A 104,202-nucleotide genomic window follows, 5' to 3' on the forward strand; every position below is an offset into this window, starting at 1 on the left:
CCCATGGTTTCCATGGAGTCTCCATCCTAGTAGCATGTGCATTAATGTTTTGGTTTGTGGAGCTTGATAGTATTGGTCAATAAGGAGGTATTGTAAATCAAGCCATGCTTTCACGTTGATCAAGCTAGGTTTCTTAGGGTATATATATATATTTCTCATTTTGGTGAAAGGGTGTATTCTATAACTACGAGTTTTTTTCTTCATAATGGAATCGGTGTGATTCGTGAACGTACTTTCATCTTGAGGGAACCACGTAAAATCTTTGTGTGATTACATATTGTGTTTATTTTTTTATTTGTTTTCTTGTTTTAATTGAAATTGTTTTCTTAACAACTGGTATCAGAGTTAAATTTTAGTTCGAGTGGGAATAATGGCCATAGAGAAGGTAAGAATCGAGAAGTTCTATGATTTGAACTTCAGACTGTGGAAGATGCACATCGAGGATGTTCTTTATCAAAAGGAACTTTATTGTCCTTTGTGAGGAAAAACAAAGAAATTGATGAACATGACAGATAAAGATTGGGAGATTCTCGATAGAAAAACCTTGTGGACTATTGGATTATCTCTCACTATGTCTATGACTTTCAATATTTCTAAAAAGAAGACTACAACAGATTTAATGGCCGTTTTATCAAGGATGTACAAGTATATATATATTACTCAAACAAAGTTTTCTTGACGAAAAGGTTATTTAATATGGAGATGATCGACAGTGGTAATATGACTAAACATCTAAACGAATTAAACACAGTCAGAACATAGTTGGAATCTGTTGAAATTATCTTTGAAAATGAAACCATGGCCTTATTGATTTTATTTGGATTACTAGATAATTGGGATAGTTTGGTAATGGTTGTGAGTAATTCTTCTAGTTCCGATAAATTTAAGTTTAATGATGTTATTGGCATCGTCTTAAACAAGAAAGCTTGTAGAAAATCCTAGGGATCAGTTGATACTCCAAGGAATGCTTTGAGTGTCGAGAAAAAAGAAATGAAGTCCAATAGGAAAAACCAAGGTAAACACTAATCATTGAGTGTCGAGAAAAAAGAAATGAAGTCCAATAGGAAAAACCAAGGTAAACACTAATCAAGCTAAAAAAGGGGCAAATCCAAAATATCACAGGCAAAAAGAGATGGTTTTCAAAAGGGATTTCAAAGCTACAAAAAAACTTGCAGAAATCAAAAATCAAGAAGGTAAAGAATCTATTAACCTTTATGATGGTAGCGATTATGATGTTTTAATCTTATCTATTAGTACACAAAATGACATGTGGGTAGTAGATCTAGAGCACCATTTCATGCTATTTTTTATAGAGATATTCTACATAATTATGTACAAGGTGATTTTGGTAGAATATATCTTGGGAACAATAAGCCTTGCAACATTGTTGCTAAGGGTAATATGTAGATACATCTGTCGAATAAGACATCTTTAGAGTTGAAAAACGTGTGACATATTCCACAGTTGAAGAGGAATCTGATTTCAGTAGGACAACTTGTAAAGTTGGGAGTACTCACCACGTTCTTAAGTGAGTCTTGGAAGATGACCACAAGATCTATGGTAGTAGCCCGTGGCAAGAAAGATGAGCCTTTTTATGTTACATCTGAGACCTACAATTTTATAGTAGTGGTTTCTACTAGATGCTAATACTTGACATCGTAGGCTTAGGCACGTGGGTGAGAAAGAGAAGAAGGTAATATACTCTAAAGATAAATTATCTATGCTAAAGGAGATGAACTTAGACTTTTGTGAAGCCTACATCTTTGAAAAATAGAAGAATGTGAGTTTCTCAAAAATTGGAAGGACTCCAATATCAAAGAAATTAAAGTTAGTTCATACTGATATCTAGGGACCAATCAAAGTTTCTTCACTTGGTGATTCTCATTATTTTTTCATCTTCATTGATGACAATACAAGAAAGCCTTGGATTTATTTTCTAAAGCAAAAGTCTAAGGTATTTGACGTGTTCAAGAAGTGGAAAGTCTTGGTTGAGATTAAAGTGTCTGAGGTCAAATGATGATGAAGAACATTGCAGTGATGAGTTCGAAGATTGGTGTGCGCAAATTGAGATTAGAAGACAAAAAGTTATTCCTAAGATGCCTCAACATAATGGTATCACAGAACGCATGAACCAAACTATTGTAGAGCACGCCAGTAGTATGAGGATACATGCTGGGTTGCCTAAGTCATTTTGGGCAGATGTTGTTAACACTGATGCATACTTAATCCATAGAGGACTCTCAGCTCCTTTGAAATTTGATTTGCCAAAAGAAGCTTGGGTAAGAAAAGATGTAAATTTATCTCATTAAATTTTTTTTTTTTATTGTACCTCTTATGTCCACATTGATTCTAATGAAAGGAGCAAGTTGGATCCTTAGTCTAAGAAGAGCATTTTCATTGGGTTTGACATTGATAAATTTGATTATCGATTTTGGGATTTAGAAAATTGAAAAGTCATTTAGAAGTAAGGATGTCATATTTAATGAAAATGCAATGTACATAAAGAATGTGGAAAGAAGAAAAACTTATACAAATTTTAGGAATGATGGACATGTTGAATTTGATGATGCATCATCTGGGGATGTGTTGAACTTTGAAGATCTACTAGAGCTACACAAGGAAAGACTCCAACTCGATATATTTCTTCTATACATTATTTACTACTAACAGCCAATGGTGAACCAAAGTGCTATAATAAAGTTATGTAGGTTGAGACCAAGGTTAAGTGGGAATAGGCAATGGATGATGAGATAAACTCATTATCTACAAATCAAACTTGGGATTTGATTGAGCTACCCAAGGACAGAAGGCTCTACATAATAAGTGAGTTTACAAACTAAAAGAAGAATATTATGGGACCACTAGATTAATTGTAAAGAGATTTCAATAAAAGGCAAGTATTTATTATACAAAGATTTTCTCTCCTGTTGTGAAGTTATGTACCATTGATCTATTTTGAGTATTATTGCAACAGAAGATTCACATCTAGAGCAACTAGATGTGAAAACAATTTTTTCTTCATGGTAACTTAAATGAAAATATTTACATGAAGCAACCACAAGGATATGAAGCAACATGAAAGAAAAAGTTGGTATGCAAGTTGAAAAAGAATTTGTATGGGTTGAAACAAGCATCTAGACAGTGGTATATCATGTTTGATAATTTTATGTTTAGTAGTATGTATATAAGGTGTAATATTGATCAATGTTATTATTTCAAGAAATTTGATGATTCCAACATCATTCTTCTCTTGTATATAGATGCTTGTTGCAGGATCAAGCATGGCTAAAATAACAAGATTGAATGAACAAGTTTTTAAAGAGTTTTTTATGAAGGACTTAGGTGCATCAAAACAAATCCTTCATATGCGAATCAACAGAGATAAGAAGATTAGAAGATTGTGGTTATCTCAAGCATAATACATTAAAAGAGTATTGAAGAGATTTAGCATAGGTCATGCTAAACTAGTGAGCACTTATCTTGCAATTCATTTTGTACTTTCAAGAAGGCAAGGAAAGACTACAAATGAGAAATAAGAATACATCTCAATTGGTAGCTTTCTGTATGTCATGGTTTATACCAGATCACACATTGCACAAGCAATGAGAATTGTGGGCAAATTTATGAATAATCCAAGCAAAGAACATTGGAAGGTTGTGCAATGAATTATGAAGTATTTGAGGGGTACCACAAATATATCTTTATGCTATGATGAAACAAAGATCAGTCTGTAGGGGTCTGTTGATTCTGACATGACAGAAAATCTAGATGGTAGTTGGATTTCAAGATTATATAAGATAGTTACTCCCTCAACTACAAAAATAGAATATGTTGCAGCTACAGAAGCATGCAAGGAAATGATATAACTTCAATCTCTCTTGAAGGAGTTGGGTAAGGTGCTAGATGAATGCAAGTTGCATAATAATAGTCATAATGCAATTCACCTAGCAAAGAACTCAGCATTTCATTTGAAGATGCAACATATTGACATCAGGTATCACTTTATACGTTCGGCTTTGGAAGAGGGTGTTTACTTTGGGAAATATTCACACAAGTGTGAATAGTGCTAATATGTTCACCAAGGTAGTTACTATTGAAAAATTGAAGACTTGTTCAATTTTTATTGGTCTTCAAACTTAGAAGACAAGATGATTCACACCAAATTTGTTATAGAGGCGTTACTTATTAGAGGTAACATGTTTAGTGGGAGATACTCTGGATCAATCTCTAAGTGCGAGATTGTTGTGGTTTGTGGAACTTGATAGTATTGGTCAATAAGGAGGTAAATCAAACCATGCCTTCACGTCGGTTGTGCTTGGCGTTGAACTTATTAGGGGTTTGAGAGGGGTTCATGGGCTTTGCCCCCGAAAGAAATTTTTCCAAAGGTATTTTCGTAATTTCAATAATATTATGTAAAACCCTAATTAGGTTTCCTAGGGTATATATATATTTCTCGTGTTGGTGAAATGGTGTAATTTGTAACTACGAGTTTTCTCTTCATAGTGAAATCGATGTGATCTGTGAAAATACCTCAATCTTGAGGGATTCATGTAAAATCTCTGTGTTTCTTTGTATGATTGCATCTTGTGTTTATTTTTCGATTCATTTTCTTGTTCCAATTGTACCTATTTTCTTAACAATTAATGGGATCCACTACCTAATGTATCTAATATCAACTAGTTAGTTTTTAGTTTATCATCATTGACCTAATATATATATATATATATATATATATATATATATATATATATATATATATTTGATTTAGTTCGGGTAGTTATCTTGGGCATCTTAACTGGAAGTAAATGTATTTAAGCTAAAATTAGAATCTAAAGAGTACGTCGAATATTTTCTCCATTTTTTTCCTTTTCTCATTATGCAGATGTTGATTCATATTTCTTATACTTTTTCAATCTCAACTGCAATAAAATGATTCTAGATCCTAATTTTCTTTTCAAAAGTTTGTTTTGGTTGACAAATTCATAGTTGTTATCACCTATCAAGTGAGAAATTACAAATTAATTACGGTATTTGGCTATGGTTCTAATTAAGGGTTTCATACATGAAATTGAAACTAATAAGAATAGGAAGTGAGCTCTATTTAAGTTTCAATTCTTGGTACATCTGGAGCCTAACCAAATTCGACCCATTGACATCTACATAACATGTGTCCCTTGTCCTCATTAATAAAAGTAATGGCTCTTATAAATAGTAAAATGGTTTTTATGGCAAATAAGGCAAAGGTTTTGTTATATGATCTTTATAATGGCTTTTGTACACATTTACTTAAGGAGAGCTGCTATTGCCACACTAAATGATTGCAATTTGTGATGCACGTAGGAATTGGTGTGGCATTAGCAAAAGGTGATGTGGCAATAGAAGCTTTCTTATTTAAATCATAGGGGTATTTTGGTAACAAACACATATTCCATTTTTTAATCCAACTACGAGGTTCTTTTTAAATAATATGGCGTTCATTTCTTTGAACAAAGCACTACGTCGCCATGGCAATGTTGTTTTTTAAGGTTGGGACTTAGGAGTGGAGACATTGGCAACATTGCTGTACCAAAATATTAAGGTTGGTTGTCAACTGGAAGATAATAATAAGAGGGTTAAATAGATTGAATTTATTAAGGACAAAACAGTGGAAGAAACCACCTTTGATTTCCATATTATATTCTACTAAATAAAACATCCCAAGATACCCAAATCTCCTAATCTTTGATGGGGTCCACCAATCCCTAATCACCTATATATATCGTAATAAGTTAAATATTAACAACAAGTAAAGTATTTATTTTTCTTTCAATATAATTTTAGAAGTACTGTTTAGAAAGTTCTATCAATATTGAATGTAAGATAAGGGCAGAATACTTTTTTTTTTTTTTGAAATTTGAGAATGCTACTACCTTATCTTAAAAAATGAGTGTTTTCTTCTAAAAATTCAAAAAAAAAAAAACAAGGATTTTATTGTGTTTGTACAATAAAAATAAGGGGAAATTACTTAATAATCCATTTAACCAAAAAAAAAATAAAACAATTCAGCTAAATGCCCCGACTTAAAATGTAAACTATCCAAAATACCCTTTAACGATACGTAGCCGTCTCTCTTATAAGAGAGATACATCACTTTGAAATGTAAGTGCATTGTTGCCACCCTTAGTGTCTTGATTCATTCCTAAAAATCAACATCAACATCATTATCTTCATCATTGTCATTATTTTTTATACTATTAATTATTCAAATTTTATTTTCAATTTCAAACTTTGAAAATCTTTCATGCATAGATATGGGTTTGGTAGTTTAAGTAGTTAAGAAAAAAATTAATTATTACTATAATATATATATTTTTTTAGGTTTCTATAAAGAGAATAAATTATTAAAATCTGACATTATGATGAATCAAATGAGACATCTAAGCCGCCTTCCTTCACTACCACAGAATCTTATTGATTCCATCATAATTTGTCCTCTATATCCAAACTTTGGGAATTATGATTTTCTTGGTCTCCAACTGCTCCTAAGTGTCACAATTGCACAGATCACCAATTAACCACTTTGATTCTTCAATTCTATTCAACATTTGCTAAAATAATCATGAAACAGTAAAAAATTCAAAATATAATCCCGATCCCCTACTCCATAGAGTCAAGTTTGTAAACCTAACCCTTTCGGCTGGTAATGCCATGTGTCCCATTTACTAACAATGTGCCTACACCATGACCTAGTTGGACATGTGGTATTAATGTGTTTGAACGAGTTGGGATAGTTGGACACATTTAAAGAAATTGGATTTTCAAGTTGAGCAAAGGATCCGGGTCCCTACTAAAACATAATTGGAATTTTGCACCAAATACATGCATAGACCATCATATCTTGTAGATGAAAATCTTGGATAAATCCCGAGGGGGTGGCTTAATGGTAATTTCAGATCCAATAAGTAGTGAGAGTCCGTAGGTTGTGAGTTCGATACCTACTATGAATGGCCTACATGTGGCACCATTTCATTAGTTCATCAGCTCAGCACCGATTTTTGCTAATAGAAAATTAATATCGATTTACCTGATGAACCAATGAAATAGTGCCACATGTATGAAAATAAACGTGAAATCCAATACCGTTTTGGCATGTGGCGTTGATGACATAAGTAATAAATAGTTTAACATGGATTACACCAAACTTTAAATGTTAATGCATACTAATAATCAAATAAATTTAGATTATTAAAATATTAATTTTTAATATACTTAAAAACATAATATAAATTACCAAATTAATAAATATTATATTTCTATATTTAAAGTATTTGACTATATATACTAAAAAGTGTAATTAATGTTTCTTATATAACATTATTAATATACTAATTAAAATAACATCAATGTACAATATGTTCTCAGCCTGAAAAGATGCGAATAGAGACTGGTTTACAACATAGTTCTAAAACTCTACGGGTGACCTCGAAACTCAATCTAGTCAGTACTTAACAGAATTTCGAGGTGACTCAGTATGCAAACAAGAAAGGGTTGATGTGCTCAGTTTAGAAAGATTTATCATTCTTCTAGAAAAAATGAAAACTAATTGTGAATCGCACATTCAAAATATTTTGTATACTTTAATACAAAAATTGAACACTAAAGTAATATCCAATTTATTTAATACGAGATAGTAATCAAAATTAACGAGAAGGGTATTTTTGTCATTTCTTACTACTCACTTTGTTTTATGAGAGATTTACTTGGGAGACCCGGCTGTTGTAATTTTATTACAAAAACTCCCTTACTTTTTCGAGTTCCTTACTTTGGACAAACCTTACTTTATGAATCACGCTATCATGACTAACTTAGTAAGATTTCAAATCTTATCAAGGGTTACTAGGGTCACATGGAAATCAAATTAGCAATCCATGGAACATTGACATGTATATTTCATGGAAAAATTCAAATTTAAAAGAAAACAACTAAAACAAAAATATTTTTGAGCTTGATCGTAGATGTTGAAAATAGATGACTACTGAAACTCCTAAATTTAAAATTAAACTTTAACTATAAAAATTAAAAAAAATTTCAATATATCTTTTTTAATTCTTATAATTTATTCCTTTTTAACCCTGTGGCATTAGATCATGTTTTTGGATACCACAAATTGATGTGCATAGAATCCTGTCCAACCTATGTTAAGTAACAAAGTACCTGCATAAATATGAATTTTACGATGTGCATGCCTAGTCACGATTTCCTGGGACGGTAACAAATTTCATAAAGGAAGGTTCTCTTGGTGTTGTCAATCTCCAAGGTTTTTTTATAATAAAAATGGAACAGTTGGGTCTATCGGGTAAATCTCTCTTTTTGTAACTCTCGATGTTTAGCTCAAGGTCTCTTCCACATTGTTGAATATAATACATGGTGATATCATTCATTGGGCTAGTCAATGTGGGAGTTAAAATTGAGTAGAATTTTTCAATCTTTTTCCTCTTTTTTAAACTCATTAGCTACATTTACAAGTTTCTTCATAACTAACCAGCTAAAAATAAAAATAACTTAGAAACTTTCCAAATGACTTTTATAAAATTGTGGTTTAGCTTTTTTCCTTGAATGGGGACTTTAGACTGTTAGAAAATATATGTTCCCTTCTCTATCTCTACTATTAATAAAATTGTGGTTTAGCTTTTCTTTTACAACTTGGTTTCCTCGAATGGGACCTCAAGACGGTTAGAAAACATATGTTACTTCTCTATTTCTACTATTACCTAATCTCTACTTTTATTTTATTTTATTTCATGGGTCCTAATCTCTAATATTACCTAAATTAGACTATCTTAGTCAAAATAAAATTAGGGTCATGAGAAGAATTAGGGTTTTGATTGATCTCTTATATTGAAGACAAGTGCCTAAATAAGAAAAGTTTAGAAATAAAGGATTCCTTAAGATGTATTGAGATATAATTATACGTATATTATCTTCTTATAAAAACATAAATTAAAACAACATAAGTGTGATCGTGAAGATTTCCACCTCCTCAGTGTCAAATTTATAGATCAAATATTAACTAAATGGATCTTGATTTTCCTCCAAAAATCGAACGAGCGATTTACCCATTCTTGGAGTATTGGCTAATGTCATGTGTGTGTTGGGATAAGCTCAATAGCCAAACTAGCACAAACCATTTCTCAATGTTTTATACATTTTAATCTTTGTTTTGTCAGTGATTAGAAATTAGACGAGGCTGGAAGGCGAGTTTCGAACCCACCTCATGATATTCGACCCTTGCGGACTTTAACCAATACAGCAAGCTGGCACATTTGTCTTGTATGTTTTAGGTGTCATTAAGCTAATAACCATATAGGGCATATTTAAAAAATGTTTGAAATATGTTTGTAAATTAAGTCCTCATGATTTCTTTTTGTTATTTGTTGCACATTTCACATTGTTTGTCAAGCGAATTAATCTATATCTTAATTTTAGATTCCCGGTTTTTTGGAATAAATTTTCTTGCTAAGGGTCTCAACCTAATTGAGGGAAATTTCCCAATCAACACAAGAAATAGGATAAGTCTTACTACACAAAAATATTATTAGTTGATTAAGGTCTAGCTTAAGAATTGGATTAGATTTGGATTAAGATAAATTTAGAATAAAATCAAGTTAATTAGATTAGGATTTTCATCTTTTTATCTATAGATACCTCTTATATTCTGATTTGAGAATAAGCCAGAAAATTAATCAAAAATCTTTTTGGATTTAGGAGATTGACCATTTCGAATTGGTCGAGATATATTTGAAGTGCCAAGATATGAGATTTGAAAAAGAATAGTACACAATTATTTAATTTGTCATTTAACACATATTGTTTACATTAAGAACTGCAACAGAAATTACTCATGTAGTTTGATAGAAGATTTGAAGTTAAAATGAGGGCATTTTGGTTTGGGTTTTGTCATGTGTTTCTTCTTATAAACATTTACAAGTCTCTTCTTTATAACAAATCATACTAAAAATAACTCAGAATATTCCCATATAATATTTGATAAAGTTGCTTTGTAGATTTTCCTCTAAAACTTAGTTTCCTTGAATGGGATATTTGACTGGTATAAAAGATATGGTCTCTTCTCCAACTCTACTATTACCTAAATTAGACTTAGTTTTTTATAATAAAATTTAGGATTACTTGATGAATTTGGGTTTGATCAACTCTTCCTAATCTAAATACTTAATGTTTGTTGGTAAAGAGAGAGTTACAAATTTACATATATTATATCCCTAAAATTTCATAAATTAAATTAAACGATTGAAACATGCGTGAATATGGAGATTTCCACCTACTAAGTATCAATTTATGAATTGAAAATCATCCATGTGGATCATGATCTACCCCAGGATTAATATAGCAATTGTATTGACCTATTCTTCGTTCGATTTATGTCATGTGTGAGTTTGGATGAGTTCATGGCCAAACTAGTTTAAATGTTATTAAGCTAATTAACATAGGGTGTAATGTTTGAAACTAAGTGTTTAGTCCATAAGATTAATTTCTTCGGGTATCCCTCACTAGTGTTCCACATTATTAAAAATACTATTTTTTGATTGGTGAGCTGGGAGTTTGGGTTGAAGGGACTACCCATAAATTCAGAACAAATCCAAGAAACTACATATGAGTGAGTAGCACTATAGTTAGTAATTCTCCGAATAATTTGTGATTAATATCCAATTTTTTTTAAAAATACAATAAACGATTAAAATTTCCATTAAATTTGACTCCTTGTAAAACATTCATGAGTTTTTTACCTTTTATTTATTTATTCATGATTTATTTTTTTTCACGAATTAAATAAATTAAAAATGCTTTCTGCAAAGAGCGGTAAAAACAAAAAATTAACCTTATAGAAAAAAAATATTCTATTCAAAATTATTCTAATCACTAACCATTGATTCTTATTGAATCTCAAGATTATCGACCAATAAGATTATACATAAAAAAATATTATGTTCCTAGTTTTAAATTTGTTCTATGTTATTTTAAAATAAGAATTGAAGTGTTTAACAAATATGTGTAAAGGTATCCAAGTGTTTTGAATTTAACTGAATTTTTAAATGAATTGCTAATTATTATATATTCCAAATCGTACTCGTATTAACCCCATATCATTTTTTTTTTTTTTTGTCTTACACCAAATTGCTAAGTATCACATTGCATCTAGCGCTGCAACTTGGGCGGGCTGGTAAAGGCCCGACCTAATTGATGGGTAAAGCTGGGCCAAGCTATTTAGTACATAAGTTGGCCTGATTTAGCATCCTCAACACCGAACCATTAAACACACTTCTCAAGTCATTTGCAACTCGAGACACACACCCGTTCCTCTCTCTTCAGATGTGATGGATATTTGCAATAAAATTGAAATAATGCATATTTTTATGACTAATGTTGAAGTGACCATAAGATTGTACCTCATATTGCACAGCCGGACATGAAAGTGCATAGGAATCATAGATACTTTCATTGAGATACAAGTCAAAAGGCATACATGATTCCCATACACTTTCATGATAGGATGTACGATATGAGTTACAATCTTGAGGTCACTTCAGTATCAACTCTATTTCTAAAGTCTAATTGGATACACTTACTAAAGAAAAAAAAAAAAATTTATTTTTATTTTCATATTTTACTTTTGAAAGTTGAAAAGTTAAAATGTTTGTTTGGAATAATTTTAGAAAATTATTTTTAAAATGTAAAATAATCTTAACTTTTTAAAAACAAAAAGAAACTACTTTTTACTGTCTACAAGTTACTTTATCTCAAATCTACTTTTGTCCAAGGTTACATTCTACTTTCTATCCAAACAAGAGTTTATAATGGCCTTGCTTTTAAATGTAGCATAACTAAACACTAGGGGAGCACATGGTTTGGGTTGGGGGAAGTATTGGTATCGAACCAAGTATATCCTATTGAACCAACCTTAGTTCTGTTCGATTCAATTCAATTCGGTTCTCGAGTCACCAAAGTTGTATTCCTACCATCATTTTGCTATGTTACATCTTACTCTTTATTTCTTACAAACATCCAAACTTCCAAGAACAAATTCAAACAAGAATCATCCATCAAATGATTATATTATAGTGAAGATTGAAGTGAGGTTATATGTTAAATGTAATATAAATATATTACATTTGGATGGCGTTTGGCAACTAACGTTGTTCTATATTGCTTAAAAGTTTCATATTGAGCTGATTTTTTGTGAGAATGATTTTCATGGCGAGGAGATCACCCTCACAAAAAATCAGCCCAATCTGGAGCTTCTAAGTCCATCAAAAATGATTTGCACATTTTTGGTAAAAAATCGAGGATCCACAACTTTTAAACTATTTTTATAGGGTTAGAAGTTTCAAATTTGACTGAATTTTTTTTATTTATGAGGATGATCTTCTCACCATAGAAACCATCATCTCAAAAAATCAGTCCAATCCAAAACTTTTAAGCCATATAGGACAAATGTGTTGGCTCCCTAACATTGATTGTTGAACCTCACCCATTATATTTAATATAATGAATATTGGTTGGATTCGGTTTAAGGACACTCTTGAATCAATACCCAAATTGTATCAATCGGTTCTTCAAATTTTCAACTCAAAATCAAACTGATTGTTTATAAAATCGAACCAAACCAACCCTGATTGCCTGAGTTTGCACTACTAGAAAAAATACTTTAGATATCACAACTTTAAAATAAACATCCAATTTTAAAATGTAAAGTGCATTTTTCATGGGTTGAGGGATTTTGCAGAAAAGTGTGAAATTTTAAATATCAATTTATGTTTGATTTTTAAACATCATTTTTTGAAAAACTAGTGCCTAAAAATCACCTTTTACACGTACTTTTTCATCTAAAAAATAAAATCACTTTATAGACATCATTTTTTCTTATAGATATTATTAAAAAAGTGATGTCTAAAGCATTTTTTTTGTATAATAGTAGTTTCGATTCTACTCTTGGTATTGGCTCGATCTAATGTGCATCCCTACTAATTACTCGACCTTCTTCACTTATATAGACCCCATTCCAACATAGGTGATCCCAAACCTGGCGAGGACAGATTTCCATAGCCAGCTTTATAGGAGACAACCTGTTACTAGATACAAAATCAGCCATCATTACCTTGGGATGACTTCAAAATTGTTATATACACTACGTGAAAATCTCCTATTTTAACCAAAAAATTTGTTGGGCTTGGCCCGTCAAATTTTGATACCCAAATTCCGCGGCCTGCGGACCACGTTTCCAAATCTCAAGCTCGATCTCACTCTCAATCACCCGATCTCATCTCTCTCTCATTCTCTGTGTCTCTCTCTCACTGTCTCTTTCTCTCTGCGTCTCTCTCACAATCATCGATCGATCGACCTCTCCGTATCTCTCTCTCTCTCGATCGACATCGCTCTTTATCTCTCTCTCTCTTCCGATCGACCTCCCCATCTCTTTCTCACAGTCGCTCTCTTGATCAATCGACGTCTCCATCTCTCTCTCTCTCGATCGATCTTTGTTTCGATCTGTCTCCCTCAATCGATCTCATCTCCCATTCTATTTGATCGATCGATCTCGATCTCGATCGAGAACTTCTTTCGAACACTAGTTATCAGATTTGTTTCTAGAATTTCTTTCCAACCCTAGATATCAGTGGATCTAGTTCTAAAAATCGAAACATTTTTTATCGATCAAGGCGTGAATGAGGGGCATCTGAAGATCGACTACAAAAGACAAACGATATGCAGAGTCGGGGATCGAATAACCGATTAAATAGTTTGGTTATCCGATCCCAAGTTTCTCATGCTCTCTATGTTCGCTACAATGGCTGTGATTTATGTTGCCAGCCGGTGAGTTTCCATTCTTGTTCGCATTTCTGTTCGATCGATTTCACTTTTTGTTGTTATGGTTTTTATATGTTCAAATGAAATCTGTTTAATTTAGGTATATCTGAATCTTAAGTTATATTATTTTTCGAAAATTTGAATTGGCTATTATGTAATTTTAGGCCTTGTTTGATTTCCACTTTTGGATGCCAAATTGATGATCCAAACTTGTTTGAAATCTCTTATCTGTTCTTCTAAACAAAGTCAGATCATGTCAGTCCTAAGCTATTTGCTGTTAGTACCCAGCACTTGTACACTATCCATCTCAAGCTGCAAAAACTCTCTAATCAAATATGTTGGTTCCTAGACTGCTATTTAGACTTCAGTTATGGCCAAGATAGTTTTCCTAACACTTCAAAGTTGTGTTCTACACCCACGATGTACCTGCATATATTTGCCATACATAGGCAACATAATTATCAAGTCTCAGTCCATCAGAATGCAGTCTCATTTTATATTCATGACATAGTAACTAATGTTGGAATAGTTGGTGATGAGTATATAGTGTTATTAAGGACATATATGATATAATTTGTAAGTAATGTTGGAATAGTTGGTGACAAGACAGGGGTCTTTCTGGTTACTGTAGGTTTGCATTAGAGTTCAGTCCCAATTTCATACCATTTTGCACTACTTATGAGTCAATTAACTACTTACATTTATGGGGAGGTCCCTTATGCTTTCTTTGTAGATGATGCATTGTTGGTCAATGAAACTGGAGGGGGTTAAATTTAAAACAAGAATCGTGGAGGGATTAGCTGCTGGTTTATCTCCTTGATTTCTTTTAACAATGTTGCATTATTAACCTACAATAGGGAGCACCCATTACAATGAAGGTTGCACCTTTATTTATAGACTAACAACTAACAAACTCAAACAAAATACTATCACCCATACAAGATCTCCTTCGTTGAAAATAAGTTCATGTTTATGCACATCAGCAGCTGCCTTGTATCTGGAGTTATAGACTCCTCAATTTTGGCCCTCACTTGAGCATGAACAATCTTCATAGATGTAGTCATAAACTCTGCCTTGTTGTATATCTTCTTCGAAATTGGCAAATGAGCCAAATCCGTAACACTAGAAGTGTTAGAGCCAAAAATCACTAAGAAAGGAGAAGTATTGATAGTTCGATTGAGAGAAGAGTTGCAAGCAAACTCAGCAAAATGAAGAACTCTATCCCAGTCCTTAGGATTTTCACCAATTAGACATCTCAACAAATTTCCAAGGCTCCGGTTGGCCACTTCTGTTTGGCCATCAGTTTGAGGATGAAAGGAAGTACGAAAAATGTACCTCAGTTCCCAATGATAATAATATGATCTCAAATCAGTGAGAAAATGAGAGATAAATCCAAAAGTTTTCTTTTGAAAACTAGGATTGAGAAGAGAATCAAGCAAAAGTTCTAATTTCTGTTTATAAATCTGAAAATTGAATTACAATGAAGGTTACACCTCTATCAAAACCTCACGAGTTTGGTTTTTCTCAACTTGAGTGGTAATAGCCTTAATGGCTACATTCCTTCTCAGCCTTAATGGTTTATCATCAATAAAGTTATGATTTTTTTGTTTATTATTGTAAATTAGAAAACAATTTGACATTCTGAACTTCAGCATTATTTAGATCAAACATCATTCAGTGACAGTTTCCATTGCCTTACAATGTGATATGGAAATAGTTATTTTCGTTACTTGTTTGCTGGTCAACTAATCTATTTTATTTATAAATGCTTGTAGACATTGGGAAATTCAAATTGGGCTCATCACCAAGGTTGGGAACATCCAGGTTCGTTGTGCTCTGCAACTTAGTGCTTACCATGTGTTGCTCATCTTTAAATAATATGTTATCTGTTTAACCCTCTCCATGCCTTGTTTACTTGTAGATATTATCTATCCTTGATTTTCATCATTCTTAAATGAGTTTCCAAGTTCCTATCTTTGTAGTAGATGCACAACTATTGTGTACCAACAGTTATGGTTCTTCTACACATGAAAATATGAATGTTATGTTTATGAATTATATATCACCAAGATTTCTTGTCATTATTTTCGGCCCAAAGATTTCTTGGAGGCACAATTCCAGTTATACTTATTTGACTTTCTTCCTTGGGGACTTACCCCAGGACCTAACTCCCCCACCTGAAAAAAAAGTTACAGAATTTTTTAAAATAAGTGTGAGGTCACATCTTTCAATAAAAAGGAAACCAATGCTGATGTCAGCTCATCATAAAACCTGCTCATATATTTGTTTGGGTGAGAATGCAAATATCAACTCACCATTGAAACTTGTTTTGCCTAGTCTGTTGCATGGCTTGATGCATGTGTGCCAGTAATTAATGCTCTTTAGTTAGCTGTTGGCTCCTGACGAATGAAATATAATCTTTATAGAAGTCTTTTTGGTTAACAATACATAAACCATTGTTTAGGGGGCTGGTCTAGACCTGACGATTTGTGTTTAGATGCACATATTTGCCATTTTGGTTTGTTTTTCGTGATCTGTGTAGCTGACCCTATATTTGGGACAAGGATTTCTTGTTGGTGATGTTTTCATAATCTGTGTAATGACAGAAAAAATTCCCAATAACAATGAGGAAGATTGGGCTGCCAGAGCCAGAGCATGGGCATCAGCTAAAGTTGCCATGGAAAATCAGCATCCGCAATCACAATTTACACATATTGGCAGACCCGAAGAGCACAGTCACATTTATCATGATCAGTATCAACATGTTGCTGATCCTCGTTATACAGATACTATGTCAAGCCATCAACAGTTCCCATCTTCAGCAAATCCCCATTTTACACCTGTCAATCATCTGCAGGAGTCCACTTCCTTCAACTCTGGACCTTCACATTATGTCAAATTGATATGTTGCTGTTCTGTTGTGGAACCCAAAAATCAGCACACCATCCAATGCCCGAGTAGTGGGTCTGTGATGCCATCATCTAGTACTAAGCCAATGCCCTTTAGTTTCTTCTTTGAGTTGTTTCTTTCACTTGTCCACTTATGTGATTTGCCTTGCAATCTGGTACATTTGCTCTGAATGCTTATGCTTGTTGATTACTATGTTGTCTCCTTTCCAATTGTGTGCTCAACTTATTTATCTAATGCTTATTATCCCAAACAGAAGACGCCCAGAAGATTGGCAATTCTGCCAGAGCTGGTGGAGGCGAAGATGCTGAGGTGAGTCGTGCATTTTTCCATTCAACTCTTAACTTGATTGGACTCTTAATTATTTTCCTGTCCAACCTTTGTTGCAGTGAATCAGGCCGACCTTGGATCCTCTGCTCTACTACTCATAAACTGGAAGAAAGATGATGATGCATGCTTAAATCTGGTGTTTTGATATATTTAGTCAGGATTTCTAGTATCCTTCCTTTTACTTCCGTAGTGGTGTTATTATTGTTGTTATCATAATAGGGTCGAAGTATGGATGTGGGTTTGCTTTCCTCAAGCTCTCTCTCCCTGCTGTTTTACTGCCATTGACAGAATTTAGATGATCGGTCCTCGGTCAAGTTTAGATTAGTTACCTTACTACTGCCATTTGGTTCCTGCTTTCAACTTTTCTTCTGTTTGTTTTCATTGATAGTAATTATAACTGTGTTCCTTGGTGCCACCGCACCATACTTTACCTCGAAACGATCCAGATGGTAGGTGAGGAAATGGTCTGTACTCCATGATTCTTGCCTGAATTTTAAAGTAAACTCATAACTTACAGGCATTAATTGCTTATCAGTCCAAAATTGCCATTGAGCCAATCTCTTGGGATTCACTAACCTATATTATTGTGCATCATTAATTCGATTACTTTATTATAGTTTGAGCATATTTAATGGCTATTTGTTACTTCGATCGATCAGGTGGGCCAACTGGGAGTTCCACCTAAGCTTTGACACTCAAGCAGGTTCAATCATATCTCTAGCATCAATTTATGATTTCGAAAAGGAAAAATTCCTCCTGTATTATACAAAGGATACATATCAGAAATGTTTGTACCATACATGGATCCAACTGAGGAATGGTATTACAAGACCTTCTTCAATTCAGGCGAATATGGTTTTGGTCTATGTGCGTTTTCATTGGAACCTTTAACTGATTGCCCGGCCAACACAGTGTTTATGGACGGGTACTATGCCTGGCCGGATGGGCAGCCAGTTAAGATTTCCAACGTTTTCTGCATATTTGAACGGTATCCCGGAGATGTCATGTGGCGGCACACGGAAACTGGAATACCAGGTGAAGTGGTAAGTGGTTTTCTTATAGGTATAAGTGGTCTTCCCATGTGGTTTTTAACTTGGATGAAGATATATGAGAATTGTTTGGTTTTGCAGATAAGGGAAGTTAGACCTGATGTGAGTTTAGTAGTGAGGATGGTTTCAACTGTGGGCAACTATGACTATATTATTGATTGGGAGTTCAAGCCTAGTGGTTCAATCAAAGTTGTGGTATGCTACAAATTATTCCTCTTTTTTTTTTGTACTTTTTTTTCGGTGGAACTTTTGGTGCCAATAAAGAGTGTCTCACTATTGTCTCCCTCACAAGTCATAAGCAGGTCCTAAATTACCATATTACCCTCTTTCAGGTAGGACTAACAGGTATACTAGAAGTAAAGGGCGTACCGTACACCCACACAGACCAGATAAAAGAAGATGTCTATGGTACACTCTTGGCGGACTACACTATTGGAGTAAACCACGACCATTTCCTCACCTACCATCTTGATCTTGACGTTGACGGTAACGGTAACTCCTTCGTCAAAGCCAAGTTGGAAACTAAGAAAGTAACGGACAACAGCTCACCAAGTTTTCTTCTGTTTGGGTTGCTTATGTTTGTGTGGGTGGCCTTCCTTGTAGTGCAGATAGTTAAGGTGAGTCATTGGTGAATGGTCCAAGATTTGATGATTGAATCTTGGATCTAATGTTTCTGACCAACATCTCAGGTTTTTATTTTTAATAATATTAATTCTGATTGATTGTGCAGACTTACAGTGCTACTTGTTCTACCAAATACTGGATTCTGAACTCATTACAGGTAAAGTCTCCAACCTGAATAAAATCATGTTTATAATTTTATACCACTCCTGTGTTCAGAGAATCTGAGCACATTAAAGTGAAATTCAATTTTCACTTCTCAAGGGCAGACTGGATTAAGTCATTATGTGTTGGAAAAGTATTTGTCTTTATATTCATGCTCCAATTTAAGGAGGTATGGTTAGAGAGCTATATATTGTTCTGTACATACATAATATTGGAACGCAACATTGCATATTGTATGTATTTGAAATTGGGTTTAATACTAGTGAAACATCAGCACTTCAAAATATCAAATTTCATAAGTTGCTTACGTGCATAGTTTATTCCGAAGGTGCCAACTTGGTTAACGTCTGTTGATACCACGGTCTGGGTTTTTAAAAAAATAGTAATGTTTATCCTCTTATTTTCTTCCTTTTGTGGTTTATTTATGGCTTTTTTTTTTTTTTTTCTGACTTAATCATTTGCATTTTTTTTTTGCGGACAAATCAAAGATCCTATTGAATTTAGGTATTTTTGGTCAGTCCAGATCATTTCATGGTAGAAACCATGATTGTCCGGTATACAATACAGACTGAATCTTTCCTTTCTGAGTTTCCCTATATCTGATCTCAATGAAGATCCTTATGAATATGTATGTTTCCCTTTACAGCTGATCTTAGTGGATGGACTCGGATTGTTGTTGAGAAGCCTTTTGGCAAGGATTTGGATTCTGCGGAGGAACTCAGTACCTAGCTTGGGGAGTTATTTGATGAAAAACAGCTTTATCGTATTGATCACTATCTTGGAAATGAATTGGTACAGAACCTGGTAAGGTGGTTTCAGGGCTTCAATTTTGTTTATCTCACGTATTCCTATTTCATACTTATCTTCATCTCCTACATCCACTTGAATTGGCAGTTGGTGCTTCGTTTCGCAAATCGCTTCTTTTTGCCCTTTTGGAATCGCGATAACATCGATAACGTCCAGGTGAGGATTTCTTTGAAACTCTCTTTTGTTGGTTTTTATAATTTACTCTCTCTCTCTCAATGATCTCTTGGTTGTCTCCACTCAACGTAATCTAGATCGGTGGACGTAAGTTATCATTAATAATGGGTATTTTGATTTTTCTATTCCTCCCAAGATCACCTAAGAAATTCTTTGCCCCTTTTCTAATATATAGGTTGTTATCTTAGTTGTCATAATCGATAGTGTTGTAACATTGCGCTCTTGGGCCAACTCCAGCTCACACAATAGAAAAGAAAATCTGTGACGTTTCTCTTCAAATTTGACACAGTATTATGAGAGTATTCTTGTTTTGCTTGAATACTACTAATCACTTCAAAACAACTCGCTTTAACACTAATTGTGTTTCTTGTAGATTGTGCTCAGGGAGGATTTCGGAACTGAAGGCCGGGGTGGATATTTTGATGAATATGGGTATAAACTCTGACTTCTAACACTTTGTATGTAACAGTTTCAGATATCTTAGTTTGTCTTCTAGAATCAAATCGTCATGCCTTGCCTCATTATTAAGATTGCAAAGTTTATCCTTTACAATACCATCTTATGTCCCACTAACTTGGTAGATTCATGATTTTTCTTTCTTAGATTCCCAGAGACTTTGATCCTTTCTTCCAATGGATCAGGGAGGTTTTCGATATTTTGTATAAATATATCTTTGTTTGTTGTATTTTTATTTTTATGTTTTGTGCTTTTATGTTAGAATTTGAGTTAATAGTGAGTCAAATAAATCATAGGGACACTCCTATTTAAGGCATATGTTTGAATGTTAGTCTACTAATTTGGCATTGAAGGCTTTGTTCTTATACAGTCTAGTCTTCAGATTCCCCTTTGAATGGTTTTTACTTATCGATGGATGCAATATAGGGAAAATGATTAATGAAATGCTGCATGCAGGAGGATGTGCTGGAAAGGGCGAAAAAGGCTAAGGAAAAAGCGGCACGTGAAGCACAAGGGTTCATTCCCCAATTTACAACGATAACAACACCGACCTCCACCAAAGATGTTGCCGATCCAGTAATTTCAATATTATTTGGTCTTATTTAGTTTAATTATTGTTAGTTATTTGTAGCTTCGACAGAATTTTCGATCTTAACAAAGAGGTTTACATGTATATTAATTTTGGGTTATTTAATTTAATTTGGAGCTTGTTTTATGATTTTTTTTTTTGTTTTTTCTTTTTCTGATTTTTTTATTTATTATTTCGTTCATTGTGATTGGTGAATTAGAGGACCGTGCTATTGTTTGTTAAACCTCCAAATTTGACGGTCATACTCTATGGATTTTTTTTTGTTTTTTTTGAAGTCCATTTTCCAATAATTTGATAGTCCAGGGCCGTCAAAAAAAAAATTCTACAAGAGAATATTTGATAGGCATATTTGACGGGAGGGTCCGTCAAATTTCTCAAAATTTGACGGGCTAAGACCGTCAAATATGGGCCTTTTTCACATAGTGATAACCATACTACCATATTGAAACACAATGGATCTCTCTTCAATCCGTGGATCCCTCCAATGAAAACTATGAACTTAACTACCAAAAATGATCATAACTTCTTCTTTTGCTTTGGTAATTCCCCTTCACGACCATGATTCATTTTGAGGAGCATTAGAGGATCAATTGTATCTCCCCGACATATCTAGCTCTAACCCTATGAAGCCACGTGGACTTATATTTTAAAAATGTTTCATCATTCTTGCATGATTTCAATCCCTTGATTTTAAGAAATTTTATTTGAATGGATATTTGTCCAAATTGAAAAATCAAATACCTACTTGTCCTTTACAATCCATTAAATAAATAGGAAAAAAATTCAAATAATTGCAGGCATTTTGTTTATTCTAAAAGTGTTGAAAGCTATGAGATGGTGTTGATACTTAGAGAACGATTTGTCAACAGAATGTGATAGTTTTGTCAAGACATGTAATACTTTGGGTGTTTTTGAAAACTTCGATAATAATTTGATAAATTTTTAAAATTTAAAACATTCAATTCAACCAAAACTATTGATCATCATATGAATCTTTGCTTTAGAAAAGGATAATGCTAGCCTCACTAACAATCTCCATCAACATGACTGTTGAGATGGTAGGGATCATTCCTAAGAAAAATGTATCCCTAGGGAAATGGGTATTAATCCCTCGAAGATTGAAATTGATCTCGAGGAAATCTATGTTTTTCTCATAACCTAACAGTCATGTTGATGGAGAGCCTCAACCGTGGTTTGAGTCTAGAAAAGTCCTTTAGAAAATATTTCCCATAATACTAATCCCATAATCATTCATCTATTACATTGTTTATTATTCAACCAAAGTATGTATAAACCAACATGTAGGGATTCATTAACTTCTTGATTTTGGACTGAAAAGATAATTCTAATCAAAATACCAAATAATTAAATAAGAAAAATCTGAAAATTTTAATTCATTGATTATTTAATCAAATTAAAATTAAAGAACAAAAATTCTTATTTTCTAGAAAATTAATCCAAAAATAAACTTTTAAAATTAATTTAATAAGAATCAAGATGATTTATACAAATTATGAGTCGTAAATAAAAATGAATTCTAGAAGAAATTGAATTGTGATTGGTCGACAATCCAATGGTCATTCTAGCCCACCCAAAAGATATATATGATCATCTCATGATCACATTGATTATAATCTATAAAGAAAACACAAAAGGTTTTTCAAAAATCAAAATTTAAGATAATTTTAAAACTCCTTTTCCATGTCTATCGAAACTTGATCAAACATTACACCATTGATAAAATTATTTATGAAAATACCATGCTCAAAAGTAACTGAGAAAACAATCAAATCGATCGATTTGTTTTCACCAAATGATTTTGTATTGTGTGAACTTGAGAACCAAGACTTTTTTTATGTAAGTTTCCCTTTTGTAGATGGAGTTTATTGTTTTATCAGCTAATATGGTTAAATTTAATTTAGAACCAGAAAGCCTAAGGCATACATGGGATGAGAAGAGGAATAACTGGGAGACACCATAGAAGATTTAAGCAAATCTGACCGCAACCAATTGAGAGCTCTCGGATGTGAGCTTTGACATTGGCCTTAGTTACTCAAGTTACCCACATAGCTTTGATCCCCCTATGGCGACATACAATTTGGGTCCACTGAAGGTGCATCATATCATATGGGTTCAATCTCTCCTCCTCAAAATGGCTGCTAGAAGATTTAAATTAATTAAAACCGGGTAAATTGTTTTGGGACATGTAGAGGGGCTCATACTTAAAAGTACAACATTTTATTACAGAATCGTTAGATGGTACATGAATAATTCTATATTTATAAATATTTCCATCAACATCCATTGTCGTCTAGTCCGGTTAGGATATCTGGCTTTCACCCAGACGACCCGGGTTCAAATCCCGGCAATGGAATTCTTTCCACAATTTATTTTTAGTCCAATTTGGGTCTTGCTTAGCCCATTGGCTATCAGATGCTAATATGAAATGACCAAAAGTACCCTCAGCTGATACACGTCCCTTGACGTGGCATGGGTTAGAACCATAGATTTTCCCTCGGGATACACTGCTATACATCCCTATAAATATGTGCAATTCTGTATCCCGAGAAAAGAATCTATGTTTCCAGCACATGTCACAACCAACATGTGTATCATAGGGGGGCACCAGAAAATCATTATTCTTACCAAAAACGCTTGATACCCTACCTCCATCTTCAAACCTTGAGGGTTTAATTACATAAAAGAGTCACCTTTTTTTTTTTTTTAAATACTCAATAACTCATATTTTTTATGACAGAAATGCCCCCACCCTACAATTTCTTTAGTGATCCCTTAAAAAATATTTTTTTAAATTGTAACTTCCTCCCTCCCATCGAAATAGAAAGGGACATGGTTATACACTATGCTAAACTTATCAAATAGTCATGGGAACTCACCAACGAGCTTTTAATTTTGAGGAATAATAGTAAATTTTGTAGATATATTCACTCTTGTGTTCGATTCACGGTCTATTAGAGCTTTCCAACAAATGCTATCACTCTCTCCTTCTTTCTTTCGTTTATTTTAAAATCACTTATACATTCTTGTCAATCTTGGTATATGCTTCCTTCAAAGTTATATAAATGGAAATTGATAGTAAAAAACTTAATGATTTTACAAAAAAATTTAGGTATAGTTCATAAAATTATCCAACATCGAATCTCGACATTGGAATGAGTATATTATAGAATCGAAGTTTAAAATTACCTGTCATCGAACCTCGACACTTGAATGTATTACAACATTTTGTTATACCTATTCGTCAAGGTTCGATGATAGTAATGTTGAGCCTCGACGCTATAATATATTCATTCCAACATCGAGATTCGACACTGGATAGATTTTATAAATTATATTTTATAAAACTTTACTACTTCATTGAGTTTTTTACTATAATTTTTCATTTATATATCAAGATTAATAAGAATATATATATGTAAATGAATTTAACCGAAAGAAAGAGAGGAAAGAGTGGTAGCATGTGGAGAAATGTTCTAATATATCATGAGAATGGACATATCTAAAAGATGCACTATCGTTCCTCAAAGCTAGAGCTTCGTTAGTAAACTCCAATGGCTATTTGGTGGGTTTTGATATAGAGAATGGAGAGATCTCCCTCTATTTCAATGATATAAAAGGTAGGAACGGAGGAAGTTACAATTTATAACAATATTCTTTAAGGATTTAATAAAGAAATTGTAGGTGAGGGCATTTCTTTCCAAAAACATGAGTTACCATAGCAAATGACCTTATTTTGAGTATTAAAAAAAAAGTGGCCCTTTTTACCATTGCTCGTAAACTTATGAAATTTTATGCTAAATGTCCTTAATCATTTGATCACAACTTTTTTTTTTCCATTATTAAATATTTTCTTGTCTAATTCAATGAGAAGAAAAGGAATAAATGCTTATTTCTTGTGATTATTTAACCTTTTTTGCAAGAGATCAAAGAGGAGTGTATTCCAATCATTTTGTTAGTCTGTCATGTCCAAATTAACCATAATTTTATTTTTTGAACTCATGTGCTAAAACTGACACAACAACTGACGCGGTTGATGTGACAATGCATAGAATTATAGATCTTTTTCTTTGGGATACACACGGAAAAAAGATCTATAGTTCTGTACACATGCCACGCCAACCTCATCAGTCACCATGTCAGTTTATCACTACTCATACTTTATTTAGATTAATGATGTATGCATGCAGTAAATCATCCATGATTTGTACGTGGCTGATGTGGCAAAGGCACATAACCGCAGATCTTTTTTCCTTGTGCATCCAGAGGAAAAAGATCTGTGGTTGTGTGCCCTTACCACATCAACCTCAGCCACGTGCATTCATCACCAATCTTTTTTATTTAATTATATCACCATGAATGTAGGCCTTGGAGAACCTCAGTTTGAGCCCAACCAAACTGGACCAAAGCAACACTGGTGGCCCAATTAAAGCCCAAACCCATAGAGATGCTTGAAATTCCTGGACCTCCATGGCTTGGAGGTTCTTCTTAAGGGAATTGTTTAACATAAACAAGCTTCATTTTTTTAATCGGAGTCTTGTATCGTTTCTGAATGTTTCTGTGGTACACCCCAAAACATTGACTCATGAAATATAGAATGTTTCAAATTATCTCCAAATGTCATGCAATATTTCAAGAGAGTTACTATTGGCACTCCAACTTTTACTTATTACATCCCAATTAAAAGTGAAAAACCTAAGTGACTGGTTGAGAATAAGTCGAAGTTGGGGTACCAATAGAAACTCTCTCTCTCTCTCTCTCTCTCTCTCTCTCTCTCTCTCTCACACACACACACACACACACACACACACACACACACATTTTATTATTTTTCAATTTTTTAGGTTTAAAATTTTATATGAGGCTAATCCTAATTGTGGACAACTGCTGAAATTGTTTGAATGAGTGTTATAGTGTTTTGTAATGTTGAGATAATAAATTGAGCCAAACTTTTGTAATGTTTTAATAGTGTGTGTAAATCTTTAATTGGGATGTCAAATAATTTAATAAATTGATAGTGGTGTAATAAGTAAAAGTTGGGGTACTAATAGCAGCTCTCTGTCTTTCCTGATTGATAGAAACGATGCATCATAATTTAGATAATCCAATTAGAGAGGCCCAATTAAGGGTCATGCAGTTTAAAATCCCTCGAGGCCCAACGTAATGGTTTTGATAGTTAGTAAATTCGCGATCGATTCGTGAATTAGATGAATAATACTCTTTCCGATCAAAATTACCGTTGGTTTCAAAGATTCGGATTAATTCGCGGATCTTTGAATCCCATCGACTAGATCGCGATTTGTACATATATTTCGTAAGTATTTTAATAAAATATTTCGTATTTCCCTAATCTCAATTCTCACTTCAAAACTCAAGAGAAGGGAAAGAAAAAAAAAAAAAAAAAAAATCCTAAGTTGAAAATCGTCCCCACCTGCCCACTATGGAGTTTTCTCGTTCGTCGCCGTGAGAGATGATGATTTTGACATTAATTATTATATCATTTTCATTTACATTGACTATTAGATGGATTAAAACTAAATTTTTAATTGCGAATATATATTTTATTTGATGAATGTGATTGTAGAGTGTTTATTTAAGATATTTTTAATTTAAGTATTGATAATTTGATTAGTAGATTAGAATTGTTAGGTCATATCATATGTTATATATATATATCCGAATTTTTGAAAGTTTAAAAAATTGTTGGATCCAAATCATTTTCGAACTGTTTTCGTATCGTATTTTTGCCGTCCTACGTTTTTTCGTCGAATTTTCGAATAAACCGATGCATCGCTATTTCGAATGGTACCCGATTTATTTTCGTACCGTTTTTTTCCTATCCATCGAATTGCTAACTATAGTTTTGACTCCTATCAAATACGCTCCATTTTAGATCCGACTCTAATCAATTTCAAATAAAAGGCAATCGAAACCGTGGTTTCAATGTCATATTACAATATGTCAATCAACTAAACTATGGGATTAAGACCCTAAACTTTAAGTGGTGTGATAAGGTAATCTTCAATCCTTTTAAAATACGAAATTTTAAAAAGTTTCTTTTACAATATAAGATTTTGAAAAAAGTCTATAATTTTTAAATATGACTAGGCTGTGGCATGCACAAATGTACATGTATTACAAAATTAGGATTAAAAATACCAAAAGTTAAAATGTTTCCTTTGCAAGATAAGATTTCTAGAAAAATGTATAATTTTTAACTATAACTAGAAGGTGGCATGAGCAAATGCACATGTATTAAAAAAAATTAGGATTTAAAATATTTCTTACAAAAGATATAATTTTGAGAAAAATCAATAATTTTTAAATATAACTAGTCGGTGTCACATGCAAATGAACATGTATTACAAAATTAGGATTTAAAATATTAAATTTTAATCTTTTACAAGATAAGATTAGAGAAAAGTCTATATTGTTTAAATATTACTTATTGGCGGATGTGCCAATGCACATGTATTAGGATTTAAAATACCAAAATTTAAAATGTTTTCTTTTACAGGAAAAATATTCAAATCTATAAGTTTTATATATAACTAGTTGGCGACATCAGCAAATGCACGTGTATTATAAAATTAGGAATTAAAATACGAAATTTTAAAATATTTCTTTACCGGATAAGATTTGAGAAAAAAGTCATAAATATAAATAGTTGGTGACACGTACAATGCACATGTATTACAAAATTAGGATTTATACATTATTAACATTTTTTTTATTATCGTACGCAACAAAATTTAAATGGGTCACTGTTGCTTTCTAAGCTAAGGAAAGCCTTTAAAATAAAATTGTGCTCACAAGTCTAAATTGGGACTCATTGATTGGAACGACCTCATATGGTTTGGGTTTTCGTAGATAAAGTACATGATCCAACAAATTCAAGTGATCCACATTAAATTTGGGCCCATACACCCAACAAATGGGTTGGCCTGTAGTTAAGTCCAAAAATCACTAAAATTAGTCGGATCAATAATCAAATACCATTTAAATCGAATATGTAAAATCCGGTTAAGTTGGGGGCATATTTGAAAATATTTTCTAACCCTAAGTTTATAAATACTAAAACCTCTCTCATTTGAAAAGGATCTGGATCACTCTCTCTCAAAAGATAGAAATTATCCTTGTACAGAAAAAGAAGCTCTCCAGCCTTCCTCTAGAAATAAAATAAAGTTCTTCAAGAGATTTTGATTCCGATTAAAGGGAAGATCAATGATAAGGGTCTAGAAAGTGGTTTCTAAAACCTTAATTACATAGACTTTACGGGTAAATTATATACTAAATCCTCTAATTATATATAATTCATTGTTAGTCCATATTTATCATTGATTTCCATTAAATTATGTATTTCAAACCTAATTGCAGTTATTTATGTGTAACAGGAGAAAATCGCAAAGTTTCAAGAAGAATCAGAAAAATCAGAAGATACCACTACAATCCAGGATTCGAAACAAGACCAATGACCAAAATGCAGGCTAATTAGGCCTATAAGGATCGTAGTGCCCAAGTTGGGTAAAGTGGCATGGTGAACAGTGCATGGAATTCTTCGAGATTTGCACAGAAGCTTGGTGGTTACAAATACTTCGTATTGAAATAGGAAGTTTTTTTGTTTACAAAAGGATCCCGAATCCTAAAAATCTTAATCTGGATTTTTATAAATAGGAAACCAAACCAGAGCTTAAAGGATATATGTAAAATAGGAAGATCTATAAATATATATCTAATTTTTTTTAGTAATTGTAGTTCCTATTTTTCTTTTAGCTTTTTGTTTGAAGAAGAATTTGTAATTGAAGAAACTCTACTGGTTTTAGAATCAAGAGCAGTAAAAGAAGACCTCTATTCTCTCAATTTTATACCCTCTTTTGCTTTTATATTTCTTTTTTTACTGTTCTTACGATAACTATTGGCTAAACTCTTCGTTAGATCTGTCGAGGAAGCTTGAGCAAGTTTCTATTAGTCACTTTACTATTTCCATAATAATGTCTTGTTGTTTTATTGTGATATTCTTAAGTAAATATTACCGAAATTAATATAACTTGTTCCTCAATTTTGATGGTGTATTCTTAGATAAGTTCAAGCTAAACCATGCTTCACAAATAACATTTAATATTTATCCTATAATCTTGACTTAATACGTTAATCACATAATTTGAATTTCCTTTATAATATAACCGTTTAATTTTTTGATCCACAAACATTAGCTTTGTTTAGTGGATCGAGATAAATAGAGAACCGTAAAACTATTAATAGAACTTGTGATAGTGGATTAGACCGATTAATGCTTTTTCATAGTATTTTAACTCATTTAATTTTGTGATTTTTTAGATAGTTTATTCTAACAAATATTTTTTTAATTGGTTACGTGAATCCAAATCGGATTGGATTAACATTGTCTCTGTTAATCAATCCTTGCTTGCCAAGATTTTTATTTTGTTCTTTATTTTTAATTGATAATCTACAGCTTGAACAATCAAGCTTAAAGCTCTTTTCCAGAAGTCAAGAAATATTTCTTAGTCGAGTAAGTGCGATACACGGAAATAAGAAATTCACACAAAGACTCTATAGAAAATCAAGCACAATAAATCCACCATCAAAGCAACCTTCTTAGTCGATCACGTGAGAAGTCCAGAGGAAAAAAAAAAAAACTACACACACGTTAATATCTTTATTTTTGTATTTAACTGTTAATTAGAGGAAAACACTAAGATATATATTCTCTATTTTTCACTAAAATCAATATAAAAGCATTTATGATCTTATTTCACGAATCTCAAGGTAGATCTAGGAAATTTGTTGTGAACAATAATTGTTTTAAAAACTTATTTCAAAATTTTCAAATAGATAATCAAATTTCTATCATATTTTATCATTTTGAGATTTTTTATATTTTAAATAGTCAGTAAGGTGATTTTCTAGATGACATATTAAGTGATTTTTTAAATATAATTTTAGAAAACTATTCAAATTTCTATTCACATGAAATTATGCCAATGATGAAATCTTGATAATACATATTTTTCTTTGGGTAAATTACATTTTGACCCTCTAACATTTTGACAATTACACTTACCACCCCTCCCACGTATAATGTTAAAATTCAGATGTTATTTTACTATTTACCCTTTTATTTTTTTATACAAAAATAAAATAAAATTTTAACAACACTACAAAAATGTCTCTGTCTAAGCATCTGCACTCTCGTACCTGAACCCATTTGATCATAGGGATATTTTTGTTTTATAAAAAAATAACATTTTAAAAAGGGTAAAATTGTCATTAAAAAAAGTAAAAAAAATCATTCTTTTATCTGTTTGATAGACGGCAAGTGGACGAAAGGGAGGTAAGTGAGTTTCTTAGATAAATTATAGCGTAGGTAAGTACTATTATCAAAATGTTAGGGGGTTGACATAGAATTATACCAAATCACAGGGGGTAAAAGTGTAATTTACCCTTTTCGTTTTCCATCCAAGTGAATCCTGAGTCACATTTGAAAACAGGTAGTTTCCTCTGAGATCATTCCGACTCACCCTAGTCATATCGTTGAATTGTTCAAGATTCCAAAATCAATTTCTCATAAATCCTTATCAAGTACCAACTTTATTTATTATATTGCATAGTTTCTGACGCAACCATGTGTTGATTTAGACTTATAAATAAGAAGCAAATTCTAAGGGACTCTTTCATCCAAGACTTGAATAGCTTTCCTTAGAAACCTCTGTGAAAGACTCAAACAGCTTTGCATTAGTCCTAAGAGATCAATAAAATGCATGGAGAAGTGTCGACCCAGTTCGAGGTAAGCGCTCCAGCCAATGATGTTTGGGCTGTTTTTCGCTCACCAAAACTGGCCAGTCTCCTCCTCACCCTACTACCCACTTTATTTGAGAAGATAGATGTCATAGAAGGTGATGGAAGTGCTGGTACAGTTTTACAAATCGGTCTCACCACAGGTACGCTTATGTTTGTATTTAGAGTCTCTTATCCTGTTTATGTTGATTTAGTTGAGAGGTGGCTTGAGTTTAATCCATTATTATTATTATTATTATTATTTTGCTAAGTAGAGTTTAATCCATGCCTAATTTGAACCTGTAATGGGTTGAAATTCTAAGGGTAAATTACCATTTCGTGTGAGCCAAATATGATAAAATTTTGATTCAGGCTAACTGTTGATTTTAATTCAAAAAACATGAGTGTGCGAGATCGCAGGTTTTTCAAGTGACAATCTCGCTGGTATATATAGTGACGATCTCACTAAAAGTAGGAAACCTGCAAGATTGTGACTTGAAATTAAACCTGAGATCGTCACCTGGAAACCTGCGAGATTTTCATATTCAAGTTTTGGAAATTAAATATATATATCATTTGGACCAATCCATAGAAAGGAGATCATCCTCACAAAAAATTAACCCATTCGGAAGCTTTTAACCCTGATATACAAGTTGAAGAATTGTGGTCCATCATATTTTATTGTTAATTTGTACTTCAATTTTGATGGGGTTAGAAGTTTCAGAATAGATGATTTTTTGTGAGGATAATCTCCATGGTGAGGACATCATTCTCACAAAAAACCAGCTCATTCCAAAACTTCTAACCCACATAAAATAAATTTTGGCTCCTGAATGGATTCCTATATACAACTCACTCTTTGACCAACTGTGTTTTGTCTTATATGGATTATAAATTTTAGAATAAACTGATTTTTGGTAAGGATGATTTCTTTGAAACTTCTAACCCCATTAAATGTGGTTTAGAAGAAAAATGGATGGTCCACAAATTTTCAACTTGTAAACTAGGGATAAAAGTTTTGGAACGGCTTATTTTTGGTGAGGATGATCTCCTCACCATAAAGATCATCCTCACCAAAAATCAATCCATTCCAAAACTTCTAACCCATATATGACAACACGTTGGCCAAATTTCTATTAGCATTTGATACGTTAAGACATGGATATGTTAAAATTATTTAGAAATTCAAATATAAATTAAACCACCAAATTTCTCTTAGCATTTGATCTAAACAAATGAGCGGAAGACCAACAAGAACAAGAATTAATGTTGTAGAATGAACGTTAACAATTCAAATTAACAAAAAAATAAACATGACTTTAGACAGAACCATATAGAGAAATACTATTCCTTCAATCAATCCTAATTTTTAGATAATAAGTTACAATTTGGGGCATATATGCTTAAGTTTAGTTTCTTTTTCTCTCATTCAATAACGGTGCTTATATGGTGGTCTTAGGGGCCCCGGAGCCTCGATCATGGAAAGAGAAGTTTGTGACGATTGATGATGAGAAACGTATGAAGGTGGTCCAAATGATCGAAGGTGGATATCTTGACCTTGGGTTTGATCTGTACGAGTTCATCTTCAAGATCATAGAGAAAGACGCTAATTCATGCATTATCAAATCGAATATTGTTTTAGAAGCTGATGATGACAAGTTTGAGGCCAGCGCTTCTCTTATTGGTCCTACTGCCCCATGGTTAGTTTCCAAACCAATTGCAAACTATGTCGTGACTGAGAAAGTTAATGCTAGTTGCAAATGAGGTTTACCTTGTTAATCTCGAACATTTTCTGTTGTTTGAAGTAAATTAGGTATTTTCGGGACCTATTCATAAATAATTGGTGGGTGAGGGAGGGTTTTGAACCTATGTAGTGTATCTACAGTCACAGACTTCAACCAACTTAGCAAGCTGGTTCCTTCGCTTCGCTAGCTGTTATTGACTGTGGACTTGATGAATAAAATTACGTCTTTATGTACGTGTACTTGATGAATAAGATTATGCTCCTATTTCCATGTGTGTAAATTATGCTCCTCTCTCTCTCTCTCTAACTCTCTGTGTGTGGAAACCTAAATATATGAACATCTTGTTGTGTATATGTCTTGTATTCCATAGGCACAGCGAGCCCACGGGCTCAAATTTTCTAAGATTACGAAAAAGGTAATTTAGTAATATTTTTCTTAAGGGTTTTTTATTTTTATTTTGGAGAATTTCTATTTTAGGGGAGATAAACACTGTCTAACAATTTTTGATTTTATAAATAGTGATCTCTAAGCCTGTAAAACTAAGAAGAAAATAGTAATTGTTCTTGTTTTAATCCGTGCAAGGATGTAAGCATACTATGATTTTTTTTTTTGTATTCGCTGTTTCTTTTTTCACACATCCAAAGTTTTTTTTTTTAATAATTCTATAAACATGCAAAGTTGTGGTGGTGCATGGTGGTAGTGGTGATGCTGATGGTTTTAGCGATCTTTCAATAATACTATATGCAAAAGATCGTTATCTTGAGCTTGATGAATACTAAGAGAGTGTTTGAATCGGATTCTAGAATCTAATCAGTATCCACTTTCTAATTTTGGAATCCTATTTTTCTTTTGATTTTAATTATAAAGGTTTTCTACCATAATCATAAAAATGACGAAGGTATGTTCATTGATTGGACGGGCTTCGTATGGTTTGGGTTTGGATTTTCGCAGATAAAGCTCATGATCAAACAAATCCAAGTGATCCGTATTAAGTACTGGCCCATGCACCCAACAAAAGGGTTGGCCCATGGTTAAGTCTAAAAATCACTAAAATTGGTCGAATCAATAACCAAATACCATTTAAATAGATTATGTAAAATCCGAAGCATACTATGATTTTTTTCCTCTTCACTGTTTCTTTTTTCACACATCTAAAGTTTTTTTTTCAAAAATAATTCTATAAATATGCAAAGTTGTGGTGGTGGTGGTGGTGGTGATGGTATTAGCGATCTTCAATAATATTATACGCAAAAGATCATTGTCTTGAGCTTGACGAATACTAAGAGAGTGTTTGAATTGGATTCTAGAATATAATCAGTGCCCTTTTTCTGATTTTGAAATCCTATTTTTCGTTTGATTTTCATTACAAAGCAATTCTACCATAATCATAATAAGAGATCAGCTAAAATAAAAAAATGAATATCAGACCTATTTCTTTTACTTTCAGAATCCATTTTTTGTAATTTTGTATTAAAGTATCATTTTCACATTTAGGCATATAGTATTTCTGATCACAACTACAGAAATGAGGTCAACAGGAATGTAACTCTAGCTTTTGAAAGCAGTATTTAACTCTAGAAACAATGTGGGCTAGCAAGTTTTTGAATTCTGAAAATCAGTTTCTATAATTTGATCATAACAATCAAAAATAAGAATTTCACGAACTTAAACAAATGCCCCCTTACTCCCTCCAAGATCGCCAGAGATAGAGAACGGGGCTAGTTAGCTACTGTCTCCGATACAACCTTTTTTTGCATCTAATATACAAATTTTAGTGAAGTGTAGTATTGTGTGAGACCATTAAGGATATCTGTAGAAATAAAAAATATGTATCTTATACTCCATTCTTCAAATCTAAGTTAGATTATTTTTTGATTTTCTTTAATTCTTTTGTTTAATTTCACCATATTCTGAGTAAGGGATCATAAAGTATAAAAAATCAATTATATATTTAACTACATAGATTTTATAGAGCTTAATATTGTGCAATCAAGAAATAACACAATCATAGAAAATAATAGCATATAAGACCATGGAAGACAAAATAAAGAAATGCCAATTGAGATGACTTTAACTCGAAAAATAGTGACCAAATAAAGCAATGTCAATTGAGATGAATTATGAGGAGTGCTAGGGCATAAGTTAACCCGAGAAAACAAGGAGGGGATCAAAAGTGAAATGAAACAACTGTCATGTATAGTGTTTAGGTTATATGGATGGATAAGATTGATAAGGCTTACTTATGTGGTGTGATCAGACACTACATATCACTACCTAAAAAAAGGGTAAATTCGAAATCAAGGTCCCTTGAATGGGGACAAATCATGGGACATATGAAAAAACATATGTAAAAACAATGTAATAATAATAAAATTTTAAAATATGGGTTAAAAGTTTTGGATTGAGCTAATTTTTTGTAAGGATGATCTCTATGATGAGAAGATCATCCAAAAAAAAAAAAATCAGTCCAATCTGAAACTTCTAATCCCATAAAAAATGATTTAGAATGTGGACCGTCGATTTTTTACCAATAATTTGTAAACCACTTTTGATGGACTTAGAAATTTAAAATTGAACTGATTTTTGGTGAGGATGATCCTCTCATCATAATGACCATCCTCACAAAAAATCAGCTCAATCCAAAACCTCTAACCCATATTTTGAAAAACTATTGTTTTTACATATGTCCCTTGAACCGCTCTCCCTCTCGAATTTGCTTGGATTTAGTCAAATTTGACATACTTAGATCTTCTTTGTCTTATCGTACTTGTTATTTGTCAATGTCTATTGTAAGATCAATCAACAAATCAGACACATACTGTACCTTTCTACAAAGTAGGTATATGTTATGATCAAAGGGTATGTCTTGTAATTTTTTCTTAGGTATTAGGTAATGTGGGTGGATAAGTATTTAAGATTGTACCTTTTATTTGTTTTGATAGATTTGAGTTATTCCAGTCTTATCTATTATTTCAAGAGAGATTTACCAGGCAGACTCAATTGTAGCATTTTTATCACCAAAATCTTACTTTATGAAGTTTGTTACCCTTCATAAGAACTTTGAACAAAAAAATCGAAAAAAAACATTAATTTTTACCGTTGAATCTTAATTTTTAAATTTGGGAGTTTGGTAGTCATCCTTTATCAAAACATTCGATCAAGTTTAAGAAGGATTTTATTTAGAATTTTGCTCTTTTGGATCTGATTGTTTCTATGAAATTTAGAAGTTTGTAATGTTGGATTTTCAATTTGATAATCCATGTAGGCCCACCCTTATTAAGTTTAGAAATCTTACTAAGTTAGTCATGATGGCCTAATTCATAAAGTAAGGTTTGTTGAGGTAACAAACTTGATAAAGTAAAGGAGTTTTTGTAATAAAATTGCTTGTTATCACTTTATATTCTTGTGTCTGGCTATCTTGGTATCTGTCACCTATCCAAAATAGAAGGAAACCTACTCTTAGACCCACCATGCAGTGGGCAAGATGTTCACTTCCACTACCTTACACATGCTATTTTGAAATGAGTCTAAGCTTTATTAACTCCTTGTTCTTAAGTTTTATGTAAATAAAAATTTTCTTGTGGGATTCATTAAAATATAAACATGTTCGTCTTAGATTGCATGCATCATTCTTACCACGGTAATCATTGTGGACACCTCAATTTGAATGGTCACCACTCGAAAATGACTTAAAAAGATATATTTTATCCAAAAAACCGTCAACGGACCTAAGGGCTCAAATCTTCAAAAACTCCATCTTTTGTTTCAATAAATGCCCTAGGACTTGCAATAGCCTAGTGCACTCACAATAAAGCCTATCTAACGTATAAACCCAATCATCTTCTCAACTCTTCATCATTTTAACCCCAAACCTAAAATTGAGTCCTAACCCATTTTGAAGCCCATCTAAAATCCACTATCATAAAACCACCTCAAACACCTTTTTAACCTTACCTTAAATCAAGCCCTAACCTAGACCAATTTCAATTCATCCCCTAACCTAAGCCAATTCCAATCTAATTTATTTATTTTTAACTTAAACCACAAGTTAATGCTAAGCCCAACTTAAAAAAGTCAAATCCAAACCATCTTAAAACTAAACTAATTTATACATGGACCACCATTCACCTCTCCTTAAGCCCTACATATGAAGCCCAATCAATGTCCATTTGAGGTCCACACAACATTAAAAGTCCATGCTCATCAAAGTGGACCCGTGTCACCATCACAATCAACCTCCCAAAATCAATCTACCTAATCCAACCATCACCTTGAAAAGCTGTACAACTCATACCTAACTCACATCACATGTCATCACCAAATATCATCATTTTCTTTAAATTTTCATCTAGCTTTTGACGGTGATGATTGGATTAGGTAGATTGATTTTTGGGAAATTGATTATGATGGTGACATGTGTCTACTTTTATTAACATGGATTTTTGATGTTGTGTGTACCTCAAATGGACATTGATTGGACTTCATAGGCAAGACTTAAGAATAAGTAAATAGTGGTCCATGGATAAATTGGTTTAGTTTTAAAATGGTTTGGATAAGACTTTTGTAGGTTGGGCTAGGATTAACTTGTGATCTGAGTAAAAACAAAAGATAAATTGAAATAGCTTAGGTTAGGGGATGAGTGTGAATTAATTTAGGTTAGGGCTTGATTTAAGGTAAGGTTAAAAAGGGGTTTGAGGTGATTTTATGATAGTGAATTTTAGATGGGCTAGAAAATGGGGTTAGGACTCAATTTTAAGTTTGGGGTTCAAATGATGTGAGTTGAGACGATGATATGACGGGTATGATAAAAATAAAGATAAATTTTTGTAATTTTTTTAATTCTATTCATTGACTTGCACCATTTACAACGATACTACGACTTCTTACACACACACGCACACAAATAAGATCAACAAGATGTTGCCACAAAAGAAAAACAAGAATTTATAAGATCAAGATATGTTAATAACTAAGATAGAAACATGAGAAATGATATAGATTTGTTAATGCCTAAAGGTCACCTCAACAGGAATTAGTACACCCCAGAATACTTAAACAAACTCTTCAACACTTAGAAAAATTCTCTAGAAATTTTCTAGTATCAAGGATGAAACCAATTAAGGTTATTTATAGAGTTTTGGGGTTACAATGAAAATTATTGAGAGCATTAACACTATACAAAAAATGATCACTAGGAACAGTTTTGAGGATCATTTTTTATTGAGGCGTCGCAAATAAAAAGAAATGGCTTAACCCCATTTCACATCCAGCATTGTGGAACGGTTGAAAACCGTTCCAGAATATGAGAGTCTGGATGTGCTACGAACCGTTCTACAATGTAGGAATTAAAGAAATAAATTTTGATTTAGGAATGGTTTGGGGTGAGATAAGTGAAAATTAATCTTAGCCCTTAGATCTAGATACATTATCATCTCTAAATCTTGGCTATACACCTTTATCTTTCATTTGCCATAATTTTTATGCTTGCAAAATTAATGAGGAAATATAAGTAAAAAATATTTACCAAGATAAAAACAATAAGTCCTTTTAACCATCAAAGACTTACTGTATATACAAAAATAAGACTTTGAAAACTTTAGTAAAAATGCAAGCGTGTGTGCACTTAAATTATGACTAATAACATAAGATATCCCATGTTAGTCTTTTGCAATTGATTATAATCTAATCACTACAAAATAAATGGTCTTTACCGGCGTTTCCAAATCGCCGTTATATGCTAAGGAAGCGTCGGCATTACCTATCAACGGCGGTTAGCCTTTGGCTGGCAATTATGGCGTCGAGGAAAGCTATAGCGGCACTTTTTGCGGCGATTATAAAACCGCCAGCAATAATAAATTTTTTCCGGCGGTTTTATGACAATTACCGGCCATTCTAAAAATACCGATATAACTCTTACACGTGTGTTTTCTTTCTATTACTGGCGGTTATAAACAGCCGGCAATACATACTATAAATGGCGCTTTTGAGGAACCGCCACTGAAATCACGTATTAGCGGCACTTTAAAAACTGCAGGTAATATATTATATTACCAGCATTTTGATAACCGCCGTGAAATAAGGTATTAGAGGCGCTTAAATAACTGCCGGTAATATATAATTTTAACGGCATTTTCTAAAATTCGCCGGTATATCATGCATTAGAGGTGGTTGACAAACCGCTGGTAATTCATAACTTTAACAGCATTACTAAGAACCGCTGCTAAAAATAAGACATTAGTGGCGCTTTACAAACCGCCGGTAATAAAATTACATTACAGAAAAAAAAAAATCCCTACTAGAGAAAATTACTATAATTATATTACATATATAATTACAGTTAACCTGAAATTAGAAAACAAGTGCAGTGGTGGCGACAAGAAGTTAGAAAATGCTTTAGGCAAATTAACAAATTGATCTCTTAAAGGGATGTGTTTATTCCCCAAACATTCAATACTACATACCAAAAAGAACTAAATATACATTCTCAAAAAGAAAAATATACATTCTCAAAAAGAACTAAATATACATTCTCTATGAAGTATGATCATGTTTGAAAAAAAAAAAGAAAAAAAGAAACAAGTTATCATCTACAATTATTCAATTTCATTGTGGAAACTACATATCTGCTGCAATATCTTGCTCCATTCACCCATTATATTTCCTTCTCAAATCATCTTACAATATATATGGGGAATGTATATTTCGATAATAAAAACAAGAAATGGCCAAGAAATTATCATTTGAAGCACCACTTACTAGAATCCCCGGTTGATGCACTAGCCATGCCAACTCCTGCTCAAAATTAAAAGGAGAAAAAGGATTAGCTACTTTCCAACAACTAGTTTTGTCCAACAATCATTCTTAAAAGGTTTGCTGCCAATGCCAGAGCTGTTGTAACTTTCTTCATTATATCCATCAAGATATCTGGTAAGATCGTATAACCACTACATTAACTATCAAACCTAAAGAACAGAGTTGTGGTGACTGATGGCAGACACATGAAACAGAGAGAGCGCCAAGCTCCACAGTTAAACTCTCAGATGAAAGATCTAAATGCACATATTCACCAGCTGCAAAAAACCAAAAGATGTGATGTTTTAGGTGCCAGTTATATATTGCTCAAAATTTTGACTATCCGTTTCCTTTTTTTACCATTTTTAATTCCATAAGTAGGCGTTTCGTATTGGCCAGACCCAGAATTGGGCCTCATCATGTTTGATCTAGATTGTCCTCAATTAAAACAAAAGAAAAGAAACTTGAGTGAAGATAAATGCTAATGAGAGAATCTAGGGATAAATATATGGATATCTACTAAATTTTATTTTATTTTAATAATGAAGTCCACTAGACAATGAGTTGGAGTTGGGTATTTTCCTATAACCCAAGTATCAACTGGTTAAGAATCACCCATCTTGTGAACCATTGTAACATTTATTGATAGTAGCAAAAAAAAAAAAAAAATTGTCAGCAATAACAATCATTCTTCTTTCTTATATAGATTTAAGAGATTTCATTTAGCAAATATGAGAAGAACAAACCTGAGATGTCGAGAAGACCTGCCAAAAAAGATCACCAAAGAAAATACATAGAGACAATGGATACAAGCTTACAATCCTATTTCATTTGAAAACAAGATCATCAAAGAAAATACCCTTAAACTTCTAAAAAACCGTGCTATTTTAATTCTACTAGTCCACTACCAATACTTACATGGTGGTACAAGAGTTTCCACATGAGGATATGCACGAACAAATTTCTTATTACCCGCTTCAATATGTCTTAAAGCATTGGATTCCAAATTGAATAAGTACAAAATGCCTCCACAGCTAAGTAACATCTGATTCATTCGAACCGGTACAGGGAAAACCTCCAAATTAGGCCTTATAAAACTTCCCAAAATGAAACTATATTCTTTAATCCAACTGGGCCTGTTCTTTTCTTCTTCATTGTTGTCTTTTGAAGTCCAAATGACCATTGTCGATGCTCCAATCATGCAAAGCGAAAGATGGTCTCTCATCTCGACCAAAAAAGGACAAGGTCCTTGTTCCCCAACTTGCTCAGGTAAAGAATTTATTTGAAAATCCTCTTCACTGATATTTATGGAGAGGATAGAATTAATGTATTCTTCCTCCTCATCACTGTCAGAGAGGTCAGGATTATTGTATTCTGCCTCCTTACTGTGGAACAGCCAGTGAATAGCACCTCTAGCTGTGACATGCCAATTATTAGTGGGAACAAAAGGAACATTTGCTTTTTTACTTCCTTTAATCACTCCCCAAAGTAAAGACCTCAATTCGGCACGGTTCAGGCACTGAGACATTATTGGCAATAAGACGAAAGACTTTGTATTTATTATTCTTTGAATCAAAACCAAAACAAATGTTTCCGTTTGTAGCTAAGTATTAACTACTATTAGTATTCTTGTCACTAGTTTTTTTTTTTTTTTTAATTATTCTCGGTACTGTTACAACCAACCATTATCATTACCAAACTGAGACTTTACTAATATAAAATATCTTTAAAAAGTTCACTACCATGGTTTTGAACTTACTAGGAGATTCAATTCGATTAAATTGAACTACAAAATACAAAAATCTTAAATGTTTTGCCAAGCTACGAGTAGTTACCAACAATGCGCAAATAACATACACCAAGGTATGTGCTCTTAAATATGAATAGTTGTATTATATGTAACTAGAACAAACAAATATGGACTCAAAGTTGATCTCTGATGCAGGCCAATTGTAACATAGTCACAGCATTGAATGTATAACTATATGGGTACAAGGAGGAGTTTACCAACTCGTTTAAAATTCTCAGTCATCAAGCCTATAAAGTTTGCCCAAATCACACACCAGTTTTAGTCAATCTTTTATGAATCTACCGATAGAACATTTTAACCAGTTAATATTCCATAAGTCAACCAATAAATCAACCCACAAAAGCTTGCCAAATATCAACCAAATGAAAAGAAATACAATTAAAAGCCAAATTAGGGAATGCAAGGGGAAAAAAAACATAAAAGAATGCTTGAAGTTCATGACCAAGTACCAATTTCCATGTCAAATTTTGTTTATCATGTTGTGCCAAGTATATTCTTAAATAAAGAACATATGAGCAGTTACATTACATAACTAGAACAAACAAATATGAACTCAGAGTCAATCTCTAATGCATACCAATTGTAACTAAGAACTCATTTGTCACATTTGCCATTGCCCTCACAATAGTCGCAGCATTAAATATATAACTATATGCGTACAAGGGTGAGTTAACCAACAAATTTAAAATTATCGGTCATCAAACCTATAAAATTTGCCCAAATCACTCTAGTTTTAGTCAATCTATCATGAATCTAACTATAGAACATTTCAACCAGTTAATTTTCCATAAGTCAACCAATGAATCAACCACAAAAGCTTGCCAAATATCATCCAGACGAAAAGAAATACAATTAAAAGCTAAATTTGGTATTGCAAGGGAAAAAAACATAAAAGAATGCTTGAAGTTCATGACCAAGTACCAATTTCCATGTCAAATTTTGTTTAACATGTTATGCCAAGTATATTCTTTAATAAAGAACTCATCCGTTAAGTCTGACATAAAGTATAACAGAGACACACTAAGATGCCCCTTAATCTAATCAATGAGAGTACTTACCAATATTAACATAAACATCATCATTGACCTTGGTATAGAACTCAACATCCCAGGTATCTACAGCATGAGCAAAGAATAATTTTGTCTTCTTTGCAAGCTCCTCAGGTGCCTCCACAAGACTATCCTGTAGAATGATACAAGATTACTGTTATGAAGATCATTGGCCCCTTGTTTGCATATTGCCAAACATTTAAGAGACAAATTTTAGGTAGCAAAGATAAATAAATTGTAGCCATCTCTGTTGATTTGGTACTTTTAAACTTTATCATATCTAATGACACCCAAAACAACTGCTTCAAACACCAAGAAGAGCGAAATTGCCCACAGATGAGCACCCTTGGATATACCTCTTATTCAACTTATTTTGGTTCATTCCTGGGATATGCAACCCAACATTGGTTTCCAAAAAATGTCCCATAAGTGCCATTCACCCCGTACTGATTGTGTATGATCCGATATGCGTAGGATTAGGATAGAAAAATGGTATTCTACATGGTGAAGGATCTGGATTGTTTATTCTGGAGATGGAGGTTACAGAAATTTCGCAGAACAATGAAGTGCATGAAATTAGCAAAACCCATCACAACTACTACTCCATATAATCAGGAATGCAAGTGTATCATTAAGGCCATATAGTGGAAATCTGGAAGCTTAGTGAGTGACTAGATGTGAGTGTTTAGGGAGAAAGAGAGTCGTGAATAGATGGAGCTGTTGGAATGACTAGAGAGATGAGCACCCTTCATGGTGTGGTTTTGATATGAGTACCCTCGGGGGCAGATTTAGAGTGGGGGGGGGGGGGGCACTTGCCCCCACAAGAATTTTCAAAGTCTATGAATTAGTGAGATATGACCCTTTTGGATAAGCTACAACTCATCTTCTTAAGAATTGAACATTAAACCAGAGTTCTATGAATAAACTCACGACTCAGAGAAAAATTCACCTGATTTCATACATCCACTACAAACACGAGGCATGCCCAAGTGAGTTGCAAGCATAACGCCCAAGCCATTTGTACAACAAGTAAAGGTTAAACCAAGATTATAGCATAATACCTCCACACCACATATGGTCTTATTTAATTTCATTAATGCCAAATTTTCTAAACTACCAAGGTGTTCAAGTAATGCCATTGTTTAAGAGTTCCAAAATCTTGTATATATAATTGAAAAGAGATAATGAAATTTCTGAAAGTTAGTTCCAACGGGGGATTCTTTCAAAAGAGATGAGAATTTTACCGGCCCTAGTTGCTCATTTAGATAGTTTCCAAAAAATACAAATGGGAAACAAATAAAAGAGGATGGAAAGATGGATATACATACTCAGCAACCAAATGTTCTTCTAAGCTATGAACAACCTCTTATAAAGTGGTGCCCCAAGCTCGGGTTTTATAGTTCTTATGTGAGACGGCCCCTTAATGTAACTTACCTGCCAAAACAAAGTGTGCACTGTAAGAATCAATCAAGTAATCCTTTGTCCATATGAAAAAAAAAGAATATAAAAAAGAGAAAGGATACGACAGTTGAGGATGGGAAATGGCTCAATACGACCAATACCAATATTAAGTGTTTGTGTGTACTAACAATTTAAGAATATATTGTTATTAGGGTGCTGTTAATTTCTGCCCGGTACACGTTAAGGTGTATTAAATACACCTCCAAAATTTATGTTAGGAGCGGATGGAATTTGGATTTTCTGCTTGTGGATTGGCATACACTATGTGAAAAAAGCCTATATTTGACAGTCTTAAAACAACAAAGAAGTCTAACCTGAAAAAGGAGATTTAGAATATATATGGTATGCTAATGATTATAAAACTAGTAGTAAAGAAAGTGGAACAGAGTGGCTCATCAGCAACACAAACAAGATGTTGGCCAGCTTGAGCTAGGTGAAAGAGGGGTACTTACCTCAAGAAGTGGTCGGTCATGTTCAGCCTTAGGAAGAACAGATGAGAGCGATCATACGCACTAATGCTGCATCACCTTGCACAAGGAATGACATATTATTTTTCTAATTGTACAAGAGAATTATTGGCTAGCATGTTATTGTCAAACTTTCAGCTTAATTTGGGCTAAAAAAACAGCACCAGGTTCATTTTATCGATATGGGATGACGGACTATCCTATGTTGCTATCAATCTTGTTCAATGTATTAGTCTTCTTATGAGTGAACTACAATCAGATTTGTGTGCTCTTCTTTACAGGTTTGTCTTGTAGTGGCGATAGCTTCGCCAAGGAAGGCAGCATTATTGGTTTTGATCCTGCATATGAACGCCATTATCTGGCTGCAATTTTTTACAGATCACAATAAACAGAGATGACAGCTTACATACATCTCCTTTAATACTATTGTACGATTATTTGTTGCAAAAAATATGCTCAAACAGAAGTGTATAAGGTAGGAAAAACTGGATGGGCAAAATAACAAAAAACATATAAACTAATACCTGGCTGTAATTGGACCGTATAGGTTCTAGTTCGGCTGTTGGAGGAGTTGCTTCTATTTCAGCCAAAGAAGAATAACCAAGATGGATGGCAGCCCATCACAGAAAAGCCCGAATATCCTGCTTGAATATTTTGCAACCCTAAAGATTAAACAAAACATATTGGCCTGCCCACACACCACCCCATTAAAGATTAAACAAAACACAGCACATTTAATCATATAATACTAACTGAGCAACTAATAATTAAGAACAACACTTTATAATTATAAGTGCAAAAAAAAAAAAATGGACCTAAAGGGATGAATTGGCTACAAAGAGAGTAGCCGAAGCCATGTTGTTGATTGATGATATGTGAGAACAGCAGCAACAAGAGTGAGTTTGAAGCAATACAAAATATAGGATGAGATTATGGATAACTTTGTGGATGAATGAATAGTTGTGGTCTTCACTCCCTCACACTATCATATATCCTCTACTCTTCCTCCTCTTACCTTACAATTCCTTTGTTCATGATTGTATTGGACATGGGGCAAGTGTGTCACTGTTTCCATGTGTGGATAAGAAAAAATAAAACCCCAATAAAATCTACTACACATATAATCATGTATATATGTAATTTTTTTTTTTTTTAAAAAGAAGAAATTGGATATGTTGCCTATCTTTGCTCGGCATTTTTCTGACCCTCACTGACCAAGACTCTATAAGGGATTATTCGGAGTGTCCAAAATGCATGTTGTTAATCTTGAAATGGAATCTACCTCTAGATGTCCTTCACACCACTAGCTTCACAAATAGTCTGAACCAACTCGAAGGTCAGACACATGGGGGATATAATATGAAATTAGCATGATATTTTTTTTAGAGTAGTTCACATAGTTTTTTGCACTGTGAATGAGAGAAAAGAAAGAGAAAAACAGGCAAACTATACTAATATGCATGGGTTACACTATGCAACACCTGCTCATTTTGACTGACTGCACTACACAGGGTGCACTACAAAAGGAAATAGAACTAGCAACAGAAAGCTAGCACTACTGAGCCAACAATGGCGGTGGAGTTTCAACAATTGGAAAGAAGTTCTAATTGAATTTAAAGTTCAACTGTTACCAAAAAATTGAATTCAAAACAGAAAGCACTACTGAGCCATGTGTAATGAGCTCACGACCTTACAAGCATAATACAAGGGAAATTTTCTGTCTTGACACTATTTTGCTTAGTGTCAACATGCATTCAAAACAGAAAGTTCTCGTCTTATAGAAAGCAATAAAATTGGAATGAATGGGGAGAGAGATTTTCGTATTGTCAGCAATACTAGTGAGTTGGGATTTGTCTTGGAATATTGGAGGTAGCTTGTATATCCTTAAAGCTTGTAAAGACCTAAATTTAGGCACTATACAACAGAAGAGACTCTAAATTGGGTCTCACTGTTGAAATTACCAAGTCAAAAGTAATATGACAACAGTCTTTTAATAATATCAAATACTATATGAATTTAGGTTCGGCATTATGTTGCTTAATGATTTAGTAGAAATTATTCCTATGTGAGCATAAGGAGGACCATATGCAGCAAATGGATTGCTTCAGTAAATAAATTTAAACACCAACTTTCTTGTCAACTTTCTTGTGGTGAAATAGACTTTGGAGCACTTTTCCAAGGACTTCGGAGTTAAAGTAACCCACACATATAAGCATATCAGGCATTAATGATGGAATTGAGCATACCAGAAGTAAGAAAATGTCTATCAATTTGTTAAGACCTAACTTAACATTATCTTTTCTATTAGAGAAAATTAGTTGTATTCAATACACAAAAGAAGGACAAGGATAACTACAATAACCATTCAACTAAAGCCAACCAAGATTATTGAGAATTACATTAAGAAGCTCTACTGCAAATTTGTTTCTTTTTAGAAAGAAATCAAACATATTATGGTCAAACTATTACTATATTTTCCAAACCATTACAGCAAATGTAAATGAACAACAGAGTTGAAGTAGTAAGAGAAGGAATGAATAAGCAAGTAATACCATTAAACTGTCCTAGCATTATAAATGTTCTAAACTATCATACTTGGATACTTCAAAGTTATAGTTACCTCTCCAAAAGCCTTGCACTATCAATAGTTGACAACAGAAATTCCAGCTCCAACAGTCATCCGGGCTTGGGACCACCCTTTTCCCTCCTCCTTTATCCGGGCTTGGGACCGGCAATGTAAAACATATAATTTTACATTGGCGGAGTTAAAAAGGGGTTAGCTAACAAAAAAAATAGTTATAAAAGAAATCATAAAATATATGTAGGTAAAAAAGTCTATGTAGTGATCCATTTCATGCAAACAACTAGCACACATAAAGGATGAGAATGCCATACATACTGATTTGCTAAATCTTCCAGTCCATTTCATCTATTTAGGCTAGTAATGGACACAATCCTAATTTTCAATATTTACAGACCATTATCATAAGTTTTTCATAAGTAAGCAAACTAACAGAATCATAAGTTTATCTCAAAAAGCAAGTATCATACACTATTATCCAAAACACAAAATTCACTTAATAAAACTAATAAAATTAACTAATTTAGAAGTTTTTCTAACAAAAGAACGCATCAAATCAATCATCTGGCAGCTGTGTCAATGAGTTCGGTGGAGTTGGGAACGTACAGCCCGGTGGAGTAGGGAATGTGTCGCCAAACTACAATAAACATATCAGATTATCAGATATGTTATGTTTATATATCTAAAAATTAAATAAATATAAATTTTTTACTTACACATCATGACAGGTTCATAACCATCAGTGCGAGATTATCAAACTCATCCTCTGAAGGGTCCATCTAAGACATGCAATAAACAAAAGAGTTAGCACACAATAAATTATATGAAAAATAAATTAAATAATTAGTAGTCATTTCTATCCAAATAAGCATACCAATTAACATTCTAAGTTTCGATTGATTGTGGAACCCTTACAAACAACAAATCATGAGTATAGTTTTTAATCTTCAATGTCAGTATTGTCTGAACCATCAACAGAATTGATTGTACGGGGGGGTTGTTCAAATAACAATTGAGAAGGTGCATCGAGAGTAATTCCTGGTACATCATCTCTAACCCAAATGACATCACCATCATCACCTTGTTCCATGACATTTCTATCTTGACAAATACCAAATGGCTGAGGTTCCCATATATCCTCTTCTTCATCAATATTCACCACACTCATGTCATACAAGTCTCTAGGTTTAGCCTTCACAACAACATGCCAATCTGATTCTATAGGATCTTCTACATAGAATACTTGTTGTGCTTGTGCAGCTAAGACATATGGTTCATCTCTCGATTGTAATAATAATCGATTGAAATTCACAAGTGTGAACCCATGCTCATCAACCCTTATTCCTCTACCCATAGCAGTAACATCAACCCAATCGCACTTAAACAGTACAAACTGAAGACTTGGAGAATACGTCAACTCAATAATGTCTGTTAAACGTCCGTAGTATGTTACATTTCCTGTTACGGGTCTTTGATCTCTACTACTTGCATAACTTGTAGTAGATGCAGTAACTGCAATCCCACTATTTTGACATTTACAACCTTTCTCCTTGTCTGAAATACGAAACCTAAACCCATTCAAAACATACCCCTTATACCTCTTCGCCATATTTTGTGGACCTAAGCTTAGGCTCGTAATATCATCTGATACGATATTTTTCGATTTCCTCAACAATTGCACCTATTAGTAACCAAAGAGAATCAATATTATTACATTATTGAAAATAATGTAATAGAGTTGTAATTGCACTTTGAATTATCTCACTTACATGATTCTTGAACCAACTAGTAAATTGTTTATTCTGTAACTTCTGCAAGTCATGAGCACGTGTGTGTGGCAATTGCATCATAATCGATCGCATGTGTTGTCTGTTTAACCATTAAGTATTACACATGTTAGATTGTATAATATGTTACATTTGTATATAATGTTAATTGTGTCGCAAAAATATCAACTTACTCTATGTAATTGGTAACTTTGTCATTGTTGAACAATATGTAACGATGTGCTTGTTCCCTTTCCAATTCACTTAAATGAAATGGCACTATACTTCCGATCGTGGAATAGTCGTAATTCCTAAGTGGTCGATTCAACCTTGTCTCAACATTATGTAGATATCTCGAACAAAATGTCAGACATTCCTCAGCCAAGTACCCTTCAGCTATTGACCCTTCGGTTGAGCTCTGTTACGTACATAAGACTTAAGTCTGTACAAATACCTATATCAAAAAATAAAAAATATGTGACTTAATTCATTGGTAGGATGGCGAGAAAATGTATTAAATTCGTAAATAATGTGCACCTTTCAATGGGATACATCCATCGATATTGAACAGGTCCACCCAATCTTGCTTCTTCGGCCAAGTGGATCGGCAGATGCACCATAATATCAAAAAATGCAGGCGGGAAGATTCGTTCTAAACTACACAGTGTCAATATTATACGTTCTTCCAGTCGATGTAGTTCCTGAACATGACATATCTTGGAACATAATTCACGAAAGAAACTACTCAATTCAATGATTACTGCAATGACATTCTTGGACAGTGATCGTCTGACCGCCAATGGCAATAATTGTTGCATTAAGACATGTGAGTCATGACTCTTCAAACCAGTTATTTTACGCTCTTTTACATTAACACATCTGGCGATATTGGAAGAATAACCATCTGGGACCTTAATATTCTTCAGTACCTTACAAAACAACTCTTTTTCATGTTTGTCCATTGTAAAACATGCAGTTGGAAGATACACCTTATTTGTTGAAGACACTATTTGTGGGTGAAGTGTGTTCCTTACGCCCATTTCTACCAAGTCTAGACGAGCCTTTAAGTTGTCTTTCGACTTGCCTTCTATATTTAACAACGTACCAATTACATTATCACACACATTCTTCTCAATATGCATCACGTCCAGATTGTGTCTCAATAAATTAGTACTCCAGTATGGTAATTTGAATAATATGCTCAACTTCTTCCAATTAAATGGCATGATGTCCTCTCTTGCTTGTCTCTGTCGTTTTCTCGCAGTGTGTTTTCCATACTTGAATACAATTTCCATCCAACAGGTTTACAATGTCATATCCAGCCACATAGTCTGGTCGGGACCTATCTTCTATCGTACCATCGAATGATTTTTTATCTCTTCGAAACCTGTGTTGCAGTGGTAAAAATTTACGATGTCCCATGTAACAATGTTTTTTTCCTTTTCGCAAATAACGACTGCATGTGTCTTTATTGCAAATCGGACATGCAAGTTTTCCTTTTGTACTCCAACCTGATAGCATCGCATACCCAGGAAAGTCACTAATCGTCCATAGCAAAGCTGCACGCATCTGAAATGTCTCATTTCTTGATGCGTCATATGTCATTAATCCACTTTCCCATAATTCTTTCAATTCTTCCACTAAAGGCCTCATATACATCTATGTTGTTTCCAGGACCAGTAGGACCAGGGATTAACATGGACAAAATCATGTTTGACTGTTTCATACACATCCATGGGGGCAAGTTATATGGAATCAATATCACAGGCCATGTGCTGTGACTAATACTCATAGTTCTGAACGGATTGAAACCGTCACTAGCCAACCCAAGTCTAACATTACGAACATCTAAAGCGAATGACGGATTGCAATTATCAAAATGGCTCCATGCTATTGAGTCTGCTGGATGCCTTAAAAGACCATCTTTGGTTCGACACTCATCATGCCACCTCATGTCAGAAGCTGTCTTTGATGACATAAAAAGTCTTTGTAGCCTTGGTTTTAATGGAAAATAACGTAGTATCTTAGCTGGATTTTTTTCCTTTTCCCTCTCGATTGATCTTCATCCATTTTCCATCTAGAAGCACCACATGTGTCACAAACTTGTTCTCGCTAGTCTCTCTCCAATATATCATGCAATCGTTAGGGCACGCATGTATCTTATTATAGTCAAGACCTAAATCTGAGATAATCTTTTTTGTCTGACTGAAATTTTCTGGCAACGTCGACCCATTCGGGAGCACCTCCCTCAACAAGTCAAGCAACATTGTAAATGACTTGTTGCTCCATCCACTAAGGCACTTGATGTGAAATAGTTTAACTATGAACGATAATTTGTTGAATTTTGTACAACCAGGATACAACTCTTTCTCCATATCGTTTATCAACTTGTAAAATTTCTCAATTTCTACGTTACCTCACTATTTGGTATTTCTGTACGATTACCAGTTACATTACATTCTACATTTGGCATTCTGAAAATATCATCCAATAGATCTTCCATTCCATCCCCACTTTCATTTCTCATTGCATTGTTTGACCGATCATATGAATCTAAATTCTGGCCTCTAGATGATGACGACTCAATATCTTCACCGTGGAATAACCATCTAGTGTAATTCTTGTCGAACCCGTAACAGATCATATGGTCATATGCATTTTGTTTGCTCTGGTAGTACACGTTATTGCATTTAGAACATGGACACTTCAACTTCTCGTCAACAGTGGCTCCACGTTTAAAAGTAAACTGAATGAATCTTTTTACCCCTTCGATATATTCTTGACTAATCCTAACACATTCAACAAGTTCATGCGAACAATACATCAACATTATGATATGGTGACATCAAATCAATCATGATATGAAATATCAACATACCTTGACTTTCGAATCCAACTCTTATCCATTGTCCGTAAAAGAAATTAACACTGAAACGCGCAGAAATAAGAAATTCATAAAAAAAATGGGGGTAAGATCGAATGTATCAAGTTTCATGTATGGTGTGACTCCATCCATGTATGTACGATATATTCTTTCTGTTTATTTATTATAAAAAAATTATATATATTTTGTTCTTATCCTCTAACCATAAGTAAAGTGTATAACTTAACATGATCGAAAGGTTTTTAGGAAAAAAATTGACAAGAAGTTAAAGAAAATGGTAAGTCAGTTATAGTTTATTAGTCTCTTACAGAAGATTGTGATTGACAGTCTGTTTGAATTGAGAAAAAAGAAGAGAAGAGAAAATATGCAACTTTCTCTTCCTTTCTCCTGTTTGGATTGTTAAGTGGGGGGAAGAGAATGAATGAAAAAATGTAAAATTTGGTTCTCTCCAAAAGTGGAGAGACGAGAAGGAAAGAGAAGAGAATGAAATTTTACATTCCAATTTTGTCTTAATTATTTTTAAAATTTTCAAAAATAGGTAATATTGACAAGTCATCCGTAAGGTTATTTGCAGGCCATCCGACAGGCCATCCGACATGCCATTAGGCAAGTTATCTGACAGGCCATTTGGTAGGCCATCCAACATGCCATTGGACAAGCCATTAGGCAAGCCATCCGACCAGGCCATTTGGCAGGCCATCCGACATGCCATTAGGCAAGTCATCCGACAGGCCATTGGACAGGCCATTTGGTAGGCCATCTGACAGGCCATCCGACAAGCCATTAGGCAGGCCATCCGACATGCCATTGGACAGGCCATCTGACAAGTCATTGGTTATGCTCTATAAGCAATCAATAGGGCACGAAAGTGTAATAAAATATGAAGTTTATATATATTCTAGATTTATCGAGTAGATCTAGAATTAAGAGAAATAAGATTACAATCTATCCAAAAAAAAAGTTTACAATCTGATTAGGTGCTTACATAAAGTTATCCTTCTTTGATCCACTATTGCATAATCTACACTTTCATCTAATGAGGCAATAGGTTTATTAATCTTGTTAACCCTCCAAATTTAATTTCAATAACTTAGATTACCAAACAAATAAGAAAATTCCAACCCTCAAGAAATAGATCCAAGTTTACGCTATAACATGAACTAGACAATAATACCCAATACAAGTTGGGTATCTTTAAATATCAAATTACCATAAACAGAACAAAACCCATAAAACTTAACCCTTAATTATTAATCAAAAATCAAAAATTCATCATAAATTTCCTAAAACCTGTATAAACATACCTAATTCAAGATTCTACACAAAAACCAGCATCCAAGTAACAATTTTACCAATGAAATACATAATTCTATAAAGATAAAGGAACAAAAACTTCAAAATTCATGAAAAAAACTAGTTCAATAATACCCACTAGAAGTTGGGTATCTTTAAATATCAAATTACCAAGAACAGAACAAATCCCATAAAACTTAACCCTTAATTGTTGCTACCCCACACTCTATTGATCAAAGATGCAAAGTAAGGCGAATCAAATATCGCCTTGAATTCTATTGCATTTAAAACATGTTATCAAATGGAATATTCATCAGAGTCGTGATACATTGCCTACATTGGAAGTATACTGATAAGCATAGATTTATTTTCTTGAGATACAAGTTTAAAAATCAATGATTCTCTATGCATTGCCACTTCAGCGTAGTGTCCAATGCAGGCAGTCCATCATTTTCCTATTCATAATCTATTATTATTTTAGAGTGTCTAAATGGTACCTCGAAAACTAAATAAGTCTTTTGTGTAACACCCCGGATTTTCAACTCATATCTCGAGGAAATTAAATGGTGAGATTTGGAAGAAAATATCGAAGGAGAAACTTAGAGTAAAATACTCGGATCTTGTTATGATTAATTTCGAGGAAAATCAACTTCGCCATTAGATTCAAAAGGATCGAAATATATACATTAGCATGTAAGCAAATTCGAATTCGGATAGAGAAGTTATAGAATCCTCGAATTTCGTGTTAAGTGGGACCCAAAACAGTGGAATTTCGTTAGAGCGAGAATCAAAAAGATTTGATGACACCATTAGATCCGAATCGAAAAATTATTCGAAATGGTATATTCGTTTGTCGTTTTCCGAGTCCGAATAGTTAAGTTACGATCGAAATTAGAAATAAGGGGGAAATTACAAGTATGCCCCTCAGCTTTATTATAAAAGAAATCTTATTTCTTTTATTTCGTTTCATTCCTCTTCTTCTCTAAGAAAACCCCAAACGACAGCCACTTCTCAACCCAAGGGTTTCAACCCATTCCCTTCAAGTTCTAGCCCGAACGAAGCCGAGTTGAACCTCGACGAAGAAGACAAAGTTGTCGGCCACGTCGAGAGCTACAACTTCACCATCTTTACTTACCCATTCTTGTTCGTTTTCCCCATCCTCCATCAAAAACCAGTCGGGTAGCTCGAGTAAACCTCCACATCTTCCGTCCGAGGGCTTCATCGAGTTAGGAGCTAGGTCTATACTTCATTGTAGAAGCGAAGGAGAACGTCATTGTCGGATAGCTTGCAAACCCTCGCTCGTTTCGCATCCAAGTCAGCCCAACCTCGACTCTTGAGCCATCCAACCTTGAGTTGTAGTGCTAGCTTGTACCCGTGGCGTTCACAAACAAGTAAGGGACTTCCAATTCTTATTGGTGGCTTTAGATTTCTGAAACTTGCATTTAGGGATTTGGTTAAAAATGTGTTGTTTGTTTTAAATCATAGAGATTTTGTTTGAATGGAAATTCATGCTAGAAATAAAGATTTGAGGTGTTTAATCTATGTTTTAAATGTTGAATTCGTGGGTAGATTGAGGGATTTGAGGAATTGAACAAAGATCCAAAGAAGGGATCGAAAAACCCAAAAATCGCGAGTGAGGTTCAGGCTGTAGGTGGGAAGGGTCGGTGCCACCGGCACCTACCGAAGGCATTCTGTCGGTCCCACCGACAGAATGAAGCTTCTGCCACCGACGAAGTTAAACAGCGCGAGAAATTTTACACTGTCGGCAGGACCGTCGGTCCCACCGACACCTGCCGATGTGTATTATGTCGGTTCCACCGACAGAATTCTGGTTCTGCCACCGACAGCCACCGACAGGCACAGTTTTGATCAGAACAGTGTTCTGACTCTTGGCTTGACCTCCTCACACCTTATACACTATTTCTCACCCTTTATTTCATTAAAAACATTAAAGTAAATGTCCTCTTTAATTTTTACTTTCCATTTACTTTAAGTTCTTTAATGAAATTAAGGTTTTACCCCCCATTTCGGAACAATGGGAATGGTTTTAAGATCCAAATCTCAAAGGATCAAAATCCGAATTTTGGTTTAAAGAACAAAACGTAATTTTCGACGTTTTCGGCAAGTTTTCAAAATGAAATAACTTTCGCGTTTCTTTGAATTAGATTACAAAAACTATATGGTGTCGAATCTCATGATCGAGACTTTCATTTCGAAAAACCCGTTTTCAATTTCGAGAACTTTGAAAATTTGAGTTTCTGACACTTAGCCAAATTTTCACCACCAGCTTTCTCTATTTTTAACAACTTTGGTCCTGAGCATCATCGCTGGACCTTGTTTTTGAATAAACTTCGGAGGTTTTCAATGGAAAGACCAAAAGAATGACTTTGAAAGATTGAAAATGAATGGTTGATTTGAAAGGATGAAAAATGAGAATGTTGAGAGAATGGGAAAAGGGAATGAACGGTAAAATGTCAGAATCACACCCCGGGTGATGTCTACATTTTACATTGTATGTTGTGTGTAGGTTGGTGAAAGGATATCCAGGTTATTAATGAAAGGGTTGCATGTTTATTTCCGATTATGTTAGCGCTTGCGCTGAGTACTGTTATTTATTTTAGGCCGGGTGGCCACGGTTGCATGGTAGGAACTGGATATCCGTTCTCAACCCTATTTTGTTAATTTCTCTTTTGTTTTAAATGAAAAATCATATATGTACGTAGCTATTTTGTGAGCTGTTAAAGGGTTTGTGAATGCCTGAAGGGATAGTGTGTCACATCATCCGGAGGGGTGCACTATCCTGGGATGTACGGTAGGGACCACCAAACTCATACGTGGTATGGGACGCGTATGAGAGTGGAGTCACAACTGGAATCCGGGTCCATTCCTTTCTTATCTTTACCAGTGAACGTGTATTGTAAAGGTGGTCGTATACGAGTGGAGTGTCATTTGGGAATCACATGCACGCCTGATAGGCATAGACGAAGATGATTAGTAAGTGATCACTAACAATCTAGTAGTAGTCGAACGTTCTGACACATCGAAAAGAGACCCATTGCTTACGGTCACGTCAAACGGCCAGCCTGAGCCGGATAAATGGTTCCGCAAGCGTGGTAGACACGACCAGCCACAAAATCAGGAACTACGATGTTATTGAGGAATATCATGTCCCGACTGGGAGCGATCCAGTCGTGAATCCCAACTCTTTAATTCCAATACTCCACCACTTGTATTATGTATCTGTTGTTATATTTTGAATTATAAACTGAAAAGCATGTCTATCGTTTTAATGTTGTCAACGGTATTTGCATAGAATGGAAAATGTATAGTGAGTATGGATGATTGATGTCATGTGTAATCTTTAAACTGTTTAGTTGCTCATCCCTGGCTATATGTACCAGTTGATCGTATTTTATCTTGTAAAACCTTGCATGTATTAAAATGTTCAGTATGCTTTATTCGATCATGCTTAGGAAGGGTTATTAGTAGGAATTGGCTGTGGACTTGCTGGGTAACTTTCGTTACTCACCCTTTCCTTCCTATTTTTTTTAGTTTCAGCACTTGCAGCTACCGAGACAGGCGTAGAGTCAGTATTTGAGGAGTATCTGGTCGGTCAGATCGACGATCAGAGTTTATTGCCTGGTGAGCAGTAAGGCTACATCCGTTAGAATTGCCAGTTTCATCCAGGATGTATGTAGTTTTTGGATTGAGAGTTTAGGCCTATGTTAGAGTGAGAATATTTTGTAAATCTGTATATGATTAGATCTTCCGCACTCTGATCTACTTACATGTTAGATGTAATTAGTCTTCCGCTGTTATTTTCCTGTATTTACAGCTTTATATACAGGTTGTATTATAAATTGGTTTATCAGGTTTGAGTTCCGTGAAACGTTAACATAAACAGAGGAGACCATGCCGAAATTTCGAGGTGCCACCTAGTACCTTGGGATTTGGCATTGGGATTTGTGTTAGCGTTTGGCGGGGCGTCACATAGATAATCTAGCTTCACAATGTGTTGTATTCATTTTTAGTGTAACACAAAGGAGTTGAAATTTTAAAAATTAATGATGTGGATTTGAGTAAATAATACTCCCTATTCTCTCATTATAGCAACAAAGATAGATTATATTACAGTATAATACCAACATAAGCATACAAAGCTACAAATTTAAGTTGATGGCTTAAGGATAAATGTTACAGGAAAAGAACAATCACATATGGAAATCAAACAATGAAGCATACCTGGGGTTCTTCCAATGGATCTCTCAAAATCAAATGTGAGGACATCTTAGCTATGTCCCCCTTGACAATATGATCAAATGAATTGAGTGCATTGAGATTGTGTTGTGGACTGTACCCAAGTTCTCTTTTTGGCCAGGATAAATCACGTATATTTAATAATGGGCTTGAAGTTGAGAAGGGCACATAGGTTGGATGATTTCCCTCGGCTGCCTTTTGGAGGAGTAAACCAAATGGAAGAGGCCAGATTGATGTGACACGATGAGGGAGCGGAATACATACTACTTCACCTAGAAAAAATTAAATGTATTAATAAATAATTTAGAAAAAAAAAAAACTGATTCAAGCTTCGAAGTACATGATCGACAACAATGGTTACAAGACTTAGTTGATACTCTGAAAGTTGTTCTTTTAATGTTAATAAACATTAAAATGGGATTCAAATATGATCTTCAGACTTAATATACCAACTAATAAACTAAAAGAGAGATGAGAGATTAATTACAAGTCTACTCACCAGACATGTTGTATATGGTCAAAGTGTCAACTTGTAAAACACAAAGAAGCGGTTCTGACATGGTACCCAGACGACACCAGCACGCCTAAAATTTAAATTTCAGTATTCATCAGAACAATCCACAAATTTCATAATTAGATCCATATATTTCTCAAAACACATAATCTGGAAATTTCGCTACAGAATTCAAATGCAGTGAAAAATTGTTCTGTATTATATGAAATAAAGATATCATAGTGACTGAAGACAGTGACGTGTATCGCTTAAGAACTCGTGTGCCAGCACTCCATGTTATCCTGTTACAAAGGAATTGAGAGTATTAAATTAGAAGATGATCCGTAACCAATACCAAAAACAAATTTTGGCTATTATGAAAATACCATTATAGCTCAACTGGAATGGAAATTTAATTATGGAGACAATCCAAGCTATTAGCCATGGACCCATTATTTCATTAATTTTATCTCAATCCGAGTGGAGATCACCTGAAACTGTTTTACACAATAATGAAGATTAATTCCTTGTTAGCTTACATGATTAAGGACCCAAGGCCACAAAGATTAACGATTATTACCATAAAAAATTGTCCAAAAGGGGTTTTTGCAGCAACACCTCCAAATCTTCTAATGAAATCAGAAAGGTTCATTTGTTTGAATTCGATTGGAAGAGATCCAAGTTCAAAAAATTCAATGGAAATTTGTCCAAAAATCACCAGATGAAGTTTGTAAATGGCAGGAGATCAGAGTTTACAAATATTTAATACTTTAATTGGTGTTTTCTGCATCTACATTTGTTTCTTGATCTGCGAGGAGAAAGAAATATAGTTTTCAAGAACTCACACAGATCCTTGCAAATAAGAACTCTTACCTTTCGATCACGAACAGTCTGCAGTGAACTTTCCATATTTTGCTCAAGATCGCGCAGTTCGTGTATGGTCAAATCGTTCAGATCTTCCCCAATCCCCTGCCTATCAAATAATACCTAATTAACTCATCAATACTACAAAAACCCTGCTTAGTTAACCTCATCAAGACTACAGAAACCCTAATTAAAACCATCAAAACTATATATATATATAAAAAAATCCCCAATTTTATCTTTTTTTATACGATTTGTGAAAAAAAGCCTTCGGATTACCTAATTTCTCTCCGGAGTTTATTATTAATCTCCTTTTGCTTATTCAAGTTATCTTGCATTCTCTGCAAATCCACAGATAAACTCATTCTTAGATCAAAGACGATCAAATTGAGGGAAAATAGAGAGAGAGAGAGAGAGAGACCCCGTAATGAGGTTGCCACATATTGATCCCATCGAAAATAAACACTCCATAGCGACGGTCAAACTTTGACCGTCACTAGAAGTTGTTGCTGTAGCCAATTTTTCCTGTAGTGTAATCAAAATAAATCCCTAAATTGAAGGACACAAGGGAACAAACATGCAAAAGATAGAATGAACTTCCTTATCTATAAATAGAACTTGAAACACATTCTAAAGGTAAGAGAAAAAACAACAAATAGAAACTCTATCTTCTTTTCTTGAGAGTTAACCTTGGCATCAGAGGCTCTATGGTGTAAGTCTATGGAAAGAGATTCTAAAGCACACGTCGGTCACTTGAAGATGTGTAGATCTCGAGGAATAACGGATTTCTACCTCTATAACTACTAAATTCTTAAATTTCAAATCCAATGGAGAAAAAATTTATTTTCAATGTTTTTAGAAGTTATTAAAATCTGGTAGTCTACATCCTATGATATTGGATCATGTTTATGAAGTTGAAGTTACCTTATTTTGAAAAGAAATAATAATATAAAAAAATAATACTTACTTAATATTTCATTTTTTGCATCTGACCTGTTTGGCCCATCAGTCGGATTACTTTGGACTGACTCGGTGAATCATGCGGGTCAATGACTAGTCCAATTTTTATAACATTGGTGTTATTATTATTTTTTGATTGGTGAAAATTTATTTTCATAAAATAGCAGTTATTCTCTTGTTGAGTATTGTATAAAATATTTTATGTTGTAATAAAGATAGAGACAGATTTTATTTTATGGTAATTATTACCATAAAATAATTATTTTGTTACCTATTGTATAAAGTAGTAAATATAAAGATAGACTCTTTTTTTTTTTCTTTCTTTCTATTTGGTAACTATTAATTACAATAAAATGGTTACTTTGTTTTCAACTATACAAACCATATATATAGAAAGAAAAATAATTATTATGTTGTTGCCTAGTGTATACAGTATAAAATATGAAGATATAATTTTTTTTTAATTATTTATTACAATAAAATAAAATAGATACTTTGTTGTCAATTGTATAACTATAAAGATAGAAGGGGGTGTGGAAAAAAATTTCCATGTTTCCTTTTTAGGTTTTTGGTGGTTTGGATTCGGTTCGGTTTTGTTTTCCCCCCACAACATTAGGGTGGTTTTCCCAGACTTTCCAAAAATAATTTACCGACCCACAATTTACTTCTATAAATCATAACATTTAGAGGAGAAAGAAACCCATCTCTTGCTTGAAGAAAACAAACAAACAAACAAAAAATAAATAAATAAATAAATAAATAGAAGAAGATGAAGCCATTCATCCCTTTCGTCTCCCACTCCTCATCTCTTCTCCTCCTTCTCCTCTTCTTCCTCTTTCATGGTGTGAAGTGTGACATCATAGCTGATACTTGCAAGAAGGCCATTAGCCTCGACCCAAAGCTGAACTATGGGTTTTGCATGGCGTCTCTTCAAGCGGATCCCAAGAGCCAAAACTCGGATCTTCAAGGGCTTGGTCTCATCTCTATGAAGCTAACCATAGCCAATGCTACTTATATAGATTCTTACATTAAAAAACTTTTGAACGATAAAGGAGGTGATCCAAGAACCAAGAAATATTTACAAGATTGTGAGGAGCTTTACTCAGATGCAACCTCTAATGTAAATGATGCTATGGAGAGCTTTAACTCCAAGGATTATAACTCAGCTAATATAAAACTGAGTTCAGCCATTGATGCATCTTCAAGTTGTGAAGATGGATTCAAGGAGGAGAAAGGTTTGGTATCACCTTTGACAAAGGAGAACAATGATTTCACACAACTCGTTGACATTGGTCTGGCCATCACCAACATGTTTAATTGATCCATCAACCATTTTCTTATGCTTTTATGTTAGATCTTAGTAATAAATAAATTTACATGCAATAATGTTTCAATCTTCTTTTTTTTTCTCTCTTTTGGTTGTGTTTACTAGTTTCATTATTGTGAGTTTGAATCCGATCCCTTGCTAGATTTAGCGATGTATGCAATTTAAAATAATCAAGAAACACAAGATTTACGGGGTTCAGGGAAGCCTATGTCCACTATTGAGAGATGAGAGTTTTCGCTATTTGTTGAATGATTACAACCTAACTTATATTATTATAAGATTACAAATCTGAAACCAATTAATCAATCTCCGAAAACCAACTTGTGCCCCCAAGGTACCTTGATATTAGAAATAGGGAGTACAATAATACCATAGGTCATGTTACATAGTAGCATTGCTAGTTAAGATTTCGATTTAGAATACATTTTGAGTTATATAAAGATTTTGTTTGAAGGGAAATTTTATTGACACATCATGCAACTCTAAGGAACCTCCAATTTTTAGGGGCACCTCTCAAAATTGAATTTTATTTTGTGGGCACTCGGGCACTCCTCTCACCATCCAACGATTTTGATGATCAAGCTCAGAGGAGGAGGAGGAGGAGGATCAGAGAAGAAGAAAACATGGAGAGATCAGAGGATAAGAAGAAGAACAACAAAGGGAAAGAGATCAAAGGGGGACGAGGAGTAGTAGAAGAATAAGAAGAGACCAGAAAGAGGGAGAGAGATCGGAGGAGTGTCCTTAGGGAAAAAAAAAATTGTTTTTCTTTTAAAACTTTGGCCCACCTTTAGAATTTCATGGCGTATCAATATAACTTCCCTTGTTTGAATTTAAATTGAATTAGGATTAGGAGGAATTGGTCTTATCCATAAATATCTCAGGTATTTTACTTTTACATATCAATGAAAAATATTAATCAAATCCTTATGAGATTAGGAGATTGACCATCTCAAATTGGTCTAGGAGGTCGATCAATTTGAGATTTTTTTTATTAAATCTTAGTTTGGTATTTAAAACATTGGTGCTTGGTGATGAAGAATTTCCACCAAAACCCTAATTGAAGACATCTAACCTAACTATTACCCTTTAACCCTTTGAGCGAAATGAATTATAGGAAGAAAGATCTGAAAATCAGACCAACATTCCATTTGAACAACAAGATCACCTCAAGAATACCTTTAACATCCATAAGGATGAAACAAGCTAAGAAAGAGACATAACATTACTTAATCTAATTTAAAGATTATGGAATTAGGGTTTGTCACTCAAAAATTCATTCAAAACTCAACCAAAAAATAAAATAAATTGATTGATCTCATTTTCTTAAATACCATGAACTCACTCTCAATAACAAAAGATTTGACTTTGAATAGAGTACAATGAAAGGAAAATTATTCGTTAAACTGACCCGAAATCCTTGGGATAAGGCTTTTGGCCTTCAATCCATGAATCTTTGACAATTCTCTTGATGAAATTTCACACAAAGGATCATGTTGATCGATGAGAAATTTTCATTGGTGATTTCTAATTTTGGATATGATCATTTATAAAAAATCATATCAAATATATGATATTGAGATACAAGCCGTAAGCGGGTCCTAGCCCAAGCCCAATACTAACCCATTTATGGTTGGGCCAGATCCATGAATTTTTATTTAAGTATTAAAATTTTAGATATAATATAAATTATCAGTCCAGGCCTAACTCTCAAGTTCGAATCCGGCCCAATTATTTGATGGGCCTAGTATCACTACTCATTCCATGACAGTTGGGCCAGGTCCGGCTAAAATATGGCCCATTAACAGCCCAAGGTCAAATATGGAATTTTACAAGGGTAGGTATGAAGATTTTTGTGTCACATCTAACTCATGCCCAAACTGAATGCAATTTGTCTTCGAGTATAATTTTGATGAGTCTCACTTTACGAGGTCTACCCAACCTTTCAACGTGCATGAATAAAAGAAGAAAAAAGAAAGGACATCTTTTTTAAGGGGGTGTGTTTGTTTTGCTGGAAAAAGCCATTGAAAAAAAATCAATTTTTTTTGTGTGAAAATGTGATTATTGGTGTTTAATCTGACAATTGTGGAGAAAATCTGCTTTTGGGAAAATTCAATTTATTCGTATTAATGGTAAAGTCATTATTTTATCCCCTCTTAGGAGAACAACTTTTTCCTCGTAATGAGAAAAATGTGAGGATGACTAAAAAAATTGAGAGAATTCGATCATATCAAACACGAATGAGCATACTTTTCACAAACTTTCTTCAGGAAATTTCCAAACAATCAAAGGTTCGTATGACCGGGTATGGAAAATTGACGAGAAAATCATTTTTCCTGAAAAATGCTATTCATAATAGTGGTATGATTGCGCATTTTGCGCCAAAATAATTTTCAAGTGGAAAGTAATCTTACCCCTATTGGCATGAAAATATTAGTATAAAAGTAAAAATACACAAATTCTTTTTGGTAAAAATAAATACTGAAGTGTATATATATACATATATATATATATATATATATATATATATATATATATATATATCTATATATCTATATATATATATGTACCTTTTGATAAAAAAATGAGTCTGGACAGGTAATTTTAACAAATTACTTCCCGTTTTGGTAAAATAACCTTTCTTGGGGAAATACCAAAAGGGTCATGTATGACTCATTGCAAATGTCCAGTGAGTCGAGTCAACTCAAAAGCTCACAAGCCAGACTAGAGGGAGTCAAATAAAAGTAAATTAAATCTATTCACATCAATAAATTATTTTTATAATATCTTAAATTGCATAATTACACATAAATGGGTCAAGTTTCCAACCCAACTTAGCCAATATTCCGAGTTGACTCGTCTGAGTCTAAAACATAGATACAAACTATATATATATATATAAACTTTCTTAGTTTTTTTTTACATAGATACAAGCTATTACTTGTAAATTTACGTACAAGACCCCAATATCAAATCAACATCAAGAACACAAATTTTTAACTAAGCATATTTGTAATTGAAAGAGCAATTGCACCTAAACGAAATAAATCAGCGTTCCTCTTCGTTAATGGAGACACTACGCCTTTCTTCTCCATGAACCCTTCTTCACAAGTGGTAGAATCATCCATGGCAGAGCTAACTTCGATGTTAGCTACTTTGTAAGACTTTGATTCACCCAAATCTTTCATTGCTACTTTTAAGGAATAGATGGCATCAGAGTAAAGTTCAAAGCAATCCTTTAAGCAATTCTTGTAAAATGAGTTTAATCCTTTGTGGTTTAAAAGGCTTTTGATATAGGAATTGGTGTGGGTTGCATTGGTTATGGCTAGGTTGATTGAGACGAGTCCAAGTTGATTGAGGTTGGCAGAATGGATGTTTGGAACAACTTGGAGAGAGGTTAGACAGAAGTTGTAGCTTAGGTTTGGATCGGTTTGAGAGGATTTCTTGCAAATTTTTTTGACGATATCGAGAGAGAATGAATGATGGAAGAGGAAGAAAAGGAGAATGAAAGAGAAGAACAAGTTGGATGAACAAGAGCCCATCTTTCTTTCTTTCTTTCTTTCTTGTAAGTGATTGATATATATAAGGGAGGGGCAATGCGTGGTTCCTGAAATAATAGCCTTCATAGGTTCCTATGTAGGCAAGATAAATGTGAATGTATAAGGGCAGTTTAGTAACTAAATATAGATTTATACCATAATTAAAATCTTGAGAACTTGACTTGAGTCAAGTCCAAAACTCACGAGTCAGACTTGGACGAGTCAAATTAAAATACTAATGACATAAAAGAGTCGTGATAATCTGACACTCCTATAACAGAACGGTAGAACATTTAGCTCGGGATACACAAGAAAATCTTTTATGATTTTGTGTATCTTGAGGCAAATGATCTACGGTTCTGTGACGAGGGCATCATAAAATCATTATTCGACATAAAATGTTCTCATCTTCAATCTCTAACCAAAGACCTTTTGATTTTTCCTTTTTCCTCCAAACCAATTCTCTTCAACCTACCCTCCTCTTAAATCATAAGATCTAGAAAAGTGCTCAACTGGCTCCCTACAATACCGCATTCGACACTCGGCTGACGTGGTAGTGTGCTCAGAATCATTGATTTTTTTCCCTTGTATCTCGAGGAAAAAAATCTATGGTTCTATGGACTTTGCCACATCAGTTAAGTCTTGAGCGCAATGTCGTAGGGAGTCAGTTTAGAACGACTGAAAGATCTATTTCCTTTAATAAGTTATTTGGGAAAGTAGAAGATTATGGATTTTTGGGCAGAGAATGAAAATTTTCAAGAGGTTGAAACTGACGAATTAAAGAAAAAGTTGAATAGATTTAAGAGCCTGAAGATGATGGATATTTTTATTAAAAAAATCAAAGATTTTCTTCAAGAGGTTGACGTTGATGGATTGATGATGAAGTTGAATAGGTTTAAGAGTTTGAACAAGAAGAATTTGTTGGAAGTAAAATCAAGGGCCTGTATGGATTAACTTTTCTAAGTGCTTCTGACTCTTGTGGAGAGTCAGAAGCATTTTAAGGGTAGTTGGATAAATAGCTCTTGGAGAGAACTACTTTACTTTGGAGTCATTTTGGTACTTTTTCACGAAGTACCAATGGTGCTACTTCTCTAAACTACTCTTGCGCGGAGCCACAAAACACCATCAAAATAATGTGATTAGGACAAGTATGCCCCTCATACATTTTGAAAATTACAAGCATACCTTCAAAAAGGCAATTAGAATAATATTATATTATTATCCATTGATGTAGTAGTAGCCTTTTGGTATAGCATTTGGCACAAGTATGCCCCTCATAAATTTTGAAAATTATAAACATACCCAAAAAATGCTATTGCAATAATATTATATTACTATTCATTGATGTAGTGGTAGTCTTTTGATGTAGCATTTGGGACAAGTATGACCCTCATAAATTTTGAAAATTATAAGTATACCCTCAAAAATGCAATTGAATAATATTATATTACTATCCATTGAGGTGGTGGTAGCCTTTTAGTATAGCATTTAGATTTGGATTTGTAGCTCCCCCAATTATTCACTCAATAATTTATCCATTAGGGTTTCAACCATGGTTGAAAGTTTTTTCTTGCAAGTTTGATGTGAATAATCACACACAAATTTACTATCTATTGATGTGGTGAAAGCTTCTTCATATTTTTAGTGGTTGTATATATTTGCTCATAATATATATCATTTATTTATAATTATTGGGTCTTTTATATAAGTTTTTATGGATAAAAATAGTAATTACTTTTATTTCTTTCGGAGTAAAATTTGTTGAGTTATAATGTTAAAAATAATAAATGATACTTATAAGGGCATTTTGGTCATTTTCACAGAATTCAGAATAGTTCCCAAACACAAAACTCTATCAAAAGTACTTTTGACAATACTTCTTAAAATTTGTATCCAAACACAACAATTATTCACCTACTTCAGACAATACTTTTGGGAGTATTTATGTTCTAAGTACTACTGACTCTTATATCCACACAAGCCCTTTGTTTTCTTTAAGAGGTTGAAGCTGATGGATTGAATTACAAAGAGCTTGAAAATAATGGTTTTTTTGGAGGAAAAAAAATCGAAGACTTTGAAAATGGAGTTTCGAGCTCAAGCATTTTTTATCTAACTCAAATTAAGGAAAATGATCTATGGTTTTAATGCCATAGTTTTTACAACTCGACTCGGAGGTCCATCGAGTCAAGTGAATTAAAAAAATACACAATTCAATTAGATGAGTCGAATAAAAATATATTAAATTGTAAATATTTTTATTTATTTTAAAATATTAATATACTTTTATGATTTAAATAAAATATGAATAGAAATTTATGTTTGAAAGACAAAAATGCCTTTAGCATTATTTGAAGAATTCTTTTAAGTTATAAATATCTTGGATGTACGTAACCCTAAAGCCCATCCAGTCCCCTTCACATTACACAACGTCACGTTTAAGCTGATTGTTACGTTTGGATATGGGTGAGAAAGACTGCCGTTTCAAAATGGATAAAGATGATATTATATGGATTCTTCTTGTAAAGTGGGTTTAATCCTTTGCGGTTTAAAAGGCTTTTGATATAGGAATTGGTGTGGGTTGCACTGGTTATGGCTAGGTTGATTGAGACGAGTCCAAGTTGATTGAGGTTGGCAGAATGGATGTTTGGAACAACTTGGAGAGAGGTTATACAGAAGTTGTAGCTTAGGTTTGAATCGGTTTGAGAGGATTTCTTGCAAATTTTTTCGATGATATCGAGAGAGAATGAATGATGGAAGAGGAAGAAAAGGAGAATGAAAGAGAAGAACAAGTTGGATGAACAAGAGCCCATTTTTCTTTCTTGTAAGCGATTGATATATGTAAGGGGAGGGGCAATGCGTGGTTACTGAAATAATAGCATTCATGAGTTCGTATATAGGCAAGGTTAATGTCAATGTATAAGGGTAGTTTGGAAACTAAATATAGATTTGTACCATAATTTAAATCTTGAGTACTTGACTCGAGTCAAGTCCAAAACTCACGAGTCGAAGTAAAATACTAATGATATAAAAGAGTCGTGATAATCTGACACCCCACTCTGACATATGCCCCTATCATAGAACCGTAGAACATTTAGCTCTGGATACACAAGAAAAAGATTTATGATTTTGTGTATCTTGAGGCAAATGATCTACAATTCTGTGATGGGGATGCGTTAGAAAATCATTATTCAACATAAAATGTTCTCATCTTCAATCTCTAACCAAAGAACTTTTGATTTTACTTTTTTCCTCCAAACCAGTTATCTTCAACCTACCCTCCTCTTAAATCATAAGAGATATAGAAAAGTGCTCAACTGGCTCTCTACAACACCGCGCCCGACACTCAATTGACATGGTAGTGTGCTCAAAATCATGGCTTTTTTTTCCTTGTATCCCGAGGAAAAAAATCTATGGTTCTGTGGACATTGCCACGTCAGTTAAATCTTGAGCACAATGCCGTAGGGAGTCAGTTTAGAACGACTTATAGATCTATTTCGTTCAGACTTCATACCTCGACAATATAATAGGTTATTTGGGAAAGTAGAAGATTATGGATTTTCGTGTAAAAAATGACAATTTTTAGGAGGTTGAAACCGATGAATTGAAGAAAAAAAGTTGAATAGATTTAAGAGTCTGAGAATGATGGATATTTTTTATTAAAAAAATCAAAGATTTTTTTCAAGAGGTTGACTATGATGGATTGATGATGAAGTTGAATAGGTTGAACAAGATGAATTTTTTGAAAGAAAATCAAGTGTTTTCTTTAAGAGGTTGAAGCTGATGGATTGAATTAACAAAGAACTTGAAAATGATGGCTTTTTTGGGAGGGAAAAATCGAAGACTTTGAAAATGGAGTTTCTGGCTCATGCATTTTTTATCTAACTCAAATTAAGGCAAATGATCTATGGTTTTAATGCCATAGTTTTACAACTCGATTCGGAGGTCCATCGAGTAAAGTGAATTAAAAAAAATACACAATTGAATTAGATGAGTCGAATAAAAATATATTAAATCGTAAATATTTTTATAATTTAAATAAAATATGAATAGAAATTTATGTTTGAAAGACAAAAATGCCCTTAACATTATTTGAAGAATTTTTCAAGTTATAAATATCTTGGATATACGTAACTCTAAAGCCGAAACAGTCCCCTTCACAACGTCACATTTGAACTGATTGTGTACGTTTGGGTATGGGTCTCACTTGAGAAAGACTGCTTTTTCAAAATGGATAAAGACGATATTATATGGATTCTTATTGGGACGTAGTAGAGAAATACTGGTTACTTGGAGAATCGGTTTTACTTTTTGGAAAAACAGAGGAAAAAGAAAAAAGGTCCACCGGTTACTTTAGTTTCTCAAATTCGGCAAAACTTTATATATTGGTGTTCATATCATACGGCTTTATATGAAGGTGACACTACAATTTACAAGAGTTTGATTGAGCATTTTCATGGAAAATAAAGTTTCCACTACACGATTGGGAAAATATTTTCCTCCAAAAAAAAAATGATTTTCTCATTATCCCAATCAAAATTAAAAAACCAAGAGCCCTTTTGGCAATCAAAAGTGGAAATTCATTTCCCTACCAAGTTCATTTTCCCATAATAATAATTATTTTTTTCTTGAAAAATGTCATCTTCTATGATGTCGGATCCTCCTTAGACAAGCCTTAATTTGCGATTGCCCAACTTACCTGATTGGGGGAAAGGCTTACGTGAACCGTAGGAGTAGTGTCTAAGGCTATCTTCTAAGATAAAGATGGATTATGGGCCCAAATTGTTTAAGAGAAAACCCTTGTCACTTTGTTTTAAATTAGGTTTTTTTTGGTAGTTATTTAGGTCGAGCTTATCACATAATTAATATAATTTTTTCTGAAAAAACACATGAACTCAACCCTTTAAACATGAAAACCAACAATTTTAGTTTTAGGATGGACTGATCTAGTGACAATGATCATCACATGACAAGGACAATAACTCAATTATCCATATGGACACCCCACATGTGTGAACCTATTAGCGAACCTAGTAACATAGCTCACTACCATACGTCATAAAAACTATACATTAGCTGGCATTTGATCATGGAGAAATTCAAAGAAAATGATGGCAATTTACTTTACAATGACCCCCCCAACACACACACACACACACACACACAAAATAGTCATTGGGCATCATCGTCACCAAAGTCTCATTGCAAGGGTCAAATTTCGATTAAATTCTATCTAAAGCCATGTCTTTGATTACTAAAATTATTTCATATATGCTTCTAGAGTTTTACTATCTCAATTTATTTTTATTTATTCATGAGTACTTCAATCACCTCTTTTCGATCCTATTCTCATTCTCTTGCATCCTCAAAAAAAAATTTCTTTATTTTTTTTATATGAGAGGGGTGTCTGAACTTACGTTCGACTAGGGGGGCCGGAAGACCCAAGGCCATAGCCAATGCATATGGGTCCTTCCCCTTGGAACGTGCAATGGCCATGCATCACATGCACAGGGTGAGGATGCATCCTTGCGGGTGGACTTGAGAAAATATTGCTCATGCTAGGTATCGAACTCACAACCTACAAACTCTCACTTGCTTATTGGATCTGAAATTGCCATTGAATCAATCCCTCTAGGTTAACTCAACTTACATATACTTTCTAACTAGGACTATAATAAATCTTCATTGAATTTACGCAAATCATCTCAATTGGCTTTTCCTTAGTTCTTCTTAACCTTCTGTTTTGCTAGTCAAGTAAGGGGTCAATGGTTAATGGTAGTGAAGGTGAGTTCAATGGGATTTGAACCTAGGTCTTGAGATCGGCCCTCCTCAAGCCTTTACTACTTATCTAAGTGGCACTTCTCTTGAACTATAACTAATCGTCTATAATGCTCTCATTTCTCACTCTATCCTTCTTAGTCTTTCTACAAATCCATCTCACTATCCTCATCTCTACTATATTCAATCTATCGACATTACTCAGTTTAAAATTATTTATTATATTAATATTCAATAATTATAATTTTTTTATTTTATAAAATGAGGTTGATCAGAAGCTCAGTCGCATGATTATATTTCTAGCTAGATAACATAAATATTTGCATCAATAAAAATTAATTATTTTACACCAAAACACAAAATCCAGTTGACTCGATGCAGTTTTCATTAATGCAAAAAATAATTATTTCTCATCTTAGTTTCCTGGTTCTTCCATGTAACATGTAGGGTTGGCAATGAGTTGTGTGTGGGCCGGGTAAGGCCTCTACCGACTTCATACCTGAATTCAAACACACACACACACACACACACACACACACACACACACCCATACCTGAATTTTAGGATAATAGCAAAATCAAAAAATTTTACTCAAATTTTAGGTGGACAACCATATCCAACTCTTGGGTCTCCCAAAATTTTCCCCTGATTTTTTATTTATTTTTTACTTTAATAAAATAACTTATATAATAAAAATCTTAATCATTTACATGTCTTTATATATAGAATATGAAATTATAATTTTAAGTGTTATACGCTCACAGATAATTTGTGCAGAAAAAAATCAAAATCTACGTCTGCGAATGTGCGGACAATCAATTCAACTGCCATGCATTCCCAAAGATTGCATGAACAAAACTACTAGATGTTAGGTAGCCACCATTGATTTGAATCGTCCTTCACATTGACTCAACCGATTCAACAGGGTATTTGTATTTTTTAAGATTTTTTTTTTAATGATTTAAATGTTTAATTATCTAAACAGACATATGGTCTTTTGACTAAACATCTCATCCATTTATTAAACAATTTATCTCAAACAAGCCAAGATGAATTGGGCAAGTCAACTCAGTGTCAATGGATCACAAGATGAGATAGAATACCGAGTTCTAAAACCATGGTGATCACAAGTAAGGTTTTAAAATCTCCTCACGATATTGTCTCAGTCATGAGAAAATTTGGTCAAAAAATTTAAAATCGAATTCTATTCTGGCCTGTGTCAAATCACTCAGGGAGAGTACAGAATCTTAACACATAATCGATTGTGATGATCTTGTAGGAGCACCATGCAAGCAAATATTCCACAGAATTAAGGCTGTGAATGGATCGGATCAGACCTAACATCAGATCCATTTCATCCGGTGACTTTGAATCTGTATTGCGGATTTGGGGTTCAGATAAGGATCTGATTTGATAACTTATCGGATTGGTTCTGGATCAATCATGTCCCAAATCTGATAAGACCCCAATCCGACATAACGCAAAAAAGGTAGGTAAAATATACATTATAAGATTGGAGTTGAATCCTAGTATTGGGATAAAGACAAACTCATCTGATTCTTATCAGATTGGTCCCAGATGACCCAATCTGAACCAAACCCGATCCATTGACAACTCTACAAAGGTATTCACAAAGGCTAACAAAGGACAAATATCAAGATAAAACATTTTCGGATTCGAAACACGTTGAATCGCACACGAAAAAGAATGAAAGAAATACTGACTTATACAGATGAAGATCATATTGTTGACAAACATTTCTAAATGTCACAACATGAAGCAAATTATATATTGGGTCTTGGGGTTAGACACAATCTTACATGGGGTCTCTCTGTCCTGCATGCATTCCTGGCATCTCTATTGATTCAGGATCCTCACACAGGAACCCTCTTGCTTCTGTACCTATCTAAGAACTGCATAAAGAGAAACAAGCAAATCCCAATTTAGAGAGGGTATAGGCTTCATTATGAATTTGATGGACACTGCTGTGGACTAAGGGCTGTCAATGTATTGGATTAGATAAAAAGTCTAATTTGTTCCAATATGATATCTACAGGTCTGGATCAATGATTTGGGTTCTAAAAAGATCCGATCCAATAATTTATTGGATCGGTTTGGGATCAACCATCGTTTGATCCAATAATGTGTAGAAATATGTGGATGATGTATATTAATATTTAACATTTTATTTATACAAATGATTTACATCACATTTTATATAGTTTTTTATTAAGTCAAATCAGGGTGGATTAGAATTGATCCAAAAATATAGGTTTTTCGGATTGGATCCAGAGCAAAACATATCATATTGGATTTTGGTCCAAACATAGAAATGACAGATCCGATCAGATCCAATCTGTTAAATTTTCATCATTTGTTTTTGTTTGGAAAGTAATTTGAGTCCAAAGTATCCTTACCGATGTCACAAACGGCTGTTGGAAGACCCAGCCAAGAATGGGTATCCTTTGTAGAAACACTGCCAGTGTAGGCCAAAAGCCACTAACCAAACAAACATCATCAGCAACCAAGAACATCTAATATAAGAGTGAATTACTGAGCAAGAAAAGAGAAACTCCAGACCTGAAGAGCACAATGAACCCATAAGCTTCTAAGATCATTCCCATGATGGGCCATCCAATGAGGACCAAGAAGAAGCCGACACCAAACGAGATCGTACCCTGTCCAATCATTAGAAAAGCACAATATGAGAAACGGAAGAAACAAAAAACAAACGTTGGGGTGAATAAGACATTAGACCTTGTAGTTTTGACGTTTCATAAAGAATTGCATGGTCGACTTCAGTCCGATGGTCAACATCACCCCTGACAAGAATAGGATCTGATTAAGTATCACACACAAGTCAATGGTTAAGAAGGTGCCACATAAACAGTAACTGGAACAAAAAACAGATCGGGAATAAGTAAAAAAAAAAGGATAATTTGCACAAGATTAAACAAGAACATTTTACTTACATTTCCCATTGCAAGAAGTCCTTTGTCGAATAAGAAGATAACTCCCAGAAATGAGAAAAATATGCCAAAACCTGTCAATCCTAGCCCGATCTCTGTTTCATGTCAAAATCGCAAGTTTAGATAAGATCGGCAGAGCTTAGGATGGAAAAAAAATGGAAAGCAACCAAGGAACAGGTTAATATATATATAAAAAAAAAGTAGATGGAAAAGTATGAGGGTAGTCTTAAAAATAAGTAGGCAACAAAAGGCAATTTAGCATGGACGTACCACATGTCTTTCTTCCAACTTAAAAGTTCAACATTAAGTACAAGCATAACAATTTAAGTGCTATTTTAGATTTCCTAGCACTTCAGCAAAGGTTAAACATCTTTCAAACAAAATCAATAGACTTTGAAACATTTAGTAGGGAAATTAAATGTTTAAAAGTAATTTTATTTTATAATTTAAAAGACTATTAACAGATAGTTGTCGTATGAGATCACGTATGCACATATACGACTACGTGACTGTTAGGTCATTATGCCACCCATACACATTTTACTAACAGTAAAAAATTTGACCATTGGAGAATTAACTTAATGTTTTTTACCAATTTTCTTCTATAAATACCCCATCCCACCCCCCCCCCCCTCTCACCCCACTTTAACCTATTTCTTTCACTCTTGTACATTCATATACTTTCTTTAATTCATATTTTCACTATTATTCTTCTACGTTAGCATCTACAATACTACAACTACAAGTCTACAACCATTCAAGCTCATTTACATATTTGTGTGTTCATAAATCAGACTTAAATAAATAAGAAAACTTTTTCTTCCAAATTTTTTGAGTTTATACATTCTTGCATACTTGCTAAACATGTAAATACAATAAATTATAATAAAATTTGAAAATAAAATATTAAAAACATTTTTTCTAAAGTTATTGTAATAATTGCATTTTTCCATTTTTCCTATCTAAACCACACACACACACATTTGTGTTATGCACACAATATAAGCTGGTTGCATAGCATCACATATTCTATTTGATAAGATGGATTAATAGGAAAAAGTGAACAGGATTAGGGAAGAGAGTTCCCTATTTGCAAAAAATACTATTTCAACCTCATTGTGCAAGTGGATCCTCTATGCCATATACAGAATTAGGTTAGAAGAAAGGCATTTCCATTCTTTCATACCATACACATCTTGACCTGTGTCAGAAAATTCTCTGAATTTTGTCGAAATTATAATATTTTTATTATTGTGATACATTCTATAATCATTTTTATGATGTATGTGGATTATGTAATGCACCTATTTAATTGCTTAAGACATTATTTTTTATAATCCCCGAATTTCTTCCGAACCTTCTCGAATTTATCCAAATTAATCGAATCGACTTCCACCGAATAATTGCCAAATCCAACCTTGGTCTGATCTTGTCCCGATAACAGATTTTGATTAAAGGACATCCTTGTCCTTTCACACCGAATATGCTTAAAAATAGGGAGTCTGGGGCATTTGTTAAAAGGGGGATCCATATTCAATCTTCTAAAACCCTGAGCCCAAGTTCTACACTCTTTGACTCTCTCATGCAACCCAAGCATTATTACTCCAATTACCTATATTTGCTTTCATTCATATTCTAGTTCCTTCACTTATCAAAGAAAAAATCCAATGACGACCAAATGGCTATTAACTTGGTTTAGGTGTAAGTTAGAGCCACCTTGCTCACATTGTATTTGATTCATCCAGTAGCTTCTTCGTCCTTTTGTTATGCACAATCTTATTCCAATTACCAGGGAAAATTTGCCAGGCTTAAATCTTGAAAAACATATAGTGTTAGAACCCATTATAGTCAATATTAAATTAAACTAAATCTACATATAAGAAAAAGCTTAGTAAAATATTGAACCCACCACAATATGGGAAGATTGGAAATAGTTACCAAAAAAAACATAAAAGTGTAAAATACAAGTGACCCTGTTTGCAAGTTTATTCAAAGTGTATTACATCGTGCCATACTTTCTCACGCAAATGAAGTTGGTTAGACAACATGCATGTAGCCCCTCCAGGTTCGACAAGCTAACTGGCAGCAATTTAGTCCAAGATTATTTAGAAAACCAATATGAAGATTGATTCACTGTCATGATTATTGATGGTCATATATGACTGGTGTGGAGTGAAAACAGGGAAAAAAAACTTTTTTTTTTTTCATAATATTCATAAGCCGTAAAGTCTCGCAGCTAAAGTCCAATACATTCATTGAGAGAGTCATTGAAACAAAAGTTTTGGAAAAATATGAATTTGAATAAAGTACAAGCTGTTCTTAATTCTTAAAAGCAGAAATCCTTCATAAAGAATGCAACATCTTTTTCTCTCTAACACCAACCATTTCTACCATGATTTATGACCACATTCAACCCCCCTTTTCTAACACTATGCTTTTTCTTCAATTTGTATCAAAACTGAAAATATCTTTTAATCGGTATTAAAAACTCCAGAAAATTATCTTTTTGGGTATTTTAGAAACACCCCTGTAAAATTGGTGACACTAGGTTTACCCCCTTGCAAAATGCTCTTTAAATACTTAAATTACTAGATCAAAAGTCGGAAAAGATCAAAATTTCACAGTAAAATTTCGAGAAAAATCACACTTGACTTACAATCAAGGGGGGCATAAACCTAATATCACCAATTTGAGAGAGGGGGGGGGGGGGGGGGGGTTCTAAAATACCCTATCTTTTTTTCTTCTATTTGATATTTTTATGATTGGTATTTATACACTTCAATATATAAGTACACATTAAAGTTAGTTAATAATACAAACAAACTTCTTTAGGTACTTTTCTTGTGACCACAATTAGAAACTGATTTTTTTCCCAATATGTTTATCTATACCTATTATTGAAACCTGTCAAAAGAGAGCCCATCTGGAGAAAAATAACCCCCCACATTCTCTATGAACTTGGATCATTGATACAAATCTTTAACATTGAGAATAACAAAGTGAAACTTTTTTTCCCTAGGTAAGCTGACGTGGTGCCCCAACATCAAAGTTGCCTTGCAATTTTTCAACCAACTAAGTTATATGGGTCTTAGCTCAACAATGTGAAACTTTTCCTCCTTGCCTTAAAAAACCCTCCTATCATTTCCTTTCAAAATCCCCAAAAAAATGCAATTCTATACCTTATTTATGAAGCTATATATTGAACCATCATCCTTTAAGTTGAACACAATAAAAAATTTCCAAAGAATCCAAATAATTCACGAATTTTTTAACAAACAAATAATGCACTTAGTACTCTCAAATTACACTAGAATTACTAATAACAATGTATTAAAATAACACAAATTACAAAACTATTGTTTATTTTGAATTTCGATTTGAAATCCCAAATTGTATTCTTTCTGTTAAATAACATTATTAAAATGAAAGAAACATGAAAATAATTAATAAAAAAAAAAATCGAAAGAAATATAACCACGTACTTTTTCTGTCGTTCATCTCAAACGAAACCATTTTGCTGATTTAAATCTCAATACTCTCAACTGCAGCACGAAACGAAATCAGATTCAAACTGCAATCATCGAAGGGCAATAAATCTCTATAATTCGGTTCATCTGGTATTTTAGGGTTTCAAATAAAAAAATTTCATTGAAGAAGTATATCTGTGAGATTACCTTGGTAAGATTTGTAGAAATAGACTCGATCAGAAGACAATTAATCGATCTACGAGCACCTGAAACACAAAATTAGAACTCAATCGACAATAGATTTGTAGATCACGGATTTTCTTGAAATTTTTCCGAATTATTGCTCGACGAACAAAGAAAAGAAAAAAGGAGAGGAGATGAGAAAAAGGAAAAATCAAGAAGTTACAAATCTTGAACTTAATCGAAGAAATAAAACACCAATCAATCGGAACTCCATTAAGAGAGAGAGAGAGAGAGTACCCTGCGAGTGTTATCAAGAGAGCAGTGATGCTGAAAATGTAACAGAGAAGAAATATTGGAAAATGAAATTTTACTAAGAGCGCCCCATGCTTTGTGTTAATTCCTCAACATGTGAATTGGGTGCTCTTAGTAAAAGTTGATGTGGCAACAGAATCTCTCATAAGAGGAAAAAAAAAAAAAGGGAGGGATTTTTTCCAAAAGGCGAATTATGTCCAAATTTCCATTTCGGTAGCTGTTCATTTTAGTTTCCAAAATATGTTTCTCCAGTGAATTTGTCATTTTTTTTATAATCAATTGTTGATAAATTATCAGCTAGATCGTTGATAACGTAAAGTCGTTGGTATTTTATCAACGAATTTGTAGATTATAAAAGTGACGAATTCACCGTAAAGCATGTTTTGAGAATTAAAGAGAATAGTGTATTGAAACCAGAATTTTGTCATATTCAACACACTAAATAGAGATCCACCCAAAATCGAGGTACCATTTCGTGCCATGGTTTTAAAACTCGGTTTCACGTCTCGTCTTGTCCAGGTCTAATATCGAGTCGTCTCGGACGAATTTTCCAATATGTTTGAGACGTCTCATTCAAAAAATTAAAAAATTGAACGTGAGTCGTAAATCTCAGTCACAAAAGTGACTTTGTGAGTTGGTATCGTTAAGCTCCGATATCGAGTTAACTCAAGCACGTCTCGATCTCGAACAAGTTTTAAAACCATGTTTCGTGCACTCTAAATATTTCAAAATTCCGGTTTCGATACACTATTTATTTTAATTTTCAAAACAAGTTTTTTCAGTGAATTCGTCACTTTTAAAATTAACGAATTGACTGATAAAATATTAACGAACTCGTCATTACCTGTGATCTCGTTGGTAATTTATCAACGAATTCGTTAATATAAAAGTGACGAATTTAATGAAAAAATATGTTTTGGGAATTAAAATGAATAGTGTATCAGAGCAAGAATTTTGTCATAAGTTGAGCACGTTTGAGGACATTCTCTTTTAGTATATGGGGGTGAGTTTATAATAAAATCACTAATGGTGCATAATCAAAACTTAATGGGGCCACACATATCATTGCCTAAAAGGAAAAGAAAATATCCCTCTGTAGCAACAATTTTCCGTTGTCAACATGGTTTTTAAACTCAGTATCTTGTCTCGTTCAACTCCAATACTGAGTCGTTTTGGACTAGTTTTCCAATACGTTTGAGACATCTCCTAAGACAAATCAAAAAATTGAATGTAACTCGTTAATCTCGGTCAAAAAATGACTTTGTGAGTTGGTCTCGTTCAGTTTTGATACCGAGTTAACTTGGGCGATACGTCTCGGTCTCGGACGAGTTTAAAAACCATGGTTGTCAACCAACCCTATATCATCTACAAATAACATATATCAAAGGACCTCTCATCCAATATAAGTAGCTAATCTATCCATAAAATATATAAAATAAAATAAAAAGAACACATTTAAGATTGATGACTCACCAAACAATTGTTTTTGAAAGCTCCATTGTTACCCCCACATATTATTCTCACTGGTTACATTTTTTTTTTTTTTGCTAACCGAGTGTCCAGGCCAGCTTGCGTGCACCACGACTAATCTTGGGGAGGACTACCACAGTCGTGGTGTGTGCAAGCTGGCCCGGACACTCGGTTAGCAAAATATATATATATACTAACACCTACCAAAGACATTTGGGTTTGTACCCCATATTCGGATATGATCTCTCTAACACCCAAAACCCTATATAGGTATGATCTCTCTCTCTCTCACTCTCACACAGTCGCTTGGGATGGGTTAAGTGGGGAGTCATACCAGAAGCATGAAAACATGATCACATGAAATGCTACCATTATGATTCTATGAAAAAAAGTAACACATGGCCAAGCAATAACTTATGGATAAAAAAACTTGAATTATCTCAAGTTCAATGAAATTGTTCTAGATAGTAAGATTGCAAGAGGGGTGGAATGAAGTAACTATAAAAATTTTAAGGTTTTGTGCAAAATTTTCTAAGCTAAGTAATCAAATTACTAAATTGTAAGATGAGTCATAAATGGTAGGAATTCAAATATTATGTGGAACTAGAGACCTTATTAGCTCAAGTTTCTTCACTTGTACATTGTGAGCAATTCTAAGTCCTACCATAAAATGAAGAATAGGTTTTAGCTTATTCAATGAATTTTGAGTGATTTAATGGATTCTTATGTGAAGCAAGCACAACTCTCCAAACCCTATTGATACAACAAATCCATGATTTTAATTTGTTGATAAGGGACCTTTCTTGCATGATTTCAATGCCTTGGTTACCAAACCTTATTATATTCTGTTGTAGATTAGCAATTTTCACTCAAGTTGATCTACTATCCTAAAGACATGATTAGGACAATACAACTCTGATTTTTATCCCGCATCTTATCCGAATCCCTTCCAGAAATATAGTAAAGTAAAATTCTCACAAAATGTTCAAGATAATCTAATAATAAAATGTATTATTATTAATGAAGCCTCATTCCAAAGCTTATGTCCTAGTTAATGAAGCCTCTTTCGACAATCCTATTTTCTACCAATCGAACTACATAGAATTTTGTGCAAATCTTCCAAATCGATCTACACAGAACCCATGAATCAATCGTTAGAAACCCATGTCTAAAACAGAACTGTAAACTATTTGATTACTTAACACCATCTCAACCTACAATTTTTCACATATAAACCACAAAAATACAATTTAAACAAACAATGATAGTTAATAAGAACAAATCTACACTAAAAACTGAACCTATTTCACAATTTCAACATATTTACTCAATTTCAAATGATACTCTCCTGGTTTTTTGAAAAAAAACGAGAAGAATGAGAGAGAAAGAGAGAGGGGATACCTCAGGTCGTCTCCTATTCGAGCTCACCTCCTTCGTTCCACATCTCTAGGTTTCTAAAATTAGATTAGATGTGTATGTTTATTTGGGGTGTAAGTAGTAATAGTTGGCCCGCCAATATTACCTATCTTTGAAATTTTTGAAAATAATGAGGGACAAACTTGGAATGTAAAACTTTTTTCTCTTCTTTTCCCTCCACATCTCTCCACTTTTGGAGATAACCAACTTTGACATTTTTTCCCTCCTCTTCCCTCCAATTCTCTTCACTACTCTTCCTACTTAACAATCCAAACAGGAAAAATGGAGAGAAAATTGCATATTTTCTCTTCTCTTCTCTCAATCCAAACATACCCACGTAAACTCACATCTTTGCATAAAAAAAACTTGATCTGATGCTATAAGATTGTAGAGGACGAAATTCTAAGAACTTTGTACAAAAAACAAAACTAATTTAACTGTTGAAGCTTACTTTTAAGTTCCAGGAATACAATAGCCATCCATTTTCAACACCTTAGATCAAGCTCAAAATTATTATTATTTTTATCTTATTTTTATTTAATTTGATTTTTTATGTGAAATTTAGAAAGATATTGTGTCAAGTTGTCAATATGTCAATACATGTGCACCCTATCTTCAATAAGATTTGAAAATTTACTAAAGTAGTAAGAGCAAAGATTTGAAAATTTACTATAGTTAGTACATCTTGGACAGGCTCTTTTAAGTATGTTAGTTATTAACTTTAATGAGTGAAGTTGAAAATATGATCTCCAACAGACTCTTTAAATGTAAATGTTAAAATAAAGAGGGCCTTCACTCTCTAGTCTCTACTTGTAGAGAGCCTCCAAGACTAGTTATTTTAGTGTTAAAAAATGAAAAACACTTTTCTTATTAATTTAATAAGATTTTAAATTTTACAACGGGTGGTTTGATCCACATGAATTACCACATTGGCAATCCAACACAACGTCTTTCAAGATTTCATGGAAAATCCCATATCCAATATATATATATATATATATATTTAAGTTTGATCCAAAGTGTTGAAAATGGAGGGCTACCGAACTTCCAAAACTTAAAATTAAAATTTACAGCAAAAAAATTATAAATTCAAAAAAATTATAAATTCAAAATTCTTAGAATTTCATTCACTACAAATTTGTGACATCGGATCATGTTTCAGATGCCAAGGTGTGAGTTCACAACCCTTAGTATTTGTTTGTAGAGTAAAATAATATTAAATATAAGAATAAAGAAAAAATTGTTAAGTATGTTGGAATTGGGATCAATTTTTACACTAGTTAAAATAACTTTTGTTAATATTTTTTTTTACAGAAGATGCTCTTTATTTTAAAGTATTGTTGGAGATGCTTTAAAGAATATTGTTGGAGATGCTCTAGGACAAGTGTTTTTCTCTATAGATTTTACAAACCTTAAAAGACATGGAAACCATTTTTATTCTTGAGATAGTATATCTTGTATAATATAATAAGATTTCAAATATTACTAAGGGTTATAAGTATACATTTTGGCATCCAAAAATATGATCCAATACCACAAGCTTGTAAAGGACAAAATTTTAAGAATTTAAAAAAAAAAAAAATTGTCTTCCACTGTTGAATATTAATTTTAAGCTTTGGGAGTGTGGTAGTCATCCGTTTTCTACACCTTAGGTCAAGGTCACAAAATATTATTTTTGCTTTATTTTTAATTTGAGTTTTTCCACGAAATAAAGGAGGTTATTGTGTTTGATTGCCACTGTGGACCCAACGACCCTTAGTAATATTTGAAATCTTACTAAATTAGCAAAGCAAGTGATTTTCTCTATTCGATAAGAACACAAAGAGAGGAACATGTTTTTTAGTGGGAAGTGATCTCCGACTGTTGGATTTTCGCAACCCAATCTCACACACGAAATGTCTTTACGGGGGATAAAGCCCTGTTTTATATATGGAAAATGTTGAAGTAACATTAAAATTGACATTGATTCTCACATTGCTGATGTGGATGTATGTACCGAATCATAGATGCTTTTCATCGAGATAAATGAAAGGCATCTACGGCTATGCGTGCATCTCTACATCAGCAAAGTGAGAATCAATGTCAATATTACTCCAGCAGTCCAGCACGACTCTTTATATATGGACTACTGTAACTAGATTTATGCACCTATTGTAAGAAAAATAAGTTTGAAATTAGATCAGACGCAGTCCGAAAGAGGCCCAAATACTTGCACATCAGGTCAGATTGGGTTAGGATTGAAGCCCAATTACTACTGGGCTGTTCATCAACCGGCCCATATCCCAATCAAACTTTCCTGTTTCAGCTTAGAAAGTGCCAAAAAAAGAAGTCAATCAAACAACACAAGTAGGTAGCTCACCAATCTTGACCATCATAGTCTAAGAATTAGACTTAAGGTATTTCGAATCTACGGTCAGGATCATCTGTCGAGAGGAATTTTGAAAATATACTGGCCGATAGGGCCGAAAGGATGATTCACACATACTAATTGTGTATGAGATTTACACATTGGCTGTTCTTCTATGATGTAGATATAGTCAACAAGAAGGCAAGAACAAACTGAACGTACAAACTCTATATCACTGCTTCTTCTTCATGGAGAAACCTCAAGAACTGCAACTCCATGTTAGAGGTAAGTCACTTAATCATTAGTCTTCACCTTTCTTGTTGAGGAATTTTGAACAATTTGTGCGTGCGTGCGTGCGTGTGTGTGTGAGAGAGAGGGAGAGAGAGAGATGGGTTTTTCTTATTAAAAAGGAGAGAAAGAAATGGGTTTTGAACAATTTGTTTTTATACTTTATCAGTGTCAAAGAAATACTTGTATGTATGTGCGTGCGTGCGTGTGTGTGTGTGTGTGTGTGTGTGAGAGAGAGAGAGAGAGAGGGGCATTCAAATGACAAAACAAATGGTTTTTCATATTGAAAAAGGAAAGAGAAGAATATGACAGAATCAAATGTGTTCTGAACAATTTTTGTACTTTGTTGGTCAAAGAATGTGTGTGTGTGTGTGTAGGGAGGACTCCAAATTAAATTGGTGCTAAAATCTCTTAAAAACACAAGAGAGAGAAAGAATTAAGTATTGTAGAGCTAACGCCAATATACTTTCTCTGTGTTTCTTTTCACCAGTTCAAGAATCTCAAGAACAAGTCGAAGAATCCCAATCACTAAACTCACCAAAAGAAACAACTCTCACCACCCAACTACCATTACCTCATGTTAGACACTACAACTGGTGGTTCCGCATCACTGTCTACACCATATTCCTTCTTTGTGGCCAATCAACCGCCACCCTCTTAGGGAGACTCTACTATGACAAAGGCGGAAACAGCAAATGGATGGCAACCCTCGTTCAATCCGCAGGCTTTCCAATTCTCTTCATCCCTCTTTTCCTCTTCCTCTTCCGCTCATTCCCAGCCCATCATTCCACCACCACAAAATCACCATCTACCTACACACTTACACTCATTTATCTCTTCTTTGGCATACTATTAGCAGGAGACAACATGATGTATTCATACGGGCTCTTATACCTCCCCGTCTCAACCTACTCCCTCCTCTGCGCTTCGCAATTAGTGTTCAACGCGCTCTTATCTTACTTTCTCAATTCACAAAAGTTCACACCATTCATAATCAATTCTCTAATTCTCCTCACCATCTCTGCAACCCTCCTCGCAACCAACGTTGACTCTGCAGACCCGACAGGAATCTCTAAAGGAAAGTACGCAATTGGAGTCCTTTGCACCATCGGTGCGTCTGCGGGATATTCTTTGTGGCTTTCTCTAATGCAGCTTTCCTTCCAAAAGATAATTAAAAAAGAGACCATTTCTGTTGTCTTGGAAATGCAAATATACCCATCATTCATTGCAACTTGTGCTTGTGTTGTGGGACTTTTGGTGAGTGGGGAGTGGAAAGATTTGAAGGGAGAGATGGAGAATTATGGAGAGGGAAGGGTGTCTTATGTGATGACTTTGGTTTGGACTGCTGTGACTTGGCAGGTTTCCTCTGTTGGTTCTATAGGGTTGATTTTTGAGGTCTCTTCACTCTTCTCCAATGTCATTAGTACCTTGCCTTTGCCTCTTGTGCCAATACTAGCTGTGATATTTTTCCATGACAAGATGAACGGAGTGAAGGTGGAGGCTCTGTTGTTGGCTGTTTGGGGCTCAGTATCCTATATCTATCAGCATTATCTAGATGATTCCAAGTCCAAGGCGGCCACCAGAACAAATGCAAATGATATCTCTAATGGTTCCCATATTGAATCCGCTTAAATCGATGGGATTTGAACTAAAATGGGCACAGCGATCAGTTCTTTTTTTTTCTTAAACTTTTCCTGGACCATTACATGATCCCTATAATTGTAAAATTGTTGATGTTATAGCTTCTCCCATTTGCAGTGTTCTGGGCCACTTGGAAAGAGAGAAATTCCCAGATCTTTGAGGAGGAGAGCTCCACTAGTGGGGTTATCTTTACAGAGGACTTAATGGGTAGGTCGGATTGAGTTTGTAATTTAGTCCCTGTACAAGTCATTGTTTTGGGGCTGTACCTTGTATCTTGTTTGTTGGTCAACTTGAGCACTCCAAAACAATGTGCATTTACCTATAATAAAAAAATGTGTTCCTGTTAGACCATTAATTTACATAAAGAGATACTGGTATGCATACATATTACATTTTTCTTTTGGTTTGAATCTACAAGTCCTCGTCGATTAGCAATTGCAGCAATATTAGGTTCTTCTTCCACTATTTATATTTCTTCCCAACTATTTCTCTCTACACCAACCAATTCTTCTACTTGTAGCCTTAGAGTGATACTTATGCCTTTCAGATATAATTTGTTACACTCAAAAGTGTTTCATTTTGTTTGAGAGATTCAAATTTGGAAAGTTGGTTGATTTAATGAAGATAGTCATTTTAGATTTTTTAATACAATCCTAAAATGTTGATGTTTTTCATATGGTTTCATCGGTCAATACCAGCCATACATTTTTGTTTTAAATGGTTCTTTGGATTTGTCCTAACCATCGAAACCCCACAATGCAATCGGCATTCCTTTGCCTAATTACTTTTTCTTTTCTTTCTTATTGCTATCCTGTACAAGAATAATTAGAACAAGAAATAGAGACCCAACTCTCTGTTATGAGCTTTCCAATTATGGGCACTACTATTATTAGTGCCTGTAGATACTCATAACTGAAAACCTAAAACCCAGATTAAAACTGTTCGACAAAATGCCCAACTGAACATTCTTAATAACTTTCACTCTCAAACACCTTAAAACCTTCATTCCAAAGCTCCTTATTTCACATACAAGTGGTGGGTCTTATTTAAAATCCTCAGTCTAGTATCTACCGATTGCCCAACAGTACCTTGATTTGAGGTTTAGAAGAGCTTTCGCAGCTCGAAATCTGCTCTCCTTCTGGCAACTCTTCTACTATTTTTTATTTGTTGTTTTTCTCCATGAAATGTTTATACCCAAGGTTTCTCTCAGCACCAAATACAGAGTAGGTACATTACATAAGAAATTGTTGGCTTGAGGAGATTGATAATTGCATTCTATTTCCTTGTCCCATCTATCATCAAGTTTCAATCAAAGCTAACTCATTCCTAATTCATCCTATCTGTCAAAGTGAAATCAAATTACTTTCCTTTCCTAAGAAATTACTCAAAAAGATGATCAAAGCAAATTTGATCCTTCATGAAATTCTATTGATTAACCATATCGGCTGTTACAGTTATAATTCTGTTTTAAATGCTGTTAAAATAAGATTATATATTAAATTTATTTTAAATCTTGAACATGTTATATATAAAGATTGTGTGCAAAGCAAATTATACCAGACATTTTGAACTGTGAAACAGGCATTATATTACCATGTGCGTAAGCATTACTGTATGAAAGACATTATACATGTTTTGTTTTTCTTTTTCAAACCATGATTTCTCTTTCAAACATGCTTAGCTACTATGATCTATAAAGAAATGCAGAGAATAGGCTCACCCATTTGAAAACCAAAAATCAAAACCCAACATATCAAGAACATATTCAAGAAAATTTTCATATTAAAATGAATATGTCAATTCCTCGTATAAGATAATATCTAATACACAACCTCCGCAATTTTTTATATGTGAGCAATTATTGAAAACAGACGGGCTAACCAAAACAACTCAAGACCATACATTTTACAAATAAGTGGTCTTCCCACAGAGAATGTGAAGGGGGTTAATGATGTAAGAGTCATTCAATAAGCTCAAGTCTATATATTTTTTGGGGTTCAAATTGGCTTCAAGTGGTCCAACTCAAACAACCATGCTTTATTGCATAAATGTGGATGAACTAAGCTCCGCAAGCTAATGAGGTGTAGGGGAAGTAGATGCTATGGTGACTTGTTTACTTTTATCAATATTTACCATCGCATGTGTTGCCTCGATGCTCATATTGCATTGTACTTTAGTGATGTTGGTGTTGTTGAGTTTTGGGTTACTTGCCACCTATCAAAAGAAATGGAACATTATGAGATTAGCATTTTTTTTACACTCAAAGAGGAACACAATCCACTAGACTCAATAAAATATCCAAAATCAATAAATAAATAAAAAGAAGCAAGGTGAGTAGTAAAATTTAGGGTTTTTTAGATATACCCCACTGTGTTTTCAAACTGATGTTATGCTCCCCTTGACTAATGCTACATGACCTACATGCCTTCATTTTCAACCTCTAGCCCAAAAAAAAAATCCTGATTTTTCTCCCAAAATCTATCATCTTCAATCTCCTTAACCTCTATGATAAATTTCTTTTACTCTATTCAACCTCATCTTCAATACATTGTTATCAACCTTCCCTTAACCTTTGTAGAAAACCTTTGATTATCCTACCTTGCCTTGAGGTTTGAAGGTTAAAGTACATAGAATCTTAAGGTTGAAGATAACTGAATTTGCAGATGAAGAATCAAGGATTGAAGATGACTAGTTTTGAGAAGGACAAAAAAAGAGAGGGGAGTGGGGAGGGATTAGCTGCAGATTGAAGACGAGCACTTGGGTCAGTTTCTATTAGTCTATCACAGAAGAGCGGGTTCAAGTAGTGGCATGGCATCAGTTTGAAAACACAAGGTTATCTCAAATATGCTCCAAACGTGGAGTACGTCTAAAATACCCCAAGGAGAATCTTAGAAGTTCTACTTCTACCTACTATTGGATTCGAACCAATTAACTTAGAGAAATACAATTTGGGTACAATGGATTCAAACTTTGAAAAATGATAAATTATATTGAAAATTGATGAAGGTGGAAGTGAAATTAGTACCAATGGCACCGATAACATTCAATCAACTACATGAGACAGCCGACATAGTGAGTTCGTGGATATCTCTTTTGTAGTTGAGGCCATTGCACGAAGAACTGATCAGCCATGCGTAACTTATAAAGAAGCAAGCCACTTAAAGAGAGTCTCCTCACTCTTGCTATACTCTCGACATAAAAAATGGATGACCATCTAATACCGATTATCTGCAGGTTAAGCCAAACAATTCAACAGTGAGCTTTCAATATTTGCCTTAAGAATCAATAGTTTTGCAGTGAAGTTCGCCAAGGATAGAAACACCCTGAAATTGGGATTTCCAAATAAGATTAGAATGTCTCCCAAGATGAAACAATCAACCTAAGGTGATAAATACACATCTTCATTACTCGCTTCTTTTCTCATATTTTACTTTTTATAACTGAAGATGGATACACATATATTATATACAATTTGGAGATCTAACTAAACCAAAGAAAAGAATTTTAACCTTGAACAAGAACGCTATTATACAGAGAGGAATACAAGTCCCAGGGCCATTGCATAGGATCTGTAAAACAGCCTCACTTGTTTTTATCAATAAGAAAATTATTAAGTTGCGTCAATCCAGACTTCAGTAAAGGATAGAAATCATACCACTTGAGGTCTGATTTTAACCATTAGCCATAGAGCATGAAAAATAGCAATTAGCGTTGTCCCAACAGAGGTTAAATATGATTGACCTACTTCCCGACTTCGATAAATTTGCAAGAACTGGAATGCTTCTGTCACCTTCTCAGCACCTCTCTGCATTACCCACAAATTTAAGAAGATATTATTCTATATTATCCTCCTCTAATGATTTTTTTTTTTTTTTTTTGCTTCTGTTGAAAACTGGTAAAATATATAGATAATGAAAGCAACAAAGAACTTATGCGCCTTGCACTGAGAAAAGGGGCGATTTTTCCTAGTGAGACATATATTGGAGGCCTACTATAGAGTTGAATGGGTACAGATCGATGATCTGAACGGTATAATGCTATAACAGTGTTTTTTTTACTTCTTTTATTTTCCATGCCTGTATTACATCAGACATATCTGTGGATTCTAAACAGGTGTGCACCCAATAATGGGACCTTCACAGCAAATTGAAACTTGACATTGCTAAATAGGAAGAGCCCTATACGATAGCCATTATATTAGATTTTTTTTATTTTTTTTCATATTCACTTCTACTCTCAGTGCAGGTATATCTTCAATTCTTTTATTAAAACTATAAAAACCATCATAATCAAACGTTCAATAAAAAAATGCACAAAATTAAAACCTATCATCCTCATCACCACAGAACTGATCACAACCAAAAAAAGTCCCTCGACTACTGATAAGGTTTGAATGAAGAAATCGGATTCATGCTGCCAGTACCAATATTTGGGACAACACATAAATGATGATGATGTTTATCAATGAAACTAAATGCACAATATGGCACACTCAAGATCTTTGACAGCTATACATAAAGCAACGAATTCATATTTGTAGGCCATTTAAAATGTGTAAATGAAGAAACAGTTTTGTGTTGTGTGTTCTAGGCATATTGGTTTAGACCAAACTGAAGAAATGGTCACTAATTTGGGTTTTACCATTGTTGTCAGTGCAGTCCGAAAGGCACTCACATGATGGTCTTGTGATTTTGCAGCACGAAAAAAAGACAAATTTTCAATATTTGAAGAGGGAGAACTTGACCAAAACATAACATAACGACAAGGAAGTAAATGACTTTTCCCACTAATATTTTCTTCTTTTTTCTTTTTTTGATGAGTATTATGCCTTCTAGTTCTAGCACTTCCTCTAAGTACTTTTTTTCCCCCTATTGAAAGATGGAAAAAAGGTCTTCCTCTGAGTTCATCATTTATCCTCCCAAAGAACCTTATTGCCCCTTCTAGAGCTGATCATAGAACTCAGAAAAAGATTGAAAAAAAAAAGATTTGATCATCATATATTAGTAAGCAGAGTTAAAGACAAAAGCGGCCTCACGAAGAATGAGAGAAAATTGAAATAACAATATAGAGAGACAGACACCAAACAAGTACGACACAACAATAGAAGTTCAACATAGTAACTGAAAATTCAAGAAATACTACATGAAATTGAAAGTATACAAAGAAATGCAGTGTACCTGATCAACCAAGGAGGCTTCCAATACACGAGCTTTTTGAAGACTCATATTATCAGTTGAAGCTGCTATATAGATTCTTGGTGTGAACCTGTCTTTTTGAAGCACAGAGATGAGATTAAGCATCTCAGCCGTGTGACCCCCTACATTATTTATCATAGCCCAAAATGTTCATGGTAATGATGAGGTTGAATTAATGACAGATGACAACAATAACAATGATGATGGTAAAGCATGAGCTAACCGGAACCCAAAACAATAAGGGTGCTGAAAGGTTGTTGGGCTGAGTTGCGAAGAGGTTTGCAGCTCTGGTATAAGACATAAAAAGTACGAATCATGATGGTGATGATGGTAATGGAGATGAGAGCGACGATGAGATTCGGACCTATCATCCTAGAGAAGTAGCAGTCATTTTGCTTCTCCATGGCGTGATCTAAAAATGGTTTCCTGCAATCTTTGGAGACATCACAAAATCAATAAAAGAAAATAAATTGAAAGAAAAATCAACCAGTTCTAAATTCTCTCAAGAAAAGAAAAAAATTCATCATAAAACTGAAGCGAAGTTGTAAAATTGTGACCAGAGTCATCCTAATAGTAGTTCGATTACAAACAGAAAGTAAACAATTTGTCAAATTTCAACAACACTAGGTACGGCTAATTTCAATTTTCATGGGAACGAAAGCCCTCATCTTGGAGTAAAATTGAAGAGTGTTCAAGACCCAACCTAATGCAGAACGAAACTGATGATGAAATTACTACAATTTTATTTCGTCAATGGCGAAATATTCCCAGTCGAGGAGAATTGATGGCGACATCAAATATTGAATAATAGATTTTAATTTTTTTTATTTTTCTATTTTAGGGCTTTAATTTTATGTTTTTTGAGCTTATTTTGATGTTTTATTAGCCTATAATGTTAGTATAGGTGTTAGGGAGCAATTTGGTAACTTTATATTGATTTTTTAAAGAATTTTCATAGGCATAAAATTCAAAGGAAATAAAGTTACAGGATTGGGACATAGATGATATTTCTGCATTTGTTTTATTTATGTTGTTTTAAGTTTATTTACAACCATTGGATCACCTTATTTTAGTTGGATGGTTACGATTAGATTTAGGATTTAGATAACATTGTAAATACTTACTTCTTGCTATAATTTTCTAGAATGATGAATACAATTAAGATTGAAGCTTTGATATTCCCATTAATGATCTGGTGTGAGGCCATTTTAGAGTTAGTCCAAGTTAACGTTTATTTTCTCTGTCAATTTCTCAATCGGAGATTTATCATCCTAGGGTAACATTCACTATCCTGCATCAATTTTGGTATCAAAAGCTAAACCTAGAATAGATAGAGATGGTATTAAAAGTCAGAACCAAATTTTTTTTACCTTCTGGGAAGTCATTCTGGACATTGCGCAGTGATGAATATGAGGAAAACTTGATTTCCACAAGTTTTTCTGAAAAGATTTTGCAAAACGTTGAAGATAAGACTTAGGTTATCGTGATTACAACTATGTCCATTCAAGGAAGTTTTATCCATGGTGTTGAGTGTAAGGTAGTTCCTCTAAAAGATTGTCATATTGTGTCGGGTAAAGGTTGGATCTCACATATACAAGCTATGCTCAATGCGGAACGAAATATTTCGTGTTACTTCAGGTAGACAATATCTACTTAATGTATGTCTATGGAAGTCAACTTGTGTGGTACCATCAGTCGAAAAGCAGATTGAAGAAAAGACAAATGAGACATCAGCTTTAGAAGATGGTGTGCCTACAACTCCAAAATCAACGCAAAAACAAAATCATGAAGTGAAAATTACGTCAAAAGAGCCTAAGGAAGATCTTTTGGAGACAACATTTACAGTTTGTATTCATGATGCAGTTATTCCATCACTACCTCAAATTGACATAATCATCTCAGACAGGTACAATGGAAACTTTGCCAAGATAAAAGATCGCAATTTGAAGTTAATCGTTCAATACAAGTTCAAGACACGAGGATGAATTTTCACCAAAAGAGATGAACCACAAATTATCATGATCATTCTCAAGCATTTTCAAACTCGAGGACGAGTTTTCTCCAACCAGAAGAGAATAATGCAGAACGCAATTGATGATGAGAATTACTACAATTTTATTCCGCCAATGATAAAATATTCCCAATGAAAGAGAATTGATGGGATATCAAATATTGAAGAATAAATTTTTATTTTTATTTAGTTTTCTATTTTAGGGCTTTAATTTTACGTTTTTGAGCTTATTTTGATGTTTTATTATCCTATGATGTTAGTATAAGTGTTAAGGAGCAATTTGGTAACATCATATTGATTTTTTAACAAGTTTTCATACGCTGAAAATTCAAGAGAAATAAATTAACGGGATTGGGACATAGATGGTATTTCTGCATTTGTTTTATTTAAGTTGTTTTACGTTTATTTACAATCATTAGATTTCCTTATTTTAGTTGGATGGTTACAATTAGATTTAGGGTTTAGATAACGTTATAAATACTTGCTTCTTACTGTAAGTTTTTGGAATGATAAATAAAATTAAGATTAAAGCTTTGATATTCAAATTTATGTTGTGGTGTGAGGTCATTTCGGAGTGAGTCCAAGGTAACATTTGTTTTCTCTATCGATTTCTCAATCGAGATTTATCATCCTAGGGTAACATTCACAGTCCTGCATCACAACCCCTTTTGCTTATGCTTCATCATAGTAAAAGGTTTTATGAAGTGTCAAAAATTTTCACTAGTGTGGCCAATCCAGACTGCATTCTCACAAGAAAATTGAACATAAATTTCTTCACCTATCGTGGAAAAGGTTTTCATCTAACTAATAGTGGTTAACCCTAAACTGTTATTTTTCTGATGTTGCACCCATGGTTCAAAGTTTGTTTTTGTTTTAGAATGTTTCGATAGAACATTCTGGTCTTTTGACGTAATAGAACAAAAGATTGTAGAATTTTAAATATTCAAAATGTTTTGGTATATTTCGAAGTGTTTAGTAAAACATATCGGTAATCACAGAAAAAAAAAAAAATCTTTTACTGAAATACAAATGCTTTGAATCCATTATGTGTTCACTTCAAAGGTTTGGAATCATTTCCTCTCATTATTCAAAATCTCATGGGCTTCCTCGAAGTATACCCTTCAGTTGTTCCAAAGTTGGCATCTTCTTTTTTGATCGCACAAAAAAAAGGATTCTTTGGTCCTTAACCCCTTTCGCCATCTATTGGGGCATTTGGATTGAGCGGAACAATAGGGTGTTTGAAGGAGAAGAGCATCCTTTTCATTAGGCTTGTCAACGGATATCATTCAAATCAAATGTGGGCATATCCGAATTCGAATCTGACTCCGTCTAGTATTGTAAATCAATATTTGGATTCGAATCCACTTAGCATATCGAATATTCGATTCGTCCGATTAGTTAATCAAATTGAAGAAGAAAAAATCGAGATTCAAACTGTAACATGCCCTCATCTTCAACCAGCACAAAACCCTTGATTTTTTCTTCCACACCAGTCATCTTCAACCTTCAAACTTAAAAAGCTCAATGCAAGATAGGGTTATAGGAGATTGAGTAGAAAATCAAAGGATTTTTACAAAGAAGACCTAAATCTGCTATAAACTAATAAAAGATGACCTAAAAGCCATCATCTTCTACCTTTGACAAAAACCCTCTTTTTTTTCCCCAAAACAAGTCGCCTTCAACCTTCAACCATTGATTTTTTGTCTTCAAAACCAGATCTCCAACATTAATGGATGTGAATCACCATTAAAATGACCATGGAAGTGAAAAGGCTGCTCAAGGACATGATTCTTCTCATCATCTTCCCTGCAGCCCAAAACCCACATAAATAGAGAGAGAGAGAGAGCGGGAAGAATACCTGGTCGGATTTACCATTATCCAAATTGGAATCTGATACACAAAATTTTGAATACAAATTCGAATTGGATTCGGAGTTTCAACTATCCATTGACAGGCCTAATTTGCATTTTGTAATTGAGAAGATTGTGGGGCTCATTTACTATTGGAGTAGGCTATTCGAGGAATTCAAAGGCAACTTCTTTGAAGACTTTCTGTTTAGATGGGAAGCGTTATGCAAGTTGTGTGTGGTTGTTTGTTGGGTGGAGCCTGGTCTTCTTAGTTGTTGGGTCTTGCCTTGTATTTTTACTTTGGTTTTTGTGCTCTTTGTTCCCCCTTGTTTGGTGGGTGGCCACCTTCACTCCTTTTCTTTTATTAATAAATATTTTTTCACCAGCCAACAAAAAAAATGTTTCAGAACATACAGGTATGTTTTCCAAAACAGACTAAAACAAATCAAATGCAGTTACTTTTTTTTGCTAGATAAAGAAAAGATTGTATTAAAAGGTGGTCAAGGTGTCCAGCAAGAAACACAACAAAAGAATAAACTTACCGAAGGGAACCACTACTCCAAAGGAAAAAAAAAAAATCAACCTCTCGAGATGCTACAAACCCTATCCCACCTCGCCAAGAAGTCCTCAAAGAAAATCCCTCTTAAGTTCCACAAAAAATTCACACCAAAAGAAAATAAAATACAACCCCAATAAGATTAAGTCTTGAAGAGAGCTTTCTATTCCTTAAAAAATCCAGCTATTCTGTTCCTTTCAAATCCCCCAGGCGATGGCAAACAGTGTGATGCTCCACAACACCTTCTCAAAGTCATTGAAACAATATCCCAATTATAACCAACACTCCACCAACGCCTTAACCGACGAGGGTACACAGACATCCACACCAAACAGCTGAAGAAAATGCACCGAAATTTCCCAAGCTACCTCACAGTGGGGCCATCGTTTCATTATCTCTTTTACACAAACATCACATATTCGAGCCACAAAAACCCCTCTTTTGAAGCTGATCCATGGTTGGTACCCTCCCCATATGGCAGCCCACAAGAAAAAAAAATACTTTAGAAGGCACACGAGGTCCCCAAACAGCAGCATGTGGGAAGGTAATGCCTGGGTACCTAGAAGGTGCCCACTGAAAACTGCTTATTCCTCCTTCCAACCCAAACCCCACACTCCTCTCACTCCTCCCCTTACCTTCGCCAAGGGGGACACCCACAATGCACTCTAATAAGGAGGCCAAACCCAGAATCTCCCAATCATTGAGCACCCACCGAAAACCCAAATCCAAATCCCCACTAATAAGATTAGTGCAGTTGTGAATGGTTTCATTCTCCTTTCTTGTTGAAGAGTATTTTTTGTTGGAACAAGTTTTTTATTCCATCATGTATTATAACACCAAATGAAATGAAAGAAGCTTCCCAACACCATAACTTTAGGAGGTTTTCTGATCTGATCCAATCCAGCACCAACCAGTTAAAAAAAATTGGGAGAAAACCTAGCGTTTGTGAGTGTGTGAGAGTTGTACAAGTTGATTGCATACCATATCAGATCTACAAGGTGATTGCATGGTAGGAGGGAGGCAGACTAAAACCCTAATCCTCCAATGTCCATCGGAACCCAAGGATCCATCGGGAGTGAGACAATGTAACTTCCAACTATTCGATCAAATGGGTTACATCAGATGGGAGATTTTGCCCTACTTGTAATCCCGCCTTCGCCATCTCAGATTCACTCACAGAAGTGTGGGTATGTGTGTGTGTGTGTGTGTGTGTGTGTGTGTGAGAGAGAGAGAGAGGAAGCGATGTGTGTGTTGTTAGTATTCCGGAATAGTAGTAGTTAGTAGGTAGTTATTTAACCAATAAAGTGTATTGGTAGGAATTGTAGAAGTTGTAACTGTTTTAGGATGTGTTAGGAGTTGTAGTCATGTCATGGAGTTGTTATTTATTGAGAACATGGGTCCTTTCCATGATTGTAAGCAGTTGTGCTAGTGTCCTGTATTTATTTCCAATATGAGAATAAAGGAGTAGTTGTCTCTTTCATACTTCTTGGAAGTATTTTGGAGGTTTAGGTTCTCCTCGAATTGAACCTGTTGTCTTTTATTAGTCACAATGGATAAACAACAAAGGGTACTCAACAATTTGGTATCAGAGCCCGCTGAAATGTCGGAAGGCAAACCAGCGGATTGATCCGAAGATGCGGCTATGCAACAAGCTATTAGTGAGATATTGTTGAAGATATCAGACTTGCAATGCAAATATGAACAACTGGCCGCAAATTCCATTGATAAGGGAAAGGGCAATGCGACAAGGAGCAAAACGGGTGGACAAAAGGGTAGAGAAGGGGGCGATTCCTCTCATACTTAGGGATCTAGATCCATTCAAGCACGCTCGATAAAGTTTGATTTTGCGACATTTGAAGAAGGAAATCCAACATGATGGATATACCGTGCAAAACAATTTTTTGTGTATCACTGCATCTTAACAGAAGAAAGGCTCACCATTGCTTCTTTTCATCTTCAAGGAGAGGCTTTGCAATGGTTCAGGTGGTATGAAAAATCACATATCTATATTTCTTGACGAGATTTTCTCACCGTTTTAAATGATCATTTTGGACCAACAAAGTACGAAGATTATGCTGGTGCGTTAGCTAAACTTTGACAAACCTCTTCTTTGAGAGAATATCAAGCTGAGTTTGAGAAGTTAGCAAACCACACTGAAGGCCTACCAAAATCCTTCTTAATTAGTTATTTCGTTTGTGGTTTGCGAGACGACATACGTCTAGATGTGCAGATGTTTCAACCTACTACATTAACAACAGCTATTGGCCTTACTCGAGTACAGGAAGAGAAGGTAGTAGCTCGTCGTCGACTTAGTCATCCAGACATCATTAAGGCACCCACTACTGTCACACCAAGGGAATTGAATATAAAACCTAATTTGCCACTTATCAAAAGATTAACACCTGCCAAAGAAAGAAGGGATCACGGGTTGTGTTACAATTGCAGCGAGAAATTTCATCGTGGGCACTAGTGTAAGGTTCAAAGGTCGTTGCTCATCGAGGGATCTTGGCCTGACGAGGTAGTAGCTGATGTTGCTGAATTGGAAGCGGAAGATGGGGGTAATTTATTAGACTTCCCAGAAATATCATTGCAAGCCATTGCTGCTTCAAGAGCTCCACAGACCATAATAGTGCTCGGGTACATCAACAACAAGCCCATTACAATATTAGTCGACTCAGGAAGTACCCATAATTTCATCGAAACACAATTAAACGAGTTGGAATTACACCCACAACCAGAGACCGATTAGATGTGATGGTGGCCAAAGGGGATCGGCTAGAGAATGAAGGTAGGTGTATGGAAGTACCAATTATGGCGAAAAATCTCCAGATTGTTGTTGATTGCCATATCTTGTTGTTAGGTTGCGATGTGGTCCTTGGGGCTATATGGTTGCAGACATTTGGTCCCATATTATGGGATTTTAATAACTTGGAGATGAGCTTCAAATTGGGTGACAACTCTTATGATCTACTCGGGATGAAGAGTACATCCCTACAACTCCTTGACGGCGATGAGTTTGGAAAGAAATTGCAGAAGAATGGGAAACTAATGATGTTGCAGAAATTGAATTCCGATGGGTCTCACTCGGTTGTTGATCAACCAATTAATTTGAGCAAGCTCCTAGATGAATTTAAAGATGTATTCCATGAAGCAAAAAGCTTCCCTCCTTCACATGCACGAGACCATCGTATTCCTCTAACTCCAGGCAGCAAACCGGTCAACGTGCGCCCTTACCGATACCCTTATTTCCAAAAAAATGAGAACAAAAGAATTGTCAAGGAAATTTTGGATTCGAGAATCGTATGCCTTGGTGTTAGCCCTTATTCATCACCCGTGTTGTTAGGTCGGAAAACCGACGAAAATTGGAGAATGAGTGTCGATTATCAAGCTCTCAATAAGGAAACAGTGAAAGATAAGTTCCCTATTCCTATAATCGACGAGTTATTAGATGAGTTATACGGAGCTTTTTATTTTTCAAAGTTAGATTTATGCTCCGTATATCATCAAATTCGAATGAATGCTGATGATATTTCAAAGACCGCCTTTAGAAATCATGAGGGTCACTAGGAGTTCTTGGTGATGCCTTTTGGACTCACCAACGCACCCTCAACATTCCAAAGCATCATGAACAATGTATTTCAACCTTATCTTTGAAAATTTGTACTTGTCTTCTTTGACGATATTTTAGTGTATAGCAAATCTTGGAATGATCATGTGGAGCATTTCCGAATTGTCCTTACCATTCTAAAGAATCACCAGTTCTACGCCAAGCTCTCAAAATGTAAATTCGGCCAGCAAGAAGTGGATTATTTGGGGCATATGATTACAACTCAAGGAGTAGCTGTTGATCCTACCAAGGTAGCAGCCATGTTGAAATGGCCAAGACCCAACTCTCTAAAAAGTTTACGTGGGTTTCTTGGGTTGATCGGATATTACCAGAAATTTTTTCGAGATTATGGGAAGATCGTGGGTCCGCTTACAACTCTATTAAAGAAAAATTCCTTTACTTGGAATGAACGGGCTGAACTTGCATTTAACACCTTCAAGGAAGTAATGACTAGTCCACCAATGCTAGCCTTACCCGACTTTTCCAAGCAATTCATCATTGAGTGCGACGCATCTGGGGGTGGTATTGAAGTGGTACCCATGCAAGAGAAGCAGCCCATTGCATATTTTAGCCAAGCATTGAAGGGGAGGAATTTATCTCTTTCCACCTATGATAAAGAAATGCTAGCATTTAATTCTGTCATGGGGAAGTGACGGCCATATTTAGTTGGGAGGAAATTTGTGATTAAGACTAATCAGAAGAGTCTAAATTACTTGCTTGAGCAATGAATTGCCACCCCTTCCCAACATGATTGGCTATCGAAACTCATGGGTTATGACTATCATATTGAGTACAATCGAGGAAAATAGAATGTGGTGGTTGATGCTATATCACGACAATATGAAAACTCCCAGCTCCAAGCAATCTCATTTCCAGGCCAGAATGGGTGGAAGAATTCAGAAATCAGTCCAAATCCAACTCTTTTATGCAAGAGATTTGGCATAAGTGGGAAAAGGGAGATCTCGATCCAAACATCTATTCAGCTAAGGATGGACTCTTATTTCGAAAGGGACGAGTAATGGTAGAAGACGCCTCTTTAAAACAAAATATTTTGAAGGAGTTTCATTCCACCCCAGCTTCTGGACACTCCGGTTATCACAAGACTCTTCAAAGAATAAAAAAACTCTTTTATTGGCCAGGTTTGAGGAGCAAAATCAAGGAGTTTATCAAAGAATGCGACATTTGCCAACTCAACAAGGCCAAAAACACATCTCCTATAGGTCTCTTACAACCACTTCCAATTCCCAATCTTGCATGGGCAGACATAGCTATGGACTTTATAGTAGGGCTGCAACCATCTCGAGGTAAATTAGTTATTATGGTGGTTGTAGATCAGCTCACCAAATATGCCCATTTCATTCCCATATCACATCCATATATAGTTAAATCAGTAGCACAAGTGTACATTGAGCAGGTTTTCAAGTTACATAGGCTTCCACGATCTATCATTAGTGATAGAGATGCCCTTTTTACAAGCTTGTTTTGGCAGGAGTTGTTTACATACAGGGAACAATTCAAAATGAGCTCTTCCTATCATCCACAAACTGATGGACAAAGCAAAGTTCTTAACCGGTGTCTCAAAACATATCTGAGGTGTTTCATTGTTGGCAAACCAAAGGATTGGACTAGTTGGCTTCCATGGGCTGAGTGGTATAACACCTCATACCATTCAGCTACCAAGATCACTCCATTTGAAGCTGGGTATGGCATTCCTCCACCCACTCTCATGGATTATGTTCTTGGTACTACCAAGGTACAAGAAGTAGATCGAGCCTTGCGGGATCGTGATAGAATTCTAAAGGAGCTCAAGGAAAACTTGCATAAATCTCAAGAAAGAATGAAGCGGATGGCAAATTTACACCATACTGATCGGGAGTATGAAGTAGGAGATTGGGTTTACTTGAAGCTACAAGCATATCAACAATCCTCCATTGCTCAACGTTCATCACACAAGCTATCTCCACGCTATTTTGGACCTTACCAAATTCTTGCACGAATAGGAAAGGTTGCTTATAAGTTATTGTTACCCACTGAATCCAAAGTTCATCCGGTCTTCCATGTTTCACAACTCAAGAAAAAACTGGGCTCTCAAATCAAAGTTTCGGTTGATTTGCCAAACTTAAGTGATGAGCATGAAGCAATGCAACCTCAACAAATTATTGGCCGACGAATGGTCAAACGCAATAACAGGGTAGTGATTGAGGTGCTGATCCAGAGGTGTGATCGTTCTCCAGATGACGCGACTTGGATGACGTACACTTCCTTTGTAAACCGATATCCAGACTTTGACCTTGAGGGCAAGGTCAATGCAAGCGGTGAGGATTGATGTGTGTGTTGTTAGTATTCTGGAATAGTAGTAGTTAGTAGGTAGTTATTTAACCAGTAACGTGTGTTGGTAGGAGTTGTAGAAGTTGTAACTATTTTAGGATGTGTTAGGAGTTGCAGAGTCATGTTATCGAATTGTTAGTTATTAAGAACATGGGTCCTTTCCATGATTGTAAACAGTTGTGCTAGTGTCCTGTATTTATTTTCAATATGAGAATGAAGGAGTAGTTGTCTCTTTCATACTTCTTGAAAGTATTTTGGAGGTCTAGGTTCTCCTCGAATTGAACTTGTTGTCTTTTATTAGTCACAATAGGTAAACAGAAAAGGGTACTCAACAGGAAGCACACCTTATTGGGTTCGTCGATTGAAGGAGATTGCAAAGAGAACCATCTATGAATATATGAAAGGGAGAGAACGAATCTGAGAGATAAACCCTAAATTTATCTTCTTTGAGGTTTGAAAGAGAGTGGAGTTGTCAAAACCAATGTGAAACCAACTTTTTTCTTGGTTCTCCAAAATTAAATCAGAACCATAGAAGAGTTAGAGAATGAACCCTAAGAGAAAGAGATGACAAGTTGCATAGAGAGTTGTAAAATGCTTGAGAGAGAAGGCAAAGTAGAAAGGGAAATTACTTAATAGACCCTAGATATTTCTAAAGAGGTTGAGGGTTTAGTTAAAATGGATTTTTTTATTAAAAAGATTGGATCGGATCTATATCGGATTGGGGCTAATCCGAACCTGTTTTTTTTTTTTTTCCGGATCGGATACTGGATAAATGTTGGGTCATTGCCAGCCCTACGCCAACCTAACATAGCCCTTTTTCTATATGTAGGGATTGGGACCGGCAATGTAGTGTAAAAGAAACACTAAATAGCAAAGCTACAATAAACAAGAAAGAACACGCGCGTGGATCCTTAGATCTAACAATGTATAAATGAAACAAGCAAAAAAAATCAAGAAACACAAGCTTTACATGGTTCGACGAGATTGCCTACTTCCACAGGCGATGATGAGATCCTTCCAACTATTTTGGTGGGAAAAAAAAGAATTACAATCTCTACTATGAATGTTTAGTTTGTGCAAAATATGAAATTTTCCCAAGGGAAAAAAACAAATTGACGAAAAAGATTATCTCGAATTTTCCTGCGGAATCACCCTCGTGAACAGTGCCCACTACGATCTTCATTCACGATATTCAACCCAACATATGTATAATAATAATAATAACAACATAGGAAAAATTATACAGTCGATTAGGACCAGCTACATGTCACTTTGTGATTGGTACTAGATAGGGATGGGGGATTTCCCTCATTTGTGCCAAATAGTTAAGAATAGATGACAAGTAGTATCTCAGGTATACCATGAACTTTCAAGAGAAATATGTTGGACAATCCATTGCAACGCACTATCTTCATTGTGGAGGAGGACGATCAAGGCGCCTAACCAATGGCACAAATCTTGGAAATAGATAATCATCGGTCCCTAGGATCAAGATACGGATCAAGGATGAAACACTACTAACGAAAATTGTAAATGGAAGGTAGAGACTTATAAGAACATGATGATTTTCTAAAAAAGAAGGAACTAACTTAAGTTCGGAGAATGTTTGATAGGTGCTACATCAATGTCCGACAATGAAGAAGATTGATATCAGGTGCAAAGCATTGGTAATCTCAAGGTATTGAAATGATGGAAAAGTCCATCACAATAACAGCAATGTGCTTTCTGTACCCAAATTACACAAAAAAGGTCAAACTATAACAATGCGTATAAAGAAACAAAAACATATTCAGCTTACAACTTATATTTATGGAGCTCATTAGGAGAGGGGATTTGATGCACCCCCATGACAAAAATTTCATGTCACTCCCTATTAAAACCAATTTGGCAACATTTTTTTGTGGATCAATGACCCACAAATATACCTCTTGGTGGACCTCCACATAAAAAAAAATCATCTTGACACGCAAAAAAAAAAATCAAATCCAATGGCTAGAAATCCCCCATGAAAAATGCTCAAAATAATGGTTACAATTCAGTAATCAAGTTGATTTTTTATGCATAAAGGTCCATCAAATTCGATTTCCTAAATTTGTATTACTCTTGTAAGCATTTAAACAAACACATAGTGGGCTTACGAAGCATAAATCAAGATAATTTGTTCAAATTCAGTAACAACAAAAAAAAATTAAATCCAAATACATATATTTCAGAAAAAGTGCCCTTTATTCCAATTAATGAACAAAATACCTAGCAATCCCAATATCGAATGTAAACCCTGAAATGAAACTCAATCCAATCTCTTCATTAAAACCAAATAATTCAGAACATAAGCATCGAATCCACAATCAATTGAACCTCAAAATATCAAATTTTAACAACGAAAATTGAAAAATCTATCAAAACCTGAGATTCTTAAAATCAATAAAAAAGTTCAAGAAGAAAAATCGAATCAACGAGAGAGAGAGAGAAAGAGAGAGTTACCTGTGCTGAGGTGGTTGAGGATTCGCGATCCAAGTTGTTGCCCTCTCAGTCTCAGCTTATTCTCCCAAACCTTAAAATCACTGTTTTGCAATCGGATCGGTCCACACTGAGTCTGATTTGGATTTAACTCGTCCAGTCCAATCCACTATATTGGCACAAATGACACCCAAGCCCTCAAGAATTAATTTTATAAATAAGGGGAAATTATGGGTAATTTAGTAAAACCCGACTGTAAAATTGATGATATTAGACTCACCCCTCCGAAATACAAGATTAGGTTTATTCTCTTGACAGCTAGTCAACTCCCTTTTTGTTGATGAATTAGCAGATAAAAATTGAATAAAATCAAATTTTCAGGTTAATTCAGTAAATATTGTTAAAATGACAGATTTTTATTAAATTATCAAAAAATTATTTAATGAACCCTGATGAAGGGAATTTTTTTAAATAACCCTAATTTTTTGTTCAATAATTATATGGCCTAGTAAATTTTTTACCTTCTTAATGCTCTCACTCTCCTCAACTCCTTTCAACCATTTGAGATCAATGATTCAAACTATCAAAATCAACAATTCAAATCTTCGAGATCAATCTTTGATCCAAGTATTAAGATTGTTGTAGCTAGATCCCAAGCCACACAAGAAAACCGATTTTCAAAATTAATCAATTCTAATAACAAAGCAATTAATTCCAACAACCAAACCCCAAGAATGTGTTGCAAAGCAAATACAAGTAGCAACAAAGAAAACAGAGAAATGAACACAATCACAACACAAGATATGCGTGATTCACTCACAATGGGACTACATCCACAAGCAAGCCGACAAGTAGGAGCCCGTTTGGATGTAGGAGCCAGAAATACTTAGAAAATAATTATTATCTAAAGTACTCTTAAAAGTACTGTCTGACGGAGCTAGATAAGTGTAGTGCGTTTGGATGCAGGTTCTGAGAAGTACCGTTAAAAGTACTTTTGACAGAGTTTTCTGTTTGAGAATTATTATAGATTTTGGTAAAAGGACCAGAATACCCTTATAAGTACCAGTTAACGTTTTTAACATTATAACTCAACTAATTATACTCCAAAAAGAAACAACTATTGTTTTAGTCCATAAAAATGTTGTACTATCATTTTAAACTCAAAATATACTTCTTTTTTACAAAAATTCGGTAAAACCTCCACTAAAAACTGGACACATAAGAAAGAACTTGTGTCATCATACATATAACTATGTGAAGATTTCCTAAATCCATTTACCTCTTCCATTTATTCAATCCTAAACATGTTAAATATCCAAAAATATAGGCCCGTTGAATAGCAGATTGTGTAAAGTGAATAAAAATGAAAAATTAAAACCCACCAATCCAGATTTTAGAACAAATTTTTTTCTTTTTTTCTTTTTTTCTTTTTAGTGTTTTAGCTGTAATTGAACTCACAATCTCATGATTGCAGTGCAATACAAGCCCAATTTCTTTTAAAATAACAACAAAGGCAAACAAATTCATTACAATAGAATAAGACGAACCAAATGCAGAATAACACAGATTGAATACCAAGCATGTTAAAATATTTCAAATCAAATAACATTTAAAATGCCAGAATCCACAATATGACAAAGGAATTCAACAACACATTAAATCCAGATTAACAGTATTAATATATGGTAAAGTCTCGGTCAGAACAAAAGAACATCAATTTACACAAAACCTAAAAAAGAAAAGAAGAAAATCCATTTATATAAAATTCAAAAATATAAATAATAAAAACATTATCCTATTAGCTCAGTATCATTTCATATTACCCACCAGAAAAAAAAACATCAATAAGAGCCACATAAATTACTCATAAACCAAACAAATAAAAAAGGAGCAACATAAGATCCCTTCAATTCAAATAAATATAATTAAATAACTTTTAATTGTAAATAATAATAATAATAATAAAAGCTTCCCATATAGCTACAAAACCCATATAGGTAATACCCTTCCATCAAAGTCAAAGAAAAAGATAGATGAATATCAAGACCCATTTGCAGAGAATCCATAAACCCAATCCCAAATATCAATTACTATAAGAACCCATTAATCCAACTAAGTAGAATATCAATACCCATTTCCAGAAAACTAGAATTTCAATCCCAAACATGAAATAAATTCTAATGATTGATCTTACTCAGCAGAATCTCAAGGCCCATTTGTAGAAACATACATTAAATCCAAAACACACCAAAAAGAACCCCAGAGGAAAACCAT

At 34.1% G+C, this 104,202-nt stretch overlaps 6 protein-coding genes, 1 long non-coding RNA gene, 1 other non-coding gene and 1 pseudogene across 22 annotated transcripts; 5 read left to right on the forward strand and 4 right to left on the reverse strand.

Moving 5' to 3' along the window:
- Positions 1-16,681: 16,681 nt before the first annotated feature.
- On the forward strand, positions 16,682-21,084 carry LOC147381627 (primary amine oxidase 2-like). 3 transcript variants are annotated; one of them, XM_086430150.1, is made up of 11 exons: positions 16,682-16,824; positions 17,024-17,079; positions 17,157-18,140; positions 18,228-18,341; positions 18,479-18,763; positions 18,877-18,927; positions 19,421-19,486; positions 19,579-19,736; positions 19,827-19,895; positions 20,287-20,345; positions 20,826-21,084. In XM_086430150.1, exons 3-11 carry the CDS (start codon positions 17,883-17,885, stop codon positions 20,855-20,857), a joined length of 1,092 nt encoding a protein of 363 aa, XP_086286276.1. In that variant the 5' UTR covers positions 16,682-16,824; positions 17,024-17,079; positions 17,157-17,882; the 3' UTR covers positions 20,858-21,084. The 3 variants fall into 3 exon arrangements, with proteins under 3 accessions (XP_086286276.1, XP_086286275.1, XP_086286277.1); XM_086430149.1 differs by having other exon boundaries at positions 16,781-17,079; XM_086430151.1 differs by lacking the exon at positions 19,421-19,486 and having other exon boundaries at positions 16,781-17,079.
- A 2,174-nt stretch (positions 21,085-23,258) lies between these two features.
- Positions 23,259-23,332, forward strand: TRNAE-UUC (transfer RNA glutamic acid (anticodon UUC)). The gene has a single exon. It is a non-coding gene; the product is annotated as a tRNA-Glu (tRNA).
- Positions 23,333-30,655: 7,323 nt separating this feature from the next.
- On the forward strand, positions 30,656-32,786 carry LOC147381629 (norbelladine synthase-like). Of its 2 annotated transcripts, XM_086430141.1 has the most exons (3): positions 30,656-30,935; positions 32,231-32,584; positions 32,704-32,786. In XM_086430141.1, the coding sequence occupies exons 1-2, from the start codon at positions 30,752-30,754 to the stop codon at positions 32,533-32,535; spliced, it is 489 nt and encodes a 162-aa protein (XP_086286267.1). In that variant the 5' UTR covers positions 30,656-30,751; the 3' UTR covers positions 32,536-32,584; positions 32,704-32,786. The 2 variants fall into 2 exon arrangements, with proteins under 2 accessions (XP_086286267.1, XP_086286266.1); XM_086430140.1 differs by having other exon boundaries at positions 32,231-32,786.
- A 23,841-nt stretch (positions 32,787-56,627) lies between these two features.
- Positions 56,628-58,809, reverse strand: LOC147381630 (uncharacterized). 4 transcript variants are annotated; one of them, XR_015174454.1, is made up of 6 exons: positions 58,513-58,648; positions 58,243-58,342; positions 57,950-58,177; positions 57,756-57,866; positions 57,376-57,671; positions 56,628-57,148 (listed from the first exon to the last, which is right to left on the reverse strand). It is a non-coding gene; the product is annotated as an uncharacterized LOC147381630 (long non-coding RNA). The 4 variants fall into 4 exon arrangements; XR_015174452.1 differs by lacking the exon at positions 57,950-58,177 and adding an exon at positions 58,655-58,809 and having other exon boundaries at positions 56,632-57,148; positions 58,513-58,574; XR_015174453.1 differs by having other exon boundaries at positions 57,950-58,342.
- A 1,124-nt stretch (positions 58,810-59,933) lies between these two features.
- LOC147381631 (putative invertase inhibitor) lies at positions 59,934-60,567 on the forward strand. Its single transcript, XM_086430157.1, has one exon. It carries the CDS (start codon positions 59,963-59,965, stop codon positions 60,512-60,514), a length of 552 nt encoding a protein of 183 aa, XP_086286283.1. The 5' UTR covers positions 59,934-59,962; the 3' UTR covers positions 60,515-60,567.
- Positions 60,568-63,275: 2,708 nt separating this feature from the next.
- Positions 63,276-64,101, reverse strand: LOC147381632 (putative invertase inhibitor pseudogene; annotated as a pseudogene).
- Positions 64,102-71,536: 7,435 nt separating this feature from the next.
- On the reverse strand, positions 71,537-76,842 carry LOC147381633 (vesicle transport protein GOT1-like). Of its 5 annotated transcripts, none has more exons than XM_086430152.1 (8): positions 76,748-76,842; positions 76,475-76,533; positions 76,283-76,342; positions 72,804-72,895; positions 72,589-72,669; positions 72,412-72,509; positions 72,249-72,330; positions 71,537-71,744 (listed from the first exon to the last, which is right to left on the reverse strand). In XM_086430152.1, exons 3-8 carry the CDS (start codon positions 76,311-76,313, stop codon positions 71,706-71,708), a joined length of 423 nt encoding a protein of 140 aa, XP_086286278.1. In that variant the 5' UTR covers positions 76,314-76,342; positions 76,475-76,533; positions 76,748-76,842; the 3' UTR covers positions 71,537-71,705. The 5 variants fall into 5 exon arrangements, with proteins under 5 accessions (XP_086286278.1, XP_086286280.1, XP_086286281.1 ...); XM_086430154.1 differs by having other exon boundaries at positions 76,283-76,371; XM_086430155.1 differs by having other exon boundaries at positions 76,674-76,751.
- A 5,300-nt stretch (positions 76,843-82,142) lies between these two features.
- LOC147381634 (putative purine permease 11) lies at positions 82,143-83,940 on the forward strand. The gene is made up of 2 exons (XM_086430142.1): positions 82,143-82,280; positions 82,774-83,940. Exons 1-2 carry the CDS (start codon positions 82,244-82,246, stop codon positions 83,913-83,915), a joined length of 1,179 nt encoding a protein of 392 aa, XP_086286268.1. The 5' UTR covers positions 82,143-82,243; the 3' UTR covers positions 83,916-83,940.
- Positions 83,941-85,675: 1,735 nt separating this feature from the next.
- Positions 85,676-102,107, reverse strand: LOC147381635 (UDP-N-acetylglucosamine transferase subunit ALG14-like protein). 5 transcript variants are annotated; one of them, XM_086430145.1, is made up of 7 exons: positions 101,953-102,107; positions 89,343-89,552; positions 89,102-89,241; positions 87,580-87,729; positions 87,434-87,493; positions 86,950-87,152; positions 85,676-86,138 (listed from the first exon to the last, which is right to left on the reverse strand). In XM_086430145.1, the coding sequence occupies exons 2-6, from the start codon at positions 89,521-89,523 to the stop codon at positions 86,976-86,978; spliced, it is 708 nt and encodes a 235-aa protein (XP_086286271.1). In that variant the 5' UTR covers positions 89,524-89,552; positions 101,953-102,107; the 3' UTR covers positions 85,676-86,138; positions 86,950-86,975. The 5 variants fall into 5 exon arrangements, with proteins under 5 accessions (XP_086286271.1, XP_086286274.1, XP_086286273.1 ...); XM_086430148.1 differs by having other exon boundaries at positions 89,343-89,545; positions 101,953-102,098; XM_086430147.1 differs by lacking the exon at positions 101,953-102,107 and adding an exon at positions 101,719-101,892.
- Positions 102,108-104,202: the final 2,095 nt, after the last annotated feature.

This window comes from Akebia trifoliata, unplaced genomic scaffold (assembly GCF_017979445.1).
Source record: "Akebia trifoliata isolate Shusen 1 unplaced genomic scaffold, ASM1797944v1 Contig00325_ERROPOS1006677, whole genome shotgun sequence".
NCBI lineage: Eukaryota > Viridiplantae > Streptophyta > Magnoliopsida > Ranunculales > Lardizabalaceae > Akebia > Akebia trifoliata.

Excerpts from the sequence above, each read along its gene's own strand:
- LOC147381635 (XM_086430143.1), bottom strand. The coding sequence starts at position 100,883 with ATGAAGATAGTGCGTTGCAATGGATTGTCCAACATATTTCTCTTGAAA. Across the intron at positions 89,242-89,342 it reads CCTTATTGTTTTGGGTTCCG|GGGGTCACACGGCTGAGATG; the intron begins GTTAGCTCATGC and ends TAAATAATGTAG. Across the intron at positions 87,730-89,101 it reads AAGCCTCCTTGGTTGATCAG|AGAGGTGCTGAGAAGGTGAC; the intron begins GTACACTGCATT and ends TGGGTAATGCAG.
- LOC147381627 (XM_086430150.1), top strand. The coding sequence starts at position 17,883 with ATGTTTGTACCATACATGGATCCAACTGAGGAATGGTATTACAAGACC. Across the intron at positions 18,764-18,876 it reads TTGTAGTGCAGATAGTTAAG|ACTTACAGTGCTACTTGTTC; the intron begins GTGAGTCATTGG and ends TTGATTGTGCAG. Across the intron at positions 19,737-19,826 it reads ATGAATTGGTACAGAACCTG|TTGGTGCTTCGTTTCGCAAA; the intron begins GTAAGGTGGTTT and ends TTGAATTGGCAG.
- LOC147381631 (XM_086430157.1), top strand. The coding sequence starts at position 59,963 with ATGAAGCCATTCATCCCTTTCGTCTCCCACTCCTCATCTCTTCTCCTC.
- LOC147381633 (XM_086430152.1), bottom strand. The coding sequence starts at position 76,313 with ATGGTTTCGTTTGAGATGAACGACAGAAAAA. Across the intron at positions 72,510-72,588 it reads TGAAACGTCAAAACTACAAG|GGTACGATCTCGTTTGGTGT; the intron begins GTCTAATGTCTT and ends ATGATTGGACAG. Across the intron at positions 71,745-72,248 it reads AACAGCCGTTTGTGACATCG|TTCTTAGATAGGTACAGAAG; the intron begins GTAAGGATACTT and ends CTCTTTATGCAG.
- LOC147381629 (XM_086430140.1), top strand. The coding sequence starts at position 30,752 with ATGCATGGAGAAGTGTCGACCCAGTTCGAGGTAAGCGCTCCAGCCAAT. Across the intron at positions 30,936-32,230 it reads ACAAATCGGTCTCACCACAG|GGGCCCCGGAGCCTCGATCA; the intron begins GTACGCTTATGT and ends TGGTGGTCTTAG.
- LOC147381634 (XM_086430142.1), top strand. The coding sequence starts at position 82,244 with ATGGAGAAACCTCAAGAACTGCAACTCCATGTTAGAG. Across the intron at positions 82,281-82,773 it reads ACTGCAACTCCATGTTAGAG|TTCAAGAATCTCAAGAACAA; the intron begins GTAAGTCACTTA and ends TCTTTTCACCAG.